Here is a 144,179-nt window from a genome sequence, read left to right as displayed (position 1 = left end):
CTTTCTCTCATCCTTCAAATTTTTGTTAGGCGTCCCTTAAATGTAACCTTATAAGACCTCATACCTCTGTCATAGCATTCATCACACCCATATTCTAAGTGCTTGTTTATCTGTGTGTTTTCATCATAATACTGTAAACTTTCAGGGTGGGGCTGTTGTTGACCTGTTTGTAACTCCATCCCTAAAATCTGAACCAGTGACTGAAACATGGATAGTGCTTTATATACATATACATATATACATATATATATATATATATATTAGAGCATTAATGAGAGAAACATTTTCTCTGCATCATAAATGGAACCAGGGACCATAACAGGGCAATAAACTATGGGCAAACAAGCGAGGCTAAAGCATTGATAGGATGAATAATGAGGGACAATGCTGTTTTTTCTCACCTCTATATTATTCTATGTGCATGTGTGTGTTCTCAGGCATGTGTGCTCAGTCATGTCTGACTCATTTCAACCTAAAGGACTGTAGCCCACCAGGCTCCTCTGTTAAAGGAATTTTCCAGGGAAGAGTACAGGAGTGGGTTGCCATTTCCTTCTCCAGGGGATCTTCCTGACCCAGGAATCAAACCCATGTCTCCTGCATTTGCTGCATTGGCTGGCAGATTCTTTACTACTGTCCCACCTGGGAAGCCCATATTCTTCCATGTGCTAGTACTAATGACATGTGTGGTGAATATTCTTTATAATAAAGATCTATATTATTTCACATTCTATATCATCATCTCAAAATGGTAAGCAAAAACATACTGCATGCCATGAAAACTGATCCTAAACTGGTTGCAACCCATTTGATATTATGGAGGAGCCCCTTTAGTAAAGCTTAACTTCTCAACTGCACATATATTTGTGCCAGGTTGGAGCAAAATGAAACCCAAACATCCCTAAATTTGTGAAGCCAGTCCTCACCCTAAATACAAGTCAATAAAGTTAGAAAACCTTTCAGGTCAGAATTCAAAGCACCACATTGCACATTTCATATTCCATATTTCTAGACTAAGGTATTAGAGATGCGTACACCATTTGCTGTTTCTTTGTGACACTGGCAAATGCTTTTAAATCTTCTAAATGTTTTTTAAAATGTGTGAAATGTGTTCTTTTCAAGGACGTGAACGTGAACTGAGGCCAAGTGGCAGTGGGTGTGTTGGCTATAAATCTACTCAATACATAAATATATGCATATTGAATTTTTCATCACTAGGCTGACTATAAAACATCTACCTTGTTGAATCTGTTATTTGTAATGTGCAAAGTTCACATTGCTAAAAGAACCATAACTTCTGCATTTATATTTTGTTCTGTGACATGCAAATGTGAGTTTATTTCGCCTAAAACATAAAAACTAGACTTTTGTGAATCTAGCACTAGAAGTACAAAACAGCTAAATCTACACAATATTCTAAGTATTAAAGAATATATATTAGTGTATCACTTTATGTCAATTGTAAAGATTATTTTCCCCAATGTATTTAGAGTATATCAATTTTAATCTTAGTTTTTTTTTAACTTCTGAAATGATGTAACAAACATGACAATTAATTGTTCAAAATTTTAATATAAAATTATCTATTTTCACCTTATACATTATATATACACTTTCCAGTATACATTTCTGTATAAAATGCTGAAATTTGTAATGTTTAGACATTGAGTGGATGAACTGTTCCACCATGGTTATTTGCCACTTGACACCTTATAAAAAGAAGGAAAAAAGGCTCTTATTTCAGTTGAGCATGTCTCAAAGAAGCTGTCTCCTCTTAAATAAGTAAAATCATAAAAAATCAGTGAGGACAGCACTGTCCTTTAGAGAATGGGCCTTGCCTTTAGGTTTTTTGGTAATCTACAACTGATTTAATAAGATTTATTCTTTTTATGATTTATGAAACACTACTTATAGTTGAGAAATAATTCAGCATTATTCTAGACAGGATATGAAGAATGAATCTTTTCAGCCTTTAAAAGGAGCTTATTCTGATTTCTTTTTAGGTGAAGAAATAAAGCTTCTAATCTTAGACACTGTTCCTCTGCAGATGGTACTGGTCAGATGTAGTTCCTGTGGATGAAAATGTGAGTTGTATACCTTTATTACAATAAAAGGATTGAACTGGAGCTTTAAAACGAATATGCATTCCTAGGTAAATGGAAAATTGCTTGACTTCACTCTGAACTTGCTGGAAGCACTTTTTTTTTTTTTTTTTCATAGTTGGCTATGAAAAATAAGGAAGATTCGAAATGCATAAATTGTGGCAGATGCTTCCTTAACTTACCCTAGTGAAATAATTTTGATGGGTGGTTATGAATTTCTAAGTAATGTTTACTTCTGAAATGCCATAATTGCTTTTGGAACTATTTGAGGCATTTTGAATTGTATCTGTTTTTATTGTAATATGGAATTGTATTGCCTTATGAAGTGGCATCTTTCTGATGCATGGAAGTTCTGGATACATTTGTTATCCATCATGAGGAAACCAGATAAGTAAATATTACAACTATAACTGAAATGCTTCTTTTTTACATGAATAAATGAAAACCATTTTGAATCTGAAGGCAGAAACATTCTATCTGCAGACTGACAAATTGCATATTTGTTTGGTTTCAAAAAAATTGTGTCTGGCTTCAACAGTGTGATGGAGGGAAATGTCTGTCTCCTGCATGACAAAGACATGAGTTCCTGAGATAGAGGAATTCTCTCCTTGGTGGAGGTGGAAGATTTCAGCTGAAAGGACCATAAAGTAAAAGAGCCCTTGTCTATGCAATCACTGTTAAATGAAATAAGACCACACACAATATTTCCATCTCAAATGCTGTGGCTTACCTATATTGTTACATCCCCGAATTCCCCTAAGTTTTCTAATTGTTTCCATAAGCATTTATTGAGCATATAACTGTTATTAAGACATTTTGAGCAATCACAATTTATAACGGTGCGGTTAATCTGCTTTTAATATAATTTCCAAATATTAACCATATTAAATAATATTTTTCATATATGGTTCAACCCAAAGATGTATGACCTGGATTTCTAGGTGTGTAAGTCAGTATAACTAACCTTTGAAGAGAGACTTATCTCATGAAAAACTGCAATTCAATAGAGTAACCAGGACTTTAGCTTCTGGCATCTACTTGAGGTTGAGAGCTTTTCTGGGAGGCAACCATCAAGTTAAAGATGAGGTAATGATTACATCTGGGAGAATGACTTATTCTTGTTGAAGATTCTTTGGAAAATATGTGGAACATGCTACACAGTGCAGACAAATGTGTTAGCTAGATAAGACATGGACCAGGAAGGTAATTTGCTGCAAGTATATTTAGAGTGAATGTAACAAGTTTGAAGACAGACAGACCAAGAGACCACCTACACCAGTGCTTCTCAAACTTATGTGGATATGATTGGAGGGGAATCTTGATAAACTCCAAACTTTGATTCATAAGTGGGATCCAAGAATCTGCATATCTAACCTTCCCCCATGTACTATTAGTGGTACTGACCTATTCAGCACACTTAGATAAGGTGAGATGTTACTAAGGACTTGAAATCCACATACAGCATCTTCATCAACACGGTGAGTAGGGCAAAAAGAGTTAAAAAGCAAATCTGACAAGGTAAAATTAACGTTCCATTTTCTTTGCTACAGTTTCAATGTCTAAGTTCATCTCTGTGTATTGATGACAATATCAAATCCTCTTCAAGGGCAATAGCATTATTATTCCACTTTCACATAGGCATGACTTTTTTATTCATACAAAAAAGGAGATGAAAACCATCATTACTTTCAAAAGAGGGATCAAAGAATTATTACAGAGAGTAGATCAGTAAGAATAATCTAATTCCAAGACATAGTTCTAGAATAATTATTGAAGGGTTGGCTTGTAAGTGCCTGTCACAAAGGCAGGACTTTCTGAGCATTTACTAAACACAAGTCATAGACCAATAACCTAGCTTCTTTTTCAGTAGATGTAATAAGTCTAGATTTTCATAAGACATTTTGCAATGTCTCCCTTATTAAATTTAAGAACAAAATGTAAAGATATATTACATGGAACAAAACTTGTTTAAAGAGTATCTCAATGAGGATGAATGAGGAGAGTGAAATAGCTGGTTTAAAACCCAACATTCAAAAAATTAAGATCATGGCATCTGGCCCCATCACTTCATGACAAAAAGATGGGGGTAAAGTGGGAACATTGATACTTTTTTAAAATTTTTTTGGGGGGGTCTCCAAAATCACTGGATGGTTGCTGCAACCATGAAAAGAAAAGATGCTTGCTTCTTGGAAGAAAAGCTATGACAAGCCTAGACAGCACATTAAAAAACAGAGACATCATTTTGCTGACAAAGGTCCATACAGTCAAAGCTATGACTTTCAGTAGTCACATATGGATATGAGAGTTGGATCATAAAGAAGGCTGAGAGCTGAAGAATTGATGCTTTCAAATTGTAGTGCTGGAGAAGACTTTTGAATGGTTTGGAGACTATCCTGAACAGCAAAGAGACAAAAAACTAATCAATTCTAAAGGAAATCAACCCTGAATATTCATTGGAAGGACTGATGCTGAAGCTGAGCTCCAATACTTTGGCCACCTGATGCAAAGAGCCGACTTATTAGAAAAGACCGTGATGGTGGGAAAGATCAAGGAGCTGAGGAGAAGGGCTTGACAGAGAATGAGATGTTTGGATTACATCACTGACTCAATGGACAGGAGTTTGAGCATACTCTGGGTTATAGTGAAGGGCAGGGAAGCCTTGTGTGCTGCAGTCCATAGGGTTGCAGAAAGTTGGACATGACTTAGCAACTGAACAGCATCATTTGAAAAATCATATCAAAATGAGGTTGATTAATTGGAGTATATTGCATAGAAGTTTATGGAATTAGACTAGTGGGTTTATGTATGTTCCTTTTGGGGGAACCCCCAGATGGCACAGTGGTAAAAAGCCTACCTGCCAGTGCATGAGACCCAAGAGACACAGGTTTAATCCCTAGGTTGGGAAGATCCTCTGGCGAAGGAAATGGCAACCCACTCCAGTATTCTTTCCTGGAAAAGTCCAGACAGAAGACCCTGGTGAGCTACAGTCCATGAGGTTACAAAGAGTTGGACATGCCTGAGCACAATGCATATTCCTTTTTCCTTAATATTTTATTAATGTATTTGATAATAATTATAATTAAAAAAAAGATCTTGTCATCAAAAATTCTAATAGCATTGAGCTGTGAAAGATAGCAAAGATATCAACAGCTACTGTGGATATTCTTGTATACATAGTTGATATATTAATAGCTACAATAAGTCATATATTTGGGCTATACAAAAATAACAACAATGAATGATTTTGCCTATCAGCATTTATCTTGAAGTCAACAATAAAGTTTAATCATATTAACTCATGTAACCAATTCGTAATCTTATGAGGAAAAAGTCATCAGAATCTCAGAGGAATTTTTTTTTTCTTCTAAAAGTTAAGAGTCATTCTTAAATAGTGTAAGATATGAGGGAGCTGAGAAGTGTTCTATCAAAGAGGTATCCATGTGCAGAGTGTGTCCATGTGCAGATATTGATGGACAAATGGCCAAATGACAGTGCTTGTTTAATTAAAATTGAAAGGAATATAACAAGGAAAGTTATAGGATCAAAAAGTACATGGCTTCTGTAGAAACATGCAAGCGTCTACTTATGAGGAGGTGCAAAGGTTGCACTGAAGTGAATTAAAACAACACAATCTGAAAAATTATAACATCATCACATGTTTAATTTCATTTTGTAAATATCAGTTTTTTATTAGCTATTTTCAAAATGCAGTTAATAATTTTTATAAAACCCATGATACAAATTGCTAATGAAAGAATGAGAATCTAAGTGAATGACACAGAATATATTATATTTTTTTCTTTCTGAAGAGGTACCAGTTACACAGCACAAGAGGATTCTTGGGTGCTTTAATCCTGGGGTCAAGGGCAAGGAAGTGGATCTCAAGAACCTCTTGCCTCATAGTCCTACAAACCTGCAGACCTTCATTGCTCTGGTTGTATTTGTCTGAGCTTTTATTTACTCCCAAGTTTTCTCCATATCCTCACTAGCCCTGTTTTGGGTTTCCTTGGCTGGATCTTTTAATAAAATGTAAATGAGATTAGGAGGACTGTGTGTGTGTGTGTGTGTGTGTGTGTGTGTGTGTGTCTTCTAAGTGAGATACAGCCTCCAAGTCACAGATGGCACATTAGAAAAAAGAAATATAGTAAAATGAGTAAAATATATTCTCATTCACAATTTCCTAGAGGCCCTTTGGTTGTTAATTGAAACTTTTGTCTACTTTATTGAACAATAAAAGTGGCAGCAACTACTCCCAGGTGTCCTTCAGTATTAAAAAGAGGATAAAGGGTTCCTGGCAAAGGTGACAGAAATGAATGCGGTGAGCCCAGCTATCAAACATTCTGATATGTGAATTGCCTGATATTTCTATAATGCTGTCTTATGATTGGAAATGTTATCACTTCTATTGAATCAATAGAAAATGTTAAAGCTCCACAGAACCCCAATTACAAACTAATGCTGGAAGGTTAACATCTGGGAGCAGGAAAGATAGAAACAATCTCTATTGTCATACCTTCCTGACAAGTAAATGTCAGAAACATAACACCTTTGCCTGGTCTCAGCATGGAGCACGTGTAAAGGAGTGATTGTAAGGCTGCCTCAAGTCAAATCACCTGTCATCTCAGCTTTGACACGGAATTACTTTTGTTTTATGCATCTATTAACCTTGAACTATCAGCATTTGTTTTAATGTTCCAGGCTGAATGACATAAATGTTCTTCTCTCACTCAGAGGGGATATGTTAGAGGGGAAAGCAGGTGGCTGGACTTGGGGTTGATCTTTATGAGAAGGCAGAGTGAATGTGACTAGAAGGACCACCTTCCTCCCAAATGGTGATGCTTGGCTTTGATCGCAATCATTACAAGGATATTCTTGTGTGTTTTGAACAGTTGCACTTTCCCTCAGAGTCTCCTGTGGAATTGTGTATATTGCACATCACTGAGAGATCACATATGATCATTGATGGTACAATTATTACACAATTTAGAAGATGCCCTTGGCACAGCCAGTAGAGGAGGGGTAGAGGGAAAAGATGACCTTTGTTTCGTACAGTGGAAGATAAGACAAAGAGAGATTAAGTAACCTGACTTTGACTTGAATCCTGATGTCATCACATCTCACATCTCTTTTCACTCTTGTTAGACTTTGCATTTTAAGTGCTATGCATCTTCCACATTATCTTGGGTAGCATCTTTTAAAGAATATCGATTTCTGATTCCTTTCAACATTACACTAGATAAGGCAAGTTGGGCAGTTTTGTGACTGGATCCAGAACTTCGGTTCTGGTGCTTGTGCGTGTGTGTACGTGTTTGCTGAATTCAAAGGTAACTCTAGTTTCATCTAATTCATAGTCTCAAATTATGAAGTAATTTTAAAAAATCTTTATTCAGCACTAACTGTCTGAATCTGGGAAATTTTATTTTGCCTTTGATTCACTATTTCATGTACCACAAGGGACATTTTGGCCATAATTTGTTCAAATCTTCTTGTCACAGATAAAGTTTTCTTTTTGAGATCTGATTTCTTCAGCTGGATTTCTAGGCTGGATGCAGCCCAGTTTTCCTAAAAAGGGGATAACTCAGTGGGAAGTTTCATCTAAACTGGACTGTATCTTCAGTGCAGACTGTACAACAATCAGAAAACTTGTGAGTTTACCTATGTGTATTCTCATGCACCTTTCCATAAATCCAATTTTCTACAAGTGTAAAATCTTGAATGTGAACTGAGAACTTCCATATATACAAGCTGGATTTAGAAAAGGCAGAAGAACCAGAGATCAAATTGTCAAAATCTGTTGGATTACACAAAAAGCAAGGAAAATCCAAAAAACGTCTACTTCTATTTCATTGACTATGTTAAAGCCTTTGACTGTGTGCATCACAACAAACTGTGGAAAATTCTTAAAGACATGGCAATCCCAGGCTACTCTCCTATCTCCTGAGAAACCTGTATGCAAGACAAGAAACAGCAGTTAGAACTGAACATGGAACAATGGTCTGGTTCAAAATTGGGAAAGGAATACATCAAGGCTGCATACTGTCAGCTTGTTTACTTAACTTATGTGCAGAATACATCACGTGAAATGCCAGTCTGGATGACTCACAAGCTGGAATCAAGATTGACAAGAGAAATATCAGCAACCTCAGATATGCAGATGATACCACTCTAATGGCAGAAAGTGAAGAGGAACTAAGGAGTCTCTTAATGAGAATGGAAGAGCAGAGTAAAAAAGCTGGCATAAAACTCAACATTCAAAAAACTAATATCATGGCACCTGATCCCATCATTTCAGGGCAAACAGAAGGAGGGGAGAAAGAGGAAATAGTGACAGGTTTTATTTTCCTGGGCTCCAAAATCACTGCAGATGGTGACTGCAGCCATAAAATTAAAAGATACTTGCTCCTTGGAAGAAAAGCTATGACAAACATAGACAGCATATTATAAAGCAGAGACATCACTTTGCTGACAGAAGTCCATATAGTCAAAGCTATGGTTTTTCCAGTAGTCATGTATGGATATGAAAGTTGGACCAGTGCTTTCGAATTGTGGTATTGAAGACTCCAGAGAGTTCAGTTCATTGGAGAGTAAGGAGATCAAACCAGTCGATCCTAAAGGAGCTCGACCCTGACTATTCATTGGGAGGGCTGATGCTGAAGCTGAAGCTCCAATACTTTGGCCACCTGACATGAAAAGCTTACTCACTGGAAAAAATCCTAATGCTGGGAAAGGTTGAGGGCAGGAGCAGAAAAGGGTGACAGAGGATGAGATGGTTGAATGACATCACTGACAAGGGACATAAGTTTGAGCAATTCTGGGAGATAGTGAAGGACAGAGAAGCCTGGTTTGCTGCAGTCCATGTGGTCACAAAAAGACAAATACAACTTAGCAACTAAGCAACAAGAAAAATCTTGATTTCTTAACTTATTTGCAAAAAGACATGACTACCATAACTTCCCATTCCTGGTCAGGATCCTTGTTCTATTCAGTTTCTGAAGTTACCTTCATGACTTATCTGTACATCTTACATGTTCATGGCCACTCTCCTTTTCCCATCAACCACAAACTCTGAGCATAGATACCGGGGCACAGAATCGTTCTCTAAGTATTTCTTCCTCATGTACTATGTGTGAAATAACTACCATCAGAATCTAACACCTGTAACTTCATAGGTTTTCCACAAGAATCTTATAAGACAGGAAGTCTTATCTTCCCATTTTATAGATGAAAATCCTAAAGCTCAGCAATGTGAAACCTGAAATGTTAAAAGAGTTAATTGGTAGAAGCTGGGACTGAATCCAATTTGCTTTTAATCTCACAACCATCCTACAGCCACCTAAGGAGCTAAAGATTAAAACAAAGAAGAAGAGAAAGCATTCATTCGAATACCTACATAAGCTAGATACCACAAAGATTTAATATAATACTTTATTTCTTCCTCACAAAAACCCTATTTAATAAAGACTCAACAATGAGGTAAAATAACTTGTATCAGGGCACACAATTGCTAAAACTGTGATTTAAAAGTACAAGTATACATAATGCTTGATGGGGTGTGCACTATTGATGCTGTGGCATGCAAATTATGCAGCAAATGATTTAGAGTTTTCATTCTAAATACAGGAGGAATAACAAAAGCCATACATTCTTCCCCAGTGAGCCGTGTTCCAACACACAGATTCCTGCTGACTCTGCAGAAAATTTTCCTGTACACTATTCCTTTTCTAGAATATCATCTGCATCATCACTTCACTTTCATAAACCTCTTTTGACAGGAGTGACTAACTTTATAACAGGGATGAACATTGTACTATCATATAAAGAAGTTTTATGAATGAAGTAATGAAGAAATGCCATTTGAAGCATTGCATAGATGGACCCAGAAATTATCATACTAAGTAAATTAAATCAGACAGAGAAAGACAAATACTGTATAACATCACTTATATGTAAAATATAAAAAAATAATAATAATTTAAATTGTTATTTACAAAACAGAAATAGACTCACAGACATTGAAAACAAATGGTTACAAAAAGAGAAAGATGGAGAGGGACACTGTTGGTGGGAATGCAAACTAGTACAGCCACTATGGAGAACAGTATGGAGATTCCTTAAAAAACTGGAAAAAAACTGCCATATGACCCAGCAATCCCGCTGCTGGGCATACACACTGAGGAAACCAGAATCGAAAGAGACATGTGTACCCTAATGTTCATCGCAGCACTGTTTATAATAGCCAGGACATGGAAGCAACCTAGATGTCCATCAGCAGATGAATGGATAAGAAAGCTGTGGTACCTATACACAATGGAGTATTATTCAGCCATTAAAAAGAATACATTTGAATCAGTTCTAATGAGGTGGATGAAACTGGAGCCGATTATACAGAGTGAAGTAAGCTAGAAAGAAAAACACCAATACAGTATACTAACGCATATGTATGGAATTTAGAAAGATGGTAATGATAACCCTGTATGTGAGACAGCAAAAGAGACACAGATGTATAGAACAGTCTTTTGGACTCTGTGGGAGAGGGAGGTGGGGGGATGATTTGGGAGAATGGCATTGAAACATGTGTCTATAAAAAAAAATTAGGAATTTGGGGTTAACAGATGCACACTGCTATCTGTAAAATAGATAAAGAACAAAGACCTATCCTATAGCACAGGGAACTATATTCAGTATCTTATAATAACATATAATGAAAAAGAATCTGTAAAAGAATATACATATTTTGCTGTACACCTGAAACTTACTACAGAATCAATTTGCTGTACACTGAAATTTAACACAACATTGTAAATCAACTATACTTTGATAAAAAAGATAATAGCTTTGAAAAATATGGCATATTAAATTAGATATGTGTTTAATAAGCTCAATTTATAGAAACAGATTTCAGTATTCATGTTGCAGCCATATATTTTAGTCTTGATTGCCCTATAATCAGACCCCATATTTATATTATTTTTTTCCTTTGTGAGAACATCAGCTTTTGTGAGTTGTTTCAGATTAGCTCAATTCTGAAAGAAAGGTGGCTGACACCAACTTCTATCGAACCACAGCAACAGAAAAAATCAGATTGTAGCAAGCAATTTCATTTTTCTGTAAGTAACTATAAAAATACTGCCCATCGGTTTAGAAAAGTACTGTCTTGGTGAAATAATGCCTGTGGCCAAGAAATTAATAATTATTGTAACACTCATTTGGCAAAATTCTCTTTGATGTAGCAAAATTTTACATTGAAAGAAACTGGAGAACTAGATTTGATCATGACAATATTTCTCTGTTTCAGGCTAGGGGATATTTAAAAAGATATGTACTGCAAGAATGAGTGGATGAGTGTGTCAACAGATTAGGCAATTTTAGCACAGGATGATGGGGACAAATGTAAAATGACACAAGTGTTTCTTATATCACAAAGCTCTAATTCACATTTATGTCAGCAGTCCTGAGCACCAAATTGCTTATTTTCTCTGTTATATTCTGAAGCCTTAGGATCAAAGAACTCTAAGTCTTGCAGGCAAGTTTATGAAAACCAAGAATTCCAAACAGTTTGAGGGGAACGGTTTTCCTTAGAGGTTACACTGAAATAAGAGCATTACTCATTTGCTTTCTCTCTTCTGTTTTAAATCAAAAAGAGCACTGATGATTATAGGGTAAAGTGTCATCAAATGATTGAGTTCAAATTCATTGTTTGTGTTCAAGTTTTGTAAAACATATACAAGTACAGAAGTACATATATGTGTACTTGCAGATGGGGTAGACAGGAAAGAATCTGCCTGCAATACAGGAGACCTAGGTTCGATGCCTGGGTCAGGAAGATCACCTGGAAAAGGGAATGGCTTACCCACTCCCCTATTCAGGCCTGGAGAATTCCATGGACAAAGGAGCTTGGTGGGCAACAGCCCATGGGGTCGCAAAGAGTTGGACACAACTGAACGGCTAACATTTTCACTCATAAAGAGAAAGAGAGAGAAAGAAAGAGAAAGAGAAGGAGACGAACAAAGACATACAGAGAGAAAGAATCAATCAATGGATACATTACCATATATTTAGTATTTCCTCATAACTCAGTCAGTAAAGAATCTGCCTGCAATGCAGGAATCCGCCTGTAATGCAGAAAACACGGGTTTGGTTTCTGTGTCAGGAAGGTCCCCTGGAGAAGAAAATGATAACCCACCCCAGTATTCTTGCCTGGGAAATTCCATGGCCAGAGGAGCCTGGCAGGCTACAGTCCATAGGGTCACTGAGGATCGTTCACGACTGAGCAACTTCACTTTCACTTTTCACGTTCATGCATTGGAGAAAGAGATGGCAACCCACTCCAATGTTCTTGCCTGGGGAATCCCAGGGACGGGGCATCCTGGTGGGCTGCCGTCTATGGGGTCGCACAGAGTCAGAAACGACTGAAGTGACTCAGCAACAGCAGCATATTATATTTAGTAACATAGACTTTTTGTTTCAGGAAATCATAGAAAGTGGCTGATTTAAAGACTTGGAAAAGAGCAGAATAGTATGGAATAAAAGCCCAGCCAATTACATACAAGTAATTGGCTCATTTATGTATTAAGACAAGATTTATCAATACCTGTTTCAAAAGGACATGACTGAGAAACACGACTGAGCAAAAGGTGAAGGAGATTTAAAAATGAATACAGCACAATCTTCCTTAAAGAGCTTACAATGAGCTTACAATTTAGTGGAAGAAATGGAGAAGAAACATCCAGTTCCCAACACATTACATGGTTGTAAGCACAAATTGCTATATGTATTATTCAATTTACAAACAGATTTTGTGCCAGCTTTGTTTGCTCTACATGTGGACATTATGTTTGCATGAAAGAAGCAACAAAAACAATAAAATAGAAAAACATAGATTTTACAGTCTCACTTCTACTATTAAGACTTCTAGCCTTCATACAAAATCCTCACAGAAAAGTTTTAGGAAAGAGCTAACTTCTGTATTACAACCAACAGCAAAAGTAATTATTTAAGTAATTCCTTGCTCATCTTGATATGACAATATAATATCTAAGAAATAAGTGATTTGTTAGATGAATAAATGACGGCTCTCTCCTTGAAAATATAGTCTCATAATAGTTACTAAGATTGATTTCTTAGTAAGTTCATTTCTTCATTTTCTTTTCAAATTCTCACACTATAATTTAAGCATTATATCTGTTTGTGCTTGCCTTCTCTGAGTAAGATTTTTGAGGATAAATTCTGCTTTATACCATTTGAAATCTTATTCATACCACAGAATAATACTATGTATGCAATAAAGATTGAGAGGAAAGATAGAGGGCAGAAGGAGAAAAGGGAATCAAAGGATGAGATGACTTGATGGCATTGCCGATGAAATGGACCTGAACTTGGGCAAACTCTGGGAGATGGTGAGGGACATTGAGGCCTGAAATGCTGCAGTCCATGGGGTCACAAAGTGTTGGACATAACTTGGCAACTGAACAACAACAAGTGTAATAATTGCAGCCCACATCCTGAGAAAACACACAGTAAATATCTTGATATATCAAGGATATAAGATGGACCTAGATATGAAACCAAAGTTCATCAAGCACAGAACTGTTATTGAGAATAAGAGATTACCTAAACCTCAACTTTTCTGTAACATAAAAAGGGATAACATATCTACCCAATAAGGATTTTGTGAAGATTACATAGAATGACATCTGTAGAAAGCTCATAAAAATGCTTTGTTCAAGAAATGCCAGGCCTCTTTCTTTGGCATCCCACACACTCATACACACACACATGTAATGAAAGAGGTGTTGCAATCAGGGTTACTACCCACTGACACACACGGTGAGCAATACAGAGATATTGTTCACATAGAACAGAAAGTGAGTGATGCCCTTTGAAACTGGGAAAAGTAATTAAACAAATAGGGTCTAAATAATTCTAAATTATTGAAATCAGCAACAGTTATTATTCTATTCAAATGGTGCAATTGGGGCTTGGTCTAGTGATATGAATAAATATCAATCTGGTACATGAATGTATGCTATACATAATTTATATAACCTGCTGATGGTAAAATCATACATCACATGTAATATCAATGCTGTGTACTATAGTATTTATTAATAGAATAAAATATATACTTTGATGAGATGCTACTAAATGGAGGTCAATTTTTGTCATAGATTTCATTTCTATATCTTTATCTCTAGCAATTATACATAAACTACTTCTCTGTGCTTTATGTTTTACTACATTCTCATTATTTCTAAACAAGTTATATGCATGTGTGTGTATGTATATATACACATATATATTCTTTTCTCGGTATTTTTCCTTGCCATTCTCCTGACTGATATATCCTCCTACCTCTTATCTGCTATTTTGAACTGTTGCAGATTTTCAAAGACCAACTTATTTTAAATTCCAGTCTAATTGGGGAATTTCTTCTTCCTGTCTGCACATAATTGATCTTTCTCTGGGCAGCATCAGAACCCAATATCCATATCTTATTCAGTTCTTGAATGACAATTAAAGGTAGCCCATTTATTTTTCTATATCTGGTTATCCAACTTTATAACTGCTAGGATCTGTTTTACAACATGGAGCACAAATTCAGTTTGAGCACTTTAATATTTCTAATTGATATTTTATTTCTCTCAAGGGCTCCTAAAATGGATGTATTTTCTTTTTGAGTCTCAGCCATGCTGCATCCCCATAATTCAAGCCTGGAGCTGGAGTAGGGACTGAGTCCAATAAGATTGTTGGGAGCCGCATTAGGCATTACTGACAAAATGGAGGCATGGCCCCCAATCCCCTCTCCTTGTCCTGCAGGCATGGACCCAGGATGAAGGCATTAGCTCTTGTGATTCTGACTTGTTTCTTCCTTTCTTCAGTTGAGTTGGCTGGAAAGAATGTTAAGGTGCTTATTGTTCTTGAGAGGAGCATGAGAAAGCACAAAGCCTTTTGCAGTTGTGCCCAGAAAATAATCTATAATGTAACCATTGACATTTGTTCAAGGATCTTTACAAAGAATGTTCCAAGATGAGCACACAGGCCACAGCTTGAGGCCATGGGAAGGACTGTTATCTGAGACCTGTTTGTGAGGGGAATGTTTATGGCAAAAGAAGTTTGCTAAGCTTAGGGTTTAGGAATAATTAAGAATAGCTAGAAGTCTTTTTAGGAGATAGTGATCTTAAGATGCTAGGAACAAACAGGATTTAGAAAGATAACAAATAAGCTGAGGAATGTAGCACCAGTTACAATGGAATCACAAGTTAAGTATAGGACACATAAGAGGAAGTAGATAATAGATAGCAAAGCTGATCCTGAGAGAATCACTGAAGCAGGAACTCTGTTTGTACGGCAATAATGATTTCTGAAGACAATAAATCTGGGTGGGGGAAGCTAAAAATATCAAACCTCTGACCTAATGCTTTTGTCAAAGTATAAAAAAGAACCTGAAGCTTGAAATAAACATGTAGTCCCGTACTTTGAGTCAGAGGCTACATCATTGTCCGCCGTCACCACTCACCCCTTCAGGCTGATTCCCTGGCTGCTGGAGCTGGACTCCGGCATAAGATTACTTTGCTTCTTACCGTCCCATGATGTGACCCTTAAGAGCTGAGTATTGCAGCAATGTCTCCCTGACTGGTTTAGTGTCCACGTGTAGGCAATGGGATTACCTAAGGAAAAGAGATCCTGTTCCTCCAGACAGTTTTCCATCAACAGTGCACCATTGTTGGACTCTTATGCATTAGGAGTTTAAAGACAATTGCAAAATAACAAATGAGTTTTAATTACCTTTCTTTGCTACATTTGGCCTGATTTGTCAAAGAGACTGGCTAGGAGATAACTTGCAGTCTCAGCCATTTCCCTGACTGGAACCAGCTTTCTTTCCAGTGCCTCCTACACCTTTACCTTAATTCAAGGTCCAAGATCTACTTCTTGATTTTCAAGGCAATTTACACGAGAGTTTCATTGTTCTTTCCTTCTTCCAAGCTTTGCGGGAGTTCACCCTGCCCAGTGACTAGGTATACTCCAAATCTTGGGCATTAGATTTTATAAAACTTTTGAAAGTGAAAGTGTTGGTTACTGAGTCTTGTACAACTCTATGCCACCCCATGAATTGTACCTCCCCTGATTCTTCTGTCTACGGAATTCCCCAGGCAAGATGCTGGAGTGAATTGCCATCCCCTTCTCCAGGGGATCTTCCATGACCCACGGATCAAACCCAGGTCTCCTGTACTGCAGGCAGATTCTTTATCATCTGAGCCAACAGGAAAGCGACCACACTTTTAGAAATATGAAACACTTCAGGCAAAATGATTCACCTTCTTTGAAGAAACAGTTTCATATACCATAGTCTCAGAGTGGCAACTTACAGAGTCACAAAATTTTCTGCTAAAGTATTATCTTTAAACAGTAGAAACCTTCCCATTTTATAGTAAAAAGTCTGATTACTCACAAAACCCTTAAAAAAAAAAAAAGGAAACAGGCAAATAGAAACAACAAAAGAAGAAAAACATATATCCTCTCTTACCAACTAAAGTCAAATATCTTAAGCATCTTTGTATCTACAAAAATGAAAACAGCGCTTGCACATTATACTCTATTGTTGGGATCTAAAAGCATATGAACATCAAAATTAGATATGGGAGGAAATCTAGATATAAAACTTAAAATCAGACTTGAGCTGTGACTAGCCCAAAGTCATCACATTAGTTTGTATCAATAGAGTACACCTATTTCACTGAGTATGATAATATCTAGTTTAAATATTGTTTTGATAAACTGTAAAGACCTCAAATAAGAGGACCTTGATATCAACTTCTCTTTACTTTCCTATAGTAGCTAATCAAAGTATAATATATATAAAGTGGACATACAGCATTTATTTCACCAGTTCATGTTGAAAGAATGAAGGAAAATACATGTGAACTTCTTATATGTTTTTCTATTCCTTCCCCTACAATTTCTACATGTCATCTTAAATATATAGACTGAGCTTAACATGAAACATTACAACTTGATTATACTGATCAGACTTTCTTAGATTATTTCTCTTTGAACATCTAGATAAAGTAAAATGCTAGTGGCAGGCAGAAAAATTATACATCTAAAATTCATTTTCTGTCTATTGTCATATTTATTGCCATTTTCAACGAATGTAATTATTTTGAAATAGCTTACACCATTTCTATGTGCATCATTGCTGAAACTCAAGAAAAACAGCTAGCATCATTCAAGAAGGGCCCCGGGTATAAATGAAAAAAAAAAAAAAAAAAAGGAAAGTATATCATTAGCTATCTTTCAGTGTTTTCTTTTCATGCTCCTTTAACCCTTCCAGAAACATCCCTTTGTCCACACCTAACACCTGTTTAATGCTTATTGGCTACCTGAAAGCTGCTTTACTTGAACATAATCTTTCTACCACGAAGCAATGGAGATAAGTTTCCACAGCAGTCTCTGAGTTTATTTCAGGTCAAACAGAACCTCCTGCTCCAATGTCCTACCAAACCACCAGAATGTGGGCATTCAGAAGTTTCCTCCATCGAAAACTTATATGTATATATGCTTATTATATATATAGGCTTATTATATATATTATATATATATATATATATATATACCATCTGAGCCTTGGTGGCTCAGATGGTAAAGTATCTGCTCACAATGCAGGAGACGTGTGTTTGACCTGGGTCATAGAAGATCCCCTGGAGAAGGGAATGGTTACCCTCTCCAGTATTCTTGCCTGGAGAATTCCATGAACAGAGGGGCCTGGAGGGCTATAGCTTACGGGATCAAAAAGAGTTGGACATAACCAAGAGACTAATATATAGGGACGTGAGTTTGAGTGAACTCTGGGAGTTGGTGATGGACAGGGAGGCCTGGCGTGCTACAATTCATGGGGTTGCAAAGAGTCAGACACAACTGAGTGACTGAACTGAACTGAACTGAATATATATCTATACATATAGATATAGATATCTAATATAAATATATAGATAGATATAGATATCTGAAGTGCTATATACATTTGTAGTCTTGCAGAAGATGACACAGTTCTAATTCTTAATTTGATCTATTGAGTCACCCCTTTCCTGCTCTTCACCGTATGTCTTTTCTGACTTTCTTCAGCCTGTTGCCTCCTTGCTTGCCTCCTTTACCTGCTGCATATCAGTAGAACTACTGGATGAGTCATTTATATTCTTTTTGGATGCTGTCCTAATTACCGAAGAACTAGAGCTCTGAGTCAATATCACAACTATTGTTTAGAGTGTGGACTCTAAAGTCTCATCCCTTGCTATATCAAGATGCATGTGAAGAATTACTAGTGGATAGAAGGCACCCGAAAATTCGACAGACTATAGCTACTTGAAAAAATGATTTTTTTTATTACAAGGATAACTGAATCTATATACCAGTGATTTTAAACTTTAACAATTACCAAAACTGTGCTCACTCTGAAAACATGAATAATATTCTTTTGATTGAAAGCAACCAAGGTTTATAGTAAGTTTAAGGGTTATTAAGCAAGTTCCTATATGAATCCAGGGAGTGAATTGTATAAGCATTTAGAATGTGCTGATGATAAAGGGATTCATAAAAGTTGTTATGCTGATTTTATGTTGATGGATGTTTGAATATAAGGTGAGTTATTAACCAGAGGCAAGTGAAACTAATGTTTAAGTGTTATGATATATATATGTAATTGAAAGTGAATTTTCTTGCAAAATTGGGAGCACAATGAAAGAGAAAGAATGAGTGAGTTCAAATCAAGATAATAATACAGATAAATCCGTTTGCTATGCCAATATAAGTAGCCAAGTTTTACACAAAGCCAAGAAGTTAACCCCTAAAGAAATCTAGTCCAAAGATATTTGAAGTGTTATATGTATTTGTAGTATTGCAGTAGATGACATAGTTCTAATTCTTAATCTGATCTCTTGTCACCCTTCTTCCTCCTCTTCACTGTATGTCTTTTCCAACTGTCTTCAGCCTGTTGCCTTCCTGCCTCCTTTATCTGCTGCATATCAATAGAACTACTGGATGAGTCATTTATATTCTTTCTGGATGTTGCCTTAATTACTGAAAAACTAGAGCTCTGAGTCAATATCACAACAGTGTGTTTAGAATGTGGACTCTAAGTCTTATCCCTTGGTCCCACAACATAAACTTGGACCTCTGTTCAGTTCAGTTCAGTCCCTCAGTCCTGTCTGACTCTGCAACCCCATGAATCTCAGCACGCCAGGCCTCCCTGTCTATCACCATCTCCCGGAGTTCACTCAAATTCACGTCCATCGAGTTGGTGATGCCGTCCAGCCATCTCATCCTTTGCCGTCCCCTTTTCCTTCTGCCCCCAATCCATCCCAGCATCAGAGTCTTTTCCAATGAGTCAACTCTTGCATAAGGTGGCCAAAGTACTGGAGTTTCAGCTTTAGCATCATTCCTTTCAAAGAACACCCAGGGCTGATCTCCTTTAGAATGGACTGGTTGGATCTCCTTGCAGTCCAAGGGGCTCTCAAGAGTCTTCTCCAACATCACAGTTCAAAAGCATCAATTCTTTGACGCTCAGCTTTCTTCACAGTCCAACTCTCACATCCATGCATGACCACTGGAAAAACCATAGCCTTGAAAAGACGGACCTTTGTTGGCAAAGTAATGTCTCTGCTTTTGAATATGCTATCTAGGTTGGTCATAACTTTTCTTCCAAGGAGTAAGCGTCTTTTAATTTCATAGTGGTTAAATAGTGGAGACACAGAGACCCATGGACACATTTCTGATTCTCTTTCTTCTGTTTGTTTCTTCCATGGCCCTTCTCCCTTTTCTATTAAAGTATATTTTTCTCCCTGTTTCATATTCCATGCTCAAGTAATCTGTTATGTGTATACGTATGTGTGTGTGTATGTGTGCATGCATATGTGTGTGTGTGTGTGTGTTAGTCCCTTTGTTGTGTCTGACTCTTGGTGACCCCATGGATGGTAGCCCATCAGGCTTTTCTGTCCATGGAATTCTCCAGGCAAGAATACTGGAGTGGGTAGCCATTTCCTTCTCCAGGGGATCTTCCTGACCCAGGGGTTGAACTCAGGTCTCCTGAATTGCAGGCAGATTATTAACCATCTAAGCCACCAGGGAAGCTTATATATATAAAGATTAAGGGATTATTTTTGACAATTTTGAACAAGCCTTAATAAGCATGGTAATGCTGAGGTGTTATTGTTTTCATGGTTTGTTGGTTGAGGCCAATAAGCCTATATTAGAGGGAAAAAGAAAATCTCTCCTAATACTTGAAGAGAAAAAAGTAACTTCAAAGCATGTTGGACCAAAAGAAGACTCATATGGATCTCTCCCACAAGACAGTTTTTATTTATATTTTACACTATAGGAAAATTTGAGACCAGGAAATGAAAAGTCATTCAGCATTCTAATCACATCAAACTCTCCAAATTAAAATAAATAAACAAAAATAACTGTTGGCAATACCATGTTATATAATTATTGACAACATTTTTTAAAATCTTTTAGATTTTAGTTTTTTTTTTCCTAAAAATGATTGTTAAATAAAGAACTGAAAATATAAAAAAATAAACAGAATTGCATTACTTTCACTTTGCACAAATCTATTCCCTGACAAAACAAAATATAAGGAAATTTAAAAAGTGGATACTTGGATTAGAAAAACTATTTTGTTGTTTTATTATATTAAAATTCTATAGTATATCATTAATAAATAATGGATTAGTTCATTTGGCTCTGTCATGGCAGACTGACCTTGCAAACATTTTCCAAGGTATTTTGATTAAAAAAAGTGAATTCCTTAGATCTAGATTGTATTGCTTTTGTATTTGTATAACTTCTCCCAGTGCCTCACATAAAATCTTTGTTGCTAAGTGGGAAAATAAAAATTATATGACAGTACCAATATGTAGGTTCATAATTAGTGGAAAAAAATCACTCCAGCTGTTCTCTCAAAAATGCCATAGTAGGTTTTTATCAAACTAACAAAGTAGAGTTACCACAATTTTGCCCTTGCCCTTGTATAACAAAGATACGTCAAAAGTTTAAATAACAATATCAAGGTTTTATTTAGCAAAATTGTGGTTATAGAAAACCAAAAAATAAAGAATGCCATAGCTGATTCTAGGTTCAAAAATTTTAAACCATTGCAAGGAAGATATAACAATTCTAGTTTTAACTCAAATCAGTTTTCAACAATTGAAGAGTTTGTCCTCCATATCATACAGCACAGAACGACTCAGAGAAATCTAAGATATATTATATACAAATATATGTATGTATGTATGTGCCACATGTTGCTGTGCTAAGTCACTTCAGTCATGTCTGACTCTTTGTGACCCTATGGACTGTGGCCCACCAGGCTCCTCTGTCCTTTGGATTCTCCAGGCATGAATATTGGAGTGGGTTGCCATGCCTTTCTAGAGTATATATATCTGCATATATATGGTTTATGAGGGAATGTTGTGGTGAAAGGTTGTATGAGAAAGCATCTATTTTTTGAAAATTCAAAATATGATTCTACCTATGCATTGAACATAAATAGTGCATGCCTGTTGTGAATAAGTGCCAAATAAGTCCCTGATATCAGTAAAAATGGAAAATTGTCCTTCACTTTCAATGTTTTTGTCTCATCATTTATATACTTCCTAACACACTATGATAAACTGTGTTTAACATAAAAATAAACTTATTTATCATAAAAACAAATTTAAAGAAAATATCAAACTTCCTATTGCTATTGCTATTGCTAAGTCACTTCAGTCATGTCCTACTCTGTGTGACCCCTTAGACAGCAGTGTACCAGGCTTCCCCGTCCTTGGGATTCTCCAGGCAAGAACACTGGAGTGGGTTGCCATTTCCTTCTCCAATGCATGAAAGTGAAAAGTGTAAGTGAAGTCACTCAATCGTGTCCAACCCTCAGTGACCCCATGGACTGCAGCCTTCCAGGCTCCTCCATCCATGGGATTTTCCAGGCAAGAGTACTGGAGTGGGATGCCATTGCCTTCTCCCAAACTTCCTATGGTTAATACTAATTAATTTTAGGTAACTATCCACCAAATAAATCAATTTTACATTTATAGAAATTGTGTTGACAGAGTTAGTATTCTTTTCTTCTTTAAAAAGTGACCTCTATCTTCATTTATTACTTAAAAATGTTAAATTAATGTAATGGAACATTATCATTAGCATCACCTACGTAAAGAGTAATAACAGTACACACAAATGCACACATATCCCATATACACATAGTAGAAGAGAGACTGACTGTTAAAGATTTGTATTAAGGTCCATCCTTTCGATTGGTTTGTCACTGTAGAAATGATGATCAAATTGACAGCTCAGAATTGGTGCAGCCTTGTTTTTGCCTGGAAAACTTTCAAGCAAATGAAAAATTTCAGAAGAAACAGAAAAAGGAACATCATCAACCCACTATGATCTGGCACAACATGCATGCTGATAAATTTGAATTCTGTGGTGCACAACTTTGCATATTCAAATAAATGCAAGTGGCTTACTAGGTATTTGGAATTGTATACGCTCAACACTTTCTAGTTGTAAGGGACTGAAAAAGAACCACTACTGGCTTTTACAAATCATGAAAGAATGGTTAAAATGCAGTTGGATTTGTGAGATGTTTGAAAGCAAACACCCTGTGTCTCATGGAGGCTGAGGGGCAGCATGAGCTATAGGACAGGCAGGAATTTTAACAGAAGGACCAATGAGATGTTCCAGCTGAATCACTTAATATTTATGAATTTTTGAAAGGGCCTTCTATGAATCTTGGTTTCCTCTCTCTAAAGTCTCAGAATAGCTTTTATCCCTTACCTATCTCCCAGAGTTGTTTTGAGGGTCAAAAAAACATTTTGGGGTAGCTTACTAAAAGACAGAACAGAGTAAGACATTATTATCCTCAATGTACAGATGCTTTGTTTCATAACATCTTAGATTTATGTGTATGTCTTTTGGTCTCTTAAAAGTTCAGAATATAATTTCAAGTTTACTATGGCTCAGAAATTGCTCATTTTCCAGAATTAGAAAAGGCATAACCCTAAGAAGCCACAAGAAAGTAGTAAAGGATGTTCCCAAACTCTTCTGGCTCCTGGAGAAAAACTGCCTGTGTTTGTACTGTGTGAACGTGGTAAAACAGTAAATGTAAAGAGAAGCTGCTTCATGCTTAAGATACAGTTTGAGTTAATTAGTGAGATTAAAGCTTGGTCCAAATTGACATAAACTTTCAAAATCTCATCCAGAGTCTTTTCTAATCAACCCAACAACCTCTTTAAATAGCTTATTTCTAGAGTTTAATACTCACTTGCTGTGAAATTATCTGGTCAAGAATGGAACCTATGATGACTACATCTGGCCTAGAGTAAATAAAATCTAATAATATGTACTTTACAAAAACAACTAACAGAAAAGGTGAAAGGGATTCAATAACCCACAGCCTTTTCCTTTAAATAACATTAAGTGGTGACTTTAGCAGGTTTAATTTTTTTCTGAATTGGTATTTGTAAAGTAGGTGTCATGAAAAGTCTCAGACTTAAGAATGCCCTCTGAAAGCTGTGCTATTGCTTTAACTTAACCTAGTTAACAACTATTTGTGAGTAAGAGCGCTGTGACATAATGAGTGGTAGACTGATGGAGTGATGAGGAAGGTATAGAATACTTTTCAATAGATGCTGACTGTAAAAAAACCTGATTGCTCTGGCACATTTCAGTTAAGAAGTCTTCACAAATTTTCTTTATTTCCTGATCTATCATTATTTATTTTTATTCTATGCAAGGCAGTATGACTTTAAATAGAGTATGAAAAATACCATATTTTGCTAACAAAACTGAGAGTAAAAGCCCTTTAATTGAAAGAACTGGCTATGCTGGTAATAAAGTTAGTTCAGACCAGTTATTGTTCTCCCTGGAGATCACTAGACTGTTTATAAGGTTGTATAGGCACATTTGCAGGCTTGAGAGTCACGCCAAAGCTGGTATCCATCAGAGACCTTGTTTTAAGAACTCTTCAGCATGAGACTGAGAAACAAATTTAAGGTCAATTGTACTGTTAATAGTTACAACAAATTCCGATGTGTATCATACGGTTTTGTTTGGAAATAATAGAACAGAGCCAGTCATGGTTTGAAGCAAGTGAGCAGTTGACAGTAGAATTGAATTATTTTCACTGCAGATGTTTTATTGTTGCTATTGTTCAGTCACTAAGTCATGTTAAACTTTTTGCGACCTCATGGACTGCAGCATGCAAGGCTTCCCTGTCTTTCACTATCTAATTAGTTTCATCACCACCATTATCATCAAAATCATCAAGTTCTTGCTACATACTGGGCTAGTAGAAAAAAAAAAAAAGAGTAAGTCACAATCTCTGCCTCTGAAGAGTCATTTTCAGGGTATAGCACAAATGCATAGAAGACTCAGTAATGATCCTGCACAGGATGGTATCAAGAAAAAATACACAGGGGTTTATGGAAGAAATATCACTGGGAGTTAAAGCAAGCAATGGACAAGCCTACAATCACTCATTTATTTATCTGCTTAATAATATGTTTGGATTATTTTACCAGTTTGAAATATATTTGACTGAAACTAATGGACAATTTTGGCTTCCCTGGTGGCATAGGTGGTAAAGACTACATCTGCAATGCAGGAGATGTGGGTTGTGAAAATCCCCTGGAGGAGGGCTTGGCAACCCACTACAGTATTCTTGCCTAGAAAATCCCTATGGACAGAGGAGCCTGGCAGGCTACAGTCCATAGGGTTGCAAAGAGTTGGAACGACTGAGTGACTAAGCATGATGGATAATTTAAGATTGACTAAAATAAATATTTTGTTGTTATTTTTCTCCCATAATAAGAACTATGCTGCCAAGATCATTTGTATCAGTCATCACATCCTTAGTGGGTTGTTTTCTGCTCTATGAGTACTGCTTCTTGTTTACTATATATTGCTATAGCTCTGAGTGGTGTATCTGCAACTAAGGTAGAGTGAGGTAAAAGAGGCATGAAATTGTCAATCTCCAAAAGTGATGGAGGAGAATGGAATAAACAGGAAGATGGGAAAGAAAAGATAAAAAGAGAAGGCAAGGAAGCTATATGAAAAGTGAAAGTGAAACTCACTCAGTCCTGTCTGACTCTTTGCGACCCCATGGACTATACAGTCCATGAAATTCACCAGAATACTGGAGTGAATAGCCTTTCCCTTCTCTAGGGGATCTTCCCAACCCAAGAACCAAACCCAAGTCTCCCACATTGCAGTCAGATTCTTCACTAACTGAGCTATGAGGGAATCCCCCAAAGGAGTTATATAAAGGGAGTTAAAAGAGAATTATTTCAGGCAGGTGGAACAGTGTAAACAAAAGATTAGATGGAGAATGATAATGCTTTGTATTGAATAAAAGTTAGCAACACAACAGAAATGTCTATTATATGATATTGACTTAGGTAAAATTATTTATATATTCCACTTTTTAAAAGTGGCACATTTGTGATCTCAAATTACCAGCTGAAGATTGCCAGGCAAAGACGAAAATAAAATGAAAGGACCTATCATGAGAATAAACCACATCCAAGGAGTTCTCAGAATTTGTTTTAAAAACAGAATCAGAAGCTGCAGGCAAACAGACAGTAGTTACAAAACTTTCAAGATTCAAAATAAATAATCATGTCAGAATATATTCTTATTGATTAGAAATACTAAAGTCCCAGAGATCGAGCCAAGGCAAGTGGATAAATAGTGGTTAGGAAACTGACTGAAGTTTGCCACAAGATAAAGTGTTTATTTTTACTTACTCTCTCTCTCTCTCTCTCTCTCTATATATATATATATTTATTTATTTATTTATTTATTTATGTGTGTGTATATATATATATATATATTTAAACCCCCAATGCATAGGTAAAGGTAAGAGCAACATATTGACCTGACTGGAATTATACTATATGCAGTTGTGACATGGACAGACTCTAATGTCACTTATAGACTGTTATCAGCAAAACAGCACTCTCCAAACTTTTAGTTCTTTGTTTTTTTTTTCTTTTTTCTTTTTGTAATTTGGAACCAGATGATATATGCTGGATCTAAATTCACTTTCAAAAGGATCCAATTATTATCTACCCTGTACCATGTCTTATTTTGGACAGATCTTGGCTCACTTTATGAATTACATTTATAGAATATGCTAGAAATCCTGTGACATAGAAATACATATTAAGGGCTGTATAAAATCAGTTCTACTCAACCGTACCTAATAATTCACTAGGGCCTAGTATTGCTTTTCTCTATTCTTTAGAGATGCACTGACTTCTCATCCAGTCATTTCTTGCAATTTGTTAGAAATTAAGGATGATAAAAATATGTATTAATTTTGTTCAATGTTTGCCTTAGTCATTCTACTTCTTTTCTGGCCCAAAAGACAAGACACACACACACACACACACACAAACAAACATATCTTTTTGCTACTCTTGCAGTGTAAGCAGGCCATTTTTCATTATCTATGCAGTCTGAGACAACTTAATTTGTAAAAGACTACTTCAGGTCATCTTCTGAACTTCAAAAGAAAAATACTTCATTGTCTATATAAAAGGACTTTCCTATACCTTGTAATTGGAGAAGGAAATGGCAACCCACTCCAGTATTCTTGCCTGGTAAATCCCATGGATGCAGGAGCCTGGTGGCCTACAGTCCACGGGGTCGCAGAGAGTTGGACACAACTGAACGACTTCACTTTCACTTTCACTTTCTATACCTTATAATATCCTTCAAGGTGGTTTGCCTGATCTGAGATTCAAATCTGTCAATAAGTACCATTTTATACTGACATATACAGTGGAGGTTACAATTTTTCAATACTCAATAGGAATGATCCTAAAGCTAGGGAAAAAAAAAAAAAAACACTACTTTTTCTCTTTTATTAGAACTATGTTCATTTTACTACTGTAATTATATTTGTTAATTACTGTAGCCTATGTTTATGTGTTTATTATGAATCCAGACACCTCAAGAAAATCTGTAAGAAAAAAAAAATTTAATAAAAGCATGAGGCTGTCAAGTGTGTCTATGTTTCCCTTTCTGTTGATTACCTACATATGGGTGACAAACATTAGCACTCTTGCTGGAAATTAGCTTGTCTTCACATGATAAATTAAACTAGAGAAAAAAAAAAAAAACATATAAGGGAACAAAGAGCTAGGTGAAAATTAAAGATAAGCACACCCTCCACTCAGTTCTAGAAAACTGGGGATTCAGCACTGTCCATTCAACATTCAATTTAATATGTTTACTAAAGGCCAATTCAGTCTAAAATTTCTAGTTAGATTTTAATTTAAATTAGATTTTAATTTGGGTTACAGAGGGGAAAGTTTAGAAAGGTCCTTTTTTTTTTTTCCCTTCTTAGAAAAATTTTGATTCTTGAAAAATACTGTCCTTGAAGCCAAAATAGCATGCAGATAGAATATTTCTCTAAGTAACTGCTTCTGTAGTTTCACAGAACCCCTTTGGGGTTATCTGCCATTTCTGTCTTGGCCAAGGACATTGACAAATGCATGAGGCTAAGATCTACCTTCTGCTTCTTCCTGCCCCTTTTCATATGCATGTAAAGTTAATCCAGATAGAGATAAGATTTGAGTATTCTGCTTTATTGTCATGTCGTCTACCGGTTTGAACTTGCCAGCCAAAAAGTTTTCTTGTATGAGAATTGACCCACCAAAGTGGTATAAGTATTTTCCTCATAGCTTTTTTTTTTTTTTCACTTAATCCCTCTCTCTAAAAAAAAAGTGTTTTTGTCTTTCTGTTGTTTTATCTCAATGCTCCTAAAGAAACAACTCATTTGTAAAACTTGTTCTCCCTGATGATGTGACAGTAGTACATGGACAGCCAAAGATGGCAGCACGGGTTTTCTGAAAGTGCACATCATGTTAGGTAAATTGTTCAGAAATTTTTCAATACATTAATTAATTACCTCTCTATCTTGAGACATCTAAAAACAATCTACAACAGAAATAATTAGGTGAAATGAAAAATTCCTCAAGACTAATAGAAATTATGTCCTGCTTTCAGCCAGCCCAACAAAAATTGTCTTAGTGAGTCATTTTTGACTTGAAATAGTTCCCTTTTCTAGGACTATAAAGCCATGCATGCAGATTTGTATTTCTTACGGTTGCCATGAACCTGGAAGCTGTCACTGCATCTGGGAGGACCAGTTTGCCATTGCTTTCTCCAAACATCAGGCTACAATTTGGCTAATGTGCAATCCTATATATCACTTAAGCACTTTTCCTATGCACTATACAGTCCGTCGGAGAAGGCGATGATACCCCACTCCAGTACTCTTGCCTGGAGAATCCCATGGATGGAGGAGTCTGGTGGGCTGCAATCCATGGGGTCGCAAAGAGTCGGACACGACTGAGCCACTTCCCTTTCACTTTTCACTTTCGTGCATTAGAGAAGGAAATGGCAACCCACTCCAGTGTTCTTGCCTGGAGAATCCGAGGGATGGGGGAACCTGGTGGGGTCACACAGAGTCGGACACGACTGAAGTGACTTAGCAGCAGCAGCATACGGTCCATAGAATTCTCCAGGCCAGAATATTGGAGTGGGTAGCCTTTCCCTTCTCCAGGGGCTCTTCCCAACCGAGGGATCAAGCCCAGGTCTCCCACACTGCTGGCAGACCAGCTGAGCCACCAAAGAAGCCCAAGAATACTGGAATGGGTAGCCTACCCCTTCTCCAGCAGATCTTCCTGACCCAGGGATCGAACCAGGATCTCCTGCATCAAAGGCAGATTCTTTACCAGCTGAACAGCAGGGAAGACCACTATATCACTTAAGCAGTTTTCTTACTCCGTAGTATCATATTTACTGTGTGCTTCAGCTCACACCAAGCCTCAATTGCAAAGTATCCTGTCACATGCCTCCATCAATATTTTAATGCATTGTCTCTACTCAATTTCCATTCTTTTAGTGCACAAATGATGGATTCTTTTTTTTTGCTAAAAAGTCAGTTGGTTTCCCAAAATAATTTGTTGAATAAAGTTGAATATACACTTTACAACATATACAAACAGTAAACGAAATTATTTAAATACAAAACACAAAACATAGAAAGCTAGAAAGAAATGTATTTATCTATATGTATGCAATCTTAGGGTGGAGGAGAGTTTATTTAAACAATGACACAAAAATAGATACTATAAAGACAGAATTGTATAGTATTTAAAAAATATTCCCAAAGTTTAAACCATTCTAATTCTGTTATTGACAAATTGTAACTTTGGGCTACCTAACCTCTCTAAACCATCCACCCCTTGCTGTGAGAAAGTGAAAGTGCTAGTCACTCAGTTGTATCTGACTCTTTGCAACACCATGGACTGTAACAGCCCAGGCTCTTCTGTCCATGGGATTTTCCAGGCAAGAACACTGGAGTGGGTAGCCATTTCCTTCTACAGGGGATCTGACCTACCCTTTGCTACCCGGGAAAACTAGGACATCCAGCATCAAATTCTTAGGAAACAGTGAGTGTAAAGCACTCTGCAGAGTGTTTGGCTTACAGAAGACATTTGTAAATAATATCATTATTACATTTATAAGTGAAAAATTTGGTATATTTGACTATATGCCCATACAGAAAAAACTAACACACAATGAGTGAATTTCATGGTTGCCAGTGAGTTAGTATTCTTCAATATAGAAAACATGTGATGTTAAAAAATTATAAAGAATAGACAAACATTAAAAGAAAAAGCTTGTAATATTCTTGAAAATTTACTCAATCTTCAGGATATTCATCAGTAATCAAAGAATGAAGTTTAAGATCAAACTAGTTTCAGCATTAAATTTGTCAAATATTTAAATTTTTCAAGGTGCAAAAGCAATTTTGGTGAGTGTTAAGGCAAATTCTACATTTGAAAGATACAGATAGACATATAAATTAGTAGGAATTTTCTGGTGAATAATGATATATTTTCTTACTTGCATATTTCCTTTTCTTATTAGTTTAATATTTCTTTAATAGAATATTTATTTCATTTGAAAACTTAAAAAAGCTATATACCTATATCTATATGCAATATATATACATGGCATATATATTTTTTTCAATATAATTTAATATTGCTTGAGAGAATATATTTTAATAGCTACAAAATAGTTTATGAGCAATTAAGAGTATGTGTAACCACAATTTTGTTGTTGTCCATTTTGGTTTGATTCCAAAATTTCATCATCATTATAGTGTTACCAAGGAAAAAGTAAAAGATTCTTTTAAAGTTTAACTATTTTGAAGGATTATTTTATTTGTGGGAAGGAGTCAAAGAAGTGGTAGAGAAGGTAGAAGAGTAAAGCAAAGGGAAAGAAAATTGTTCTAAATAGTTATTTTTGCAAATGCTTATTGTGTATGAGTATATTTATTTATTGTGCTTCCCTGGTGGCTCAGACCATAAAGAATCTACCTGTAATGTAGGAGACCTCGGTTCAATCCCTGAGTTGGGAAGATCCCTTGAAGAAAGGAATGGCAACCCACTCCAGTATTCTTGCTTAGAGAATTCCATGGACAGAGGAGCCTGGAGTGCTACATCCCCTGGGGTTGCAAATAGTTGGACATGACTGAGTGACTAACACACAAGTATATTTATTACTGTCACTTTTAAAATTTGACCTGTTCTCAAGATGCTCTAGGTGAGAGGAGTGATTATACCTTGGAAGTAAGATTAAGAAGGAACTCGAAGAAATTAAGAAAGAAAGCATTTGAAACCTGAGCAATATAGTATGAACAGCATCCCCACAGAAGAGGACCAAGGAAGAGGTCTCTGATATGGGTGGTTATGAGGATTTACAGAGAGATTTAGAGAGAGAATTCATGTTACATAGTGATATGTTATATTCTTTTCTCTGAGTGCTTGCTTTCAGAAGTATTTGGTTGAATATTACCAAGTATTTTGTATCAGTGATATTTTTGGTTTATCTCAGAAAAGGGCAGACACAAAGAGAATGGAAGGTTAAGGGAAACGGTGACTTGAGTGAGAAGAGTTCATCAAAAACAGAGATGGGAATGAAAGAAGACCTTAGAACTACAATCCCCCAGGAGTTAAATAAATCATAGCAATTTACATAGTTCATGGAATAGGACTGAAATATTGCTGCATACACAGATAGCGATTACTTCAATTATTCAGGCAGGGCTCAGGCACCTTAAGAGGGCTGTCAGTGTTGCCAGGCAAGAAAATACCTAATCAACTAATAAAGCGCTAACTTTAAGGAAATGCAACCCACTTCAGTACTCTTGCCTGGAAAATCCCATGGACAGATGGAGAAGCCTGGTAGGGTCGCACAAAGTGTTGGACGTGACGAAGAGATTCCACTTTCACTTTGAAACAAAGCAGAATGTAGTAAGTTCTCCATATGTATAGTGTGGTGAACAGAAGGAGGTCCAAATACTAACAAGAATACACCCCTATTTTCCTAGATCTACTTTGACAACAAAAATAAATTTTGATACAAAATAAAGCAGACCCAGAAACTGTACCAACTTGAAGATGCTGTCAGGCAGGTGGATGGGCTGATGATAGCAACTCAAGGAGAGGCTTATGCCTGCAGGAACAATCCTAGGTCCAAATAAATGTGGTTTCAAATGGCTTTGTTCTCTTAGGTCTGAAAGGTAACCAAGGGAGTATACAGCTGGACTGGAAAGGTAACCAAGGGAGTATGTAGCAACCACATCCTGGAGGATCTTTCAAAACAGGGATGATTTAGAAATTTTAAGATTAAAGTGTAGAGTCAGGTTTTGCATTTCATCATATTAAAACAACAGGCAACATTCACAGAGGTAACCATATTCACTGAAATGTACACAAAACGGATCTTTCTTCCCTGTGAGAGAGCAGAGTGGAGTCGAGGAGGATAGGAATGACAGAACAAGAAAACACAGGCAATTTCAAGGGACCACAAAGATGGGCAACCCTGTGTGGTGTCAACATGACAAGTGGAACGTTTTCTGTCATTGAATCCAATCTCAGCTCTGCTGCAAATTGTAGCTTATTTATTTTGCCTCGAGTGAAAGTTGCTCAGTCGTATCCGACTCTTTGTGACCCCATGGACTATTCAGTCCATGGAATTCTCCAGGCCAGAATACTGGTGTGGGTAGCCTTTCCCTTCTCCAGAGGATCTTGCCAACCCAGGGATCAATCCCAGGTTTCCCACATGCAGGCAGATTCTTTACCAGATGAGCCACCAGGGAAAAACAAGAATACTGGAGTGGGTAGCCCTTCCCTTCTCCAGGGGATCTTCCCAACCCAGGAATCGAACTAGGATCTACTGCATTGCAGATGAATTCTTTACCAGCTGAGCTACTAGGTAAACCCAAAGTGAAAGTCAGTCATGTCTAACTCTTGGTGACCCCATGGACTATACAGTCCATGAAATTCTTCAGGCCAGAATACTGGAGAAGTGAAAGGCTACCCTTGGGGCCATAAAGAGTCAGACATGACTGAGCAACTTTCACTTTCATTTTGTCTTATTAACTCTCTAAAGTTAAATGAGCATGATATACCCATTGCAGTGCTATGGAGAGAATTAAGTGATATATGATATGCAAAGTGTTTGGAGAAACCAGTTGCTTAGTTAATGAAGGCTTATACAAACAGCGGAGCAATGAATACTTAAACAGAAGGACAAACTGTAGGGCCTTCCATGTTGCTTCTTCAGGAGACAGAATAACTTTCTGAGGTTACTTTTAGCTCTGTGATGCTCCGTTTTTTCAGAAAGGCAGGCCAAAAAACGACTATTTTTTCCCTCTGCAAAAACAAAGTAATGTGTATACTTCAAAATAGGCTTTTTTAGAGCTTTCAAAACAGAGAACAAAAGAAAATATCTTAATCATTAAGACCTAACACTTTACCCACAAAAGTCAAGCCAGCATGCTTTTCTCCCCTGTATTAATCTTGGAAGATTCAGACTTAAAAAAAAAAAAGAAAGAAAGAAAGAAAAGAAAAAAAGCATCAATATATCCCTTTGCTTTGGAGCGGTAATCATTCTGGCCTTTTCCTGAGCTCTCCTTAGCTGCTCCCAGCACTGCTACCTGTTGGTTCTTTCTTGCCTTTTGTTGCGATTCTTTCTTCTCCACATCCTGGCATTTGTCTGAGACCTCCTACAATCTTACTTATCTTCTTTCTCTTCAATACCTGATTTCTTTTATACTACAGACATTCTATTTTTATTTTACCTTAAATTCCCTTAGCTGATTTCATTTCTACAATGGCTTAAAGGTACAGGAGCAAACCCACTGCTCCAAGAACAGAAATCAAATATACGTATATGTATGTATGTAAAATATTGGAAGTTGATGGTCATATAAACTATACACTATCCCTAGATTTGATATAAATGAAAAATTTGGAAATGAAATATTCTTTGAGGTCTTTGGCAAAATAAATAAATATTTTAAAGTCTTAGTGACTGTTAAAAAAATATCACTAATGTTTTTAAGTGTCAAATTCTCCCCTTTGCTTATGATTCAAAGCACCTGGCTGTCAAGACCCTCTGTAATCTTAGTTTGTCACAAGCAACTTCACTCTTTCCCTTATGTATTCCTTCTTTTTCATTCAGGCCAGTATCCTTAATGAATCCTCTAAAAGCAAGGCTAATTTTTGTTTTATGTCTATCCTTACCCTATTACTTTTTTTCTCAATTGTCCTTATGCTTTTCTATTTACCCACTCTTATGCATTTTAGACACTCCACTTCATGTTATGCAGCCTCCAGAAACCTTCTCCAGGACAGCCAGCCTACAGTTATTTGATCTTAACTGAGCTTACACTATACCGTATGTTCATGATGATTCCCTTATACTACACATTATCTGCTTTGGCATGAAGATTGGTTTTCTATCTGGTGAGAAGCTAGAAGTGAGTGAATCTAATCTACTCTCAGCAGCATAAGTATGACATTGGAATCATAAAAAAAATTGGAATTGAGTCCATCTCAGCCACTGAGTATGCTTTCTTGGGTGAGTTATAATTTTCTGATTTTCCTCACTTATGAAATGGTGATAATACCATTAGACAGAGTTGATTTGAAATAAGAAATAATATAGGCTTCCCTGATGGCTCAGACAATAAAGAGTCTTCATGTAATACAGGAGACCCAGGTTCAATCTCTGTGTCAGGAATATCTCCTGGAGAAGGGAATGTCTACCCACTCCAGTATTCTTTCCTAGAGAACCTCATAAATAAAGGAGCCCGGCAGGCTACAGTCCATGGGGTCACAAAGAGTTGTACATGACTGAGTGATTAAACACAAACACACACAAATAGAAATAATATACATTTTATCCTCGAGTAGTTATCAAGAAATGCCAATGTTTTATATCAATCTACTTGCAGTTAGAGTCCCAGTGGTGTAGGCAGCGTTACCCTAAGAAAGGTATCCATTGTACTCATGGGGTTGTGTGATTTAAGCTAGCCAAAAAAGAGTATATCTTTGGGTAAAGTCAAATACCCCATTACTTCTACCCCTCTGTTTCTCATATTTTGCCCAGGTGTAATTCATGATCCTGACTCACCACTAAAATAGTTCAGGGCATCTTCTCAAGGCAAACCTTATTTCTTTTCTCCTACTCTTGCATCAGAAATGTCTTATCACTGTTCCACTGATTGTTTTATCAAGTCCTTCAGGTTGGAAGAGTGGTCCTCAACTGGGGATGTATAAAGAATTTCTGAGAGGTACAAGGATGTGGATAGATTTAAGAGAATTAATCCCTAGATTCTCAACTGTGTTATTCAGAACCTCAACTCTTTTCCTATTTCTCACAGTAATAATTGGTTTATTGACCAAAGGAAAGCCAGCAGAGCACCAAACAAAGGGCAATGGGGTCATTTTTTTATCATCAAGTACTGTAACTACTCTTTCTTTTTGGTTGCCTAATGCCATATCACATCGACCACAGCCTGGTCTAACTCAGTGAAACTAAGCCATGGCCTGTGGAGCCACCCAAGAAGGGCGGGTCATGGTGGAGAGGTCTCACAGAATGTGGTCCACTGGAGAAGGGAATAGCAAACCACTGCAGTATTCTTGCCTTGAGAACCACATGAACAGTATGAATAAGCAAAATGATAGGATACTGAAAGAGGAACTACCCAGGTCAGTTCAGTTTAGTTCAGTCGCTCAGTTGTGTCTGACTCTTTGTGACCCAATGAATTGCACCATGCCAGGCCTCCTTGTCCATCACCATCTCCTGGAGTTCACTCAAACTCAGGTCCATCGAGTCAGTGATGCCATCCAACCATCTCATCCTCTGTCATCCCCTTTTCCTCCTTCCCCCAATCCCACCCAGAATCAGAGTCTTTTCCAATGAGTCAACCCTTCCCATGAGGTGGCCATAGTACTAGAGTTTCAGCTTTAGAATCATTCCTTCCAAAGAACACCCAGGGCTGATCTCCTTTAGATTGGATATCCTTGCAGTCCAAGGGACTCTCGAGAGTCTTCTCCAACACCACAGTTCAAAAGCATCAATTCTTCAGCACTCAGCCTTCTTCACAGTCCAACTCTCGCATCCATACATGACCACTGGAAAAACCATAGCCTTGACTAGACGGACCTTTGTTGGCAAAGTAATGTCTCTGCTTTTCAATATGCTATCTAGCTTGCTCATAACTTTCATTCCAAGCAGTAAGAGTCTTTTAATTTCATGGCTGCAATCACCATCTGCAGTGATTTGGGAGCCCAAAAAGATAAAGTCTGACACTGTTTCCACTGTTTCCCCATCTATTTGCCATGAAGTGATGGGACCAGATGCCATGATCTTTGTTTTCTGAATGTTGAGATTTAAGCCAACGTTTTCACTCTCCTCTTTCACTTTCATCAAGAGGCTTTTTAGTTCCTCTTCACTTTCTGCCATTAGGGTGGTGTCATCTGCATATCTGAGGTTATTGATATTTCTCCTGGCAAACTTGATTCCAGCTTGTGCTTCTTCCAGCCCAGCGTTTCTCATGATGTACTCTGCACAGAAGTTAAATAAGCAGGGTGACAATATACAGCCTTGACGTACCCCGTTTCCTATTTTGCACCAGGCTGTTGTTCCATGTCTAGTTCTAACTGTTGCTTCCTGACCTGCATACAGGTGTCTCAAGAGGCAGGTCAGGTGGTCTGGTATTCACCTCTTTCAGAATTTTCCACAGTTTATTGTGATCCACAGAGTCAAAAACTTTGGCATAGTCAATAAAACAGAAATAGATGTTTTTCTGGAAGTCTCTTGCTTTTTCAATGATCCAGCGGATGTTGGCAATTTGATCTCTGGTTCCTCTGCCTTTTCTAAAACCTGCTTGAACATCTGTAAGTTCACGATTCACATACTACTGAAGCCTGGCTTGGAGAATTTTGAGCATTACTTTACTAGCGTGTGAGATAAGTGCAATTGTGTGGTAATTTGAGCATTCTTTGTCATTGCCTTTCTTTGGGATTTGCAGCTCAGGTCAGTAGGTGCCCAATATACTACTGCTGATCAGTGGAGAAATAACTCCATAAAGGATGAAGGGATGGAGCCAAAGCAAATGTTGTGGATATAACTGGTAATAGAAGCAAGGTCTGATGCTATAAGAGCAATATTGCATAGGAACCTGGAATGTTAGGTCCATTAATCAAGGCAAATTGGAAGTGGTCAAACAGGAGATGGAAAGAGTAAACATTGACATTCTAGGAATCAGCGAACTAAAATGGACTGGAATGGGTGAATTTAACTCAAATGACCATCATATCTACTACTGCGGGCAGGAATCCCTTAGAGGAAATGGGGAAGCCATCATGGTCAACAAAAGAGTCCAAAATGCAGTACTTGGATGCAATCTCAAAAACAACAGAATGATCTCTGTTCATTTCCAAGGCAAACCATTCAATATCACAGTAATCCAAGTCTATGCCCCAACCAGTAATGCTGAAGAAGCTGAAGTGGAAAGGTTCTAAAAAGACCTACAAGACCTTTTAGAACTAACACCCAAAAATGATGTCCTTTTAATTATAGGGGACTGGAATGCAAAAGTAGGAAGTCAAGAAACACCTGGACTAACAGGCAAATTTGGCCTTGGAATACGGAATGAAGCAGGGCAAAGGCTAAGAGTTTTGTCAAGAGAACACACTGGTCATAGCAAACACCCTCTTCCAACAACACAAGAGAAGACTCTACACATGGACATCACCAGATGGGCCACACCAAAATCAGATTGATTATATTCTTTGCAGCCAAAGATGGAGAGGCTCTATACAGTCAGCAAAAACAAGACCAGGAGCTGACTGTGGCTCAGATCATGAACTCCTTATTGCCAGATTCAGACTGAAATTGAAGAAACTAGGGAAAACCACTAGACGATTCAGGTATGACCTAAATCAATTCCCTTATGATTGTATAGTGGAAATAAGAAATAGATTTAAGGGCCTAGATCTGATAGATAGAGTACCTGATGAACTATGGTCAGACATTCATGACATTGTACAGGAGACAGGGATCAAGACCATCCCCATGGAAAAGAAATGCAAAAAGCAAAATGACTGTCTGAGGAGGCCTTACAAATAGCTGTGAAAAGAAGAGAAGCAAAAAGCAAAGGAGAAAAGGAAAGACTTAAGCATCTGATGCAAAGTTCTGAAAAATAGCAAGAAGAGATAAGAAATCCTTTCTCAGTGATCAATGCAAAGAAATAGAGGAAAACAACAGAATGGGAAAGACTAGAGATCTCTTCAAGAAAATTAGAGATATCAAGGGAACATTTCATGCAAAGATGGGCTCGATAAAGGACAGAAATGGTATGGACCTAACAGAAGCAGAAGATGTTAAGAAGAAGTGGCAAGAATACACAGAACTGTACAAAAAAGATCTTCATGACCAAGATAATCACGATGGTGTGATCACTCACCTAGAGCCAGACATCCTGGAATGTGAAGTCAAGTGGGCCTTAGAAAGCATCACTATGAACAAAGCTAGTGAAGGTGATGGAATTCCAGTTGAGCTACTTCAAGTCCTGAAAGATGATGCTGTGAAAGTGCTGCATCCAATATGCTAGCAAATTCGGAAAACTCAGCAGTGGCCACAAGACCAGAAAAGGTCAGTTTTCATTCCAATCCCAAAGAAAGGCAATGCCAAAGAATGCTCAAACTACCGCACAATTGCACTCATCTCACACGCTTGTAAAGCAATGCTCAAAATTCTCCAAGCCAGGCTTCAGCAATACGTGAACCGTGAACTTGCTGATGTTCAAGCTGGTTTTAGAAAAGGCAGAGGAACCAGAGACCAAATTGCCAACATTCGCTGGATCAACAAAAAAGCAAGAGACTTCCAGAAAAACATCTAGTTCTGCTTTATTGACTATGCCAAAGTTTTTGACTCTGTGGATCACAATAAACTGTGGAAAATTCTGAAAGAGATGGGAATACCAGACCACCTGACCTGCCTCTTGAGACACCTATATGCAGGTCAGGAAGCAACAGTTAGAACTGGACATGGAACAGCAGACTGGTTCCAAAAACGAAAAGGAGTACGTCAAGGCTGTATATTGTCACCCTGCTTATTTAACTTCTGTGCAGAGTACATCATGAGAAACGCTGGGCTGGAAGAAGCACAAGCTGGAATCAAGTTTGCCAGGAGAAATATCAATAACCTCAGATATGCAGATGACACCACCCTAATGGCAGAAAGTGAAGAGGAACTAAAAAGCCTCTTGATGAAAGTGAAAGAGGAGAGTGAAAACGTTGGCTTAAATCTCAACATTCAGAAAACAAAGATCATGGCATCTGGTCCCATCACTTCATGGCAAATAGATGGGGAAACAGTGGAAACAGTGTCAGACTTTATCTTTTTGGGCTCCCAAATCACTGCAGATGGTGATTGCAGCCATGAAATTAAAAGACTCTTACTGCTTGGAATGAAAGTTATGAGCAAGCTAGATAGCATATTGAAAAGCAGAGACATTACTTTGCCAACAAAGGTCCGTCTAGTCAAGGCTATGGTTTTTCCAGTGGTCATGTATGGATGCGAGAGTTGGACTGTGAAGAAGGCTGAGTGCTGAAGAATTGATGCTTTTGAACTGTGGTGTTGGAGAAGACTCTCGAGAGTCCCTTGGACTGCAAGGAGATCCAACCAGTCCATTCTAAAGGAGATTAGCCCTGGGTGTTCTTTGAAAGGAGTGATGCTTAAAAAGCTGAAACTCTAGTACTTTGGCCACCTCATGTGAAGAGTTGACTCATTGGAAAAAATTCTGATGCTGGGAGGGTTTGGGGGCAGGAGGAGAATGGGACGACTGATGATGAGATGGCTGGATGACATCACCGACTCGGTGGATGTCAGTTTGAGTGAACTCTGGGAGTTGGTGATGGATAGGGAGGCCTGAGTGAGTGAGTGAAGTCGCTCAGTTGTGTCCGACCCTTTGTGACCCTTTGGACTGTAGCCCCCCAGGCTCCTCTGTCCATAGGATTCTCCAGGCAAGATTTCTGGAGTGAGTTGCCATTTCCTTCTCCAGGGGATCTTCCTGACCCAGGGATCGAACCCAGGTCTCCTGCATTGCAGGCAGACGCTTTACCGTCTGAACTGAAGGGTTTAGAGGCCATCAAATGGACATGACCTCTAAAGGCAATTTTGACGGTTTTACATAGAAATGACGTCTAATGGAAGAGAACACAAATGAGAACTATTTTAGATACATTTCTACGTAAAATGTAGTTTACACATAATTCAGCATTTTAAATGAGCACTCTGCAACTGAGACCAAATATCAATCATCTCTTGAGGTTTTCTACTATGTACCAACATCAAATCTACATAGGAACAAATGTTACTCCTGCTTTTCTCTTCTATATTAAATGTCCTGAAGCCTTCGTGTCTCTCTGGAGCGAGGCTGAGTTTCTGAAGGCACATTCCAGTATAAACATCATCGATAGGGTAGAGAATGACCCGGTCAGTCACATTGTACAGTCTCAGGGCCAGGTGGCTGGACTAGAGGAATCCGCCTCCTCCTGCATAAGGTGGGTAGACTCCAGTGTAAACAACTTCCGGGATGTAGTATTTGAGTTTCTTATCCCTGTGAGGTCCAGCATTATGAATCACGTCACCAATAAACATATCTTTGGCTTTGTTCCCGGATAAGCTATTCAAGTAATTCAGGAGATGATGGGTGTTCACAAAAACATCATCATCGCCCTTGGACACGAACTCGGCATTTGGGCAGGAAGTGCTCACCCACCTGAGAAAGAGTACTTCTTTCAGAGACAAGTTGAAGAATGTATCCCTGTAGTTCCACAAAAGAATGTCTTGGTGCTTCTCATTCTCAAATTTCAGCATATCTGAAAGGCCAGGACGGTTGTCCTCTGCGGGGGTCTGGCCCAGTAAGGAGACTCGCACCACCGTTAGGTTCCCCACATTGGTTTCTTTACCCCAAGATTCCTGAATCGCCTGGAGTGCTGCAATTCATGGGGTCGAAAAGAGTCGGACACCACTGAGCGACTGAACTGAACTGAACTGAATGCCATCTAGCAAACTATGTACCCAAACCTACTGGTTTAAACCAGTAATAATTCATCACATTATCATTTGTATGTCGTCATTCTTCCTGTCTTGCCTGAGCTCATTCATGGTGCTATATTCAGCTGATGGGTTGGCTAGGTAGGGCTCAACATAGACACTAGGGAAGGTTGGGCTCACCCTCTTATCTAGTTTCAGGACCTTTGTTTCATAGTTTCCTAATAATTCAGTAGTCTAATTGGGGCTTCCTAACTTGGTGATGGAATGTTTGAAAACGGCAGTAATAGAAGTCTCAAACCCTTTCAATATTTAGCCCTGGAAGTTGCATATACTTCACTGCATTCGATGGTCAATGCAAATCACAGAGGCAGTCTATATGAATGGAGAGGAGATTAGACTCCTCCTCTTAATGGGATGAACTACAAAATCACACTGCAGAGGATTTGCAGGATGGGAGGGAAGATGTGATCATCATTTCAAAGCATTCAGCCCATGCCTCCAACCATCTCATTAAATGATGAATTTCAAATAGTGCATTACTTTTTAACAAAAAATTATTTATCAAAAATTGTACTATATTTATATAGCAAAGTGAACACTGGCAGTCACCAGAAGCTGGAACAACCTAGGAACAGGTTGTCTCCCAGGGCCTCTAGAGAGCATGCAGCCATGCTGATGACTTAATTTCAGCTCAGTAAAACTAATTCTGGACTTCTGACTTCCAGAACTACAAGAGAATAAATCTGTGTTTTAAACAAACTATTTTGTGTTAACTTGTTACAGCAACCATGGGAAATATACATCAGACACTTTGAATGATAGCAACAGAGATAATTACAGAAAAAAGAAAAAAATATAAAAAGTGTGTATAACAGTATTTTTAGAAAGTTCTATTACTCCAGCATAATAATGTAAATAAAATACACATCTTAATATGAAAAAATATATATTACATTTTTGCCTTTTATCAGGGCCTAATAATTATCATTATAACATGTTCTATAAGTATTATTTTAACACTTAGAGCTCTTTGGTTAAATAAATACTTTTAAAATTCAATTTATGTACATAATTTGTTTCAATAATATTTTAAGTTGATCAATAAAATATCACTCAATAATATTACATGGGCTATTTATTAAAATACAATTCTGCAAGGGAAAAGGAACAGAAATATTATTTTAAAAAGTTAAAGAATGGATACAAAGTTTCCAACTATAGAACTATTAGTAATTAGTCTCCAACTAATTTGTAAAGCATATTAAATAGACACTGCTGGATATTAAATTACCTTTGTAGCTACTGTAAATCTTTAATAGCTTTATTTAAAATATTATTATTTACAGGACACAGAAATTATATTCTCATATTTATAATTAAAAAAATTTAAAAGCCAACTTAAAGCATTTTTTAAAGAGTATATAACCAAATTAACTTGAACATCCCTTTGCCAGAGCACATTACCAATTATGCTGTCTATTCCAGTAGTTTTAGGTTGCCCTAACACTCACAGGGTACCATTTTTTTTTTCCTGCTAAATTCAGGAAGACTTGTTTCTATCTGGAGCTACCCAGCATACACATTCATTTGCATAATATAATTCAATCATTAGACAATAATCATGTTCCTTTCCCCTCCAAATCATCTCTTTATTCTTGAGATTCTTAACCTTTCTCTGCCATGAATTTGGTTAGCAGCTGGATAAAGGCTGTGATTCATTTTCAGAATGATAACTTTAAGTGATAAAACAAGATATATAAGATTATATACAAGAAACCAATTACATTAAAATACAGTCACAATATATTATAAAATCTAAATTTGTGATGAGAACTGTGTATTGCATGATTGTCTCACACAGAACAAAACTAAACAACAATTCTAATAACTAGTATAATTTTGAGAGAAATCTCAAGGTATCTATGGCCAAAGTAATGTAATGTGAAAATGTCTGTGGTATCTACTGTGGACTGCCTGGGGAACTGTTAATAATACTGTGGTTTGTAGCCTACATTCACAATTGAAGGAAAAAATAAATTTCAGTTAGATGCTAATGAAGAGAAAGATGCAATTTTTCCCCATCCTAATTTGTGCCCCACTGAAATTTAAACATAAATCATTTGGGAGGTTTTGGACACCAAACACCCTCTTCCAACAACACAAGAGAAGACTCTACACATGGACATCACCAGGTAGTCAAAACTGAAATCAGATTGATTATATTCTTTGCAGCCAAAGATGGAGAGCTCTATACAGTCAACAAAAACAAGACCAGGAGCTGACTGTGGCTCAGATCATGAACTTCTTATTGCCAAATTCAGACTGAAATTGAAGAAACTAGGGAAAACCACTAGACCATTCAGGTATGACCTAAATCAACCCCTTATGCTTATACAGTGGAAGTGAGAAATAGATTTATGGAACTAGATCTGATACATAGAGTGCCTGATGAACTATGGACAGAGGTTCATGACACTGTACAGGAGACAGGTTTCAGGATCATCCCCATGGGAAAGAAATGCAAAAAAGCAAAATGGCTGTCTGAGGAGGCCTTACAAATAGCTGTGTAAAGAAAAGAAGTGAAAAGCAAAGGAGAAAAGGAAAGATATAAGCATCTGAATGCAGAGTTCCAAAGAATAGCAAGAAGAGATAAGAAAGCCTTCCTCAGTGATCAATGCAAAGAAATAGAGGCACACAACAGAATGGGAAAGACTAGAGATCTCTTCAGGAAAGTTAGAGATACCAAGGGAATATTTCATGCAAAAATGGGCTCGATAAGGACAGAAATGGACCTAACAGAAGCAGAAGATATTAAGAAGAGGTGGCAAGAATAGACAGAAGAACTGTACAAAAAGGAGCTTCACGACCAAGATAATCACGATGGTGTGCTTACTCACCTAGAGCCAGACATCCTGGAGTGTGAAGTCAAGTGGGCCTTAGAAAGCATCACTATGAACAAAGCTATTGGAGGTGATGGAATTACAGTTGAGCTATTTCAAATCCTGAAAGATGAGGTTGTGAAAGTGCTGCACTCAATATGCCAGCAAATTTGGAAAACTCAGCAGTGGCCACAGGACTGGGATAGGTCAGTTTTCATTCCAATCCCAAAGAAAGTAAATGCCAAAGAATGCTCAAACTACCTCAAAATTGCTCTCATCTCACATGCTAGTAAAGTAATGCTCAAAATTCTCCAAGCCAGGCTTCAGCAATACATGAACCGTGAACTTACAGATGTTCAACCTGGTTTTAGAAAAGGCAGGGGAACCAGAGATCAAATTGCCAACATCTGCTGGATCATGGAAAAATCAAGAGAGTTCCAGAAAAACATCTATTTCTGCTTTATTGATTATGCCAAAGCCTTTGACTGTGTGGATCACAAGAAACTGTGGAAAATTCTGAAAGAGATGGGAATACCAGACCACCTGACCTGCCTCTTGAAAAACCCATATGCAGGTCAGGAAGCAACAGTTAGAAATGGACATGGAACAGCAGACTGGTTCAAAATAAGAAAAGGAGTATGTCAAGGCTATATATTGTCACCCTGCTTATTTAACTTACATGCAGAGTACATCATGAGAAATGCTGGGCTGGAAGAAGCACAAGCTGGAATGAAGTTTGCCAGGAGAAATATCAATAACCTCAGATATGCAGATGACACCACCCTTATGGCAGAAAGTGAAGAGGAACTAAAAGCCTCTTGATGAAAGTGAAAGTGGAGAGTGAAAAAGTTGGCTTAAAGCTCAACATTCAGAAAACGAAGACCATGGCATCCGGTCCAACCGCTTCATGGCAAATAGATGGGGAAACAGTGTCAGACTTTATCTTTTGGGGCTCCCAAATCACTGCAGATGGTGATTGCAGCCATGAAATTAAAAGACGCTTACTTCTTGGAAGGAAAGTTATGACCAACCTAGATAGCATATTGAAAAGCAGAGACATTACTTTGCCAACAAAGGTCCGTCTAGTCAAGGCTATGGTTTTTCCAGTGGTCATGTATGGATGTGAAAGTTGCACTGTGAAGAAGGCTGAGTGCTGAAGAATTGATGCTTTTGAACTGTGGTGTTGGAGAAGACTCTTGAGAGTCACTTGGACTGCAAGGAGATCTAACCAGTCCATTCTGAAGGAGATCAGCCCTGGGAATTCCTTGGAAGGAATGATGCTAAAGCTGAAACTCCAGTACTTTGACCACCTCATGCAAAGAGTTAACTCATTGGAAAAGACTGATGCTGGGAGGGATTGGGGACAGGAGGAGAAGGGGATGACAGAGGATGAGATGGCGGGATGGCATCACTGACTCAATGGACATGAGTCTGAGTGAACTCCAGGAGTTGGTGATGGACAGGGAGGCCTGGCGTCTGCGATTCATGGGGTCGCAAAGATTCAGACACGACTGAGCGACTGAACTAAACTGAACTGTAGACCATGTTGAGTCTCACAAGTTTAATGTGTTTAGTTTCTATCTCCCCAAATAAAATGGGGCATTTCTTCAGAAACCCAGTAAGCATATGGGTAAGAAGTATGTTCATAGGAGATGCTGAATATATATTTAGAGAAACAGTTAATGAACTACTAAAGGCCAAGGTCACTTGTCCTAGGTTACAGAAGCAGAAAGTCTCTAAGCTCAGACTCCGATTTTAGCTCTGACACTAAATTGTGTCTTAATGCATTGTGTCTATCAATCTATTTATCTAAATATCTACTCTTTTAAAAAAATATTATTTATACTCTTACTACAAGTCAAGTACATTTTAGGTGTCCAACATCAAAATCTGTCTAATTATTGATCCACTCTTATTTCTCTCTTATCACTTATAGATATCTTTATACTATTCTGTAAGTTGTTACATTGTTTGTTTTTCATGCATTCTACCTCTTGAAACCAACAGAACACATTTATCTAAAGCTCTCATCACGTTTCTGGGAAAGTTCAGAGAATGCCTGGTCACAGAACAGAGGCATAATTTTGTTAGTACTTTTAACTATGTAAGTACTTAAAAAAAAAATTTGTATGTATTATAACATCTCAGTCTCTGTGGGGTCTCTGGGACCTGGTTCGCACAAGGTTTGTTTGAGTACTCTGAGTGTCTCTAGAAGTTATGGGGCTTGATTCTAAACACAATTTCACCATTCCTACCATTTTGCTGGGGCTTCTCCTTTGCCCTTGGACATGGGGTATGTCCTCAAAATCTTTCCAACACCCTACAGCCACCACTCTAGCTCCTACTATGTTGCTGGGGACTCTTCTTAGTACTGTGCTTGAATGTCTCATGTGGAGGTATGGGTCAGCAGTGGCCTGCTGCAGGGGCAGGGGTTCTGGCTGCAGTAGACCTGGGTATGTCATAAGCCCTCTTGGAGGAGGTTGCCATTAACCCCATCATAAAGCGACCAGAACATACACAGGACTGGGAAACAGACTCTTGGAGGGGACAAACAAAACCTTTTGCACACCAGGACCCAGGAGAAAGGAGCAGTCCAGGAGTCCATGGCAGAGGTGTGGTTCGGCGTAGGCCTGTTGCAGGGTTGGGGGCACTGAGTACAGCGGTGCATTCATGGGACTATATCTTTCTGAAGGACCTCACCATTATCTTCACTACCTCCACAATAGTTTGGCTTCAGGTCAAATAACAGGGAGGGAAAACAACCCCTCCTGTCAACAGAAAAGTGGATTAAAGATTTACTATGCATGACCCCGCCCATCAGAACAAGACTCAATACCCCCTCAGTCAGTCTCTCCCATCAGGAGCCTTCCATAAGCCTCTTATACTTCTCCAACAGAGGGAAGACAGAATGAAAACCACAATCACAGAAAAGTAACCAATCTGATCACATGGACCACAGCCTTGTCTAACTCAATGAAACTATGACCCATGTCATGTAGGGCCACCCAAGACAGACAGGTCATGGTGGAGACTTCTGACAAAACGTGGTCCACTGGAGAAGGGAATGGCAAACCAATTCAGTATTCGTGCATTAAGAACCGCATGAACAGTATGAAGAAGCAAAATGATAGGACACTGAAGGAGGAACTCCTCAGGTCGGTAGGTGTCCAATATGCTACTGGAGATCAGTCGAGAAATAACTCCAGAAAGAATGAAGAGATGGAGCCAAAGCAAAAACAACACCCAGTTGTAGATGTGACTGGTGGTAGAAGCAAGGTCTGATGCTGTAAAGAGCAATATTGCATAGGAACCTGGAATGTTATGTCCATGAATCAAGGTGAATCAGCAGTGGTCAAACAAGAGATGGCAACAGTGAACATTGACATTCTAGGAATCAGTGAACTAAAATGGACTGAAGTGGGTGAATTTAATTCAGATGACCATTATATGGTCATTATATGGTCAATATATGACCATTATATTTGCTACTGTGGGCAAGAATCACTTAGAAGACATGGGGTAGCCTTCATAGTCAACAAAAGAATCCAAAATGCAGTACTTGGGTGCAATCTCAAAACTGACAGAATGACCTCTGTTCATTTCCAAGGCAAACTATTCAATATCACAGTAAACCAAGTCTATGCCCTGACCAGTAATGCTGAAGAAGCTGATGTTGAACCATTCTATGAAGACCAAAACATCTTCCAGAATTAACACCCCCAAAAGATGTCCTCTTCATTGTAGGGGACTGGAATGCAGAAACAGAAGTCAAGAAATACCTGGACTAATAGGCAAGTTTGGCCTTGGAGTACTGAAAGAAGCAGGACAAAGGCTAATAGAGTTTTGCCAAGAGAACGCACTGGTCATAGCAAACACCCTCTTCCAACAACACAGGAGAGGACTCTACACATGGACATCACCAGATGGTCAACACTGAAATCAGATTAATTATATTCTTTTATATATATATATATATATATATATATATATATATATATATATTCAGCAGCCAAAGATGGAGAAACTCTATATTGTCATCAAAAACAAGACTGGGAGCTGACTGTGGCTCAGATCATGAACTCCTTATTGCCAAATCAGACTCAAATTGAAGAAAGTAGGGAAAACCACTAGTCCATTAAAGTATGGCATAAGTCAAAGCCCTTATAATTATACAGTGGAAGTGACAAATAGATTCATGGGATTAGATCTGATTATGGACAGAGGTTCATGACAGTGTACAGGAGGCAGTGATCAAGACCATCCCCAAGAAAAAGAAATTCAAAAAGGCAAAATGGTTGTCTGAGGAGGCCTTACAAGTAGCTGTGAAAGGAAGAGAAGCGAAAGGCAAAGGAGTAAAGAAAAGACATACCCATCTGAATGCAGAGTTCCAAAGAATAGCAAAGAGAGATAAAAAAGCTTTCCTCAGTGATCAGTGCAAAGAAATAGAGGAAAACAATAGAATGGGAAAGACTAAAGATCTCTTCAAGAAAATTAGAGAAGAAAATTAAAGGTACAAATGGAATATTGCATGCAAAGATGGGCCCAATAAAGGACAGAAATATTATGGACCTAACAGAAAGAGAAGTTATTAAGAAGAGGTGGCAAGAATACACAAAAGAACTGTACAAAAAAATCTTCATGACCTAGATAATGATGATGGTATGATCACTCACCTAGAAGCAGATATCCTGGAATGTGAAGTAAAGTGGACCTTAGGAAGCATCATTACAAACAAAGCTAGTGGAGGTAATGGAATTCCAGTTGAGCTATTTCAAATCCTAAAACATGATGCTGTGAAAGTGCTGCACTTAATATACCAGCAAATTTGGAAAACTCAGCAGTGGCCATAGAGCTGGAAAAGGTCAGTTTTCATTCCAATATTGAAGAAAGGAAATGCCAAAGAATGCTCAAACTACCTCACAATTGCACTCATCTCACAAGCTAGCAAAGTAATCCTCAAAATTATCCAAGCCAGGCTTCAACAGCATGTGAACCATGAACCTCCAGATGTTCAAGCTGGATTTAGGAAAGGCAGCAGAACCAGAGATTAAATCACCAACATCCATTGGATCATTGAAGAAGCATGAGAGTTCCAGAAAAACTTCTACTTCTGCTTTATTGACTATGCCAAAGTCTTTGACTGTGTGGATCACAGCAAATTGTGGAAAATTCTTAAAGAAATGGGAATACCAGACCACCTGACCTGCCTCCTGAGATATCTGCATGCAGGTCAAGAAGCAACAGTTAGGACTAGACATGGAAAAACAGACTGGTTCCAAATCCAGAAAGGAGTATGTTGTGGTTGTATATTGTCACCTTGTTTATTTAAGTTATATGAACAGTACATCATGAGAAATGATGGACCAGATGAAGCACAAACTGGAATCAAGATCGCTGGGAGAAATACCAATAACCTCAGATATGCAGATGACACCACACTTACGGCAAAAACAAAGAAGAACTAAAGAACCTCTTGATGAAAGTGAAAGAAGAGAGTGAAAAAGTTGGCTTAAAACTCAATATTCAGAAAACCAAGATCATGGCATCTGGTCCCATCATTTTATGGCAAATAGATGGGGAAACAATGGAAACAGTGATAGACTTTATTTTTGAGGGCTCCAAAATCACTGCAGATGGTGACTCCAGCCTTGAAATTAAAAGACGCTTGTTCCTTGAAAGCAAAGTTATGACCAACCTAGATAGCATTTTAAAAACAGAGACATTACTTTGCCAACAAAGGTCCATTAAGTCAAAGCTATGGCTTTTCCATTAGTCAGGTATGGATGTGAGAGTTGGACTCTAAAAAGAAACTTGAGTGTCAAAGATTTGATGCTTTTGAACTGTGGTGTTGGAGAAGACTCTTGAGAGCCCCTTGGACTGCAAGGAGCTCCAACCAGTCCATCCAAAAAGAAATAGGTCCTGAATATTCATTGGAAAAACTGATGCTGAGGCTGAAACCCCAATACTTTGGCCACTTAATGTGAGGAACTAACTCATTTGAAAAGACCCTGATCCTGGGAAAGATTGAAGGTGGGAGGAGAAGGGGAGGACAGAGGATGATATGGTTGGATGGCGTCACCAACTCAATGGACATGAGTTTAAGTAAGCACTGGGAGTTGGTTTTGGACAGGGAAGCCTGGCATGCTGCAGTCCATGAGGTCACAAAGAGTCTGACATGACTGAATGACTGAACTGAAGTGAACTTGTTATCACATGTTCAATAGATGATGAATTAAATAGCCTCTCTAAGAAATAAAATAGGTAAGATCAAGAATGGAAGGTTAACTAAAGCTGAAAAATAATATATAATGCTTTCAACATAAAATAAGGCACCAAGTTCCTACATTCCCTAGAACATGCATTGTGCAATAATTCATTCAAACAAATATTGAGTGCCTACTCCAGACTATTTTCTGTATCTGAATGTAACTATGTTGTAACATACATGAATTTTCATTGCTGAAAGTGACATTCCATCATGTAAAAAATTTCCCTCTGTGTGAAAGCTAAACTTTGTCACATAAAAATGTAAACTAAATCCAGATCTGAGTGTAGTGGTCTGACTTGCTGAATTTGCCAGTTTAAGGAAAAAAAAAAAAAGTGGGTATTCAGATAGAATTTTCCTTTATTTTCAATTCTGGCTTTAAGATTTTTCTCAGAATGTCAAAGACATTTATCTAGTACTTGGCTTTATAGCTAAATTAGCCTTACATCTAATCTACCCACATCTATTTTTTTTTCCTGTACATTTCCTGTTTAAGCCTGTAGGTGGAGAGAAAAAAAATATGCTTAATAACTCTTCTTTAAATATAAATAACAAATACCACTTGCTGCTCTTCTTTGAAGAATTAAAATTGATTTTCTCCTTCTGGATGAGAGATGATCTGGCTTGGGTGAGCACACAGTGATTTCTATCACAAATGATGCTGCAGAGCTGTTTGCTCTGAGGAAAACAAAGTGTGGCTGAGACTGAGATAATTTGTCAAGCATTGAACAAAGGGTACAGTCTTCTGACAAACAAATCATGTTGGAAGCATTTGCTTTGTAGGTCCAAGAAAACTTTCTTCAAAACCCTTTTGCTTTCAGGCTGCAATAGACAAGAAAGCCCTAAAACACATCTTCAGCCAACACTGGGGCTTCCCAAGTGGCACTAGTGGTAAAGAACCCGCCTGCCAATGCAGGAGATGTAAGGGATGTGGTTCCATCCCTGGGTCAGGAAGATCCCGTGGATGAGGGCATGGCAACCCACTCCAGTAATCTAGCTCTGTCCCTTCCACAGAGAAGCCTGGCAGGCTAAGTCCATATGGTCGCAATGAGTCAGACACAACTGAAGCAACTTCACATTCATGCAAGCCAGCATTGAATATAATGACTCAAGTATACAGTGAAGGAAACATAATTTACTGCTAACAGGATGACTCATCCATCAGAGGCACGGTTCTTTCTTCTGTTTTCACTAGCTGTAAGATATGGAGAGAAGCATTCTTGTGTCCCAGGAGTAAAGTTGACAAAGGAAATAAGATACATGGTCAAAGAACCATCTTGGCCCTTGCATTGTGCAAGACCTTGCTTTTACAAAAGCCATTTTGAAATGAACTAAAAGTTCCTATTCTGTAAAAAGAGAGTGATTGTCCATGTCGAAGATCAGAAACACTTCTCAAATTATCAGTCCTATGTATTTTCCTTTTATATCATATAGTTTCATAAATCTCTAACTCCATTTGGAGTAAAAAAAAAATTGAAATATATTCAGCATTTGAACATTTGGAAACTTGATGAAATGTTCTTCTCAAACTTTTCCCTTTTTTTTGTAAATGTCAATAACTTTGTTCTATAATAACCAACATGTACAGAGGAATTGCATTTACATTATTACCTGGAAAGTACAATCACACATTGTGTTTTGCTGCAGTGCCTAACATTTGGGGAAGGTTTTCATCACTCAGTACAAAAAATTCTACAGTCCATGGAGTCGCAAAGAGTCAGACAGGACTGAGCAACTAACACTTTCACGTTCACAAATGCATTTTAATTGTCTGCTGAACAAAGATATCCCAACCAAGCTCTTTGTCTGGGTGTGCACTGTTGTATTACTAAGTATTAATTCCTGGCAAACACTGCACCCACCTGGCACCAAAGAAAAATTACATAACAATGAGCATGCATTCAGCCTCAGAGCTATGAGCTGTGCTTGCTACCTTGCCACTACATTTAAGCGGTGCAGGGTCTGTGGATAACAAATGGTGTCTCTCTCTACCAGACCATGAAGTGAAGGTATTCAAGTATTTCTAAACGTCCTCTTTGTCCTTATTCTCTTTTTTTTTTTTAATTTTATTTTTCTCTTTTGATATTCAGAATGATTTTAGAGATGATTACACTCAACTATCTCATTTTTCAGATGAGAAAACTGAGGCTCAGAATGGCTAACAAGTGGCAGAAGAGAGACAGGTTGGAAATCAAAACTTAAGGACAACTGTGGTCTCAAAGCTCTGAAGGAAGGTCAAGAGCAATCTCTGCAGTCTCTGTTAGAGTCAGTGATATTTTTATTAAAAAACAAAAGACAACTCATTCAGCTGATCCTATAACAGACACTATAGACATGTAGGAGATTTTCAAAAAGAAAGAGCACACCCTCAAAGATATGCCGAAAGGAAAATTTTTCCTTAATTTCCAAATTAGATATTATCATTGTCTTGGAAATTTATCCATAAAAGGTGATTATGTGTTATAGATATGAGGGATCCTTCATATCCTTAGTGACTCTAAATATAAGGCTAAAGACATTAAAATGAATTTCTCTTGAATTACATTTTCGTTGACATATGAGTTTTCTATGCATGTCCTTATACTTTACATAAATTGACTTTACAACTTTTCATCAACCTTTACCTCTTATTTGAATTTTTATATTGGTTAGGTTTTTTTTTGACACATATGCACACACGTAAGTATGTGTATGCATACACACAAACATACTTACATGGATACAGATATATACAGTGAACTCATTTTGTATCAGAAATGCTGAATGACATCAAATTTATTCCAGTTTTAAACATTTTTCTAAAATTTGCATTTTCTGTATAAAAACCACCTTCCTAGTAGATCTCTTTGCTGGTTCTTTATTTTTGTCACTATCACTAAAAGCAGCTTTATTTCATATATTTCATTAAGAGCTTTCCTGATCAAGTTTTCTTTTTCAAACTAAGAAAAATGAAGGATCATCTTCCTAACAAAGTTCTTGTGGCCAGACGATAGTGGCTGACAAACATACCCTCCAGACTCCTTTCTTGGTACAGTTCCCCAGCCAGACAATCTGGCTGAAAGATAAAAATTTGTAAACAACTGATGATTATAGCTTCTATGGTGTCCTCCAACCTCAAAGAGAATGAAATTGAACCTTACTTTCAGCCCTAAATTAATTTAAATTGAAATAGGAACAATTCTCACACATCTCTGAATACACACACAGTCACAAGTAATCAACTGAGACTGAAAACTGTGTAAGGAGGTAAACAGTCAGGGCTATAAAAATGCTTCATATTATTTAAAGGATAGTTTGAAAGTTCCTTCATTTTGGTTATACTAGTAAGTAATGCGGTTACAACTGAAAGTCAGGTCATTTTGATTCCAAAAGCTTTCCAGTGCAAGATTAAATGTCAACAAGTTTTAATAAAACACACAAAAAGGAAAAGGGGGCAATGTTTTAGTATTTTATAAAATGAATAAATTATTATGAACTAGTCTGGTTTATTTGTCTACAATGCTTATTCTTTTTTAAAGTCTCGTCATTATTCTCACTGTTTCAATTTTCATTTAGACTCCTTTGTATACCCTCACAATACCCTTTAACCCAAAGCTCAAAGTTAATTTTGATTATTAACTCTACTCTTGTTTAATTAACATGTATAGGATGATGCATACTATAAGATATTTACTAGTCAACATACCCAGTGAATTTCAATTTTACAGTAGGTGTTTATGATTACATGAGTGAGAATTGGATTCTTTTATCATATTTTGTTTTTCTTATCCCATACAGTTTTTAAAGTCTACATCTCATGCCAGCTAACATAGAGTTATACCCACTGTGAGCATCCAAGAAATCTATGGACACCAGTAAAGATTAGATGAATAGGCACAAAGCTATTGAAAAGGCCAATCCATATTCATCACACATTTCTGTTTGAGTTCTTGCTTTGGTTGATGTTCAAAAATAAAAGGATAAACAAAACAAACATAAAGGCCAGGAAAATAAAAGCTTTCTTAATATTTTCAACTTTTTCAAGAATAACTTGTTTTCCTTCCCTATAGTTTGAAAATAAGTCATTTTGTGAGATTGATCCAAAGCTGGGATAAAGAATATGTTCTGAAAATCTCTTTTAGAAAGATTTATAATATTAACCTCAGGCTATTTTAGTTTCCGTCGATCTTTATGAAAACGGCCAAGAGATTCATTTGTTTTCCGAACAGTAGAAAGTTAACTTTTGTCAACCATGATTGAACAAATGACTCTGGATCAAAGTGATTCAGTTGTGAAATGCCTGGGGTCCTGCCAGCCCCCTGGAATAGAGACTCAAAAAGCAGTCACTTTGGACCTGAGGTGCCCATTGCAGCCAGGGGCTAAATAATCTTACTCAATTTTTCTCAGAACACCATTATGAACCATCTCAAACCCAGGATTAATAGGAACAAGTTCAGTGCCTACTTGTTGACACATGGCCAGCATGACTGGTCAGAAACTGAAGGCTCTATCAAACCATTCGGTCTTCCCTTTTATTATTATTTTCCTTAAAGCAACTAATTAATTATGTGATAATTTCAGTAAAATACTCAATTTCTTTATTATCCTTTATTCTCTCAAAGGTGCCAGGGATTGATCTAAGGCTTTGAATTAGCATGACAGACACACTGTTTAGCTTAAGTAAAGGAGGCTAGGATCTAATACCTATTACCCCAGCTGTACAGTCTTTTTCAAACCCAAATTATTTATATGATATTACTGTTACCAAAGACCTTCTTCTGCCAAGACTAAACACCTATCTAAGCATTCTTCTTTCCTTAAAGAAGTTTGTCATTTTTGTCATTCAATTGCACAGTTGTGTCCAACTATTTGCAACCCCATGGACTGTAGCATGCCTGGTCTCCCCATACTTCACCATCACCTGGAGCATGCTCAGACTCAGGTCTATCAAGTTGGTGATGCCAACCAACCATCTCCTTTTTTGTTGTCCCCTTCTCCTCCTACTGTCAATCTTAATGAGGGTCTTTTCTAATGAGTCAGATCTTCATATCTGGTGGCCAAAGTATTGGAGCTTCTGCTTCAGCATCAGTCCTTCCAATGAATATTCAGGATTGATTTCCTTTAGAATTGACTGGTTTGGTCTTGAAGTCCAAGGGACTCTCAAGAATCTTCTCCAACACCACAATTCAAAAACATAAATTCTTTGGGGATCAGTCTTCTTTACAGTCCAACTCTTTCATCTATTCATGACTACTGGAAAAATCATAACTTTGACTATATGGACCTTTGTTGGCAAAGTAATGTCTTTGCTTTCAAATATGCTATCTAGGTTGATCAAAGCTTTTCTTCCAAGGAACAAGCATCTGTTAATTTCATGGCTGCAGTCACCATCTGCAGTGATTTTGAAGCCCAAGAAAATAAAGTATCTCACTGTTTCCATTGTTTCCTCATCCATTTGGACACGATGCCATTATCTTAGCTTTGTGAAAATTGAATTTTAAGCTAACTTTTTCACTCTCCTCTTTTACCTTCATCGAAGCTCCTTAGTTCTTCTTTGCTTTCTGCTACAAAGGTGATGTCATCTACATATCTGAAATTATTGATATTTCTCCCAGAAATCTTGATTCTAGTTTGTGCTTCATCCAGCCCAGCATTTCACATAATATACTCTGCATATAAGGTAAATGAGCAGGGTGACAAAATACAGCCTTGACATACTCTATTCCCAATTTTGGACCAGTTCATTGTTCCATGTCTAGTCCTAACTGTTGTTTCTTGACCTGCATACAGGTGTAAGGAGGCAGGTAAGGTGGTCTGGTATTGCCAGCTCTTGAAGAATTTTCCACAGTTTGTTGTGATTCACACAGGCAAAGGTTTTGGAGTAATCAATAAAACAGAAGTATATGTTTTTCTGGAACTCCCTTGCTTTTTCTATGATTCAACTGATATTTGCAATTTGATCTCTGGTTCCTCTTCCTTATCTAAATCCAGCTTGCACATTTGGAAGTTCACAGTTCATGGACTATTGAAGCCTCACTTGGAAAATTTTGAGCATTACTTTGCTAGTGTGTGAAATGAGTGCAATCCTCTGGTAGTCTGAAGATTCTTTGGCATTGCCTTCCCTAGGATTGGAATGAAAACTGACCTTTTCCAGTCCTGTAGACACTGCTGAGTTTTCCAAATTTGCTAGCATATTGTGTGCAGCACTTTGACAGTATCACCTTTCAGGTTTTGAAATAGCTCAGGTGGAATTCCATCACCTCCACCAGCTCTGTTCATAGTGAGGCTTCCTAAGGCCCACTTGACTTCACACATTAGGATGTCTGGCTCTAAGTGAGTGATCACAACATCATGGTTATCTGGGTCACTAAGTTCTCAGAGTATTCCAAGTCTATGCCCCAACCAGTAACACTGAATAAGCTGAAGTTAAACGGTTCTATGAAGACCTATAACACCTTTTAGAACAAACACCCAAAAAAGATGTCCTTTTCATTATAGGGGACTGAAATGCAAAAGTAGGAAGTCAAGAAACACCTGGAGTAACAGGCAAATTTGGCCTTGGAATACGGAATGAAGCAGGGCAAAGACTAATAGAGTTTTGCCAAGAAAATGCACTGGTCACAATAAACACCCTCTGCCAACAACACAAGACAAGACTTTATACATGGACATCACCAGATGGTCAACACCGAAATCAGATTGATTATATTTTTTGCAGCCAAACATGGAGAAGCTCTATACAGTCAACAAAAACAAGACCAGGAGCTGACTGTGGTTCAGATCATGAACACCTTATTACCAAATTCAGATTTAAATTGAAGAATGTAGGGAAAACCATTAGACCATTCAGGTATGACCTAAATCAAATCCCTTATGATTATACAGTGGAAGTGAGAAATAGATTTAAGGGCCTAGATCTGATACATAGAGTGCCTGATGAATTATGGAATGAGGTCCATGACATTGTACAGGAGACAGGGATCAAGACCATCCCCATGGAAAAGAAATACAAAAAAGCAAAATGGCTGTCTGGGTAGGCCTTACAAATAGCTGTGATAAGAAGAGAAGTGAAAAGCAAAGGAGAAAAGTAAAGATATAAGCATCTGAATGTACAGTTCCAAAGAATAGCAAGAAGAGATAAGAAAGCCTTCCTCAGCGATCAATGCAAAGAAATAGAGGAAAATGACAGAATAGGAAAGACTAGAGATCTCTTTAGGAAAATTAGAGATACCATGGGAACATTTCATGCAAAAAAATGGGCTCGATAAAGGACAGAAATGGTATGGACCTAACAGAAGCAGAAGATATTAAGAAGAGGTGGTAAAAATACACAGAAGAACTGTATAAAAAAGATCTTCACAACCCAGATAATCACAATGGTATGATCGCTGACCTAGAGCCAGACATCCTAGAATGTGAAGTCAAGTGGGCCTAAGAAAGCATCACTAGGAACAATGCTAGTGGAGGTGATGGAATTCCAGTTGAGCTATTTCAAATCCTGAAAGATGATGCTGTGAAACTGCTGCACTCAATATGCCAGCAAATTTGGAAAACTCAGCAGTGGCCACAGGACTGGAAAAGGTCAGTTTTCATTCCAATCCCAAAGAAAGGCAATGCCAAAGAATGCTCAAACTACCACACAATTGCACTCATCTCACACGCTAGTAAAGTAATGCTCAAAATTCTCCAAGCCAGGCTTCAGCAATACATGAACCGTGAACTTGCTGATGTTCAAGCTGGTTTTCGAAAAGGCAGAGGAACCACAGATCGAGTTGTCAACATCCACTAGATCATTGGAAAAGCAAAAGAATTCCAGAAAAACATCTATTTCTGCTTTATCGATTATGCAAAATCCTTTAACTCTGTGGATCACAATAAACTGTGGGAAATTCTGAAAGAGATGGGAATACCAGACCACCTGACCTGCCTCTTGAGAAATTTGTATGCAGGTCAGGAAGCAACAGCTGGAACTGGACATGGAACAACAGACTGGTTCCAAATAGGAAAAGGAGTACGTCAAGGCTATATATTGTCATCATGCTTATTTAACTTATATGCAGAGTACATCATGAGAAACTCTGGACTGGAAGAAACACAAGCTGGAATCAAGATTGCCCGAAGAAATATCAATAGCCTCAGATATGCAGATGGCACCACCCTTATGGCTGAAAGTGAAGAGGAACTAAAAAGCCTCTTGATGAAAGTGAAAGAGGAGAGTGAAAAAAGTTGGCCTAAAGCCCAACACTCAGAAAACGAAAATCATGGCATCTGGTCCCATCACTTCATGGCAAATAGATGGGGAAATGGTGGAAACAGTGTCAGACTTTTTTTGGGGGGCTGCAAAATCACTGCAGATGGTGGCTGTAGCCATGAAATTAAAAGATGCTTACTGCTTGGAAGGAAAGTTATGACCTACCTAGAAAGCATACTGAAAAGCAGAGCCATTACTTTGCCAACAAAGGTCCGTCTAGTCAAGGCTATGGTTTTTCCAGTGGTCATGTATGGATGTTAGAGTTGGACTGTGAAGAAGGCTGAGCGCCGAAGAATTGATGCTTTTGAACTGTGGTGTTGGAGAAGACTCTTGAGAGTCCCTTGGCCTGCAAGGAGATCCAACCAGTCCATTCTGAAGGAGATCAGCCCTGGGATTTCTTTGGAAGGAATGATGCTAAAGCTGAAACTCCAGTACTTTGGCCTCCTCATGCGAAGAGTTGACTGATTGGAAAAGACTCTCATGCTGGGAGGGATTGCAGTCGGGAGGAGAAGGGGAAGACAGAGGATAAGATGGCTGGATGGCATCACTGACTCGATGGACATGAGTCTGAGTGATCTCCTGGAGTTGGTGATGGACAGGGAGGCCTGGCGTGCTGCGATTCATGAGGTCGCAAAGAGTCAGACATGACTGAACGACTGAACTGAACTGAAAGGTCTTTTTTGTATATTTTTGTGTTCTTCCACCTCTTCTTAATATCTTCTGCCTCTGTTAGGTTCATGTTGTATCTGTCCTTTGTTGTGACCATTTTTCCATGAGATATTCCCTTGGTATCTCTAATTTTCTTGAAGAAAACTATAGTCTTTCCCATTCTATTGTTTTCTTCTATTTCTTTGCACTGATCACTTAGGAAGTCTTTCCCATCTCTCGCTATTTTTTGGATCTGTGCATTCAGATGGGTAAATCTTTCCTTTTCTCCCTGGCTTTTCACTTCTTTCCATTTCATAGTTATTTTTAAGGCATCCTCAGGCAACCGTTTTGACTTTTTGCATTTCTTTTTCTTGGGGATGGTTTTGATCACTGCCTCCTGTACAATGTTATGAACTTCCATCCATAGTCTTCAGGTATTCTGTCTATTGGATCTAATCCCTTGGACCTATTTTTCACTTCTACTTTGTAATTTCCCTATTTTCTTCAATTTAATTCTGAATTTGCAAAAAGGGGCTCATGATCTGAGCCACAGTCAGTTCTCAGTCTTGTTTTTGCTGACTGTATGGAGTTTCTCCATCTTTGGCTGCAAGGAATATAATCAATCTGATTTTAGTATTGACCATCTGGTGATGTCCATGTGTAGTCTTCTCTTGTGTTGTTGGAAGAGGTTGTTTGGTATGACCAGTGTGTTCTCTTGGTAAAAATCTCTTAGCTTTTGCCCTGCTTCATTTTCTCCTCCAAAGCCAAACTTGCCTGTTACTTCAGGTATCTCTTGACTTGCTACTTTTGCATTCAAGTCCCCTATGATGAAAAAGACATCTTTTTTAAGGTTTATTTTGTGTGTTTAAAAGACCAATAATGGTCCACTATTATATACAGAATCTGCTTTCTCCCAAAATTGGTTCTAAATCTTTGCCCTCTTCATCAACACCCCAACCATCAGTGCACACATCCATATACACATGTATACACACAAACCCCATTCTGGTTCCACTCAAGCAGCCCATCCAAGACTGTTTATGAATCTGAAGTTTCTTTCCCTATCAAGATTCTAACTTCATTTGACTTTTTTTGTTATAATGTCTATAGAAATTGGCTCCAAGTCTATCTGATATGACAGTGATTAAATCATTATCTCAAGATATGATTTATTAATATTCTTAATGCATTATGTATTAATACCTGGCTCCAGGAATTTCACAATCTTGTTTTGGCATTTGTCTCTGGGTGCCCTGAGTATATATTTCTTTGAATACATTATATCTGTATTTATTGTGCATTTTTGATTGTGGGCTTCCAGAGGACAAGTAGCTTGCCTACTTATCCTGTCTGCAAAAAGTCATTCACATATTAATACTTAGTAAGACTTTTCTCCTGATGGTGATTAATATATTCATCTCTTAACATTTTCCAAACTCATACAACATACATTCATTATTTCTGAATGGACCCAGAAAGGAAAGAAAATGCCATCATTTACATTTAAGAGATGAGGAAAGTGAGGTTCTGTGTATTTAGGTGAACAATCCAAAAATGTGTATACAATAAATAGACAAAATTAAAGAAAATGTACTTCTTCCAGTTCCTAAATTTTCCAACTCAATGCAACAATTTAATGAGCCTTTAGACATAGCATTTTGCTAGGTGCTATGGACAGAATGAGAAAATATGTTCCGATATCCTACCTCAAGGAAGAAAAAGTAAGAAGCTATGATACACAGATAAATAACAATTAGAGATAAATTTATTTTAATTTAAAGTAAACTTCCCTCATGGCTCAGATGGTACAGAATCTGCCTGCAATGGAGGAGACCCAGGTTTGATGCCTGGGTTAAGGAAGATTCACTGGAGAAGGAAATGACTACCTACTGCATTATTTTTGCCTGGAGAATTCCGTGGGGTTTCAAAGAGTCAGATACAACTGAGCAACTTATAATTTCAATTTCACTTTCTTGAAGCAATATTATTCTGTCAATCAATAGTGCTAAGATACGAGGGATGCAAATAGAAATGCTAATAGAAACACTTCTTTGCTTGGAAGTACTTAAAATGTGACAAAAATGGTAGGAAAACTGGATTTTTTTTTTTTCAGTTTGTAATAAAACTTCTTAAATGCTAAAGAGGACACATAAAAGGACTCTATTTAATAAGATATAAACTTCTAAAAAGGCTTTGGAGAAAAGGTGACAGTTGTGGACTTTGTGACATTATTTTGGTGGCATACTATAGAACAGATTGGAAAAGGATAGAAATAAAGATAAGTCATTGGGGCAGAGGTGTCAAGTCTAGAGTTGGAAGACGACTTAAGAAGCTATTGTAAACTCAAGGTGAGAATGATGGTGGCTTAAATTGTAGGAGCAGTAAAGGGATTTTAAAAAGTGAATGAATTGGACATATAATTTAGAGATAAATAAATGTGAAGAGAGAGGACAAAGAGAACAAAAAGTCACCAAAGATTTCTTGCATTAAATAATGAATAGCCAGATTAATTGCACTTCATAAGGTCAAGAAGAAGGTAGAGATGTGGGAAAGGTCTGGAATGAAGTCAGACTTAAGTTTGGCTTTGAATGATGACTAAGGGTAGATGTGTGGAACATTTTATGATCTTCCTCAGGAATTTCCTTGGCACCACGAGTAAAGTTTGCTCTTTCCTATTTTCACTGAACTTGTCTTATGATTACTTGAAGAGGCTTACTGATTACCTTCAAATCTGACTTGGTTTCTTAAATGTGTGTCTAAGAAAGAAATTTAATTTCTTCTTTTTTTTTTTAATTTTATTTTATTTTTAAACTTTACAATATTGTATTAGTTTTGCCAAATATCGAAATGAATCCGCCACAGGTATACCTGCGCTCCCCATCCTGAACCCTCCTCCCTCCTCCCTCCGGGTCGTCCCAGTGCACCAGCCCCAAGCATCCAGTACTGTGCATCGAACCTGGACTGGCGACTCGTTTCATACACGATACTATACATGTTTCACTGCTATTCTGCCAAATCTTCCCACCCTCTCCCTCTCCCACAGAGTCCATAAGACTGATCTATATATCGGTGTCTCTTTTGCAGTCTCGTACACGGGGTTATTGTTACCATCTTTCTAAATTCCATATATATGCGTTAGTATACTGTATTGGTGTTTTTCTTTCTGGCTTACTTCACTCTGTATAATAGGCTCCAGTTTCATCCACCTCATTAGAACTGATTCAAATGTATTCTTTTTAATGGCTGAGTAATACTCCATTGTGTATATGTACCACAGCTTTCTTATCCACTCATCTGCTGATGGGCATCTAGGTTGCTTCCATGTCCTGGCTATTATAAACAGTGCTGCGATGAACATTGGGGTACACGTGTCTCTTTCCCTTCTGGTTTCCTCAGTGTGTATGCCCAGCAGTGGGATTGCTGGATAAGGCAGTTCTATTTCCAGTTTTTTAAGGAATCTCCACACTGTTCTCCATAGTGGCTGTACTAGTTTGCATTCCCACCAACAGTGTAAGAGGGTTCCCTTTTCTCCACACCCTCTCCAGCATTTATTGCTTGTAGACTTTTGGATCGCAGCCATTCTGACTGGTGTGAAATGGTACCTCATAGTGGTTTTGATTTGCATTTCTCTGATAATGAGTGATGTTGAGCATCTTCTCATGTGTTTGTTAGCCATCTGTATGTCTTCTTTGGAGAAATGTCTATTTAGTTCTTTGGCCCATTTTTTGATTGGGTCATTTATTTTTCTGGAGTTGAGCTGTAGGAGTTGCTTGCACAGTTATCAAGACAGTATGGTACTGGCACAAAGACAGAAATATTGATCAATGGAACAAAATAGAAAGCCCAGAGATAAATCCACACACCTATGGACACCTTATCTTTGACAAAGGAGGCAAGAATATACAATGGATTAAAGACAATCTCTTTAACAAGTGGTGCTGGGAAAACTGGTCAACCACTTGTAAAAGAATGAAACTAGAACACTAACACCTTACACAAAAATAAACTCAAAATGGATTAAAGATCTAAACATAAGACCAGAAACTATAAAACTCCTAGAGGAGAACATAGGCAAAACACTCTCCGACATACATCATAGCAGGATCCTCTAAGACCCACCTCCCAGAATATTGGAAATAAAAGCAAAAATAAACAAATGGGACCTAATTAAACTTAAAAGCTTCTGCACAACAAAGAAAACTATTAGCAAGGTGAAAAGGCAGCCTTCAGAATGGGAGAAAATAATAGCAAATGAAGCAACGGACAAACAACTAATCTCAGAAATTTAATTTCTTGATGACTTGATATAGAACACCTTCCAAGATAATAATTAGAAGTTTTTTACCCTCTCCTATATTCAAATTTTTTCTAAAATTTGGTATTTTTGGTGAGGCTTCTCATAAGTAGCATAAGATAAAAATGTATTTCTGATATTTTTTAAATGTTTAATAGGTGTTAGCCAATATTCCAAGCTCTTTAGCAATGTTAACTTTTTTTTCATCCTCACAATATAGCTTATTGAAATAGGGAGCATTAATAATCCAAGTTGCAAAATGAGAAGGCTAATTAACTTTCCTAAGATTTCACAGGTAGTATGTTTCAGCAGGTGAAAGGTTTTTATGCTACTTTTCTAGAAACTCCACAGCCTAAATAAGAAAAATCCCTTTATCAGCACAATCAGGCCTTGTTTCTGATAATTATAAATCATGTATCTCTAAACATGGACTTTAGTAAGAGATTATTGGTACGGGAATACTTCCACAAAACATGTGGGAAGTTGAATGTCCATTCTTTGAAATGATTAAGAATCAGAAAATTCTGAAAGAACATCAGGTAAGAATTGGAACCAAAAGCCAACCAACCAACAACAACAAAAAAAACAGGGCAATTGTTTAATTGGAATAGGTTGGTAAGAAATCATCAACTAAGGATCCTTCAGACATGAATTTTCTCAAGTCATTCTCTAATCTTTTCATGATTTTTCCCAGGTTTCAAATTATCTGTGAAGGTGACTAAAACTTAGTCACTGACCTATTTTTTTATTAAACTGCATATTAAGAAACGTAAAGCTAATAAAATTATACACAATGAAGAATAGAAGTCAGAAGAAATTTTTAAAAATGCATGAAACAGAATTAAAATGAAAATATGGTGTGTAGAATACAGCTAAAACATTGCTAATACATTTATAATGCATTGCTAAATTTATAAATCAATGCTTAAATCTGTAATATAAGCTCTTACACTAATATTGAAAAAAAAAAGAACAACGTGAATTCAGAGTAAGCAGGAGGAAACAAAATAATAAAGAACACAAATCAATGACATTAAAAACAGAAAAACAGTATAGAAAGTAAATAAAATAAAAAGGCTCATTCTTTGAAATGATCAATAAGACTGAAAAAATTCTAGCAAGACTAGCAAAAGAGTCAGCACAAATTATCTATATCATGAATTAAATAATGGTCATCTCTAAATTTAAAAATACATTTAAGAAGCCCCAGCTAGTGCAATAAGGCAAGAAAAGCAAATAAAAGCATATAGATTGCAAAGGAAGAAATAAACTACAGTATTTATAATTGGCATCATGGTTTGTATAGAATATCCCAAATTATTTTTAAAAATCAATATCAACTCTAGAACTAGTAAATGAATGCTGAGCATTAGGTTAACATAAAAAAATCAACTGTATTTCTATAAACTAGTAATGAAAATGTGGAGATAAAAATAAAATTCAACTTTACTTAAAATAGAACACTTACAAATAAATTTAACAAAATTTAATCAGTTGCTGCTGTAATCAGTACTTATGTTTAAAACTAAAAAGACTCTGAAGAAAGAAGTCAAATAAATAGAAATGTATTTTGATATCATTAGAAAATTAAAACATACATATGAAAATTCTTGACAAATTAATATATGTTTATTGTAGTTCTTATCAAAATATCAGCAAAAATGTGGCTTCCCTGGTAGCTCAGATGGTAAAGAATCCGCATATAATTCAGGAGATCTGGATTCAATCCCTGGATTAGGAAGATCCGCTGGAGGAAGGTGTGGCAACCCAGAAAAAGTTGGAAAAAAAAAAAAGTGAAAGAATAACTACCAGATTTTCAATCCTTACAATATAACTACAATATTTAAGACAGACTGGTTCCAAATAGGAAAAGGAGGACATCAAGGCTGTATATTGTCACCCTGTTTATTTAACTTATATGCAGAGTACATCATGAGAAACGCTGGACTGGAAGAAACACAAGCTGGAATCAAGATTGCCGGGAGAAATATCAATAACCTCAGATATGCAGATGACATCACCCTTACGGCAGAAAGTGAAGAGGAACTAAAGGGCCTCTTGATGAAAGTGAAAGAGGAGAGTGAAAAAGTTGGCTTAAAGCTCAACATTCAGAAAATGAAGATCATGGCATCTGGTCCCATCACTTCATGGGAAATAGATGGAGAAACAGTGGAAACAGTGTCAGACTTTATTTTTCTGGGCTCCAAAATCAGTGCAGATGGTGACTGCAGCCATGAAATTAAAAGACGCTTACTCCTTGGAAGGAAAGTTATGACCAACCTAGATAGCATATTCAAAAACAGAGACATTACTTTGGCAACAAAGATTGGTCTAGTCAAGGCTATGGTTTTTCCTGTGGTCATGTATGGATGTGAGAGTTGGACTGTGAAGAAGGCTGAGCAGTGAAGAATTGATGCTTTTGAACTGTGGTGTTGGAGAAGACCCTTGAGAATCCCATGGACTGCAAGGAGATCCAACCAGTCCATTCTGAAGATCAGTCCTAGGTATTCTTTGGAAGGAATGATGCTAAAGCTGATGCTAAAGGTGGCCAGTACTTTGGCCACCTCATGTGAAGAGTTGACTCATTGGAAAAGACTCTGATGCTGGGAGGGATTGGGGGCAAGAGGAGAAGGGGACGACAGAGGATGAGATGGCTGGATGGCATCACTGACTTGATGGATGTGAGTCTGAGTAAACTCCGGGAGTTGGTGATGGACAGGGAGGCCTGGTGTGCTGCGATTCATGGGGTCGCAAAGAGTTGGACATGACTAAGCGACTGATCTGATCTGATCTGATAAGACAGGGTGATATTAGTGGAGATAAGACAGAAAGCTCTATGAAATAGAAAACAAAATATTTTCAATAAATGGAACCTAGAAAATCAGACATCCACAAGCAAAAACAGATTAAAAAATATAAAAATAAACTAAAATTGGACCTAAACCTCACACCTTATACAAAATTTAACTCAGAATGGATAATAAAGTTATATCAAAATGTAAAACAATAAACATAGAAAGAAAAAAAAAAAGACTTGGGATCTAGGGCTAAAGAGTTCTGAGATACTACATAAAAATTATGAGCCATAAGATATATGTAATAAATTAGATTTCATCAAAATTAAAAACTTTGCAAAACTCTCATTAAGGAAATAAAAAGTCAAGCTTCAGAATGGGAGAAATGTCCTCAGACTTTATAACTGACAAATGACACATATCTAGATTATAAATAGTTTGGCATATTCATACCAAACATGTGTTCACTAAATGACCTAGCAATTGCACTCCTGGACATTTAGCACAGAGAAATGAAAGCTTATATCCACATATAAACCTACACATGAATGTAACTGCTTCATCTGTAATAGCCAAAAATTGGAAATGACCCAAATGTCATTCAATTGAACTGTTAGATACATATCATGGAATAAGACTCAGCAATAAAAAAGGAACAGCTGATATATACAACAAATTGAATACACTTAAAAATAATGTTGAATACAATGAAACAAAAAGGACAATCTCAAAAGGTTACATAATGTATGATTCCACTTATATAAATTATCCAGATGATAAAATTATGGAAATGGATTAGTGGTTACAAAAGGTTAAAGATATTGGAACAGTGAAATGAGACTGTTGACTATAAAAGTATAACACAAGGGAGATCTTTGTGGTAAAGAAATAGTTGTGGTCTTAATAGTGTTCATGATTACTATATGTTAGTAAATATGATGAAATTTCATAGAAGTGCACACACTCAAATTAGTTCATGTACAAATGGTAAAATCTGAATGAGTTCTGTGTATTATAGAGCATCAATTTTCCTTTTTTTTTTTTTTTTAGTATTGTACTCTAGACATGTAAGTCCTTGGAGAAGGAAATGGCAACCCACTCCACTGTTCGTGCTTGGAAAATCCCAAAGACAGAGGAGCCTGGCAGGCTACAGTCCATGGGGATGAAAACAGCTTGGACACACTGAGAGATTAAATAAGAAATAGACATGTACGATGTTACTACTGAGTAACAAGTACCTTTGTGTTCTATTTTTGCAAAGTCCTGTGAATCTGTAATTATTTATTTGTTTTCTAGCACAGGAAAAAACAGCCAGTGAAATATTAAGTGCATGTGGCAAGAGTAGATATTCTTATATTTTCTCTAATCTTAGATGAAATCAATGATTTTTTACCATTAATTATAAATTTATCTGTCTGGTTTTCACAAGTGTCTTTTAATTGTTGAGGATGTTCCTTTTTATTTCTAGTAATTTGAGAGCTTTAATCATGAATGGATGCTAGATTTTTCTCAAATGTCCTTCATGCATCTACTATGGTTGAGCTGTATTTATTAATATAGTGTATCACATTGATATTCAGATATCAGATTGGTCTTACATTTCTGGTATAAATCACAGTTGCCCCATGGTATATAGTCTATTTTATATGTTTGCTAAATTTGTTGAACTCTTGTGTTTAAATTTATTAGGAACATTTATCAGTTGTTTCCTTTTAAAGTCTTTATAAGCCTTTTGTTGGGGTAATACTGCCCTTTTAGAATGTGTTGGAAAATCTATCTTTCTCTATCTTCTGGAAGAATTTGTGAGTAATTAATATCATCCCTTCTTTAATATTTGGTAGAATTTATTATGCATTTGGGTCTGGGCTTCTCTCTGTGGGAAAGTGTTTAATTTCCAATTATATTTTTATTGTTATTAGCTCTTTCAGTTTTCTATTTCTTTTTGAGTCAATTTTATAATGTGTCTCTAGGCAATTATCTTTTTACACAAACTGTCTTATTTGTTGACATAAAGTTGTTCATGTTCTTTCCTTATAACTCTTTCAATTTCTGTAAGATCCTTACTGATGCTCCCTTTTTCATTACTAAGTTTTGTAATTTGCTTCTTTTCCCCTTTTCTTGCTTATGTTAACAAAAAAATTGTTAGTTTTTTCTTTATAAAGAACCAATTTGTGACTTCAAAAAATTTCTCTTTTGCTATTCTGTTTTCTAGTTCATTAATTTCTTTTCTAAATTTTGTCTTTTCTGTCCTTCTTCCCCTAGGTTTATTTCATCCTTTTTCTGACTTAATAAGATGAAAACTTTTGCATTGATTTATTTTTTTTATTATCAACATGTATATTTTTAAACTTTCTTCTAATAACTTATTTGAAAGCATCTCAGAAGTTATAACATAATTTGATCTCATATGCATTCACTTTCAAATATTTTCTTATTTATTTTGTGATTTTTATTTGACCCATTAGCTACATAGAGATACTTTATTTTCCAAATGTTCAGGAAATTTTCAATTTGTTTCCATTATTGATTTCTAATGTGATTACATTTTGGTAGTAGAACTTACTTTCAGTTCAGTTCAGTTCAGTTCAGTCACTCAGTCGTGTCCTACTCTTTGTGACCCCATGAATCGCAGCACGCCAGGCCTCCCTGTCCATCACCAACTCCCGGAGTTCACTCAAACTCACATCCATCGAGTCGGTGATGCCATCCAGCCATCTCATCCTCTGTCGTCCCCTTTTCCTCCTGCCCCCAATTCCACTTTACATTATTTCAATTCAAATATTGGTTGAGACTGGTTATAGCCTAAGACATGGAAATTATAATGTGCGTTTTGCTCTTGATGGTGGAGTATTTTATAGATAAGAGATAGGTCTAATTGATAATATTATTCAAATATTTGGTTTTTTGCTAATGTTCTTTATTTTTGTTCTATCAATCATTAAAAAACATATTGAATTCTCCAAGTACTATTATTTAATGGTCTATTTTGCCTTTTAATTCTGTATGTTTTTCCTCTGTATAAAGACTTTTTAATTATGTCCATTTATAATGGTAATAGTTTCCTTATGAAAGAATACTTTCTTCCTTATGAATATCCTTCTTTGTCATAATAATGTTTAAATCTTTATCTCAAAAAAGTCCTTAACACTGCTCCTGGCATTTAGTAGATATTCTACAGTTGATAGATAAATGTATTTATGTATTTACTTAACAATTATTAATCACTTACTTCATGTCAAGAACTAGTCTAGACACTAAAGTATTTGCTAATATCCAATACCAGCCTTATTACTGATATTTTATGCCTTTTTGTACAGATGATGTTCTATACGAATTTATTTACCATGGTGCATAGCTCCATACCATTCTATAGTAAGTTATTTGTTTGGTTTTTCTCACTTGTTTCTATTAATGAATAATGATATGTCGGAAACTATGACTTGATTAACTAATATCTAATGTCCCAGGAACCCTTATTTTATTACATATGAGCTCTAGTAAAATAACACATTTTCTAGCTAAGTGTGGCCATATGACAAAATTTTGGCTAATGAGTTGTAATCAGAAGTTGTGGGGCTCAAGTCTAAGTTAGCATCTTAAAAGGATACTTTTTATTTTATGCCTGGAATATGAATGTGACTGTCATCTTGTGAATCTGCAAATGCAAAAATAATGGATGCCAAAGAATGTGAGGCATAAATGTACAAGGAACTTGGATTCTTGGTGGCTTTGTGTTAAGATCTAACTTCAGATTTTCTATTTAGGTCTTTGTATCATGTGCCACATACAATTTATGACTGAATCAAATGATGCCTATGATGTTGCTGATGCTGAACAAACTCCTGTCCAGGCCTACCAAACTGACACTCAGTACAAAATAAGTGAAATATATGATGTTCCAGATGTCTCAGTTTCTAGAGTCATCCCAACCAGTGGTCCATTTATTTCTCTCCCAAATACTCACTCTTTTCTTAATGGGCCCAGAACAGATTCTGACATAGCTGTGGAAAACCTATATACTTTTTGTCATTTAAAGGCTGTGAACTTGGATACCCAGAAGAGAGTGATTAAGAATAGTGGCCTTATACAGGGTTGCCAGAGGAGGTCACCTTTTTCAAGGCATTATTCATGTAATGCAAATTTATAAAGAAACATAGTCACTTAAACAATTTCCTAGATATGCTGACCTTCAGTCTTTGTGATACCAATTTCCCCTGAATATTTGTTACTGCCAATGCACTGCATTTCAACAGTGATTCTTGTGACCTTAAAACAGCCTTTACTCTCCTGGAACTGCTGGCTACTCAGCAGATACTCAGCCTGCCCTCATCTCTAGATGCTCCAATAATGCCACATCTGCACATTCAGCTAGCTTCTGCTGGCTAAGAATACAACCAAGTTAATTTCCCAATAAAGGTCTCAAACAGAACTAATTCTTTAAATCTATTTGAACTCATCGTTAGCTGCTAATTGAACTCTGTGTGCATGGAGGCCAAAGGTATGCAGTGAGGTATAATCTCCTCACAGTAGCATACAAAATCAGCCCTTTACCACAGTCACTGCTAAGGTACAGAGCAAGTAACTATTTCAAGGCCTTGGAATCTGGTGCATTTGAGTGGTCTGGTCCTCAGTTATCTTCATAATTGCCCTCTAAACCGAATCCCCCCAAAACAGGAACATCCAAATAAAAGTTAACTGCTCAGCAGGATTACCTGCTACTACCTAACCCTAAAAGTTAACTATCTTGGCAGATAAAACATTGGATTAGTTCTAATGGAAGCTGAGGATTGCTGTTGATGTTTCTTACTTCCAGTTCTTGCATGGCAATAAGACATGAGGACTAATTTATCAAAGAGAGTACATCTATCAAGCTTGAGTGAGACAGAGAAAGAAAGTTCATGTTGCACAAAATGAGCTGCTAATTTCTTTCTCTTTTCACCGACAATGTGCTCTATAAGTTCAGAGCAGCTGAAATGAGAACAATGGATGTTCCCAACCTGTGCTCCATTTAACTTCTGCAACTTGACAAGATCAAACAGCAAAAAAGAGAGAATACCTCTCTCTCTCAGAAGCTTATACTGTAGCAAAAGTAGGAGACTGAGGGACTATCTAAAAGACACATTTAATTTCTTTAAAGAAACTCCTGTTTCTAACCAGATTTTTTTTCTTTTAACCAAAGTTTTTATTGGCAAAGATTTGGGTGCCATTTTCTTGTTATTTCAACTGTGAAATTCACAGGATTTATATATGGTTCATTGTTACTACCATGTGTGTTGGAGTGGGAGAAAGTGAGTGTGAATACTTGAGTTTGAAAAGATATGTGCTGTATCTGTTGCTTAAATCCTCGCTGATGAAAAATGAATCCCAAATGATTTTCTGTGCATTGGCTCTACTGCCTCTGACAGAGAATTTTAAAGCTCTCCCTTTTTTTTTTTTTTTCTTTTTTGCAGTTAACAATGTGAACCAGAGAGCCCTACTATTCAGTATGCTTCCCCGCAACCCATACCACCAGAATGGCAGGATCCTTTGGGATATAGGCTTCATTTCTTCTCTTTTGATGAATATACCAACTCCCCTCTGATCTGCTCATGTAACTTGGATCTCAATTAGCATGGATTTGTGGCATTGTGCTTTTAGGAGATGGGAGGGGGAAGAACTGGGAATGTGAGCTAATATTCACCAAGAGCATCTTGCTAGGTTTGCAGTCCCAGAACCATCACCCATCTATAAATTAGAATTCATATTTCACCATAGTACATATGCGGCTTCCCTGATGGCTCAAATTGTAAAGAATCTGCCTGCAGTGCAGGAGACCTGGGTTTGATTCCTGGCTCAGGAAGATCCCCTGGGGAAGGGAATGGCAACCCACTCCAGTATTCTTTCCTGGGGAATTTTTTGGACAGGGGAGCCTGGCAAGCTACAGTCCATGGGGTTGCAAAGAATTGGACACGATTAACACTTTAAACAATTTTTATAGTACATACAAGGGGTTTCCCTGGTGGCTCAGTGGTAAAGAACCCCTCCCCCAACCGCCCCCCGCTCCCCGCCCCCCACCGCCCAGCTCTGCCCCTGCCAATGCAGGAGATGCAGGTTCAATCCCTGGGTGAGAAGACACCCTGGAGAAGTAAATGGCAATCCACTCCAGTATTCTTGCCTGGAAAATCCCATGGACACAGGAGCCTGGTGGGCTGCAGTCCAGAGTCAAAGAGTCAGACATGACTGAGCGAGTAAATGTAGTACATATGGCATTAGACTCAGAACCCAAGACTAGTAATTTGCTTATAAACATGTAATCATTGCTTAAAGATTGGAAATCTATACTTTTTGCAAAACTTATTATTTTAGTTTTAAGATCAAAGGGCAAAATTAATCTGATGGCTTGACTTAATAACGATATTTTTAAAAACCATGGTTTTCTCTTCAATAAAGTAAATGCATTTCATGGGAATGCAGTGGTATCATCGTCAGGCCTGTATTCTGGTGTATTTAGTGGAACATAAAAGTTAAGAGGGAAATGTGAATTAATTGATAAGATGAATTCTCTGTGATTTACTTTTCTGAAATTTTACTATCAAATAATTATTTGAAGATATAAACCGTATTTTGACCCTCACCTTTTTCTCTAAATGTAAAATGTAAGGAGAATACTGCTTTTCTTCCTTATCTACTTCTGTGTTTTAGGTAAGTGGTAAGGCCTACAGTTTTCCATCTTCCTTTTTATTCATAGGTATGCTTTTCCATGTTGTAATCCCATTTGGCTGAGAGCACAGGCTAACCTCTCTGCTTCAAGTCCCAGAACAAACTTCTCTCTATTCACCTTTTTGGGTTCATTTGAAATGTGTGAATTTGCCTCTCCTTGAGTTCACTTTATCTGAGGACACATCTATCAGTCATAATCTGTACATGCTGAACAACACAAGTGTTTAGGTAATAACTTAAAGGGCAAGGAGCAGGGACTATATATGACCTATCATTGTATCTCCATGGCTAGAACATTCCTGATGGTTTCAAAAATGTTTGCCAAGTGACTGAGTATAGACCTTCTATTAATATCTATTTGCCTTTCCAAAACTAATCACTTGGTGGCAAAAATTGATTTCAGAAAATCATATTTTATTATTTAAAGAAAAATATTTGTCCTAATTTTAATCTTAAATTACATATAGTTCTATACCATAATATAAGCAAGAGATTACCCATTAATAAAATTATCTGACCAAACTCTCCAGTTTGGAGATTCTGTCCAACAGATTCTGTCCAAAGGATTCTCCAGGCAAGAATGCCAGACAGGGAGAGAGTTGCCATTTCCTCATCCAGGGGCTCTTCCCCACCCAGGAACTGAACCTAATTCTCTGTCTCTTATGTCTCCTGTACTGGCAGGCAGGTTCTTTACCACTAATGCCACCTGGGAAGCCCAATCAAGGTAAGAGATTACCCCCCATAAAATTCTGTTACCAAACTCTGATTAATATATTTGATAACTTTTCTGCCTGTGGTGGATATTGGTTATTGTTCAGTACTTTTGATATTGATAATATTTAATTTAAATCTAGAATATTGTGAAATATTGAACAAGTTATCCTAAATTTTATATCAAACTATAAATATATGTTTAGAAACAACTATCATCCATAATTAATAATTTGGGATTAAATGAAACTGGAATTATATTGAAAAGTTAAACTACCATTTTCAAAGAAATATATTCATTTTTCTTTCTCTTTTTTTCAAGAAATTGTTTTTGTCTCTATGTGAACTATTTAAAATGAAGATGAGATCTTCCACTGCAAAATCTTGTCTATCAACATGTGACACAGGGATTGCTTAATCTCTTAATACTTCTTGTTTAATGAAACTTCCTATCCTTGATTGTCATGTCCTAAATAATGATCTAAAAATTAAAACAAAGGTAAAATGATTAACAGAGGAGTGTGGCAGACCACAGTCCATAGGGGTGGCACATGACCAAGTGACTAACACTTTCATTTTTTAAATATATATATACATTAGATATATATTCTACATTTATATTTATATATCGCTTATATAAATACAGACCTTGGCACAAAAATAAATATAGAGTGATAAAGGAATGAGTTGTTTCTGAGAAGATATTGAAGAAAGAATTGCTGTTCAAAATAGAAATTCAAATTCAAGGGCTAATAGATTCTAGAAAAAACCTGAAATGTGTTTAGAAAAGCAAGAATGGTAGCAGAAATCTAAGCGAAGAAGAGAATTCTTTGGAGATACTAAACATGGAAGCTCTAAAGTTTAAATTATATTAATGGCCCAATTCTTCTTTATGTATATGTTCTCATTCTACTTTTGATAAATAATGACTTTAGTACTTCAGAAAATTTACCAAATTATTACATTTCACTGTATCTGTTAATTTGTTACATTATTATAGTCCATGAACTAATTAATACATCAGCCTTCATTAGCTTAATGTCTGTCACTTACTATGTAATTTTTTCTGAGATAATTTCCTCATCTAGTAATACGTATCTCTGTCAGTTAAGTTTCAGTCAGAGAAGAACTACTATAAGGATATAGAATAAAGGATTTATTATAGGAATATAAACTTGCACAATTTGGGATCAAATTATACCTTTGATATAACACTGTTATCTGTGCCTGTGTTCTGGGGCTTGATGTCAACAATTGGGAAAGGGAAGTGAAAGTCACTCAGTAGAGTCCCACTCTTTGCAACCCCATGGACTATATAGTTCATGGAACTCTCCAGGCCAAAATACTGAAGTGGATAGCCATTCCCTTCTCCAAGGGATTTTCCCTATCCAAGGATCGAACTCAGGTCTCTCACACTGCAGGGGGATTCTTCACCAGCCGAGGCACCAGGGAAGCCCAAGAATACTGGAATGAGTAGTCTATCCTTTCTCCAGTGTATTACAGAATAATGCAGAATCATTGCAGGCTGATTCTTTACCAGCTGAGCCACTAGGGAAGCCCCAGCAATTGGGAAGGAAAGATACAAAATGAGAAAGGGCAGGACAAGCAGTTAGAACTGGACATGGAATAAAGGACTGGTTCAAAATTGGGAAAGGATTACATCAATGCTGTATATTTTCATCCTGCTTATTTAACTTACATGCAGAGTACATCATGTGAAATGCCAGGCTGGATGAAGCACAAGCTGGAATCAAGATTACCAGGATAAATATCAATTATTTCAAATCCTAAACTATTAAATATTTCAAATCCTAAACTATGATGCTGTTAAAGAGCTGCACTTAATATGCCAGCAAATTTGGAAAGCTGAGCACTGATCACAGGACTGGAAAAGGTCAGTTTTCATTCCAGTTACAAAGTAGGGCAATGATAAAGAATGTTCAAGCTACTGCACAATTGCACTCATTTCACTTGCTACCAAAATTATGTTCAAAATTCTCCAAGCCAGGCTTCAACAGTATGTGAACTGAGAACTTCCAGATGTTCAAGCTGGATTTAGAAAAGACAGAGGAAACAGAGCTCAAATTCTCAATATCTGAATCATAGAAAAAGCAAGAGAACTCCAGGAAAACCTCTACCTCTGCTTCAATGACTGTGCTAAAGCCTTTGCCTGTGTGGATAACAACAAACTGTGGAAAATCCTTCAAGAGTAGGCAATACCAGACCACCTTATCTGCCTCGTGAGAAACCTGTATGTAGGTTAAGTGGCAACAGTCAAAACTGTACATGAAAAAATGGACTGGTTAAAAACGGGAATAGAGTATATCAAGGCTATGTTGTCACTCTCCTTATTTAACTTATATGCAGAGTGCATCATGCAAAATGCTGGGCTGGATGAAGCATAAACTGGAATTATGATTGCTGGGAGAAATATCAATAACCTCAGATGATACCACCGTTATGGTAGAAAGTGAGGAATAACTGAAGAGCCTCTTGATGAAGGTGAAAGAGAAGATGAAGGTGAATACGGAGAGTAAAAAAACTGGCTTACAACTCAACGTTCAAAAAATTGAGATCATGGCATCCAGGTCATTCAGTTCAATTCAGTTCAGTTCAGTCGCTCAGTCGTGTCTGACTCTTTGTAACCCCATGAATAGCAGCATGCCAGGCCTGCCTGTCCATCACCAACTCCCGGAGTTCACTCAGACTCACGTCCATCGAGTCAGTGACGCCATCCAGCCATCTCATCCTCTCTCGTCCCCTTCTCCTCCTGCCCCCAATCCCTCCCAGCATCAGAGTCTTTTCCAATGAGTCAACTCTTCGCATGAGGTGGCCAAGTACTGGAGTTTCAGCTTTAGCATCATTCCTTCCAAAGAAATCCCAGGGCTGATCTCCTTCAGAATGGACTGGTTGGATCTCCTTGCAGTCCAAGGGTCTCTCAAGAGTCTTCTCCGACATCACAGTTCAAAAGCATCAATTCTTTGGCACTCAGCCTTCTTTACAGTCCAACTCTCACATCCATACATGACCACTGGAAAAACCATAGCCTTGACTAGACGAACCTTTGTTGGCAAAGTAATGTCTCTGCTTTTCAATATGCTATCTAGGTTGGTCATAACTTTCCTTCCAAGGAGTAAGCATCTTTTAATTTCATGGCTGCAGTCACCATGTGCAGTGATTTTTGGAGCCCCCAAAAAATAAAGTCGGATACTGTTTCCACTGTTTCCCCATCTATTTCCCATGAAGTGATGGGACCAGATGCCATGATCTTCATTTTCTGAATGTTGAGCTTTAAGCCAATTTTTCACTCTCCTCTTTCGCTTTCATCAAGAGGCTTTTGAGTTCCTCTTCACTTTCTGCCATGAGGGTGGTGTCATCTGCATATCTGAGGTTATTGAGATTTCTCCCAGTAATCTTGATTCCAGCTTGTGCTTCTTCCAGTCCAGCATTTCTCATGATGTACTCTGCATATAAGTTAAATAAGCAGGATGACAATATACAGCCTTGACGTACTCCTTTTCCTATTTGGAACCAGTCTGTTGTTCCATGTCCAGTTCTAACTGTTGCTTCCTGACCTGCATACAGATTTCTCAAGAGGCAGGTCAGGTGATCTGGTATTCTCATCTCTTTCAGTATTTTCCACACAGTGGAAAATTTTTGTGATCCACACAGCCAAAGGCTTTGGCATAGTCAATAAAGCAGAAATAGATGTTTTTCTGGAACTCTCTTACTGTTTCCATTCAGGCAAATAGATGGGGAAACAATGGAAACAGTGACAGACTTGCTTTTCTTGGACTCCAAAATCACTACAGATGGTGACTGCAGTTATGATATTAAAAGATGTTTGCTCCTTGGGAGAAAAGTTATTACAAACCTAGACAGCATATTAAAAAAACAGACATTACTGACAAAGTTCCATATAGTCAAAGCTATGGTTTTTCCAGTAGCCAGGTGTGGATGTGAGTGTTGGACCATAAAGAAAGCTGAGGGCTGAAATGCTGATGCTTTTGAACTGTGGTGTTGGAGAAGATTCTTCAGAGTCCCTTGGACTGCAAGGAGATCAAACCAATGAGTCCTAAAAGAAATCAATCCTGAATATTCATTGGAAGGACTGATGATAAAGCTGAAGCTCTAGTACTTTGGTCACTTGATGTGAAGAACCAATTCATTGGAAAAGACCCTGATACTGTGAAAGACAGGAGGTAGGAGGAGAAGGAATGAGATGGTTGAATGACATCATTAACTAATGGATGTGAGTTTGGGCAAACTCCGTCGTATGGTGAAGGACAGGGAAGCCTTGTGTGCTGCCGTCTGTGACGTGGCAAAGAGTCAGACATGACTGAGTGACTGAAAAACAACAAGGATAAACTGGGGACACAGAATATAATGGATCCCATGTTGATGTCTCACCACCACTTCCAAGCCTCCAACATTTATGATGCAGGGTATGTACAAGAGAAGCTGATACTCTTTTTCATGGACCTAAATATGCACCAGATCTAGGAATTAGAATGTTGAAGTAGAATCTGGCAGCAGTTAAAGGAGCTGCAGGGCTGGCTGATGCTCCATGCCCATGAAATGAGCCAGCAGATAAATATCATTTGTAAGTTGAAGCAGTACTAGAACCGTGCATAAACCATATGAATGTTAAAGGAATAGGGCCAGTGCTTCTCTTCTAACTTAACTCCAATGCAAACACTCTTGGATCTCACATTAACCCAGAATTGCATAGAGAAGGAAAAGCCAAGGAAATATAGACGACAATGACAATGCAAATCCATCACAACATCCTGAATTCTCAGAGTGCTATGTTGATGAAACAAAAATGCAAATAAAGTTATTTTCAAAGTTTAAACCATAAAAGTGGTAAAATGTAGTATTATTTCCACAAATTTTCTTTACAAAGATTGTTCACCTGTGTATTTATAACTGGCACTGCACTGTAGCTCAGACAGAAAAGAAGCTGCCTGCAGTGCAGCAGACCCAGGTTCAATCCCTGGGTTGGGAAGATTCTCTGTAGAAAGGAATGCAACCCACTCCAGTATTCTTGCCTGGAGAATCTTGTGCATGGAGGAGCCAGTGGGTTACACTCTCTCGGGTCAGAAAGAATCAGACACGACTCAGTGACTAACACTACTACACTACTACTAGTAGTTCTAATTAGCCACAAAAATAAATGGTAGATCCCTGTGTACTATGATTTAATAGGAATCACTAGGCCTAAAGAATCTAAAATTTCCAAATAATTATCAGCTACAAAAGGACACAAGCAACCGCTTGGTCTATTCAGCATACCCTGATGATATTTAGTGCAGAGCCTGATCCCATATCAAGAAAGAAAGAAGGAAGGAAAGAAAGAAAGAAAGAAAGAAAGAAATGTGAGAGAGAAAGAAGAATCAAGATGATGGAGTAGGAGGCTCTGCGCAAATACTTCAAAACTGCAACTACATATACAACAACTCTCACTGAAACCAATGTGAAGATCAATTAGCAGAATGGCTTTTCTACAGTAGCTGTAAAGAAAGAACCACATGGTATCTGGTAGGAGGGGAGGAGAAGCAATCTAGTCATGACCCACATTCCTAGTGGCTGATGTAGAAAAGGAAGATGATATCACAGCCTCAGGGATCATCCTTACGGAGTGAGGGATGCAAGTTCTGTATTAGGCACCCTAGCCCTGGGATCTGTTATGAGGAAGATGAGCCTCCTTAACTGGTTTAAAAACCAGTGGGGTTTACTAAAGCCCTGTAAGGAACTGAGCATCCATTCTTAAAGAGCACATACATAGATTTTTATTCCCAATCCCAGTTCAAAATCAGCAGATTGAAGAAACCATCATCACCAGTGCACATGCAAACATGGGGAAAGAAGAGCCAACTCAGAACTGTAGCTCCATGCCCTCAGGTCCTGGCTATGTCTCATCCAAAGCAGAGACTTCCATCACACTAAGGAAAATCCCAATTCCCTCAAGACTCCTATTTGAACTCCTCAGACTCTGGCCCCAGCCTCTAATAGAATAGCAGCTATCATTGAGCCTGGGAGAAGTCTCAGCTTGCACACAGCTCTTGTTCTAGTTGCTCTAATGTTAGTTTCATCTCCCTTCAAGGCAATGGCTGCCGGTATAATCCAGGAAAAGCAGCAGCCTGAACTCACTTCTCACTTCAGTTCTAGCTCTTCCATCAAAAGCACTGGGAATACACAGATTACTTAGGGATGCTCCCTCCATGCAAAAACACTCCTCCATGACTGAGATAAGAAACAGTTTCACCAAATTTCCTAGACAGAAAGTCGAAAATACAGAGGAATACATTTCACATGAAAGATGATGAAATCACAAAATAAAACCCTAATGAAACAGAGATAATTTACCTGATAAAATGTTCAAAACAGTAATAATAAAAATGGCCACTGAACAGAGAAAAAGAATAGAAGAACACAGTGAAAACTTTAGTAAAGAATGAGAATGTGTATAAAAAAGAATTAATCATAACTGAAGAACATGATAACTGAGATGAAAAATGCACTAGAATGAATTAACAGCTAATTCAGTGATACAGAAGAATGCATAAGTGACATAGAAGACTGACTACTGAGAATCACACAGTAGAAATGAAAAAAAAATAAAAACAAAATGTAAAATGAGGATACTTTAAGGTACTTCTGAAGCAATATCAGGTATACTAATATTCACATTATCAGGGTGCCAGAAAGAGAAGAGAAACAGGCAGAAAAATGTTTGATAAAATTACGGCTGATCCTTAACCTGAAGAAGGAACAGATATCCAGGTTCAGGATGAAAAGAGAGTCCCAAACAAAATGTACCCTAAGAGAGTCACACAAGACTCATCATAACTAAAATAGAAAAAGTTAAAGATAGAGAATTTTAAAGACAGGGAGAGAACAAAGACTCACAAAGGGAATCACAAAAAATCACAAACGGAAGTACAATAAATCTATCGGCTTATTTTTCAGGAGAGATTATACAAGCCTAAAGGGAGTAGCATGATATATTTAAAGTGCTATAAGTTATCAAACTTCTCTGATAGCTCAGTTGGTAAAGAATCCACCTGCAATGCAAAAGACACCAGTTCAATTCCTGGGTTGGAAAGATCTGTTGGAGAAGGGATAGGCTACCCACTCCAGTTTTCTTGGGCTTCCCTTGTGGCTCAGCTGGTAAAGAATCTGCCCACAATGTGGGAGACCTGGGCTCAATCCCTGAATTGGGAATATCCCTGAAGAAGGAAAAGGCTACTCACTCCAGTATTCTGGTCTAGAGAATTCCATACAGTCCATGGGGTCACAAAGAGTCAGACATGACTGAGCAACTTTCACTTTCACTTTCAAGGGAAAATCTACAACCTAGGATATTCTACAATGCAAGTTTGTCATTCAAACCTGAAGAAGAGGTAAAGCGTTTGCTAGAGGGTAAAAACTAAAGAGTTCATCTCAATATCAGTAAATGAAGCTTACGAGAATTTTAAGTCATCTTCTTGAAAAAAGAAAAAAGAAGAGGGTATAACATGAAATAAGATAATATATGATATAAGAATTGATATTGTCAAAATGACTACACTAGCCAAGGCAGCCTACAGATTCAATGCAATCCCTATCAAATTACCAATGACATTTTTCACATAAATAGAACCAAAAAATAAATAAATAAATAAAATTTGTGTGGAAAGTCAAAAGATCCAAAAGCTGAAGAAATCCTGAGAAAGAAAAACGGAGCCAGAAGGATCCAACTTCTTGACTTAAGACTATACTACAAAGCTACAGAAATCAAAACGCATGGTACTGGCACAAGGACAGAAACATAGATCAATGGAACAGAATAGAAAGCCAAGAAATAAACCCACACATCTACAGTCAGTTAACCCATGATAAAGGAGGCAAGAATATACAATGGAAAAGACAGTGTCTTCAATAAGTGGTGCTAGAGAAAACTGGACAGCTACATGTAAAAAAATGAAATTAGAATATTATCTAATATCATATGCAAAAATAAACTTAAAATGAATTAAAGAACTAAATGTAAGGCTGGATACTATAAAACTCAGAGAAAAACAAAGAGAACAGTGTCTGACACAAATCACTAAAATAAATTTTTTGATCCACCTCCTAGAGTGATGAAAATAAAAATAAACAAACAAAATGAATGGGACATGCATGCTAAGTCTCTTCAGTCATGTCTGATTCTGTGGAGAGAGGTGTCCACCAGGCTTCTCTATCCATGGGATTCTCCAGGCAAGAATACTAGAGTGGGTTTCCACGCCCTCCTCCAGGGGATCTTCCCAACCCATGGATAGAACCAAGATCTCTTATGTCTCTTGCATTGGCAGGCAGGTTCTTTACCACTAGCACCACCCGGGAAGCCCATATAACTTAAAAGCTCCCACAAAACAAAGGAAACCATATACAAAGTGAAAAGACATTTCTTCCAGAATAGGGCAAAATACTTGCAAACACAGCAAACAACAAGGGACTAATTTCCAAAATATAAAACACCTCATGAAGCTTTATAAATAAGAAGACATACAAGTAGCCAGAAAACATGAAGATGGCCAGAACATCCATGAAAAAATGTTCAACATCACTAATTATGAGAGAATTGCAAATCAAAACTAAAATGAGCTTTCACCTCACAACAATCATAATGGCCATCATCAAAAAGTTTACAGACAATAAATGCTGGAGAGGGTGTGGGAAGGAAGTCCTTCTATACTATTGGTGGGACTGTAAATTGGTATAGCCATGATGGAGAATAGTATAGAGTTTCCTTTAAAAAAAAATAAAAAATACAATGACCATATGATCCAACAATTTCACTTCTGGGCATCTATCTAGAGAAAATCATATTTTTAAAGGATGCATGCACCCCAGTGTTAAATGTAGCACTATTTGTAATAGCCAGGACACAAAGAAATTTCAATGTCTACCAAAAGAGGAATAGACTTTTTTAAAAAGTGGTACACATATTCAGTGGAATAAAGGTAGAGTCTGATCGGTTTGTTGATTGGTCAGGAGAGGAGAGAAAAGAAAAGTGTTAAGGGAAAAGTACTTAGATTGAGTTGAGATACAGACAGCCAAATGGAGATTTTAAGTCAGCATTAGATACGTGACTGATTCTCAAGGAGAGATCAAAGGGAGAGAAATAATTTTAGAGTACTGCCATACAGATGGAATCTAGATAATATAAATTTAGAAAGACATTATGTAGAAAAAGTAGAAATGTGATGAAAATAAAACTTAAGTATTTAGAGACTTAGGTATAGGTAGATAGAAAAAAGTATTTTATTCTATAAGAGGTCAATCACACTAAATGCTTCAAAGAGTTTGAGATGGAAGAAGCTGATGATGCTGTGTGAATCCTGGGTATCAGACACGAGGTTCCTGGTAGAGATGATTCTCTAAAGTCAGTGGGTTATAGCACTTTGGAACATGGAAAAATCTCACTTGGATCATAAAGTGGCATTAGACTTCTGGTTATACACTAAGTTTGAGGGAGGAGGGGTATCTAAAAATAATGATATATTGAAATAGACAATGTCTTACTGAGATTAAATTCCGACAAAGTAGTTGCAAATACTCTTGATTAAGAGAAAAGAAAGATTATCTAAAAACATTCATGTGGATTAAGGAAAATTTGGTTTCCATTCAAGAAGGAAAACAGGAATTAGGTTTGCCCTCCTAATGAAACAACCAAAGGAGTAAACAAAATATATGAAACACTGGTTTTCAAGACACTCAGTGTCTTGAAATAAGGGACAATGATGCCTGAAAAAGAGTAACCAGATGAAGTGAGGTCTGTGATTGGCTTAGCTTACTACCTTGAGAGGATTTCCAAGCCACGGAACTTTTGTTCAAAAGGCACACTGTAAGAAAGAAAAGATAAGTAACAGTTATGGAGAAAATATTTGCAATTTGTGAGTGTCATATATGGACACTCACATGGTAAAGCATCTGCCCACAATGTGGGAGACCCAAGTTTGATCCCTGGGAGGGCAAGATCCCCCCGAGAAGGGTATGGCTACACACTCCAGTATTCTTGCGTGGTGAATTTCATTAACAGAGGAGCCATGGGGTCACAAAGAGTCAGACATGACTGAATAACTAACACTTTCACTTTATATCTGATAATGAACTTGTATGCAAAATAAGTAAACCCAATTATCAAAACTTAATAAGAAAACAACATTTTTAAATGGCAAAACTTTTTAGCAATTACTCCCCTCTCTTACTTCACAGAAGACAGATGCAAAGGAACATAAAAATATAGTCAGTAATCAAGAGGAAATTTTAAATTATAAGCACAAGACCCACTACACACATGTTACAAATGTTATAATTATAACTTTAGGCTAGAATGTGGAGATACTGGCACTGTTGTGCACTACTGGTAAGAATGTAAAGTGGTGCAACTCCTATGGAAAATATTTGATGAGTTCTTAAATATGCATGTAATATATGATCTAGCCATTTCACACTTAGATATTTAATTAAAATAAATGAAAACCTACATCAATACAAAGATTTGAACATTAGCAGTCATAGCAGGTTGATTTTCACTTGTCCAAAACTGCAAACAGGAGAACAAGATGGTGGAGGAGTAAGTAGATGTGGAGTACATCTCTCTCCACAGATACCTCAGGAATACACCTTCAGACACAAAAGTGCACATGGAACACCAGCTGAGAGCAGACAGGAATACCTGACCAGTGGAAAAGAATATATAGGACCATACAAAACTCAGTAGGAAGAAAGAACTAGGGGAAAAACAAGAGTGTTAGTAGGACTGGACCTACCTTCAGCAGGTGGGGGAACTGAAGCAGGGGTCTGATCACAACATCGGGGCAACTGTCTGAGTCAGAAGAGAAACATTTAAGGCTGAGAGTGAAACAGCTGATCTGTGACAGCCTAAATGGAATGAGAATCAGACCGTCCTTGCCACAGCCATACACACCCTGGACAGGAACGCTGGTCCTCTGGAAGGTGCAGCAGCTGGGAGCTGGAGTTTAGGGATTATGGAGCAATCTCAGGGCAAGGGCTGCCATTGACTGCAGAGAGACACATTGAGGGGATGTGAGGGAGAAGACTGGGGGAAAATGACTGTGGAAAAAGCCTGGCAGCCATGGAAACAAGGTGATACTTCTGAGTCATACGTAGAGTGTGGATCCATCACCATAGCCTCTCTCTCCCCACAGGCCAGCATCTGAATAATAGAGAGGCTGGCCCATCAAAGACCTGATGCACTGAACTACAGAGTAGGACCCCACCCAGGCTGCTCTTTTAAGTGACTGATGTGACGATCTACAGCACATCTACAGAGTAGGACCCCAGCTAAGGGTCCCTTCTATGTGCCTGATGCACCAAACAACAGAGAAGGATCCCAAGCTAGGGAGCCTTCTAAGTGCCTGAATGAGTAGAGCTACAGAGAAAGACTGGCTAAAGAGGCCTTCTGATGACCAGCTACAAGAGGTTCTAAAAAAGACTAATAGGGCCATAATTCCTGCAGTGGAGACAGTCCATGTCCCTATATACCTGGCACTGCCAGGGTCCCCATAAGCCAAGCAGCTGTGCCATCTTCATGCTCAACTCTCATTGAGGCAGAGCTGCCACAGGCAAAAATGTCTTGCATCTATGCATGCAGGGTCGCTTATTTCATGACAGACTCTTTGGAACCCTGTAGACTGTGTCCTGCCAGGTTTCTATGTCAGGGAGGGGGGTTCTCCAGGCAAGAATACTGGAGTGTATTGGCCAATAGTGGTTGCCATACCCTTCTAGAGCACCATATTTCCTGCTGCCCTAGTCATAAACTCTCATGAGTACCTAGGACTGCCAGAACCCCTGTGACCCAAGCAGCTGCACCACTTCCACACCTGGCCATCATAAAGGCAAACCCAAGCCCTCCAGGACAGCCTCAGGATCAAACCCCAGTGGACGACCCACATGTGGAGGTGGAAATAAAACCACAATTGAAACCCATGGGCAATTTGGCCAAGGAAGAAGACCCAAAACCTTCCCACCAGCTGTACAAGCTACAGGTTAAATCCACATGATCAACTAGGCAGACTCTGTGTCTATGGAATATATAAAAGGCCACTGAGAGCTCCCACAAAAGAAAACGCACTAGCTCTGAAAGCTGTGGACATTGCAGGCAAGAACACACAGGAGTAGGACCAGATTAGAATCTGAGCTGCCCCCACAGCAGGTCCAGAGATCAGCACAGTGTTGGAGGGCATCCTAGGGAGGTAAGGTGGACTGTGACTCCCAGTGAGGAAAAGGACTCCAACAGCAGTGAGTCAAGAAAAACATTTATTATTCTTATTCTTTGACATGTTCTAGGTAAGGAGATACCCCTTATCCAAGGTAAGGAGCATTGGCTGCGCTTTGCTGGAGCAGCCATGAAGAGATACCCTACGCCCAAGGTAAGAGAAACCCAAGTAAGATGGTAGGTGTTGCAAGAGGGCATCAGAGGGCAGACACACTGAAACCATACTCACAGAAAACTAGTCAATCTAATCACATTAGGACCACAGCCTTGTCTAACTCAATGGAACTAAGCCATGCCCATGGGGCAACCCAAGATGGGTGGGTCATGGTGGAGAGACCTGACAGAATGTGGTCCACTGGAGAAGGGAATGGCAAACCACTTCAGTATTCTTGCCTTGAGAACTCCATGAACAGTATGAAAAGGCAAAATGATAGGACACTGAAAGAGAAACTCCCCAGGTCAATAGGTGCCCAATATGCTACTGGAGATCAATGGAGAAATAACTCAAGAAAGAATGAAGGGATGGAGCCAAAGCAAAAAGAATACCCAGCTGTAGATGTGACTGGTGATAGAAGCAAGGTGCGATGCTGTATGCAATATGCATAGGAACCTGGAATGTCAGGTCCATGAATCAAGGCAAATTGGAAGTGGTCAAACAAGAGATGGCAAGGGTGAATGTCGACATCCTAGGAATCAGCAAACTGAAATGGACTGGAATGGGTGAATTTAACTCAGATGACCATTATATCTACTACTGCAGGCAGGAATCCCTCAGAAGAAATGGAGTGGTCATCATGGTCAACAAAAGAGTCCAAAATGCAGTCTTGGATGCAATCTCAAAAACAACAGAATGATCTCTGTTTGTTTCCAAGGCAAACCATTCAACATCACAGTAACCCAAGTCTATGCCCCAGCCAGTAATGCTGAAGAAGCTAAAGTTCAACAGTTCTATGAAGACCTACAAAACCTTTTTAGAACTAACACCCAAAAAAGATGTCCTTTCATTATAGTGGACTGAAATGCAAAAGTAGGAAGTCAAGAAACACCTGGAGTGACAGGGAAATTTGGCCTTGGAATACAGAATGAAGCAGGGCAAAGACTAAGAGTTTTGCCAAGAAAATGCACTGGTCATAACAAACACCCTCTTCCAACAACACAAGAGAAGACTGTACACATGGACATCACCAGATGGTCAACACTGAAATCAGATTGATTGTATTCTTTGCAGCCAAAGATGGAGAAGCTCTATACAGTCAGCAAAAACAAGACCAGGAGCTGACTGTGGCTCAGACCATGAACTCCTTATTGCCAAATTCAGACTTCAGTTGAAGAAAGTAGGGAAAACCATTAGACCATTCAGGTATGACCTAAATCAAATCCCTTATGATTATACAGTGGAAGTGAGAAATAGATTTAAGGGCCTAGATCTGATAGATAGAGTGCCTAATGAGCAATGGAATGAAGTTCGGGACACTGTACAGGAGACAGGGATAAAGACCATCCCCATGGAAAAGAAATACAAAAAAGCAAAATGGCTGTCTGGGGAGGCCTTACAAATAGCTGTGAAAAGAAGAGAAGTGAAAAGCAAAGGAGAAAAGGAAAGATATAAACATCTGAATGCAGAGTTCCAAAGAACAGCAAGAAGAGATAAGAAAGCCTTCCTCAGCGATCAATGCAAAGAAATAGAGGAAAATAACAGAATGGGAAAGACTAGATATCTCTTCAAGAAAATCAGAGATACCAAAGGAACATTTCATGCAAAAATGAGCTCGATAAAGGACAGAAATGGTATGGACCTAACAGAAGCAGAAGATATCAAGAAGAGATGGCAAGAATACACAGAAGAACTGTACAAAAAATATCTTCACGACCCAGATAATCACGATGGTGTGATCACTGACCTAAAGCCAGACATCTTGGAATGTGAAGTCAAGGGGGCCTTAGAAAGCATCACTATGAACAAAGCTAGTGGAGGTGATGGAATTCCAGTTGAGCTATTCCAAATCCTGAAAGATGATGCCGTGAAACTGCTGCACTCAATATGCCAGCAAATTTGGAAAACTCAGCAGTGGCCACAGGACTGGAAAAGGTCAGTTTTCATTCCAATCCCAAAGAAAGGCAATGCCAAAGAATGCTCAAACTACCGCACAATTGCACTCATCTCACACGCTAGCAAAGTAATGCTCAAAATTCTCCAAGCCAGGCTTCAGCAATCTGTGAACCATGAACTTCCTGATGTTCAAGCTGGTTTTAGAAAAGGCAGAGGAACCAGAGATCAAATTGCCAACATCCGCTGGATCATGGAAAAAGCAAGAGACTTCCAAAAAAACATCTATTTTTGCTTTATTGACTACGCCAAAGCCTTTGACTGTGTGGATCACAATAAACTGTGGAAAATTCTGAAAGAGATGGGAGTACCAGACCACCTGATCTGGCTCTTGAGAAATCTGTATGCAGGTCAGGAAACAACAGTTAGAACTGGACATGGAACAACAGACTGGTTCCAAACAGGAAAAGGAGTACGTCAAGGCTATATATTGTCACCCTGTTTATTTAACTTATATGCAGAGTACATCATGAGAAACGCTGGACTGAAAGAAACACAAGCTGGAATCAAGATTGCCGGGAGAAATCTCAATAACCTCAGATATGCAGATGACACCACCCTTATGGCAGAAAGTGTAGAGAAACTAAATAGCCTCTTGATGAAAGTGAAAGTGGAGAGTGAAAAAGTTGGCCCAAAGCTCAACATTCAGAAAACCAAGATCATGGCATCCGGTCCCACCACTTCATGGGAAATAGATGGGGAAAGAGTGGAAACAGTGGAAACAGTGTCAGACTTTATTTTTCTGGGCTCCAAAATCACTGCAGATGGTGACTGCAGCCATGAAATTAAGAGACGCTTACTCTTTGGAAGAAAAGTTACGACCAACCTAGATAGCATATTCAAAAGCAGAGCCATTACTTTGCCAACAAAGGTCCGTCTAGTCAAGGCTATGGTTTTTCCTGTGGTCATGTATGGATGTGAGAGTTGGACTGTGAAGAAGGCTGAGTGCCGAAGAATTGATGCTTTTGAACTGTGGTGTTGGAGAAGACTCTTGAGAGTCCCTTGGACTGCAAGGAGATCCAAACAGTCCATTCTAAAGGAGATCAGCCCTGGGATTTCTTTGGAAGGAATGATGCTAAAGCTGAAACTCCAGTACTTTGGCCACCTCATGAGAAGAGTGGACTCACTGGAAAAGACTCTGATGCTGGGAGGGATTGGGGGCAAGAGGAGAAGGGGATGACAGAGGATGAGATGGCTGGATGGCATCACTGACTCAATGGACGTGAGTCTGAGTGAATTCTGGGAGTTGGTGATGGACAGTGAGGCCTGGCGTGCTGTGATTCATGGGGTCACAAAGAGTCGGATACAACTGAGCGACTGCTCTGATCTGATCCGATCTTATAGAATCTTTTGGATGTTTTCTCCCCTTCTTTCCCCCACCTCCCCTGTTGTAGTTGTCAATTTTATTGGCACTATGAAGCCCAATTAATCTTTTGAAATTTTTTCTCAGTCACATATTTTATTGTTGTTATAAAGCTCTGGTCTATCTTGGGCTATGAAAAGCAGCAAGGGAGCACCAACAATTAACATACAAGGGAAACTCCATATGCTTAACAGCTGATCTTTCAGCAGAAACTCTTCAGATTAGAACAGAATGTCAGGATATATTTAAAGTACTGAAAGGGAAAATTCTACAACCAAAATTGCTGTACCCAGCAAGGATCTCACTCAAAATTAATGGTGATAAAAAGCTTTTCAGACAAGCAAAAGTTAAGATAATTCAGTGCCACCAAACCTGCTTTACGACAAATGTTAAAGGGACTTATATAGTCAAGAAATACAAGTGAAGAAAACAAATCTGAAAAATCAACCCCAAACAATTAAGAAAATGGCCATAGGAGTATGTATGTGTGTGTGTGTGTGTGTGTATATATATATATATATATATATATATATATATATAAAACTTCTTTAAATGTAAATGGATTAAATGCTCCAACCAAAAGACACAGACTGGCTGAATGGATACAAAAACAAGACCCATATATATGCTGTCTACAAGAAACCCACTTCAGACCTAAAGACACATATGGACTGAAAGTGAGAAGATGGAAAAATATATTCCATGCAAATGGTAAGCAAAGGAAACTGGAATAACAATCCTCATATCAGATAAAATTGACCTTAAAATAAAGAATATTACAAGAGATAAGGAAGGATACTCCATAATGATCAATGGATCAATCCAAGAGGAAGACATAACAATTGTAAATATCTATGCACCCAATATAGGAGCATCTCAATATATAAGACAAACACAAACAGATATAAAAGGAGAAGTTGACAGTAACACAATAATAGTAGGAGACTTTAACACCCACTCACACCAATGGACAGATCATCAAAGCAGAAAATTAATAAAGAAACACAAGTCTTAAATGATACATTAAATGAGATGGGTCTCATTGATATCTTCAGGATATCCCATCCAAATTTAGAAGAATGCACCTTCTTCTGAAGTGCACATGGAACATTCTCCATGATAGACCACATCTTGGGTCACAAATCAAACCTCAGTAAATTTAAGAAAATTCAGATTATATCAAGCATCTTCTCTGAACACAATGCTATGTGACTAGATATCAATTACAAGAAAAAAGCTATAAGAAACACAAACACATGGATATTAAATAAAATGTTTCTAAAGAGCCAACAGGTTATTAAAGAAATGAAAAGGGAAATCAAAAAAATTCTATAAACAAATAACAATGAAAACACAACAACTCAAAATCTATGGGATGCAGTAAAACAGTCCTAAGAGCAAAATTTATAGCAATACACTCCTACCTTAGGAAACAAGAAAAACAAGAATAAACAATCTAACTTTACAACCAAAAGAATTGGGAAAAGAAGAAGAACAACAACAGCAACAAAAAAAGTAGTAGAAGGAAAGAAATCATAAAGATCCGAGCAGAAATAAATGAAAAAGAAATGAATGAAACAATAGTAAAGATTAATAAAACTAAAAGCTGATTCTTTGCAATGATAAATAAAATTGCCAAACCTTTAGCCAGACTCATCAGGATAAAAAGAGAGAAAAATCAAATAAAAAAATTAGCAATGAATAAGGAGAGGTTACAACAGACAAAGTGGAAATGAAAAAGACTCTAAGAGACTATTACGAACAACTATATGGTAATAAAATAGACAACCTGGAAGAAATGGACGGATTCTTAGAAAAGTTCAATCTTCCAAGACTGAACCAGGAAGAAATAGAAATTATGAACAATCCTATTACAACACTGAAATTGAAGCTGTGATCAGCAGATTCATGTTGATGTATGGCAAAACCAACACAATATTGTAAAGTAATTAACCTCCAACTAAAATAAATACATTTATATTAAAAAAAAAAAAAAAACTCCCCAAAAAACAAAAGCCCAGGACCAGATGGCTTCACAGGAGAATTCTAGCAAACATTTAGAGAAGAGCTAATGCTTATCCTTCTAAAACACTTTGAAAAAATTGCAGAGGAAGGAACACTTCCAAACTCATTCTGCAAGGCCACCATCACCCTGATACCAAAACCAGACAAAGACAACACAAAAAAAGAAAACTACACATCAATATCACTCATTAACATAGGTGCGAAAGTCCTCAACAAAAGTTTAGCAAATAGAATTCAGCAACGTATCAAAAAGGTCATATACTATGATCAAGTTGAGTTTGTTCCAGGGATGGAAGGATTCTTCAATACATGCAAATCAAACAATGTGATACACCATATTAACAAATTGAAAGATAAAAACCATATGACTATCTCAGTAAATACAGAAAAAGCCTTTGACAAAATTCAGTACTGATTTGTGATGAAACTCTTCAAAAAATGGGCATAGAAGGAACCTACCTCAACATAATAAAGGCCATATATGATTAACCTACTGCAAGCATTATTCTCAATGCTGAAAAACTGAAAGCATTTCACCTAATATCAGGAACAAGACAAGGATGTCCACTTTCACCACTATTATTCAACATAGTTCTGGAAGTCCTAGCTACAGCAATCAGAGAAGAAAAAGAAATAAAAGGAAGAAGTAAAGTTTTCACTGTCTGCCGATGACATGATACTACTGTACCTAGAAAACCATAAAGATATTATCAGAAAATTACTAGAGCTAGTCAGTAAATTTAGCAAATTTGCAGGATACAAAATCAGTACACAGAAATCACTTGCATGTTTATGCACCAACAATGAAAAATCAGAAAGAGAAATTAAGGAATCGATCCCATTCTCCATTGCAACAAAAAGAATTAAATATCTAGGAATAAACCTACCTAAGGAAACAAAAGAACTGTACATAGAAAATTATAAGACACTAATGAAATAAATCAAAGATGACATAAATAATAGATATTCCATGTTCCTGGGTAGGAAAAATCAATATTGTGAAAATGACTATACTATCAAAGGCAATATTACAGATTCAATGTGATCCCTATCAGACTATTAATGGCAGTTTTCACAGAACTAGAACAAAAAATTTCACAATTCATATGGAAACACAAACGACCCTGAATAGCCAAAGCAGTCTTGAGAAAGAAGAATGGAGTGGACAGAATCAACCTTCCTTACTTCAGATTATACTACAAAGCTACAGTCATCAAGACAGTATGGTACTGGCACAAAAACAGAAATATAGACCAATGAAACAAGATAGAAAGCAGAGAAATAAACTCATGTACCTATGGATACCATATTTTTGACAAAGGAGGCAAGAATATACAATGGGGCAAAAACAGCCTCTTCAATAAGTGGTACTGGGAAAATTGGAGAGCTACATGTAAAAGAATGAAATTAGAATACCTCCTAATACTATGCACAAAGATAAACTCAAAATGGATTAAAGACCTAAGTGTAAGATCAGAAGCTATAAAACTCTTAGAGGAAAACATAGGCAGAACACTTGATGACATAAATCAAAGCAAGATCCTCTATGACCCACCTCCTTGAGTAATGGAAATAAAAGCAAAAGTAAATAAGTGGGAACTGATTAAACTTAAAAGCTTTTGCACAGCAGAGGAAATTATAAGCAAGATGAAAAGACAACCCTCAGAATGGGAGAAAATTACAGCAAATGAAACAACTGACACAGGTTTAATTTCCAAAATATATAAGCAGCTCATACAACTCAATGCCAGAAAAACAAACAACCCAATCAAAAATTGGGAAAAAGACCTAAACCAACATTTCTCCAAAGAAGACATACAGATGGCTGACAAACACATGGAAAGATGCTCAACATCACTAGTTATCAAAGAAATGGAAATCAAAACTACAATGAGATATCACCTCACACTGGTCAGAATGGCCATCATCAAAAAGTCTACAAACAATAAATGCTGGAGAGGGTGTGAAGAAAAGGGAATGCTCTTGCACTGTTGGTAGGAATGTAAATTGATACAACCACTATGGAAGATGGTATGGAGATTCCTTTAAAAACTAGTAATAAAACCACCATATGACCCAGCAATCCAACTCCTAGGCATATAGGAAAACAAAAATGAAAAATACAAATGTATCCCAGTGTTCAATGCAACACTATTTACAATAGCTAGAACATGGAAGCAACCTAGATGTCCATTGACAGACGAATGGATAAAGAAGTTGTGGTACATATACAGAATGGGATATTACTCAGCCATAAAAAGGAATTCATCTAAGTCAGTTCTAATGAAGTGGGTGAACCTAGAACCTATTATTCAGAGTGAAGTAGATCAAAAAGAGAAAGATAAGTATTGCATTCTAACACATATATATGGAATCTAGAAAAATGTTACTGAAATTAATTTATAGGAAAATAGTGGAGAAACAGACATAGAGAATAGACTTATGGACATGGGGAGAAGGAAGGAGGGACTGAGAAGTATAGAAAGAGTAACATGAAAACTTACATTACCATATGTAAAATAAATAGCCAACAGGAATTTGCTGTATGGCTGAAGAAACTCAAACAGGAGCTCTGTATCAACCTAGAGGGGTGGGATGGGAAGGGAGATGGGAGGGAGGTTCAAAAGGGAGGAGAGATATGTATACCTATGGCTGATTCATGTTGATGTTTGACATAAAACAACAAAATTCTGTAAAGCCATTATCCTATAAAAATCAATCAATCAAAAAAAAAAAAACTGCAAACCACACAAATGTCTAATAATAGTGGACAAACAAATATTATATATTCAGTAGAATGAAATAATACTCAGCAGTAAAAGCAATACTGTTGATACATGCTATAACATGGATTAATTTCAAAATAACAATGTTGAATAAAGAAATCAAAAATATATTTATAGGTTGTGCCTGGAAGGCCAAATAAACCATGATTTCAGAAAAATACTAATGAAAAGAAAAAAGTAAAATAAAAAAAGACACAAAAGAAATGTATATATATAAATCACATATATATATATACATGCATATATATATATTTTTTTTTTTTCCCCTGCCCCGTTACATATACAAGAAAATGATTGGTTCAGTTTTTGAGTCCAATGATGTTATATTAATAGGTAAGAAAAAGTAAAATTCCTCATGTTTCTGATCTCATATGTATAAAAGGAAAAAAAAAAAAAAGTTAAAGACCCTGGGGAGAGAGAAGTCAACTCCAGAGGTGAGAAGATAACTGCTTCAGTGTTAAGGTGTAGGTTTGGGTCAGTCCAACAGCCATGAGTGGGAATCCGAACTTCCATCATGAAGTGAAGTCGCTCAGTAGTGTCTGACTCTCTGCGATCCCATGGACTGGAGCCTGGAGCCTGGTAGGCTACAGTCCATGGAATTCTCCAGGCAAGAATACTGGAGTGGGTTGCCATTTCCTTCTCCAGGGGATCTTCCCAACCCAGGGATCGAACCTAGGTCTCCTGCATTGCAGGCAGACGCGTTACCGTCTGAGCTACTAGGGAAGCCGGGTCTGCAGCTTCTTTGCCAGGGAAACATAATAACACTCTAGATATTACAAAAGTAAAACAAGCAGTATAAAGTTTTTAGCAGGTATTTGACACATAGCCTCTATTTAGAGATGCTAATTCTCTTCACTTTTCTGGCTTTCTTAAGGTGTTCAATTGCCCAAGTCAGAAAATTAGATCCCAGGATTCTGTGTCAAGTTTCTTAGGAATTCTTAAAACTGATAAGCACTAAGAAATCATAAATAATGGCAACTCTCTGGGAAAAATAGTAAAGGTAAAAATTTCTCAACAATAAAGCACAAAATTGAATTAGACTATTTTCTGAAAGAGGATATTAAAATGATGCTTTAAAGAAATATCTTTATAGATAAAATTAAGCTAGTTTGAGTTGAACAAATATCCAATAGATTGTCTTCCTAATGTCTTGAGTTGTTATACCTCAAGAGTTGTGATTTATGATAATGCCAGGTAGTAGGAAGGCATGAATCATCATGTTGAAAAACTCTAGTCCAGATGTTGACATGAGCAGTGTATTCATTAATGATTTCATTGAGAGTATTGGGTGTGATATGATGTGGCAAGTGCTGAAATTAGGCCAAAGACCTGTAAGTTCCACTCTGATCCATAGAACTGAACTCACCTGTAAGGTATTTTGGAAACCAAATAATCTGAATTTATAGGCAGGGATACCAAATAAATTAATTATATTTATCTTTGTTATAAATATAAAATAGAAGATATAATATTCTCCTTGCTACTACATGGGGAAAAACTCAATGACTTTAAAGACAAAATAGATGTGAAGACATTTTTAAAGTTCAAATTCTCATCAAAGTATTGTCATATTAAGATCATTATGAAATTTGAAGGTAAACTGAATTGGCAAATAACAAGGGTGAAAGCATAAGCATCCAAAAACTCCAAACAGTAAAAATGCAACAATTTCTGCACCTGGTGTAAAAAGCTATAGAGCCCACTTATTGGGTGGAGAGATGGATTCCTATCTCATCAAATGTGGAAGAGAATGTCAAATATGTAAACACTCTCTCCTGTTGCCTTCTACCACCTTGCACCTTAGTCAGTCCTACTCCACACTTAACACCTAGAAGCAGCAGAGGGAACAAAGAGAAGAACTGGTCATAGTGGAAAGGCAATTGTTAAATGGGATAGAATAGAATTTTAGAATAGACAATGTTTTCTGAAGTCAAATCCAGCACAGTTAGCAAGTAATATAAAATATCTCCTCCTTTCTGAAAACTACTTATTCTACTAACCTATCACAGTACCTGAAATTTCTCCAATTAGAATTTATGTTTGTATATAATTCATGGCTTGGTCATAGCAATAAATCTCTCACAGATCCCTATTAAAAGGCAAATCACTGTGAAGAGATAACTTGTTATACCTTGGATCTGTACATGGACATACAGATCCTGGAGTTGTACTATAAGAAATTTTTGAGGAAAGGGAATTTAAAGGCGAAGGGAACTTGGCTCAAGAGAACAGTTGGGTAAAAAACAGTACTGAGGGTCTAAAGAGAGGGAGCAGAAATCAGAACACAGAAGTGAAGAAAAATGTTGTCTATATCACAGTATGGCAGTAGTACTTCCATTATTCTCACGTGGATCTTTGACATTTATGATTTCTGAGTTACTTATGATGCTTTGCTGGTTTACTCAACAATAATTTATTGACCACATATTATTTTACAACTATCTTAAACTGAAACCCCTCAAAAGTTGATTTTATGACAAGGAATTATGAACATACAATTTAATTAGGAAGTGACTCCAGCAACCACAAAAAAGAAAGAGGAAGATAATAGCAAGAATGGAAATAATATTGAAAATGTACATTAAAGTACAAGTTAACTGATGTTAAATACTTTAGGGACCTTCTGAAAAACTGTTGATTGTACCATTGAATCTTCCCTCCGAAGGCAGGGAAATTGGGTCATGTTTCTACTGATAACTTTTGCCCGTTTAGTTCCCTACACTTTCAGATTATATTTGCTGGTGGTGAAGTAAGTGTCTGTGGTACCAAAGACCTCAAACAAGGAAATAAAAGAATTGGCAAACTAAGTGTTCTGGGACTTGTGAGCTTTGATTTAGAGGATCTTAAAGATGGATGATTTGAGAGAATAGCATTGAAACAGGTACATTACCATATGTAAAATAAATGATCAGTACAAGTTCCATGAATGAAGCAGGGCACTCAAAGCCAGTACTCTGGGGCAACCCAAAGGAATGGGGTAGGGAGGGAAGTGGGAGGGGGTTTCAGGATGTGAGGACATGTGCACCCGTGACTGATTCATGTCAATGAATAGCAAAAAACACAATAAGATGGAGCGGGTATCAGCAGAAATCCTACGCTTATAGTCTGGAATAAAATATGGAAAACAGTCATAACAAAAGCTCAAAGAGGTAAAATATAGACCAAAAATTCAAGTCTAGCAAGGATAGAGAGGAATATGTTAATAATTATAAAATGGTGATTAAACAAATTAGTTGATTCCTGAAAGAGGTAGAATTTTACCAACTCTGAAAAGTGTTAACATAAACTACTAGAGCCTTGGTTGAGTAGTGGAGGTAGGGCAATGAGATCTAGGTAATAACCTAGTGTATTCACGCTGATTTGGAAATTGGAGGAGAATTTTGTGAATATTAGAACCTTTATAATTGCCCCATCCTGGAGTATGAAGTCCCCAAAATTCCAAATCCAAATGAACAAGATTACAAAGTTTCAGAAATGAAAAGAACCACACACACACACACAAAAAAAAAAATCGTCTAAATTTTAATCACTAAGTGTTTTCGGTATTTGCTGTAACTTTACAATGAACCGGGCTTTCCCAGTGGCTCAGAATGTAAAGAATCTACCTACAATGCAGGAGACTTAAGCTTCATCCCTGGGTCAGGAAGATCCACTGGAGAAGGGGATGGCAACTCAGTCCAGTATTCTTGCCAAGGGAATCCCATGGACAGAGGAGCCTGGCAGGCTACAATCCATGGGGTTGCAAGGAGTCAGACTCCACTGAGCGACTAACACTTTCATACTTTCACAATAGTTAAAACAAACCAGGTGATATCTAAAGCTTTTCTAATGCCAAACTCAGAAAACCTTGAGACCATCATTCTATATCTTCTAACAAGGTTCTAAGTGACTCAGTATGGATTTTTCTTTGGAAAATTTCAATAAACTCATTTCATTGAAATGTGATTTGGAGCTCCGAAATTATTTTTCTTCTAGTAATGTGTATGCTACTATTTATAGAAGACAGTTTTCTGGTGAACTTTTTTTTCTGGCAACCTGTATGAAAATGAGAGTGACTGCTTACTAACCAGCACAGGGTTTCTTTTGGAGGTGATGAAGTTTTCTAGAATTAGAAAATAATGATGGTTGCAGGACTTTGTGAATATAGTAAAAAACATAAGCTTTAGCACCTTAAGATAGTAAATTTTGTGATGTATGAATCATATTTCATTAATAAATCTAATATAAATCTTCTTAATTTGGGGAAGGGCATGATGAAAACCTTTACTAGGGTGATGGAAATTAAAAAGAAAGATGAGCCATGATATTTATCCAGCAAAATTTTGAAAAAAGAAATGAAACAACTGGTGATAAATTGGAAATAAAGCACGGGTAGGAAACCAGCTAATTGTCTTACTGGAATAAAGTAATTTGAAAAAGTAATCCAATTGCAAGAAGAAGATTAATTTACTTTTGAATATGGTGAGATTTGCACAAATATGAGTCTTTTTTTTTTTTTTTTTAAATGTGGAGATGCCTTCAGGCCATGGAACATATGGGACAAAAGTTCAAGCTGCTGGAGATACAAAATGAGAGTCATCAACTTAGAGAAGGCATTAGGAGGCATGGGGAAATGTGGAAAGAAGGACAGAAAACTAGAGTTAGAATTCTTGCAGAGTTGTTCTTTACTAAGGTCACAGTCTTGCAAAGGGATCTTTGAAAAGAGAAAGTGAAAAAGATGGCAGAAAAATGTCTTAGCACATAGGATAAGAAAGGAAAGTTGCAAGAAGGAATGCGGCACATTCTTAGGAGTTGTCAGAGAGCCTGGTTGAGGGAAAACAAAGTGAAGCAAAGTGTTCAACTATTTCACTAAACTATACACATTGAAAGGTAATTAAAGTGAAAGGGAAGTTGCTCAGTCATGTCTGACTCTTTGCATCCACATGGACTGTAGCCTACCAGGCTCCTGTGTCCATGGGATTTTTCAGGCAAGAGTACTGGAGTGGGTTGCCATTTACTTCTCCAGTATAAAGGTAATTAACAGCATATCAAATTAAGATCCAGAAGAGGTGGGGGAGATTTGAAGCTGATCTGAGTTTGGCATTTTGAGGCAAATGAAGATAATTTAATTTTCTATATGAGAGGCACTGTATATAACCATCAAGAAAGTAAGAGGGGGAAGTCACTGAGTTTAGAACGTGACGTGCCTAGGACAACCAGGCTCGAAAAGAATCAGAATGCACCTGGCAGACAAGAAAGAGGCAGGAAAGTGGCATAATCCAATCCATTCTGAAAACCTGAGTTTAAGAAAGATTTAGGGATTATATTTGAGACTGTCTAGAGACTAGAGCTTGGAAAGAATAACAGATGTGGAATAAGATGAAAGTACTGCCTCCAAGTAGCAAGACAGGCATAGGTGCATCATTCAGCAATGCACACCATAAGAGCAAAGTCTCTTATGCAACAGACTCAATATGGACATGTTATAATTATCAGCCTTCATATACAAAGTTACACATATTGTTAGATACTTAATTATAGCACTAACCTTACCGAAGACATTTTGTGTATTTCTGCCTCTCTAATGTTTATGCTTGTGAATGCTACTGACAGTCCATATTTTTCCTACTTTCCCTCTACCCAACTGTCCCACTTGAACAGACAGTCTGTCAAAAAGTGAAAATGATTTTATATTTACAAAGGAAAGGAAACTTTAAATGACCTAGAAGTTTACATGAGGTATTCACAGCTCCAAGATGATTGGGAAGGTTGTTGTTGACAGATACCACTTGATGGACTAGAAATCAATTTGATCACATGTTTTTATGGATTATAGTGGCCTTGGCTAATTACAAAAGATTGTCTTCCTAGATTCCATAGTTTTCAGAGCTGACTTTGAGCAGACGTACACAGGATTAAGCTGCAAGCTTGACAGTTTTCCCTAATTATCTATCGCAAGGGCAACTCTTGGATTGTCTTGACACATATGTCAAAAAAAAGGCTGAACTTTTAATTCTAGGGACACATGTTTGTTTGTTTGTTTTTTATCAGAGTCATTTATATTTAGGTGATAAAGCTGATCACATCATCACTGTTTACCTGGATGTAGAAGAGTGAAAGAGACTACAAATATAAAGAAATGGATATAAAGTTTTTAAAAATCTACCTAAAGCAATTGTGATCATTGACATGAAGGATCATAAAATATTTATGTGTAGATTCAATCATTTGAATATGACTAGGTAACATGGGTTCATTACATGATTTTATTTTTAAAAGAGGTTAAAAGAAGAGAGAAAACAAAAAAGCATTATATCCTATAATCAATAATACTATTTATCAGGCCTAATTATAGACAGGTCTTATGAAAATTTCACTTCATCATCAGAAGACTAAACTGTGTCATTACTCATCTTGATAATATTAAGTTACATTGACAAAAAGTTAAATTATATTATTACTTGATTGACTAAAAAGTTTAATCTACACTTTATTTAAAAAAAAATTCCCAGATCTGAAAAATTTACTCATAGAAGAAAGGAAACTTACATGGTCTTTCAACTTCTTATCTAATTTTAAAATTCTATAATTTATTGTCCAAGTAATTACCTCTGGAATTAGGAATAGAGTTAAAATTAACATGAGCTATAGTAGGAAAAAAACCTCAAATATTCAAAAAAATTTTGTGCTATAATATAGGCTTACTCAGAAGGGACAGCGGTTTCATTGAGCCTTTTTGGATTGTTCCTTCAGATGCTGGACCATAAAAACAGATGACGTGTAGAAGAAACTACAGCCAGTGGCCCATAGAATGGCTGTAATCCCATCAAGCACCAAGAGCAATTATAGTCCAGACTTATAACACTAGACCTATCAAGTTATAATTTGTATATATCTATTTTAGAAACTGCATCATTTAACCTCACTCACAAAGGTGTTAGGAAGATTAACTAACTAGATAATTTCACAAAGTGCTTAGATAATAAAAGGTAAAGGGATAAATGCCAAGGATTATTACTTTAGACCCTCTGCCAATGCTTAAAGACCAAAGTTAATGTTTTGTTTCATTTCCACTGTCTAGGTAGCTCAAGTTCATTAGTTCCAAGAATGGGAGTGGCGGGAGGTGGGAAGTTTTCCTACAGAACTAAGAGAACTTACACATCCCAAGGGGAGTCAAAGTCATGGAATTCTTCAGAGCATTTATCCACTTAAAAAGTGTTGGAAAACATTTATCATGGATGTCTGTGTTTTTCATTTCTTGCAAGCAGAGGCACTGATTACCTTTACTTTCAATTATCTTTATAAGAATGTTAATAGACTCAGTTGCCTTGGAAAATAGAGATTGTGTCTCCCTCCAGAGCCAAGGGCAGGTTTGGTTGCAGCCTTGAGACATAAAAATAGAATGTACCTCTAGAAGGACTTGTAGGCATATTTATTGCCCATTTTAAAAGATTTGGATTCTCCATAATGTATTTGACTCTTCTGTAATGTAATTCAGCTGGATATCTTTGTGTCATCTGGCTCTCTGTGTCATGCAGTGGGAATTGAAGCTTAGGGAACTGGTGCAAGAAAATCTGACTACTGCTCTTCCCCTAAGTAACATACTCCTTTGTTTCTGACCCAGAAGTCTCATGTCCTCAGCTAACATCCATAACATTGTGGCAAGCTAAAGCATATATATATATATATATATATATATATATTAGTTTAAAAGAAGTAGCCTGTGTTGGAAAGTATCTGAAAGGATTTAAGATTTACTCTCAACATTGTCCTTAGACTCCTGTAGAGAAGTAATCCTAAGTCAGGGAAAGTAATTTTAGAAGTTGAGCAAAACAACATGTAGCCATGAAGCATGATTCCATTTGATGTGGAGGATTAGCTCATCAAGGTCTGGCTCAGTCATGCTTTCCTCCCGCCATTCCATTCATTTTTCTTCTCAACCCTGCACAGTTACTCACTGAATGATTGCCACCATGACCCATTCCTCTTTCTCCCTTAGGCAGAGAGACTGTACTTCCCAATGTTCACTGCCTTCTGATTGATGACCTTGACAGCACTTCACTGAGTGAGGGTTTGTGGCAATTTATGTCATTACACAAATTATACAAATTGTCATTAACTGATGTAATGTACTATAAAGAACTGGAAACATGAAGAAAACTATATTTGAATTTCCTATCTACATATTCATAATATTTTATCACTTAAGTTTTCAATTCAACTAATTGAAATATATGCCCTAGAACAAATAGTATTTTTGCTTATCACATCCATCTTATTCGATCTTCTTTTTAATTATTTAGTTATTTTTCTTATTAAAGTACCTCTTTTAAAATAAGGATTTTTAAAACACCTGATTGGAAGAGAAGTTATGACCAACCTAGATCATATTGAAAAGCAGAGAAATTACTTTGCCAACAGAGGTCCATCTAGTCAAGGCTATGGTTTTTCCAGTAGTCATGTATGGATGTGAGAGTTGAACTGTGAAGAAAGCTGAACACCAAAGAATTGATGCTGTTGAACTGTGGTGTTGGAGACTCTTGTGAGTCCCTTGGACTGCAAGGAGATCCAACCAGTCTATTCTGAAGGAGATCAGCCCTGGGATTTCTTTGGAATGAATGATGCTAAAGCTGAAGCTCCAGTACTTTTGCCACCTCATGCGAAGAGTTGACTCATTGGAAAAGACTCTGATGCTGGGATGGATTGGGGGCAGGAGGACAAGGGGATGACAGAGGATGAGATGGCTGGATGGCATCACTGACTCGATAGACATGAGTTTGAGTGAACTCTGGGAGATGGTGATGGACAGGGAGGCCTGGCATGCTGCAATTCATGGGGTCGCATAGTCGGACATGACTGAAGGACTGAACTGAACTGAACTGAATGACAATTTTTTAATTAAATCAGCCACTATATCTACAGCTGGAAGGATTAAATGTTGAATGCCCTATTTAAAAAAAAAAAGAAAATTTTATCCAGGGTGATTGGAGATTAAATTACAAAAAAAAAAAGAATCAAGTCATTAAGCAAGTCAGGCTTTAGAACCTTATCTGAGTGAATGTATGAGTAAATATAAAGTTCAAAGTCAAATTTTCTTCATTTCCATTTCCTCTGATTCTCCCTGGGATTAGCCCTGACTGCTGACTTCCAGGATAGACATGTGAATTTGGATTCTGGTCTACCTGCTTCTTGTTTACTGATGACAGCAAGACTTTGGAGACATAATCCAATTACAATATCTGAAAGTTGTCCAGGATCCTTATGTAGATGCAGATGTTCTTTCATTGCTAAGTAACCTAATGTTTAGATGGAGGTGAAAAAGGAAGAAGTAACCAGCCAATCAAACAAGCCTCATTGAGTGCCTACTTTACAGTTCCAGAAGTTGAGGATATTTAAGAGAAGAAAATTGGAAATGGAAGAAAAGGAGAGAAAGAGCTTTTAGAGAAAATACACAATATAGTAAGGGAAGAGAAATATGACTGTTCTGCCTGTGATTTCTTCCTCAACAAAGGAAATTTATTTCACAGTTCATCCAAATTCACAATATGCTGACCTACTTATACCCCTCCCACTTACCTTTAAATCTTAATTTCCTATGTCTAGAATCTCAGAACACTAATGCATCTAAAAGGAGTAGGGAGAAAAAATAAAAAGACAAAGAACAGAACTTGGGAGTGATGAGGCTCAACCTTAGCATGCTGCTTAAAATATAGAATTTTAATCCTTATCTTGAACCTTCACATATTGCTACAAATGTAAACACAGTTCCAGGACCTAGCAACACCAATATCATATACAGGGGGAAAAAAAATAGATACATTTAATTTGGATCCCTATATTTAACTGTCTGGGAATCATGATTTTGTTTTATGAACTGTCAGATATTAATCCTGCTAAGATCCCAGAGTTGTTACTTAGGGACAAATAGTATCCACAACAAACAAAACAATGAAATGCTATATATATCTACATATGGGTTCAGGAAACTGTACAGGTAGAAATGAAACCTGAGGAAGGCACTTTGATATTCCCACATAAGACTTTGATTTTATTGGTGTTTATAGTGTTTTATTTTAATAGAAAATTCCCTAATATTATAGGTTTCCAGAACTCAGTTGGTTTATAAGTCTATGGTTTCTAAGGGAAAACAGAGTTCCGGACAGAATTTGTGGGTTATTTGAACCTCCTTTAAGTAATAGAATATAGATATAGGCGTGAAGTTCAACTTTGTTCTTCCTGACTGTAAATCCTATCCTTCCTTACCACCATTCTCAATTTAAAGACTGTGAGAATGAACTGTAGGACAAAAGAAGTTGACAGAATGAACCTGACCATAGGTACAGAATAAGAAAACACAGAAATTAGTTTGAGAGAGTGTGAGAGAGATATCATATAAATCAAAAAGAATTTTTGTTTTGCTACTTTTTTTTTTCAGTTGTAGAAATTTTAATCTCAGCACTGTTGATATAATTCTGGGCCATATATTTATTTACTGTGGGACTTGTCCTGTGTGTTGTAGGATGTTTATGAATATTTTTGTCTTTTATCCACTAGTTGCCAGTAAAATTGCTGCCCAAATTGTGAAAATGAAAACTGTCTCCAGACATTGCCAAATATCCCTTGGTAGTCAAAATCACCCCTAGTCTAAACTGTGCTCCAGAGGACCCAAATAAATCTCTTCAAATGCAATTACAGTCACGGTAATTTTGAATAATTGACTGTGTGCTCTCAGTCAAGTTATTTTCCATTTCTGGGCTACTCCTTTTTCTTCTCTAAAATTAAGTGCTCTAAAATCTTCTGTAGCTCTAAGACCAGAATAGTGTAAGGTTTCTATTCCTTAACAATGCTCTGTACATTTTCTGACTGCAACCAGAAGATTCAGTAAGGATTTTGTTATGAACTACCTAGAACGGATGTAAATCTTGTATTGTGGATTGTTCTGTTTTTTGGTATAACTTTGATTTATTCAAGAAGGAAATAGACAGCAACAATTATATTTATGGCTATTTGGACAGACCATGAACTACAGTAATAATGATCTCTTAAATGTGGGACCATATAATTCATTCAGAATAAATATCAAGAACCACATAGATAGGAAGACACAAACTCACAGGAGTCGGTGAGCTAGGGAAGGAGTGCGCTGCCAAATTCTAACCAAATACCCTCACCTACTACAAGCCATCTGTAAAAGAGGATATATTTAATTTGTGAAGTGAAATGAAAGTGTTAGTCACTTAGTCGTGTCCAGTTCTTGTACCCCTAGACTGCAGCCCACCAGGCTCCTCTGTCTATGAAATTCTACAGGCAAAAGTCCTAGAGTGGGTAGACATTTCCTTCTTCGGGGAATCTTCCCAATTCAGGGATTGAACCCACGTCCCCTGCCTTGCAGACAGATTCTTCATTGTCTGAGTCATCACAGAAGCCCACATTTCATTATAGGTCTTCCATTCTCTAAAGCATCAGTTAACTGTCTCTTGTGGATTATAAAAAGGTGTAAACAAGACTATGTTATTCAATTCAGAGATATAGGATCTCCTCAGGCCCCTACCACATCTTGAAGGTCTGACTTAGTTACTATGAAAGACACATAATAAGAACAATAAAATATAAGCTCATTTATTAAGAAGCTTAAAATCCAGTTAAAGAAACAGAGTTATCTTGAGTGATTCAACAACAAGTGATAGTATGATACTATATATTAAGTACTAAATTATGCTTAAACATCACAGGAGGGCTTCAGAAAGAAGGTGATATATTAGATGAGACACAAAATTATTCAGTCCATCAGAGATGCTTGAATAGAGCCCTAAAGCCTATTTTTGGATAACATCTGAATTGTTTTAATTGTATTTGGTCATAAATGAAGATGAAATTTTATATATATATATATATATATATATATATAGTTGACAGGGAGCTGACATACTTTTAATGACTAAGGATATTACGGCTTCTTATTTTTCCTGAATATGTTTTATTGAGCTCCATTTTGTCAGGGTGTGAAGATATGGCCTGGGGTCCAGAAGGACAGAAAGAGGAAGAACTTACAAATGTATTAATAGAAGTCACTAGGAGAAAATGAGTTAAATGAGTTACACAAAATGTTTCTTCTTAGATTTCTGTATTTCACATAACAGCACCTACTAGTGACCAGAATTGTTAATTTTAGAAGGTTTATCTTATTTATTTCAACACACAGTATTAGCTTTTGCTAATAATAAAAATATAAAAATTGGCTTCCAATTAATCTTAATAGCTAGGATATCTATTTTGTAGAACTAATATTGTTACTTTTCACCCTGTTCCAAAGAGGTTTTGACTAACTAAAGTCACATAACACCAAACTTTGATATAAAAAACTGTGCCCCCCACAGTATAAAGCAATCATCAATTTAGAAGAATGTTTTGAAACTACTAATGGTATCTTTGAACCTTTGAATCTATAGAATATCTCAACCAAAGTAGAAGACAGAAGTTAATATATCTCATTAGGTAGTTTTAAAGATGAGTCATTCTCCCTCCCTCATACAACACCCAAAGCATATTGCCTATTGCTTATTTAAATGACTTTAATGTTTGTGACAATGAAATATACTAGGTTTAAAAGTAATTTTATTTGAACCAAAGGGATATATGTGTATACTAAAGAAATAAGCCCACTTGGAATATACACTCTTGCACTGCATGTAATTTAGTAACATTATATCTATAGACCCTGCTTCTGTACTTGCTTTGTTCAATTGCTCTGATACTTAACACTTAACTTGGACAAATAACATGATATATCTTAATCTCTGTCACTTCATTTTAAAATGGGAGGTTTAAACTAAATAATCACTATGATCTCCTCAACTCTAAGAATTTGTATGTATAATTTTAACCTCTATTTTCTTCAATCTTGTATGCATTAATACAAATAGTAATCTTACCATTTCAGATGCAGTGTTTGAAATGCTAATTAAATTTTTGAAGCATTCATTGTTTGTAATGATTACAATTACTATTTCTATAAACATCTTACTTTCTCAGCAAAATTTTAAGTATTTTAAGGATAGGTTTAGTATTATGTGCTCTTTTATTTCATTCAGCACAATGATTGTTGATTGACAGATACCTCAATAGAATCAGATTTTTTAGAACACTTGATTCCATGATAGGTGTTTTCCAGGTGCAGAGAATGGAAGACGGTGCAATCAACATTTATTTATCATTTACTGGGCCAAACACACAGGTAAGGTAGGCATCATGTCACCCATTTTATAGTGAAAGAAACTTAAGGGAGTAAAATTTAGTAGATCCAGAATTTACCCCTTAAATGTCTGATGCTAACAGCTGTAATTTTTTTTCTATTAAAAATTATTATTTTTAGAAATAACACTTCTTCAGTTCATTTCAGTTTGGTCACTCAGTCGTGTTTGACCCTTTGTGACCCCATGAACCACAGCACGCCAGGCCTCCCTGTCCATCACCAACTCCCGGAGTCCACCCAAACCCATGTCCATTGAAGTTGGTGACCCCATCCAACCATCTCATCCTCTGTAATCCCCTTCTCCCCCTGCCCTTAATCTTTCCCAGCATTAGGGTCTTTTCAAATGAGTCAGCTCTTCGCATCAGGTGGTGAAAGTATTGGAGTTTCAGTGTCAGCATCAGTCTTTCCAATGAATATTCAGGAATGACTTCCTTTAGGATGGACTGGTTGGATCTCCTTGCAGTCCAAGGGACTCTCAAGAGTCTTCTCTAACACCACAGTTCAAAAGCATCTATTCTTCAGTGTTCAGCTTTCTTGATAGTCCAACTCTCACATCCATACATGACCACTGGAAAAATCATAGCCTTGACTAGACGGACCTTTGTTGGCAAAGTAATGTCTCTCTCTGCTTTTGAATATGCTATCTAGGTTGCTCATAACTTTTATTCCAAGGAGTAAGTGTCTTTTAATTTCATGGCTGCAGTCACCATCTACAGTGATTTTGGAGCCCAGAAAAATAAAGTCTGACACTGTTTCCACTGTTTCCCCATCTATTTCCCATGAAGTGATGGGACTGGATGCCATGATCTTAGTTTTCTGAATGTTGAGCTTTAAGCCAACTTTTTCACTCTCCTCTTTCACTTTCATCAACAGGCTCTTTAGTTCTTCTTCACTTTCTGCCATAAGGGTGGTGCCATCTGCATATCTGAGGTTATTGAGATTTCTCCCAGCAATCTTCATCCCAGCTTGTGCTTCCTCCAGCCAGTTTCTCATGATGCATATAAGTTAAATAAGCATATAAGTTAAATAAGCAGGATGATAATATACAGCCTTGATGTACTCCTTTTTCTATCTGGAACCAGTCTGTTGTTCCATGTCCAGTTCTAACTGTTGACCTGCATACAAATTTCTCAAGAGGCAGGTCACGTGGTCTGGTATTCCCAATCACTTTCAGAATTTTCCAGTTTATTGTGATCCACACAGTAAAAGGCTTTGGCATAGTCAATAAAGCAGAAGTAGATGTTTTTCTGGAATTCTCTTTAACTTTACAATTTTGTCTAGGTTGCTTTCTTTTGCCAGTTTGAGTCCAGCTTCACAGCTAACTATAAAACTCATATGCCACTGCCTTCTTCTTCTTTAACATACACAAGGATATATTCACAAGTGTGAACTCACATACACTCACCAGAACTCTCACTAGAAACAGATAGAATTCACCTATTAGGAAAAGAGAAAGGAGAGTCAGTCACTTCACTTGCTCTGGTTCTCAGTCTCTCTTCAGTTTATCTTTTCATTTTTCTGGTAGCAAAGGCAATTTGAATTATTACTAAACAAGAAAACTCAGAAAACAAAATAAAGTTAAACACGTTTATGATGATAGCTGGCTAGTCCTTTAAAGTATAGAATAGAGAGGACACTTAGAACCCTTAAGGTAAAGAGCACAGGGAAAGAAGTAAAGTTAATTTAAACATCTTTCCAACTGAAGAAAAAACTAAGGCCTAGACCTTGCTGTAATAATTGGGGATGGAATTGTAAATCTGAAAGGTTACAACTTGCTATGATGCAGGTTCTCAGATACCAATCAACAAAATCACAAAGGCAACCAACATCATAGGGTGAAGGAAAATATGAATTTATGATAAATATGTCCATCTCTCTCTCTCTCTGCTGTTGTGGTCTTTCCACTGGTGAAATCCCCAGGTCTTGACACCATAAGCTCTTTTACACTGCTCTCATGTTTTATTGATATATCCAATTTCTTTCTCATTTCTACCAGCAAATACATTTAGCTAGGGATTTTCATATCCCATTGTGAAAATAACACTTTGATTCAATTCTCAGATTCCCTAGTCTACTGCTTAGAGCAATCACAGAATTATATGAGAGAGCTAATGCAAATTTTGTTTTGCAAATAAACAAGTGGGCGGGCAGAAATACAGAAATTGTGAATTTCCAAAAGCCTTGAACAAAGTTGTGCTTAGCTCTTCCTTTTCACATGAACTCTATCCCATCAATGATATTTAAATCATAATTCAAAGTCTATTCTTACCCATCTATCTACTTTTGATAATGCTGGAATTTAAGTACTATCCATGTATTTAAGAGTTTTCTCCTAGAAGATATAGTGGTGTTTTCTGGACCTAGCTTCATTTCATGGACTAATAAGCCATGTAATCCTAAGTAATATTTCTTATGGATGTCAGTTATTTTATCCACAAAATAAGTCATTGAAGTGCTTGCCCCTTCTCTTTTTATCTCAAAAATGCTAAGGATTGCCATCCACTCATTTGTTTGTTCACTCATTCTTGTTTATTATTAATTATTGAGGATGTTTTATTTGCTCTTTGCTTGTTTTGCATAAACTATTTTCCTTGGCCTTGGAAGATGATTTTGAAGAGGAAAGTGTTTACAGCATTGAGAACTTACCTCTTAGTAATGTTGACAAAAGAAAAGGAAAGAGAGTAAATTAAACATGCCACAAAAAACTTGATTTCAAACTACCTACTCATATAGTTTACCTTTAACTTCAGAGATGCCCCAAATCCACTCACCCAAGTAAAATTACAGATTCTCAATTTGACCTCCTCACTTGCAATGAGCTTTCCATCTATTCCATATGAGCCACTCACTTCCATGACTACTATCTTGACCTTACCAACACCTGGACCTCTGAAATGTTGAATCCTATTATCTTACATTCTAATCATCACCTTTCTCTTCCCAGATTATTTACTCTAGACCTCCACATACAGTCAATTGACTTTGCAACTTTTCTACCCCTGTCATCCCAGCCATGTCTTTATCTCCATTCTTAACCTATATAAGTCTTGTGGTTCAGTAATATAAACACACACTTGTAAATACCTTTCACACTCCTGCCCTATAAATTCTTCTTGAAAAGTCCAATCCTTTTTAAATCTAACTGCTTACTTTATGTGTATACCTGAAAAAATGAATATGGTTATAGAAGATCACACAACTCTGTTGACTGATTTCACTTTGAATTTATCAACATGTCAAAATAGTCTTAGTATACCTTCCTAGTAAATTTCTTTATTTTAGAAAACTACTATTTTATACACTCTACATTCCTCTCAACTATCCAAAGTCCTCTCTTCAGCCCATCACTCACAATTCATGACATCATCTCATTTTTTATAAAGAAAATAAACAAAAAGAAAAAGTGACTTGACTATCCATCAAGTTGTCCATCACCTTACATACATCTCAGCCCAAATTGCTTTGCCTTCTCCTGCATTATAATGAAGCAAATGTTGATGCTTCTATCTAAAACTAACCTTTCCAGATGGGCATGAATCCTTATCACCTTCCTAGTACTCAGGCTGGACACTGATTATAGTTCTCCCCTCACCCACCTCTCTGACATCTTCAGGTCTTCCCTTAAAACATAATAATTTCCTTAATCAAAAAAAAATACCCTTTAATATAATCTTCTATGGAATCCTCCTTCAATCTCATTATTTTTCTATCCTTCACCTCATTTCTTTGCTTCCTCTAAGAGTGGAACTAATAAGGTATTTCTTCTATCCACAGTCTCCATGTTTTCACTTCACATTCTCTCTCAAATCACTATTATTCAAGTTAAATCCCCACTTCTCTATAAATAGCTCTTAGCAATGTGCTCTTCCTCCTGACATTTCTGAATGGCAATCTTCTATTCACATCAAAATGACTTTGTATCCATATTTGCCACAACTGATCACTCCCTCTTTCTGGAATACATTTTTCCATAAGTTTGACCATTCCATTTTTTCTCTTATGTCTATTTTTTTCAACATTTCTTATCAATCTCCATTTCTGCATCATCTTTTGCTCAACATATTAGTTTTAGAATGTCCTAAGCTGAAGTTTTGGTTTTCTCCTCTAACAATAGTCTCTCCCTAGATGAAGTCCTCTAAATTTAAAAATATACATATTCTTAATGAATTAAATAAATGTAAATACTATTTATATAATGTTGAGTCATCAAAAATATATTTCAAGGTGTTTGAGTTTTAAACTCATGTATTCAGTGAATACATGACACCTAGTTTTGGGCCTGTATGGGCATCTGAAAATCAAGATGTCCAATTCAGAACTCTAATTTTCTGCTCCAAACTTTCTTTATTTTCTGTCAGTTTATATTAACAGTATGTGGCACTACCATTCAGCCTTCTTTTAGGACTCTTTGGATGTTTTCTTTTATCATTCCTTCATCATCACCAATTCTCATCAATCCTATTTGTAGAATATACGTATAATATGTTCACTTCTTACCACACTGTACCTCTCATCCCAGCTACCACCACCTGTTATTGAGGCAACTAGAATGGCCTCCTATCTGACTCCTCCTGCTCTTCTTCATCATCTTGTCTCCCCTGGTCTTACACAAAAGCCAGAGCAATCTTCCGAGAGCATGCTACTGAATACATCAGCCCCTCTCTAACATATATGCACTCAGGAACCAATGACTTACTATTTCAATTAGAATAAAACAAAAATGTTTTTCCATAGACCATTCAGCATACAAAATCTGACATGATCTGGGAAATCCTCTTCTACTTGATTTGATCACTTATTATCCTTGCTTTCTACTGACAAGTTAGGCTTTTTCTTTTTTCATAAGATAAATATAATACTTTGGGATAATTTCACATGCTTCTTCTTTACCCCCACCTGAAATGTTCTTCCCCTGACACTGCAGGTTTGTTTCCTCCTAACTCTAGTTTTACTTTAAATGCTCTACTCCTGACAAATGCCCTTTCTGACTAGATGTAATCAATGATAATCTCAAGCTAGCCGCTCTACATACTCATTATTTATCACTACTTAAATTTATCTCCTGTAGTTTTGTTTAACCATTAACTATCTCCTCTCACTAGAATGTAAACCCTCTTAGAGCATGCAATTTGTCTTTTCTACTACACTAAGTGTAAGCTTGAGTTCAACACATGCACTGGATAAATGAATATACAGTTTGCTATTAGAAAATGTATAAAATCAGGAAATATGTAATGTCATCTAACCTGGGAAAGGGGAAAACACAGCATAACACTATTTTTAAACAAAGGTGACCAGTCAGGGAGATATGAAAGTCTGACATTTTCTGTGAAAAAGAAAGTGTTCAGTGTGATCTGAAGAGAGGGTCCATGCAACAGAGTGAGGTAGATTAGGCTGGAACATGCAGACTCAGTTTGAGAAAGTCATCATGTGATACATTAAGTTTCCTTCATCTTACCCTCACACACTAAGAAGTAGGCACAGCTTTTTACACTGAATTGTGACATGATAAATTGTAAGCATAACAAAGGTAACAGGGGTAGTTAATCATCATAAGAAAAAATGATAATAGCCCGGGCAGCAGTCTAGAAGGAAGCAGAAAAGGGCCTGAAAGGAAGCAGGATGAAGAGGACAGAAGATCAGCCTCTACCACAGACTGAGTTGTCAAATGTTCCCATATGAATTTAATGTATTATCTCCAGATATCGATTCTTAATTTCTGATCCTGAGTACCTAACAGATGACTAATGGTGAGTTTACACGTCTCAGCCTAAAACTCTGAACTTGATTGCACTTAAGTTTGAAATGTACCATCAAGAAATGAAACTGATTCAAAATTATATTCTAATTATTTAAAAAAGTGTGCAAATATACATACATGCAATCTATTCTATATACATACATGTATATGATACCTGAGAATGTGCATCACCTATATATATATATATATATATATATATATATATCTATATGCTGCTGCTAAGTCGCTTCAGTCGTGTCTGACTCTGTGAGACCCCATAGAGGGCAGCCCGCCAGGGTCAGCCATCCCTGGGATTCTCCAGGCAAGAACACCAGAGTGGGTTGCCATTTCCTTCTCCAATGCATGAAAGTGAAAGGTGAAAGTGAAGTCGCTCAGTTGTGTCTGACTCTTAGTGACCCTGTGGACTGCAGCCTACCAGGCTCCTCCATCCATGGGATTTTCCAAGCAAGAGTACTGGAGTGGGGTGCCATTGCCTTCTCCTATATATCTATATAGTAACAGATATAAAACTATTCAACTATATATATGATATTTATCCAAACAAACAGTAAGTTTATCTTGAATAAAACATACATATAGACAGGCCAAATAAAAGTAAGTAGAAAATATTATTTTCCATCAAATAATTTTTAAAAACTTGAATTTTGAGTAAAATGAAAAACTTGTTATTTTCAAATACATAGGGGAAAAGAAAGTTTAAATATTAAGTGAGATAGTCAGATGGGAGATTGAGAGTCTGAGTTTACAAGATGTGAGGAAGGTAGGGATCAGGAACCATGGATTGTTGAACAATTACAAGAACTAAAAACTTGGATTATTGAAAAATGTGGAACTCTGCCTTGTGAATGGGTGGGTATGACAGATCTCTCGTTTCCTGCTTTCTGTAGGCGTTCAAATTGCATTTGCAGTCTCGACATAGTTGGTTTATTTGCTCACCTAACTACTCATTTAAGACTTGGGAAACCAAAGTCTAGAGTCTACTGAGGAGGCCACCAATGAGAATGTCTAGCTACACTTCAAGTAGAATTGCACAGCTATAATAATACTTTAATGATTCATACAATGTATTAAGAATAGTGATGCATCCTCCTTGAAGCTATTCTACAGGCCCAAAGAAGAGAGAGGCTGAAAACAAGCTGAAAATCAGAGCATATAATGAATGACACTTGCTGTATAAGTTCAGAGAATGACTTATTTTTCTGGTTATTTAAAATCGCTGTTCTGTCCAAACAGGAGAATAAATGGATGAAAAAGATTTCTAAAGTAAAGACATGCAAAATGTCTGCTTTCCAGCAGTTGCCAAATAATAATTACCCTCTCAGAAAAGTCTTCCACCGAGACCAACTTGGCGTTTAGACAGACCCTCAGCGACCTGCCCCTCAGCTAAGAGTTGGTCGCAAAAAACCGTCGACACCACTGAAGCTTGCCTCACATTTAAACTTCCACTTTATTAATTCTTTTCTTTGGCAAACATAAAAATGAAAGACGGAGAGAGGAAAACCTGAGAAGACAGTGAGGTATGAGAAACAAACAGCCCTGTCTCGCTTTATCCAGGGCTTTGCCACAGCCTCTCTCATTTTCTGACTATTGTTATCCAAGAAGCCAGGTGGAGTGCTGTGCAGGCAAATACAAGATTATCTAGACAATAAGCGGTATCTGTGTGCAGTAGATCAATTGCATGATCCTGAAGATAGAGAACTGACCAAATCAAATGGGCTTTCCATTCGTTATTTAGACTTTGAAGCTCTATTTTTAAAATTTCACTTTGTCTTGCTTCCTAAAGGTGTTCATTCAAGTAAAAGAATGTGCACTCTAGTTTGGGCTAAATACCCCTCAGCCTAATAAAGGCAATTTGTAGCTGGGCTTTTTTAGATACAAAAGCACAATTTGAGATCAACTGAGTTGTCAGGCACTTCTTAAGTATCAGATAGGAGCTTACTTTTTTCTATTCTTTGGAGATGTGCTTGGACTGGAAATATTTCTCTTATAACTTCTAGAATCCACCTTTCTTTTGGGTACTATCCTGAAAAGAAGAACCATATATATACCATGCTCTCACTCTCCAACTAACAGATGTGTTTCAATGCATCTCTTATCTTAGAATTCTTATTCTTCTTAAGGTTCTTTGCAGTTTCATCAAGGCAGATCACACCATTTGTGATCTGTAGTCATCTGTTTGCATTCCTAGGATCCAAGCCACTTAGAAGAAACCAAGAAATTTTGCATTTCTTTACACAGACTCCTCTAAATCTTTGAGAAATAGTGATTAGTTCATTTAAGGAGGTACAGAGAAGCAGAGTGAGTATTGAATTTACAAAAGAGGTTGCTACCCTTAAAAGTGGGAGGTCTTCAAAATGACCCTTTGGGCCTGAAGTACCAACACAAGAGTCTCTTACATATGAAGTCACTGAGTTGTTAGGCAACAGACTTCATTCTGGCTTCTGATCTGCCATCACCACTGTGTAATCACTAGTGTGATATTCGAGTATCTTGAAGAAAAAGATTTAGCTATGATTCTTGGTGCTAATGGTAAAGAAACTGCCTGCCAATGCAGGAAACATTAGAGACACAGGTTTGATTCCTGAGTGTGGAAGATCCCCTGGAGGAGGGCATGGCAATCCACTCCTGTATTCTTGCCTGGAAAATCCCATGGACAGAGGAGCCTGAATTCCATAGAGTCTCAAAGAGTCAGACACGACTGAAGCGACTTGGCACACACATGACCACATTACTAACCTAATTAAAACCTCGAAGAAATTTTAGTTATTATAACAACAGAGAATGTCAAACATAAACTTAGTAATAGAGTTTTCCCTGACAACAATTAACTTTATCATTGGTTTTCAGAATATGATCTCTTAAGTAGAATCAGCATTTCTTGGGAAACAGAAATTCAAGTTCTTAGTCCCAATGAAGACCCACTGAATTGCAAACTCTGCAAGTTGAGCCCAGCAAACTGTGCTTTAGCAAACATTCCAGGTGAAACACTCAAGGTATGAGAACCATTTATCTGCAGCACAGGGATATTTTTATCAACAGGACTTAATTTATATTTGCTTTCACTTTAAAATATATATTTATTGTCCTATCTGGGGCATACACTTTCAACAAAATGAAATGTTGTCCCTAAGAAGAGAAAGTTGTTTTGCAGGGGAAAGGAGGATAGGAAAAACCTTAGATTTTGCAACAGATATTGCCCTCTAAGGACCACAGTGCACAAAGAGACATAGTATATTTGTGGCATTAAAGTATTATGAGTGAAACAGACAAATAGAAAAAATATATAACAAAAGTTATCCTCAAGAGGTCAATAAGGAAAAAAATAACTGAGAACTTCTAATCTAAGAAAACCCACTAATTTAAATTAATTTCATCCTTAACCTGTCCTTTATTGTGCCCATTTTTGCATGAAATATTCCCCTGGTATCTCTAATTTTCTTGAGGAGATCTCTAGTCTTTGCCATTCTATTATTTTCTTTTATTCCTTTGCATTGATAAGAAAGGCTTTCTTATCTCTCCTAGCTATTGTTTTTCTCTGCATTCAGATAGTTATATCTTTCCTTTTCTTCTTTAGCTACTCTTCTTTTCTTAGCTATTTGACTGAAATGGTATAGGCCTAACAGAAGTAGAAGATACTAAAAAGAGGTGGCAAGAATGCACAGGAAAACTACACAAAAAAGATCTTAATAATCCAGATAACTATGAAGGATGACCACTTACCTAGAACCAGACATCCTGGAGTACAAAGTCAGGTGGGCCTTAGGAAACATCACTATGAACAAAGCTAGTGAAGATGATGGAATTGCAGCTGAGCTATCAGTTCAGTTCAGTCGCTCAGTCATATCCTACTCTTTGCGACCCCACAAATCACAGCACGCCAGGCCTCCTTGTCCATCACCAAATCCCAGAGTTCACTCAGACTCATGTCCATCGAGTTAGTGATGCCATCCAGCTATCTCATCCTCTGTCATTCCCTTCTCCTCCTGCCCCCAATCCCTCCCAGCATCAGAGTCTTTTCCAATGAGTCAACTCTTCACATGAGGTGGCCAAAGTACTGGAGTTTCAGCTTTAGCATCATTCCTTCCAAAGAAATCCCAGGGCTGATCTCCTTCGGAATGGACTGGCTGGATCTCCTTGCAGTCCAAGGGACTCTCAAGAGTCTTCTCCAACACTGCAGTTCAAAAGCATCAATTTTTTGGTGCTCAGCCTTCTTCATAGGCCAACTCTCACATCCATACATGACCACAGGAAAAACCATAGCCTTGACTAGACGGAAAGCCAACTTTTTCACTCTCCACTTTCACTTTCATCAAGAGGCTTTTTAGTTCCTCTTCACTTTCTGCCATAAGGGTGGTGTCATCTGCATATCTGAGGTTATTGATATTTCTCCCGGCAATCTTGGAAGTATGTGATAACAACTATTTCAGGCTCTGGTGATAAGCAGTGAGCAAAAACTTCTCACCTTCCTTAAGCTCACATCCTATACTTCTTGTTTATGGAGAGAAACACCATAAACGTGATAAGTAATTGAAATGCATAGATTTTTAAATGGCGACTTGTTTAGTAAAATAAATACATAAATAAAAGAGAAGGCTCAGTGTTGGGTGGTGTGTGGAGGATGAACAAGAAAAACTTACTGGGAGGAAGACTATTAAGGTTATATAGGGTAGGATGGAAGGTGTCCATGGAAGAGGCAAGAGTTCAAAATAGTGATGTAGAAATAGTCAGCAAGAACTGTAGAGAACAAAGTGCAGGTGAGGATCTTTGAGGAACAGGAGTAAAAAAGCCTGACTTCAGATTTTATGCAAATAAAAAGAGAAAATAACATCATATATATATATGACCCATATATATATATGGGTCAAGCTAGATATATTAGAGTGCACGTGTGCTACGTCACCTCAGTCATGTTCAACTCTTTGTGGCCCTATGGACTGTAGCCCACCAAGTTTCTCTGTCCATGGAGTTCTCCAGGAAAGAATAGTGGACTGGACTGCCATGCTCTCCTCTAGGGGAGTCTTCCTGACCTAGAAATGGAACCTGCACGGGCAGGTGGGTTCTTTACCACTAGCGCCACCTGGGAAGCCCCAGATATATTGGAGAAGAAGACATCAAAACTTAAATGACAGTCCATGTCTCTGAAATAGGTAAATACTGAAGATGTTTAAAGCATACAAGGAACAAGATTCAAGTGGTGTATTAGTCAAATAAACAAGGAAGTAGTAGACAAAACATATTAGAAAGAAGGTAGGTGGAAAAAGGAGTCAAATGTCTAACAGAGTTTATTAGACTAGAAGCTTCTTAGAGTGTAGGATCTGCAACTGTGTTAAAGTTAATATCATCTAGAATTATGGCATAGGTTTTCAGTTTTCAATAAACTTCTTAGACAAAATTTATCTAGATACAAAGATATAAGGGCTGAAACTAGTATTCTGGCATTGAAAAAAGTACATCTACAAGAGACCTTACGTAATGCATATATGTGGAATTTAGAAAGATGGTAATGATGACCCTATATAAAAGATAGCAAAAGAGACACAGATGTAAAGAACAGACTTTTGGACTATGGGGGAGAAGGTGAGGGTGGGATGATATAAGAGGGTGGGGTGATATAAGAATATTCTCTTATATACATTTTTCAATGTATATTACCATATGTAAAATAGATGGCCAGGGCAAATTTGATGCATGAAGCAGGGCTTCCAAAGCTGGTGCTCTAGGACAGTTCAAAGGGATGGGGTAGGGAAGAAGGTGGGAGGTGGGATTCAGGATGATGGGACACATGTACTCTCATGGCTGATTCATGTTGATGTATGGCAAAAACCACCACAATATTGTAAAATAATTAGCTTCTAATTAAAATAAATTCATAAAAGATAAAGTAAAATAAAAAGAGAGACCTTACAAATTAATTATTGCAAAGATTCAATGAGAATGTGGGAAACAAAGAAAGAAAGGAACATTTCAGTGGTTTGAGACAGATGGAGAATTATGAAAACAGCATGCTTACATTAACCAAAATTTTGAGACTGTTTCACCTAAGATGAAAGTTCCATGGATATTGTTGGAAAGGAAATCTGGAAAGATGAGACATTTTGGGGCTTACTGATTATAAACATTGTGGTTGAAATCATATGGTTGAATGGTACATAACCAGCTGAAAATCGCTTTTTTTTTCACTTCCAAAAAGTCATTTCTCCTCCCTGACTTCAATTGCATTTACAAAATAATACATTCCTAACATAAAATTTTAGAATTAAGACTTTATGATTTCTCGTAAAAGTGGAAGATTCAGGACTCAAATTTTGTGAACAAAACCGTATACAGCAGACACAAAGAGAAGAGAAGAAGATAAAGGAAAGAAGGGGAATGTAAATATATCAGAGTACTTTGCTACAAGTAGAGCCAAGAAGCAAGTTTATAGAAATGAAAGATGATTGAGAGTATAAACGCCAGGGACCAAGGAGCGTGAAGAGCAAAATCAGGCCTCAGACACTTAGGTGGCTAAAAAAATCACAAGTAATCTTTGTGAAATCATTAGCAATCCAGTGATGGGTACAAAATCAGACCCTGGGGTGCAATGGAACATACAGTAGGATGTGAGAATCCTCATTAATCATTTTGTTTGCCTTGGCCTGTATCTACCACTCTGTGGCTCAGACAGTAAAGAATCTACCTGCAATGGGGAGACCCAAGTTGAATCCCTGGATTGGGAAGATCACTTGGAGAAGGAGATGGCAATCCACTCCAGTATTCTTGCCTAAAGAACTCCATAGACAGAGGACCCTGGTGGGCTACAGTCCATGGAGTCTCAGAGTCAGACGCAACTGAGTGACTTCAAAAGCCATGATGAGATAGATATCTATCTATCTATCTATCTATCTATCTATCTATAGATAGATAGATAACAGTGTCAACTACAAACTGGCACTTGCCAAGAGCACTGCCAGCAACTGAACAACAAGAGCATTTGCCATCTGCCTCTGTGGAGATTGAATTCTGTGCTGCTGTTGCTATTGACCTTCAACATGCCCTGAGGGAGTTCAGGGTGGAGTGAGGCAGTCTGTGATAAAGGGAATCTAGTGGGACAGGTCTTTAGATAGTTAGATATTTTCATGAACTGAATTCATGATCCCAATTCTTGCATCTCCTAATATTTAGGAAAGTACTAAATCCTTTCATGATGACATCAGATCCTCATGACTAGCAGAAAACCTCTTATGAAGTAAATGCTTGATTTTATTGAACTCTTTCATTAAAATCTTATATATTGATCTTCCCCCAATACCTCTTGGGAGCAGTCTCTCAGAAATAACTGAAGGCTGCAATCCTCATTTTGCCCCAAATAAAACTTAACTCACAACTCTTAAGTTATGCATCTTTTTTAGTCAACAACAGATAGCCTCATAAAAATTAAGAAAGAAATAGGATCTCACTTAAAATTCAGGATATCTAACCACTTAGGAATCATTAGAAACAGAGATTGGGGTTATTGAATTCTAAATACTATTAAACTTTTCTTCATTTTGTGTCACCACTTACCTATATTTTCTTATATATTCAATACTTAATACCCCCACAGTGATGAAAAAGTGTTTTTATTTGACTAACACAAGATGGTAAGTGCTTTGGAAGTCATTATCCTGATTATCCTAAAAAGATTTTGAATAATCCCTCAAAATATCAAGGCATGGATCATATAAGCAATTGTTAAATATTTTTTAAAACTCTTGTGACATTGAATAACACACAGAACAGTTGTGAAAAAATTCTAAAACACTCTGATACACCTATTAACCCATATTGTCCTTTCTGAGGTCAGAATGAGCCTGGTCAAAATACTATTGTTCTGAAGGTTCATTTTTTCTAGTCCTGTCTCCCAGTTTTCAGTATTTCCCTTCCAATCTTCTATGCCACTTTCCATATTTTTACCCTTAGGTATCTATGTGCTCCCACCTAACACTTAAGTAATTCTAGGGGATTTTTGGCTGATAAAAGTTAAAAGTATTAACTCATAGAGGATATTTGCATTTCAAAAAGGAACTCAGGGAGACTAAACTTTGAGATCCAAAGGGGAGATGTACAAACTTTAATTTCAAACATTGTTAACAATGGTTGGAAAAAGATTTGGAAATAGTAAAGACATTTGGCAATTCCATATCTCACCTTATAAGTCTTCTAAGTTTCCCCAACAGTCATTCATGCATGCTAAGTCACTTCAGTCGTGTCTGACTCTTTGCAACCCCATGGACTGTAACCAGACAGACTCTTCTGTCCATTGGATTCTCCAGGCAAAAATATTGGAGTGGGTTGTCATGTCCCTCTTCAGGGAATCTTCCTAACCCAGGGCTTGCTTGAACCTGTGTCTCTTATGTTTCCTGCATTGGCAGGTGGGTTCTTTACCACCAGTGCCACCTGGGAAGCCAGAAATTATTAATATTTGGAGAACTATATTTCACTTTCACTTGACCTTGAAAATGATTGAGGTTATCTTTCAATGACTAACTCCCAACAGCTTAGCTGAGTTTACATAAAAAGTCATTTCAATCTCTGGAGATGACTAGTAAAAAAAATTTTTTTTCTTTCAAATAAAATAAAAATCCATAGCACTCCCTCATCAGTCAAAGATTTGGACTTGTTTCAGTACGTTAAACATTGGAATATATTGAACAAAATCAATGATATCTCTTGTTTACCTTCCAAAGAGTTCCTCATTTCTTAGATACCTATGGGATAAATTTCCATCATGAATTTTCTGCTTCATCAGTAAGAACCAATCATGTACAAGATTGTTGCAACATCAGCAGAAAGTTTTACAGCCTTAACATGAAACCCTCATGTTGTCTTCACATCTTTGGAAAAATAACAAAATTCCTTCCTTAGAGTTATTTTGGCGGTGATATAGCATAACTAGCATAAGAGGGTATTTGTTTGAAAAACTGTTGCTAATTTGATGTTACTTTATGCAGATCACTAAGTTTGTCTCGGAGAAGGAAATGGCCTCAAGTTCCTCGTTTATAAGTATACAATTGTATGCAATGTACAAACAAATGAAGAGTTGGCTAATGATTTCAAAAATTCTCTTCTGTCCACACGGATATGGATATGTCACGTTTCTGGACTCTAACAGTTCTAATAATTCTCCCTCTTAAAAAAAGCAAGCAAGCAAGCAAGAAATAAGAAATAATTTTTCTTTTTTTTTTTTTTTGTTTTTGTTTTTCATCCTGGTAATTACATGCCATTATCCTATTTGTCTATTAATCTTTTGCTCAAGCAGTGCCTGTACATCTAGATCCAGAAAAAGGAAATGAGTTCTTAATCACCCAAGCCAGCTTAGATCTTAAGGATATTGTTCCTCATTTACTCCTTTTTTGAAGTGGCCTTCTTCTGACACAGACCTTGTTGTCTACAAGAAAGGAAAATGGAATGTGCTTGTACTGGGGTAAAGCTTTATGTCTTACTTTTTCCAATGACCTTTATCTCCTTATTACCACCCCTCTGCCAAGTATCTAGTGCATTGGAGGCTTCTCCTTCTGTGATCCCAAATTCTCACTACCAGTCCTGTGTCTTCCACATATAAGGCTTCATCTAGGTCTGCCAGGACATGAATGATTCCTTAAGTGAACTGTCTCCGTATTCCATTCACTCAAGAACCCTTATTAGTTATCCTAGGGAAATGAAAACAAATTTCTAATAATATATAAATGGAATTTATAAGATGGAATAAAATTAAATAAGTCTTATTTTCTCTCCCTCAAATGCTAAAATGGCACCTGTGTATCATCTTAGCTCAAATGATTCAGCTGTTAAAAGACCTAACAGGTTGGTTGATATATTATTTTGAGTAAAGTGTTGCTTTCTCTTGTGGTAGCATATATGATATATGGCCCTCCAATTCCAAGTTTATCTTTTAAACCTCTGTATACTGTCTGTACCCTCCACTCAAACTAGACTTGTCCCTGCTCCCAAGAATAGCTATTGGTTCTCCCACATATTTAGATTTTAAACACAGTTTAAATTTAACTTTTTTGAGTCCTCACTTTCACAGAATTTTATTTATATCTACTTCATAGGATTATGATAATTCAATGTAAAGCAGTTAGCACAGTGAAGTGGTAACCATTATTTCATTGCTTGCTATATTTTCTCTTTTCATTCTTTAAGCACTGAGAGAAATATTTTATGTAAGTATGGGTAAAATTAATAATGAATTGAATTAACCTAAATTAATACTTGTTAATTGGTTAGCTTAAAAATATTGAAAAATAACACCCAAGAAGGGGATGGAGAAAGTAACACTAATAGTCTAAATAAACACAAACTGAGTCAAGATAAATGAAGGAATTCAGCAGATCTCTGGCAGATTTCATGGAAAAAGCACCCAAAGAGATAATCATCTGTCTTACCTGGATCAATTTTATTTTCCAAACCTTTAATAATTTTAAAAAAGTGTTGCAGACAGAGCTGCTTTATTTTTGCAATAGTTTTTGCCTTTAATTTTTATAGAACTCAATCAACGTTTCAGCTTTTCTCTTAAAATCCTTCCCTTTTCCCATTAGTCTGTTAATAATCATTGCAGTCCTGACAAAAAAAAAATAATCATTTTGTCAGGTTATTATGCATTCCTCAGCACTGTGAAAAATGAAAAGTGGAAAAATCACATATTTTTCAGCTGACTTAACACTGCATAAAGTGCTAAAATTATTAATTGAACATCTTGATTATAAATTAGGTGGAAATAATGTTGAAGAAGCAGCCCCTAGTCATATAGGATTATTATTAGGGCTACACACTGAATGATTGGAATTTCATTCTGGTAGTAGTAAATATAGTTAATGCCAGTAAATATGAGCTCATAGATTTTGGTTGAATATCAACCAAATCAAGCAAGCAATTGCCTCTGCAATTTTAAAGTTTATATCCTAAAGCCACATGACTACTGCATCTTTGCCCCTTTAGCTATTTGAGGACTACATCAAGAGTTTAGAGCCAAGCTAGTAGCTATCTCTCTTCTGGAAACATTTAACCCAAAATCACAACATTTTTAAAACCATAGTAAAATTCACTCCACAAATTTCAAAGAGGCGATAATCTAAAATGAAGGTTGGTGTATATTCACCTCTAAATAGTACCATGAAAAATGTGTTCATCTTGGGCAAATTTAAGTATCATCCATCTATTAACAAATGTTTAGCTTGCTAAAGATAATAAACCTACTGCAAACCTCAGAGACAAATTGACTAGCATATCAACATTTAATACTTAATTAAGGTAACTTTCATCTATTCTTTGAAGTAGGACTAGAAAGATCTCTGTCTAGGATATTTCTTATATTATTTGGAGTAGGTTTAGTTGAGGAAAACAAATCTCAAAATTTCAATGGCTTAAAACAATAAAACCTTTCAGTTCTTACTTACGTAACATTTCTGTGTGCATGCCCAGATTATCAAGGAAGCCCACTTCCATGTAATTGTGTAGAAACTCTGGAATAATTTTATGTATCAGCTTGGCTATGATGTAGTGTTCAGTTATCCAATCCAACAGTAATTCATGTGCTGATATGAAGGCATTTTGTAAATGTCGATAACATATAAAATCAGTTAATTTTAAGTAAAGGAGATTATCTTCTGTAATGTATTGAGTTTCATCTAATCAGTGGAAAGGCCTTAAGGACAACATGAGTATCCCCAGAAGGAGAAGATATTCTGCTTCAAGACTGTAGCATCTGTTCCCAAATTTCTAGCCTGCCCTACTAATTCTGCACTTGTCAGTTCCCACAATGGCTTAGGCCAACTTCTTGAAATAAATCACTTAATATATGTTTATATTTTATGTGAATGATATATATATATATATTTCTTCTATTTCTTTGGAGAACTTTAATATAGACTCTCCAATTCCTTCTACCTGATAGCTCTGCCATTTTCATCTTTCTCTTCTCACTGGAAGAGGAGAAAAAACACAGAAAGAATGTGCAAAGATCTGGAAGTAACAAATATTATCTGTTTGTACTCCTTTGTCAAATATTTAGTCACCTGGTTATGCCTAAATGCTTGAGAAGCAGAAAAATGTCACTTATATAGAAAGTAGGTTTTGGTAAACAGCTAGTAGCTTCTACCAAAATTTTTAGCAATGTGATCTGTAAGACAATATTTGTAAAATTGTGTTTATATTGTCACTTTAATTTTATATTTCTTATTTTATCTTTCAATGAGGCATTTGAAGTGAGCCTCACATTTGAATGTAGAGAAAAGGATGGAGGGTCATTGGCTGCAGAAAGAGAGGAAGTTTGAAGAAAGAGATAAGGGTAGGGGGAAAGGGAAAGAGGGATCTGTTCCATGTGAAGAAGTGATACACCTAGAAATCTGATCTTCTTTGCCCATTTCCTCTATGATAGTGAATTGTTACCTTGGTGTGGAATCATTACAGATAGCATGCTTGAGCAACACCACCCAAAAGCTGGATATGCTGATTTGGATCCTAGAGTGAATGGAGCAATGGTGATAAGTGAAGATAGAATGCATAGTCAAGAATTCAAATTCACTCTATAGACAACAAGGAGTTAAGTAAAGCTTTTGCACAGAGATTTATGTGATCAATGTCAAAGTCAGGCATTAGACTTGCTTTATTGTAAATGGGTAAGATAGGGGAGACACATGAGTTAGGCTACTTAAAAAGAAGATTTCAAAAATGGTATAGGACAGAGGTAAATGCCTGCACTATGGCAAGTGCAGTGGTAATTAAAAGAAAAGTAAAATGAGTAATGCCATCATAGTATTATGGACAGAACTTAATGCCTCATTGCATATGGGCATTAAGTTGGAGAAGATGTATTAAAATATTGCTTAGATTTCGAATTCTGGTGATGAGAGGCTGGCATACACTAGTTTAAATTAGGGATAATTTACCTGTTCTCCTGGATGCATAAACTTCCCTGAAAAGATGACTAAGGTATTAGGTCCTGCTCGTAGCACACAGAGTGCTGTGTGAGCCCAGAAGAGGGCATGAACCTTTCAGGAATGCCCACTTTCCTTTACAATCTTTGTACCTCTTGTTTTACTATCACCTGCTTCATCACTCCAGAAAGACATTTAATGTTCATTAAGGAGATATAAATAAGTTGCTCCCTTACCAACCCAGCAACTGGGTCAATTTCACACTGAGTCATTAAATGTCTTAAGAACTGGTAATCAGTCACATTTTAATGACAACTTTAAAATGGTATTTTAGAACCAAAAGATTTATATCCTATTAAGAGATGATTATAATATACTAATATAAGAGGGCTCACCTATTGAGAGCTGTGTTTTATGGAGGAAGGAGAGGAGGATAACTACTTTGTAATTTTGAAAACAGCTGACCATTTTGGATATTCCATTTAGCTATCTTTTAATTTGTGTTTTGGCAGATACATAGGTAGCCAATATATGGTAACTTTATTCATATTTGAATGGGAAATTTTAAGTAGTAAATGTGAACCCAAGGAGCTGAATCAAAAAGAAGCCAAGTATCAAAATGAATCCGCCACAGGCATACATGTGTTCCCCATCCTGAACCCTCCTCCCTCCTCCCTCCCCACACCATCCCTCTGGGTCGTCCCAGTGCACCAGCCCCAAGCATCCAGTATCGCGCATCGAACCTGGACTGGCAACTCGTTTCTTACATGATATTCTACATGTTTCAATGTCACTCTCCCAAACCAATACAATTATGTAAAGTTTAAAAATAAAATAAAATTTAAAAAATAAATAAATAAATAAATAAAAAAAAGAAGCCAAAACTGGTGATTTGTTTCATATATGATATTATACATATTTCAATGCCATTCTCCCATATACCTGTGGCAGATTCATGTTGATGTATGGCAAAACCAATACAATATTGTAAAGTAATTAACCTCCAATTAGAATAAATAAATTTATATTAAAAAAAAGAAGCCAAAAAACAAACAAACATACAAAACAAGCAATATGCCAGTGGTTAAAAGTTAAATTAAACCCGTATATAAATGATGGCAAAATAGTTATATAACCAGTTGATGGGAAAATGTGTATCACAGTGGCACTTGCCATGGGATCCTTTCTCCTCACTGAGGGACTACAGTGGAGGAAGAGAGACACCCTCATTGCTAGCTGTCCCCCTTCTCTTTGTCTCTATTCAGTCTTGCTGATAGCTCATTTTCAGGGATGGATGTTTCTGTATATGTTTTGGTGGTAAGCATTCACTAGAATCTCACAATATTTACATAGATTATTTTTGTAATAAATAAGTCTTCTTCTGCCTGAACTGTTCTTGCCACTGTTGTATCTGTATTTGTCATTTTATTTTCTTCTATCAAATCTCTACAATAGCACATCAGTGTACTATATTACATGGGTGAAGAGAACATACCCTTTATCACTGAGGAATAGTGCTTCAGGTACGTTTTAGAATTACAACTGATGTGCTCGGCTAAATTCGGCAATGCAAAAACTTACAAAATTTACAAAAATGAATATTCTTGCTCTTTCTTGTATCTCATATTTATTTTCCTCCAGATGAGAAAATAATGCCAAATACATAGAATATTTAAAATTTATGAAAACAAAGACAATGCAACAGTAAAATGGCAAAAGATTTGAAAAAGCAATTAGCAAGAGAGGTAAACATAAGGATTTAACTTTACTAGAGATCAGAAAAAAAGAAAAAGAAAAACCATAGTGTGATACCAGGAAAAATTTGCCAGAATGCTGAGAATGTAAAATAAGTGTATAAAACATGAGCAAAGATGTAAATAAAATTGCATTCTCATACATGGATGGTAGAAGTTTAAGTTGATATAACTTATTCAGAAGACTCTTTGGCAATATATAGTAAACCTGAACTTATGCATATTTGACAATCCACAAATCTCACTTCTGAGTGTCTGTGTGTGTATATATGTATATATATATATATATATAAAAGGAATCTATACATTTTTTTCACCAAATGATATGTAAAAAATGTTTGCTACAGTACTATTTGTAATTAGAAAAAAAATAGACACAACACAATTCACAATTATCCACCAATGGTAGAATGCATAAATTTTGTATAATTACACCACAGAATATTGTATACATAGCAATGCTACACAGCTACATGTAACACTGTAGATTATTTCCACAATCAAAATGTTGAGTAGACACAAAAAGCATATAACATTGCTTTTGGATTATATAACATTCCAAAACAAGTAAAACGATGTAGGTATTAGAAGTGCAAATAGTGTTCATCCTTGAAAGGAGAATGGTGATTAGCAGGGGACAAGAGTAGTCACCTAGGAAGATATTGATATTGTGGTTTTCCTTTCTTTTTTTTACTTAAGTGCTGGTTATATGACATCTTCAAATTCAGAAAAAATTCATGAAGCTCTGATATAATTTGTGTAATTTTGTTCATGTGTATTTTAATTAAAAGCATACATTAATTTATACATGTGCATGTACGTGTGTGTATTTTTCCAGGTATTCCAAAGTATACATTATTGCACATTGGACATCATTTATCTCCATTATTTACCTGTTTTCCTTTGGGATATAATTAAAGTATAAACTGAACTATGGTTAGATCAATGAGTATGGTCTATGCAGATACTTTCAATGCTGACCTCAGAGTTACTAGTACCATCTATATTCGCATAATTATTTTTCAAGGGTTAGAATATGAAATATCAGTTTCTTCAAGGTATATGTTCCAATATAGTATACTAACGCATATATATGGAATTTAGAAAGATGGTAACAATAACTCTGTATGCAAGACACCAAAAAAGACACAGATGTTTGGAACAGTCTTATGGACTCTGTCGGAGAGGGCAAGGGTGGGATGATTTTGGAGAATGGCATTGAAACATGTATAATATCATATGTGAAACGAATCGCCAGTCCAGGTTCGATGCATGATACAGGATGCTTGGGGCTGGTGCACTGGGATGACCCAGAGGGATGGTATGGGGAGGGAGGTGGGAGGGGGGTTCAGGATGGGGAACACATATACACCTGTGGCGGATTCATGTTGATGTATCCCAAAGCCAATACAATATTGTAAAGTTATTAGCCTCCAATTAAAATAAATAATTTACATTAAAAAAAAGATATGTGTTCCATTTCCTGCCTTATCAGTTCTGCCTGTCCATTCACTATCATTTACATCTCTTTGATTGTTGCCAGAGAGGTTTAGCAGTATAATTCATGTGTAAAATAAGCTGTTATGTATTGTAATAAGAAATTTTAACAAATTGATGTAATTTAAATAATGTAAATTGTAGACAAATTCAATAATTGTAACAAAAACATAGTTTCAAAGAGAAACACAAGTATTTGTATACTTCCTCATGGAAATACACGATACCACCTAAACAAAAAAATTTTTCAAAAAGATCAAATCTAAATATGATTAAAACTTGATCAATTTTTAGAAAATGAAGGAGACACAGAAAATATGAAACAATGTTATGAAAAAGGTATGAAAAATATGATTACCAAAACTGAGACTGTGGAAAATGCTATAGGCCAAAGATTCAGTTTTGTAATGTTCAAGGGAAAAAAAAAAATAATGAAGATACAATTTATAAATTGGAAGAGAACTAAAGACATATCACAGTGAATGGACCTTGAATTTGTATTAAACAAATACACCTTTAGACATTTATTGAGATAATTGGCATATATGATCATAAGAAGCACTTATTAATCCTTTAAGGAGCCTAGATGTATGACAATTTGTTTTTTTAAGATTTGTCATCTTTTTAATATCCCCTATTAAAATATCTACAGAAGAAAAGATATACTATTTGAGTTTTGCTTTAAAATATTATGGAATGAGGGAAAAGACAGAGTAGTATAGATATGAAAGGACTGGATAAGAGTGGATGAAAGTTGAACATAGATGAAATATTTATGGTTATTATACTATTCTCTGAAATTTTGATTAGGTTTGAAACTTTCCATGATAAATTAAGGTAAAGGTAAGGCAGGGAGGTGGATACTTGAGTGCAATTGAAATTATTGCATCTTCTAGAAAGATAATTATAACAGCAAAACTATGAAGACAAATATTAGCCCATAGAACAAATGCATAGATGTGGATCTCGGATGCAGAAACATCCCATTAAAAAAAGATTGTTCACAACAACTAAGAGGTGAGACAAGGGCAGGTGAACATCCACTTGATTGCAAAACCCAAGAACTAAACACCACCACCCTCACTTTATACCTTTGTGAATTAGTCACAGTATCAAGTTATTAGAGAGGCACTTTTGATACCTTTTGTGCTTTGGGGATACTTTTTACTGGGTTAAAATTGCTGCTGTTAGAAAATCAGTGTCAACCATGAAGTTTTGTTGACCCTCTGGGCAAAGGTGAGATAAGGGGGTCAGGCTTAGAAATGAAGACAAGAGGGGAAATGTGCGAGGAGGAGGGCAATATGTCAGAGAAAACTTTCTTTCTTTAATGAGCTGGATTTTCTTCCTTGTACCCAGGAAAGCCTGTTATGCTTTGTCTCAGGAGAGGTGTAGAGGACTGCCTCTTGCTGCCCTCTGCTAGTGTCCTGATCATCAGTGTCAACAGAGTAGCCCTGTAGCTGCAAGAGAAAGATTGAGAGCAGTTCCAGATCTGCCCAATTACAGTTTATGGAGCCTGGCCCCTGAGAAAGCAAAAGGTCAGCACTTTCTCTGAGCATCATCTGCAAAGGTTCACTCTGCCTTCTCCGAAGTATCCCTTGCAAAAGTGTTCTGTGGAGAAGCAAAAAATTTCTGTTCTGCTTTCAGATCTGTCACTTTTATCCTGAGTCTCTCTCATTTTGAAAATGATCTTGGAGATTTTGTTGAACTTTATCAGTCTTTAAATTTATATTCTTTACCTCTGGATAAACTTCTTCATAGCTATTCTTTTTGACATTGAGTGAGAACAGAGGGAAGTAGAGGGATAAACTCTAGGATGATTTTCATACTTAAGTCATGTAAGATGTGTTTTGGTTTTGTTCTTTCTTTTCACTTGTTTATTCTTTTTGTTTGTTCAATTTTTATCACTTCCTTATATATTAGATATTACAGAGAGAAGAAGTGATTTTCTTAATAGGGTAGTAGATGACACAAACCATCTTACTTTGTCACTATAGAGATAAACCTCCCATATTTATGCTGGGTGTTCCCATGATTCATTCTTTGCAATACCATCCTAAATGCACAGAATTATGTACCTTACATGCAAGTCTAATCACAACAACCCCTTGCTCAAGCAAATCTCTGGCTCCTCACTTTCTAGACAAAAATTGATATTCAGCTCCAGTACTTTTGCCTGGAATATCCCATGGACAGAGAAGCCTGGTAGGCTGCAGTCCATGGGGTCGCTAGAGTCGGACACGACTGAGTGACTTCACTTTCACTTTTCACTTTCATGCACTGGAGAAGGAAATGGCAACCCACTCCAGTGTTCTTGCCTGGAGAATCCCAGGGACGGGGAAGTCTGGTGGGCTGCTGTCTATGGGGTCGCACAGAGTCGGACATGACTGAAGCAACTTAGCAGCAGCAGCAGTGGCTGTTTGTAACTTTACTTTTATATAAATTTTCATAATTCATGCTGCAATTGGTATAAAATATTTCACTAATTCAAAATTCAAGAAAACATTATATCACAATTATTTTCTCACATGTTTTGTTTAGCAAGGAGCTTCCTATATTTCTCTTGAAACCTCTCTTTCAAAATAACCAAGTACCTCAAGGATTCGTCAGTCCAAAGGAGTGATTCCAAAGGTTGAGCTTGAAAGGTGATACAAGTGCGATGTACAAACAACTGTCTTGCAGCATGAATTTGGTTGTGTTACTTGGTATCCCTGTTAAATATGGGTCATGCACAGAGCGTTGTGTCCCTTAAGTTCTGGTTTCTTTTAGTCCATAATCGAGATACAGTTTTCCATTCATATTCTGCAAAGCTCAACTTTTAATGACTCTAGAGCTGGAAACAGAGAGACTTCACATTTTCAGTCTATATACTTGCAGAATTAGTTGATTTTTATGGATTCTGAGCACTTCTGTAGTGACCAGGTTAACAGCTTGGACTCTGTTCCCTCCCTGTGAATTCTTGAAGATCTTCCTCTGGGAATGAACCTGAGACAGGATCACCCAAAGAACTCTGTAAAGTTTCTTGAATTTTCATCCCCAAAGAGAGGAGGGTGATAATGTTTCATTTTTTATCACCATTGTCCCAGTTCTACAGAAAAAAGTTGTTTCAACACATCCACTGAGCTCTAAATACCAAGATCAGGAATCTTTTATAGGACACACATAGACAGAATCCATTTATATCCTTTCTTCATGTAAGGGGTGCCAACTGACATTGGGTTTATTATATACTTATGGGAATCTAGGTAAGTATGTGTTTTTGCTTTTTATTCTATCAAGGATCATCTGCTCCAAGATTAGTAGATAAAAGAATTTTAATTGTAGATTAAAAGTAATGTTTAACATATATTTGATCCAGTAGTTGTTATAAATAGCTATATAATTATTGATTGTTAAATGCCTTTTCAGTAAATAATAAGTGTTTGTATGCAGGAACAGTGGTATTTTTACCCTTGTACAACAAAACAATGCCCAGGCATGTGATATAAGCTCAATATATATTTGCTGATAAATTAATGAGCAATGTATAGATGTCAAAGTGTTCTATGATATCAACTATGCATCAAAATATGAAGAAGAGTTAGTAGGTAAAAGAAATTGAATGCACAAAATATTGAAAGTCTCTGCAGGATACTGTTGAATGAGATGGGAAAAAGAGAGGAAGTGTAGAGAGGTAAGAGGATAATGAAGATACTTATAAACATTTTCATGAAGCTGGACTTTATTCTAAGGTCAATGGAAAAATGGTTTAGAATAAAAAGCAGAGAAGTTTATTTTATAAACATCACTGTGGCTTCAACATGGAGGATGAATTGGAAATAACAAACTTCGATCTGCTTTAGTAATCTAGGCAAGCAATCATAGAACCTTGTGAAGGACAGAGCAGCCTGGCATGCTGCAGTTCATGAGGGAGCAGAGTCAGATACTATTCAGTCACTGAACAATAACAAAAAAAACCAAAATCATACAACCCTGAATTTAAGGTCGTAGTAGAGAGTAGGGGAAAGACTAAGTATATATTTAGATAATGTAACTAACACAATTCTACAATTGATTATAGGCAGGGAATAAGGGAAAGATGAGACAAAGTTAAAGTTGAAATTTTTCATTGAACAACAGGAAAGAACATGGTACCATTTAGTGGTGACAAGAGAAAGAATATTGGAGGAGTGTTGCAGTGAGAGGGAGAAGATTGAAATCAGTTTCAGGCATTAATTCTGGGTGCGCAAACAGTTGGCTCTGCTTCTCTCAAGCTAAAGAAGGAGATCTAATGGACATGAAAATTTGGTGACTTTTAATATATGGCACAGGAATGGAAAAACACTGCATACTGAATTTCTACCCTGAAATAGTGTGGCATTTTTCTAGAGTACTGATTTGAAAGGACTTTGGGGTGAAATTCTTTCATAGTGATAAAAATGTGTTTCCTGATTAGTGAGGACTGGTATGCATACAGACAGGAGTGGGAATTGAAAAATATTTGCAGCATTCATTTATCCTAATTGGATAGTATTTGATGCAGTGGGATATATGGAATTATGTATATATAAAATGAAAGTTAAAAAGAATTAAGGCAGAATTCCAAAGTCCCCTAACATTTTAGAAGCTTAAAAATATTGGTTTCTGATGGGCTAGAAATGGATTAGGAAGGAGTCTTTTGCTATCAATTCGACTATCATTGCTATAAGCAGAGTAGAATTACAGCAGGCAAATACCAAACTGCTATGAAAATGTTTTGGTCTTTCTTACCGTCAGTGCTCTCTTTTCATGCCAACCGAATTACAACATATTAACCCTTGGAGGTCTTAAAGAATCCTTAACTAAAGCTGCATCACTTCTGTATAACCTTCTACTCTGATTGTCATCAATGTCCTGCTGCAGTGGTTCTGTAACCAAGTGTCCTTTCAGATGTCATTTCCCAGGCCTGAGTCTCAGCCTTTCTACTTTGCCTAAGGGCTGACTTGTTAGCCTGCTTGATATTCAGGTTCTCCCTCCCAGGCCCTTGTTTTCTTTGCTGGAACTGTCTTGCCAGCCTTGTGAGTGAGCCACATTATTGACTACCACATTTTCCCGTTATAGGACCATTGGCTTACCTACCTTCTCGGTGATGGTGGTAGTTTGGTGGTGGTTTAGTTGCTAAGTGGTGTCTGACTATTTTGTGATCCCCTGGACTGTAGCCCACTAGGTTTTTCTGTATATGGGATTTCCCAGGCAAGAATACTGGGAAATGAGTTGCCATTTTCTTCTCCAGGAGATCTTCCCAGCCTTGGGATGGAACCCATGTCTCCTGCATTGCAGGGAGATTCTTTTACTGATGAGCCACCAGAGAAGTCCTTCTTGGACCTTTCCAATAATAAACTAGAGTATATTTATTATCTCCTGTATTGCAGGATCTCTGTCACTTTTTTCAGTTCTCTGGGTATACCAGTCCTCTACAGTAAATGAGTGAGAGAGAGACAGGTAATCAGTAATCATAATATTTCTATAAATGTTGTCACAAATGTAATATAAGAAAACAGAGAAAGAGTAATGCTACTTGTTTTCTGAGATCAATGAATGTTTCCCAGAGCAGGATTCACTTGGGTTGAGTTTTATACATTGGGATTATTTCTAGCATATTCTCTGATTCTATTGATAAAGCAATTAGAATACAATTTGGCTATATTCAACTGGAAACTCAACAGTACTTTAAACAAAGAAATGCTATATTTCTCACAAATAAAAAGAATTTTAAAGGGTGAGTCTACAACTGATATGGTGGCTTCATAGTCAATAATGACCAGGAATCCTTTTCTGTTATTCTCAATGCTTGACTTTCATAATTAAAGTTCACTTTGGAGTACAGTATGGCTGCTGAAGAACCTACTGTCATGCTTGTAGTTAAAGCAACAGAAAATGAAAAGGATAAATAGGAAAAATGGGTATAATATAGAATATAGAAGAGGGGTCAGTAAATGGGGAGAGGAGAATATAGAAGATGCAAGAAAAAAGACAAAAAGAAGAAAGTGAGTGAAGGAGTGAGGTAATAGCCATAACAGTAATGACAGGATTTTATAAGGAGCTATATATGTATGAAGCAAACTATTCCCTTTGGACTAAAAAAAAAAAGTACACAGTGTACTATATAAAACTGAAGTACGAGTTTTTCATTGATTGGAAGGGCAATGATTATATCAGCAATGCTATTTTCAAAAGCTGTGTTCTTCCAAATTTATTTCCCCCAATTGGAAACATCCCAGGAAACCTTCTTTCACTTAAAAGGAATTGGACTGTATTTTGTTTCTGGATTGAAGAAACTGTTTGAAAACTTGGACCATGTATTTATGGGTTGCTTTGCCAACATGTAGTGGCAATATCTTTTGAGACACTCAGCAGGGTTGACTTTGTCAAGTGTAACAAAGAATATTTCAAACATTCGGGCTTGGCAAAGTCTGCAGTATGGTTTGCCAGGTGCTGTTCTATCAATTTTTACCACCCATTTTTTTAGAAGACATTTAATCCATACTTATTTCTTACTGCTTTACTTTTTAACTCATCAAAATGTTATATTTCAAAAGCTCTTTGATATGTATGATACCTTTGGGCTTTTTCCTGCTTTTCAAAACAGGAAGTTATGTTAGCCAAGGGGAGAGGGGAGGAGAAAACCCTTGAATTTTGAAAAAGGTGTAGATTCTGGTTGCAAAAGCCTTGAAGTTTGAATCAGTGTTGAGCATGATTGGAACTATAATCATGGAAATAATGAAACTGGTAGTGAGTGGATTTTTTCATATAATTATGGATGCAGTGTCTGAAGATATCATGGACTATCTAATTCCATCCTCCACTGAGGGGTTGAATCCCTCCAGCATGTCATTTCATAGCTTGAATACCTCTGATAACAAGAAACTCTGCCTGCCAAGATCAGCATATCTTTTCTCTCAAAAAATTAAGAGGGATAAACTTGAATTCTTTACCACTGTAACATTTTTTTCATCTCTGTAACTGATGAATGTTCCCAGCATCCCCCTCTCACTTTGTGTTCCCAGAATTCCTCTCTCTGATGACCTAGTCCCATAATCCTCTCTCTTTACAGTAATTTCTACCCTTTTGTTTTAATAAACTTTCTTGCATCCTTTGTAGCTTCAGTTGTGTCTGACTTTGCAACCTGTAGCCTTCCAGTCCTTGCTGGGCCCCGGGAAATTCCATGTTTTCCTTCTGCTACATGAAACCCTTTCAAAGTTTGAAGACTGCTATGCTGTGTCCCTAATTCTCATGTTCTCAAAGTATAAAGTACCAAAGTTGTTAAACCACTCATATAGCAAGGTTTTATGTCTATCCAAAACAAAGGAAATCCTCCCTATGTACCAATGTCTGTCAATATGACCCATGAACTTTATCATCCAGAATTAAATAAGATAATCTAAATGTGCCAACCACATTTGTGCCAACCAACTCGTAGAGCTGAGCAAATGCAAACTTTATCCTGGACATTGTATTTCTGTTAATGCAATATAATTTTTTCCAAATACCTCTATCATCAACACACACACAGCACATGTATAAGGAAAGGGACATGAACATTTTACACAGCATATGGCATTAGAGACCACTTCTAGGATATTATGTAGACCTAAAGTGGATATTCAGTAATTAGAAATTGATAGTGAATGATGAAGCATATATGTGTGTGTGTGTGTGTGTATATATATATATATATATAGTATACACATGTATACATATATATATACATACATAGATACACATACATATATATATATATATCTTGTATACATATACATATATATGTGTATATAAATATATATATATATATCTTGAGTCTGCAGGCTCAGATTCACAGTAAGTACTGTCTTGAATTTACTACAGTGTTATAATGGTTCACTACTTAGTCTAACAATATTTGAAACAAATCAGCCTAGATGTTTTAGAAATTTACAGTTACTAAGTGAAATTACAGAGATCTATGGTGATTATCAGGGCTTCCCAAGTGGTGCTAGTGTAAAGAATCCACCTGCCAATGCAGGAGATATAGCATATCTGGGTTCAATTCCTGGATCAGGAAGATCCCCTGGAGGAGGGCATGGCAATCCACTCCAGTATTCTTGCCTGGAGAATCCCATGGAGAGAAGAGCCTGGAGGGCTACAATCCATAGGATCACACAGAGTTGGACATGACTGAAGTGACTTAGCAGGCACGCATGCATGAATGATGATTATCAGGCTGGATCTACTTATCAGATTTTATAGATGCTGCATGGACTTCTCAAACATTTAGATGAACTTTCTCTATCTAAATGTATATTCATGAAATTCTAACACTACAAAGATTTAAAAAGAAGACTATCCTTGATTATGATCCAATTATATCCATTGTTGAAGTCATTTTTGACATCGCAGATTGTACATAGGAAGTCTTCTTGAACATCCTCAGTTAAAATATTTCTCTTTCTCCCATATATCTCCATAGTGCTATTTGCTATTTCATTGCTGTGTAAGGCAAACGTGGTGCAGTGGCAAGAACATCATCTTACAGTGAAAATAACAGAATTTTGCATCCAAATATCAGCATTAATAGTTAAGTAACTATGTACAAGCTACTTTAGTGCCATATTGCCTCAGTTTCCTATAAAAAGGTAACAGTAATTACCTCTCAGGAACATGTATGTGTGTGTGTGTGTGTATGTGTAAGTGTACATAAAGGGAGGAAATAATAAAGAAAAATGTCAACACTAACTTTTCAAATGTCTGATGACAGATATATTTTTTATTATGATATCTGTCCCATAGTTAATTTTTCATAAATAGTTATATTTTATCTTTTTATTCCCAATGAATAGTTTATGCAGCTTTATTTAGTAAGCTCACTCTTTTTGTAGCAAACTGTAGAGATAGTTAAGCAAAGCAAATATATCTTTGTGGCTATTTGTTAAAAGTTCTGAAAAGAAAGAAGCACAATTCTGATTAGGGGTCTCCTCTTTAAAACAAAGCAAACAAAAATAGGCTATGAATACATTCTCATGTCCAGCACTTACTTCCCATAAACCCCCAGTAACTCCCAAGACTTTGGGGAAATTAAATTAGGATACCTCTAGTAATTGGGTGATGTGATTAAGAATCACCACTCAGATTTACCACCAACATTATCTGTAATTGTAAATCTCTAGATCTATTTACCGGAGAAGGCAATGGTGACCGACCCACTCCAGTACTCTTGCCTGGAAAATCCCATGGGTGGAGGAGCCTGGTAGGCTGCAGTCCATGGGGTCACTAAGAGTCGGACACAACTGAGCGACTTCACTTTCACTCTTCACTTTCATGCATTGGAGAAGGACATGGAAACCCACTCTAGTGTTCTTGCCTGGAGAATCCCAGTGACGGAGGAGCCTGGTGGGCTGCCGTCTATGGGGTCGCACAGAGTCGGACAGGACTGAAGCAACTTAGCAGCAGCAGCAGCAGATCCATTTACATTAAAACATTTATGATCAAAATATTTAATCTACTAGCATTTTTGGAAATTTTTGGAAGCTCTAGTATATATGATAAGAAAAATATTGGCATATAACAGGAAAAATTGTTACCTTTTAGATGGTAAAATTATCTTTCAAAAAGCTGAAGTAAACTATTGAAAAACCATAATATGGTGGACCAATGCAGAAAATATATAAAAATAATTGCATTTATAGTAATTAAGAATAACTGATTCAGAAATATAATAAAATTACATTTGCAAGTGTATACACACACATGCACATGCACAGAAAAAAGTTAACAAAAAATCAATTTGAAGTTATGTAAGAAAATACTAAACTTGCCTGAAGGATAAAAAATTGTCCTAAATAAATTTACAATAAAAGTTGTAAAGATTTCAGTCTCACAAATGAAGTTATAAGCCAATGAAATTTCAAAACAAATTAAAAAGGATCATTTTGGAAGATGATTATAAAATTCACATGGTAGGATTAGTGAGTAAATATAGTTTGGAAAAAAGAAATTTTTAGTACTGTACCTTAAACAGTATTATAAACTTACAAGATTCACACATATATATGACATGGAAAAACCCTCCAATTTGGCATAAGTATAGCTGGGACAAGAAATGTATGGATTGGGATACTTATTTCCACAGAACTTGATGGGGATTCAGCCTAACATCACCCTCGAAAGTAGAACAAAGAGAAAACATTTAAGATTTGGGGACAAATTTAGGCTGGGGGAGAGTAGATAAAACCTGAAAGCATATTTAAACCAAAGTAACTGAATTTTAAACATGTCAATGATTAGGATATTTAAGTTTTGCTAGAAAAAATTAGCATTTCTGTACAAAATAGATACTCTGAAATGAAACAGAACATGTTGCCTACCCAAAGACATGAGTAGAAAATTTATAGAAAAACAAACAAAAAGACTTTGCCCACTGTCATTTATATAAGTCCAGTTTATGCCTCTTACATATATACATGAAATTCTTTATAGAAAGCATACAATGTTCACAAAACATGTAACAAATGTTATATGAAAGATAATTCTAGGAATTCAAATTTAAAAAACAAAGCAAATTAGAAATTTTAGACTTTCATATATAGATAGGTGAGGAAATACCTGCTATATTCTCAAAATAGTATCAAAGGGAGACAAATAGGCACTTGTCAAGCTTTCGCAAAACTGTTCACAGAGTTTTCATGTTTGGGTAAATGAATTAGAGGAGTGGATAAAGGAAGTGTTTCTCTGATGCATGTGCTTATTTATTAAGCTATCAGGGAGAGCTGATCTCAAAAGATTCACTTAATAGTTGAAATTATTGCAGAACAGAAAGCTTACATAATCCATTATGAGGCAGAATTTTTATTGAACAACCTAATTCAAAGTCTTTTTTTATTTTTTTAAACAGCTTAATGAAGAGTTGCATCATGAATCATGGACTGGTCAGGGGTTTTCAAGGATTTAAGGATGAAGTAAGCAAATAACTAGCAGAATATATCCTTACAGTTCCATGACAGTGTAAACAACTCCCACATTATTATGTACAGTGTTACTGAGTCCAAAATCACACTCCTTGCAGCATGACAGGCCAATAAATCCTATTGTTGGGGCAAGGAATAGAGACTGTATTCAGAAAGCTAGCCAACTGAGAAGATGGTGGACTTGTGTCAAAGAACCATTGTGCTTGGGTTTGGATGCTAGTTTCTTTTACAGAACAAACAGAGAAAGGTAAAGAAGTAAAGTAAAAAAAAAAAAAAAAAGTGATAAGCTTTTGTTAATATATCCTGATTTCAGTTAGACTCCAGAGGAGATGTGTTAATATCTTCTTTACTACAGTGAATTCCATAGACTGTATAGTCCACGGGGTTGCAAAGAGTTGGACAGGACAGAGCGACTTTCACTTTCACTTTTCCCTACAGCCATTCACAGGTGAATGGAAAAGCAAAGGAGAAAAGGAAAGATGTAAACATCTGAATGCAGAGTTCCAAAGAATAGCAAGAAGAGATGAGAAAGCAATGATCAATGCAAAAGAATGAGCAAGAAAGCACTGATCAATGCAAAGAAATAGAGGAAAACAACAGAATGGGAAAGACTAGGGATCTCTTCAAGAAAATTAGAGATACCAAAGGAACATTTCATGCAAAGATGAGCTCAATAAAGGACAGAAATGGTATGGACCTAACAGAAGCAGAAGATATCAAGAAGACATGGCAAGAATACACAGAAGAACTGTACAAAAAAGATCTTTATGACCCAGATAATCACGATGGTGTGATCACTGACCTAGAGCCAGACATCCTGGAATGTGAAGTCAAGTGGGCCTTAGAAAGCATCACTACGAACAAAGCTAGTGGAGGTAATAGAATTCCAGTTGAGCTATTTCAAATCCTGAAAGATGATGCTGTGAAAGTGCTGCACTCAATATGCCAGCAAATTTGGAAAACTCAGTAGTGGCCACAGGACTGGAAAAGGGCAGTTTTCATTCCAATCCCAAAGAAAGGCAATGTCAAAGAATGTTCAAACTACCGCACAATTGCACTCATCTCACACGCTAGCAAAGTAATGCTCAAAATTCTCCAAGCCAGGCTTCAGCAATATGTGAACTGTGAACTTCCTGACGTTCAAGCTGGTTTTAGAAAACGCAGAGGAACCAGAGATCAAATTGCCAACATCTGCTGGATCATAGAAAAAGCAAGAGAGTTCCAGAAGAACATCTATTTCTGCTTTATTGACTATGCCAAAGCCTTTGACTGTGTGAATCACAATAAACTGTGGAAAATTCTGAAACAGATGGGAATACCAGACCACCTGATTTGCCTCTTGAGAAATTTGTATGCAGGTCAGGAAACAAGAGTTAGAACTGGACATGGAACAACAGACTGGTTCCAAATAGAAAAAGGAGTTTGTCAAGGCTGTATATTGTCACCCTGTTTATTTAACTTATATGCAGAGTACATCATGAGAAATGCTGGACTGGATGAAACACAAACTGGAATCAAGATTGCCGGGAGAAATATCAATAACCTCAGATATGCAGATGACATCACCCTTATGGCAGAAAGTGAAGAGGAACTCAAAAGCCTCTTGATGAAAGTGAAAGTGGAGAGTGAAAAAGTTGGCTTAAAGCTCAACATTCAGAAAACTAAGATCATGGCATCTGGTCCCATCACTTCATGGGAAATAGATGGGGAAACAGTGGAAACAGTGTCAGATTATTTTTCTGGGCTCCAAAATCATGGTGACTGCAGCTATGAAATTAAAAGACACTTACTCCTTAGAAGGAAAGTTATGACCAACCTAGATAGCATATTCAAAAGCAGAGACATTACTTTGCCAACAAAGGTTCGTCTAGTCAAGGCTATGGTTTTTCCTGTGGTCATGTATGGATGTGAGAGTTGGACTGTGAAGAAAGCTGAACACCTAAGAATTGATGCTTCTGGACTGTGGTGTTGGAGAAGACTCTTGAGAGTCCCTTGGACTGCAAGGAGATCCAACCAGTCCATTCTGAAGGAGATCAGCCCTGGGATTTCTGTGGAAGGAATGATGCTAAAGCTGAAACTCCAGTACTTTGGCCACCTCATGTGAAGAGTTGAGTCATTGGAAAAGACTCTGATGCTGGGAGGGATTGGGGGCAGGAGGAGAAGGGGACGAGAGAGGATGAGATGGCTGAATGGCATCACTGACTCGATGGATATGAGTCTGGGTGAACTCCGGGAGTTGGTGATGGACAGGGAGGCCTTTCGTGCTGAGATTCATGGGGTTGCAAAGAGTCGGACGCGACTGAGTGACTGATCTGATCTGATTCACAGGTGAACCCTGTCAGGATGCTTCCTGTGAGCTTAAACAAAGGTATTTTAACTTCACACTCAGATATGGAAGGTAAGGTTTCTGGAGGTGGGCCATTATGCATGGCTATGAGAAACATCCCTTTAGTGGTTAACTTGTAGCAAAAAAACAATAGAACACAAAGATTAAAGTAAAAGAAGTAGATTCAGTATGGAGTCAGATTTGTTCTTTTCTATTATACATGCACACCTTGGAGATATTGTGGGTTCTGCTTCAGACTACCTCAATAAAGTGGATATCACAATAAAGTAAGACACATGAGTTTATTTGATTTCCCAACTGCATATAAAAGTTATATTTGTACTATATTATAGTATATTGAGTATGCAATATCATATGTCTTTTTAAAAAACAATGCATATACCTCAACATTGGAACTTACATCACCATATGTAAAACAGATAGCCAATGCAAACCTGTTATATGACTCAGGGAACTCAAACAGGGGCTCTGCAAAAACCTAGAAGGGTGGGATGGGGAGGGAGATAGGAGGGAGGTTAAAGAGGGAGGGGACATATGTATAGCTATGACTGATTCGTGTTGATATTTGGCAGAAACCAACACAACACTGTAAAGCAATTATCCTTCAGTGAAAAAAATAAGTAAATTTAAAATTAAAAGAAAACACATTATTGAGACTTCCCTGGTGGCCCAGTGGCTGAGACTCTGTACTCCCAATGCAGGGGACCTGGGGTCAAGGAATTAGATCCCTAGTCAGGGAGCTAGATTCCACATTCCACAACTAAAAGATCCTCCATGCCTCAACTAAAGATTCTGCATGATACAAGGAAGATCTAAGATCCCCTGTGTGCAACTAAGATCAGGCATAAAGAAAGAAAGACATTTCATACACTCTTTAATGCTAAAAAATGATAGCCATCATTTGACAATGCAGGACTGCTACAGACCTTCAATTTGTAAAAAAAAAAAAAAAAAAAAGGCAGTATCTTTGAAGCCAATATTTTAAAAAGTAAAGTATGAGATATGCTTATATTACAATAAAATATAGAAACATTGACAAATATCATCACTGCTCTCTTAGAGAGAATTGCTCTTCTTATTAACCTTTTCTTTCTTCAGATATCTTTTTTTTTCCCCATAGTGCCCTTTGTCCATAGTTTTGCTTTCTGTAATCAACATTGGTCTGAAAAGATTAAATAAAAAATTCCAGAAATAAACATTTCATAAATTTTAATTTGCCCTCTCTTCTGAGTAGGGAGATAAACTCTCATGCCATCCTATTCCCTGAAGATCCAGATGTGTCATTAATCTGCCCAACCCATAGGCACTACCCTCCTGTAGCCATACAGCCCTTGTGTTCCAATAACCCTTATTTTACCTAAAAATGGACACAAAGTGCAAGAATGGTAATGCTCACAACTCGAATATACCAAAGAGAAGACTCAAAATGTTTTCTTTTAGTGAAAAAAGGATAAAGAAAAAAAATTGTATATTGAAGTTGCTAAAATGTAGAGTAAGAATGAATAACCGATCAAACATTGTGAAGAAGGAAGGACTTCTCTGGCAGTCCAATGGTTAAAACTTTGTCTTCCACTGCAGTGGGTACAGGTTCAGTCTCTGGTGATGAAACTCGGATTTTACATGCCTCACAGCCAAGCAAAACAAAACAAAACAAAACATAAAACAGAGGCAATATTTTAACCAACTCAACAAAGACTTTAAAAATGGTCCACATCAAAAAAATATTAAAAAAAATTGTGAAAGAGAAATAAATACGAGTAGTTTTGCCGTCACACCTCAGGTTGCAAAAATTATGGCCCCAGTTGCCCCAGTTCATGACGCATATTTAGTAAAGATGAAAAAGTCTTTAAGTTTTGTACAATAAGCTATTTTGAGGTGGGGAGAGAGACTGTAACTTTTATTACTGTGTATTGTTATAATTGCTCTAATTATTCTTTTTGTTCATTTTCCTGTGCCTCATTTATAAATTAAACTTTATCATAGTGATGTAGGTATGGGAAAAAAATATAGTAAATACAGAGTTTGTACTACATATGGTTTCAGCCATCCACCAAGGGTCTTGGAACTTAT

At 36.9% G+C, this 144,179-nt stretch overlaps 1 pseudogene; it reads right to left on the bottom strand.

The window, feature by feature from the left end:
- Positions 1 to 39,809: 39,809 nt before the first annotated feature.
- On the bottom strand, positions 39,810 to 143,925 carry LOC147345909 (N-acetyllactosaminide beta-1,3-N-acetylglucosaminyltransferase 2-like; annotated as a pseudogene).
- Positions 143,926 to 144,179: the final 254 nt, after the last annotated feature.

The sequence above is a fragment of the Bos grunniens genome, chromosome 24 (genome assembly GCF_055505025.1).
Source record: "Bos grunniens cultivar Pamir isolate PY7600 chromosome 24, Bosgru_T2T1.0, whole genome shotgun sequence".
Classification (NCBI taxonomy): Eukaryota; Metazoa; Chordata; class Mammalia; order Artiodactyla; family Bovidae; genus Bos; species Bos grunniens.
The sequence above is the reverse complement of the archived record's forward strand: the minus strand, read 5'-3'. Positions and strand labels throughout refer to the sequence as shown.